This window comes from Ictalurus furcatus, chromosome 20 (genome assembly GCF_023375685.1).
Source record: "Ictalurus furcatus strain D&B chromosome 20, Billie_1.0, whole genome shotgun sequence".
In the NCBI taxonomy this organism is placed as follows: domain Eukaryota; kingdom Metazoa; phylum Chordata; class Actinopteri; order Siluriformes; family Ictaluridae; genus Ictalurus; species Ictalurus furcatus.
This window is the reverse complement of record NC_071274.1, coordinates 12,847,325-12,991,503: the sequence shown is the minus strand read 5'-3', so window position 1 is coordinate 12,991,503 and position 144,179 is coordinate 12,847,325. Positions and strand designations below refer to the sequence as shown.

The window sequence follows — 144,179 nt, the reverse complement described above, 5'->3', positions numbered from 1 at the left end:
TTCCCAATTTATTTTTTGTCCTATCCACTTATGGGACTAATGTGACAAATATGTCAGCTGTCATCAGTAATAATCTGTACAGAAACGTGTCGACAGTTAAATAACTAACCCCCTGGTCTCTCGGGGTCTGAGAGTCTCACTGAATTATGGGTCAAATTTGCACGGGTTGCGTCGAGAGACGCGGATAAAGCGCGCAAATCTATACAGATCAAGCTACAGAAAACGCAAGAGACATGGCCCACTTAATTCCCATTTTGGGGACAGTTCGTCACACATCCAACCGACGCATCGCTATGAACTCATTCATACCGGGGCCAAATTTTTTTTTTTAAATGAATTTCAGAGCCTACAAACTATGGAATTTATATCTTCTGGTTTATAAGACTCATTGTATGCAAAGACGCGTTGAAATACAAAAAAGCCTGAATAGACTAAATTAAGTCATGCACTAATAAAAGGCCAACCTTATTTTTTTTTTAAGTATTTGTTGGGAAAAAATGATCAAGCAGCCTATTATAAATTATAGTAAACTTATCCACGCTGTATTTACATGTATTGACACAAATCACATAACTGTTATGTATTTTAGATTATAAATGTATTATATATGTAGATTAAATATGTATTAGGCTATTTAATTTGCAGATGTAAAAGAATGTTAGTACTACTACTACTACTACTACTACTAGGCCTACTACTACTACTACTACTACTACTAATAATAATAATAATAATTATTATTATTATTATTATTATTATTATTATTATTATTATTATTATTGGTATTATTATTATTATTATTATTATTATTATTATTATATTAGTCGTTATTATTGTTTTTGTTGTTACGGTTGACATTATTATTATTGTTGTTGTCAGTAGTAACTTGTTTGCTTGTTTACATTAAGTTTAGTTGCATGGCTTCTAAAGTCTTACAGAAGACATCATTGAGAGCAAACGGAACAAAAGTGAGCGTTGGAAATAAGGTCCCCATTAAGCAGTTATTGGCTACATTAACATCTCTCGGTCTTTGTGAGCATGTGAAGCAACTTCAAATGTTGTGTTAGCGCAGCACTGAGGGGACAAAGGCACGCGGGAGGGAAGGGCGGCCGGAACACGGGAGGCCATTCACGTGCTAACATGCAACTTGTTCTTATTCTAAAAACCAAACTTCACAGGGGAAGCACTTCAGAGGGCACCTCGTGATGCTACACTAATTCAATATAAGGGGCATCCGTGACTTTTCTGATTTCCTTGTTACACTGGAACTCTGTCAACTCACTCCTAGGTTCACTGTCTAGTTGTACGAGTAGCCTATCGACCTGCTAGCATGTAAGGCGATTTCCAAGTGTAGGCCTTGTAAATACCTATAGAAACACTACCCTGCTATCGACTTATTAGCTTACTTATACCAAGTTGGGCCCTAAGTCTTATATTGATAAAATTCGAAGCTGCATTTTTCGAATGTGAATTGTGATCCACATAGAAAATAAACACGTAAAAAGTGCACAATATAGGCTACTGCAGTATCCTATATGTATTAGCACTACATGAAATAGGATATAGGAGTTACACAAACAATACACTAACTCAAGAAATATATATATATATATATATATATATATATATATATATATATATACACCTATCCATCCATCTTCTATACCGCTTTATCCTTTTCAGGGTCACGAGTATATATATATGTATATATATATATATATATATATATATATATATATATATATATATATATGTATAAAATTATTAATGCTGTAAACAGTGATAGAATGTAGCTCATTTTTTGTTTGTTTGTTTTTGTTGTAATTTTTCTTTGCCTTATATAAAAGAATGGAATTAAACACTCTGGTCTACATAACGGTTCTTTACATATGTACAGGTTATAGGCCTACATATATAATCATGTAAATATGTTTGCGTTCATTTACTGTATTATTAGTAGGCTTTGGGCTTTTTTCTTCTTCTTTTTTTTTTAGATCAACCGGTTATACATAGTGTTTACAGTACGCAACTTCTGATTTATATTAATTTTTGTTTGCTATGGTGCTCTTACAATGGCTAATAAAGTATGTTATGATATGTTCAACTTAAAATAAGCTGTGATGATATGAAGCACAGCAGACTAGAGCTGTAACTAAATTCCGTCAGAAACAGTGGGGGGAGATATGGCCAGAAAGTCCGTTTGATTATGCTTAAAGGGATATTGGATATCCATGTCAAATCAATTCTCGAGTTAAAAATCCAAGTCAGAAATTTTCTCCGTCAGTGGGAGGATAAACATCATAAATAAAGAGGCAAATGTCACGTTGAAGAAGAAGGCAAACCTGCCGGGTTCAACTTGAATCTCAACCAAACACTGTTGGTTTTTTCCCTGGAAGGGCAGTTATTAAATTGAAGCTGGTTGAGTTCAATTCTTCAGTGCAAACACACAAAAACAGATTGTAGTCCGTAGGTAAGGTTACACATCACTGAAACAGCAATAGCCTGTTGACCTGATTGGGAACTCGATCTTATTCACATTTAGCCTACGTTTATACTTCTAAAACCTGCAATAGAGAGTCTACTTCGAAAATAATCGCAAAATTAAAATATTAGTTTTTTTTTATAAGCAAGGACAATCTGTAACAAAATTGTAAATAGACCTATTAAATGGATTTTCTCAGCTGCTGTGCTGATACTATTGTGGTGACACTTACTCTTACACATGAGACGAGCTGCATAATGAAATTCGTTTTTATGTTATTTTGTGATTTTTATGTTAAGTAAACAAGATTCCTAAATGCAGTGATGATTTTCTCGAGTAAAACTACATTTCCTATTGGGAATTTTTTATACAGAAAGATTAAATGAACCTATATCGTGGAATTCGGCTAAAGAAAATTATATGTAGGCTAAACATTGTATGCCTAGTATTTTTTTAACACATGCACCTGAATCAGTCACAGTTTGCACTCTTTTCCAACTGTAGCAATTAGCGGTGCGTTCATGTCTAACCATTCTCTAAAACGCATTGCAAACTGTGCGCTTGTCGGTTTTAATTGCATGCTACTTACGAACGTAGCTCCAGTGTTTCTGGGCTATATAACCCACTGACACTGGCATTCAAAGGAAATTAAGAGAGAGAGAGTGAGGGTGAGAGATAGCAAAGGCCTTTTTGGAGGTGAAGACTAAAGCGGGTGTATGGTCTGTGCCCGGGGGCATGTGGCTGTGGCTCTACAGGATGGGGTGAGTTTATTGCCCCCGTGGTGAACCTGCATGGCGTTAGCGCTCTGCTGGTTAAATCGTCAGGTGAGTGCGGCGTCCAGCACAGATCCGCTCAACAGGCGGCCAACATCAGAGACACGGTGAGCTGCGACATTGCGAGTGCGCTTTAAACAACCTCACCCGAGATTCACTATATTTCTAATTGACAACCAAATCTTTCGTAACTATTAATAACTTCATACGAAGTGGCTCGTACTAATTTGCGATGTTGAGAAAGTGATGATATAGGTTAGTTTGATAAGGCCATTTTGTAAATGCATTATGCAACATTCTTGCAATCGTTTGCCAAGTCAGAATTCATATGTAGACCTACCGTCTGGCTTGACGAATAAATAGTTTTTACTTTCAATCTTTGCAGCACACTAAAATGCTGTATTAGTGAAGTATTTGCATCCAAAGCCCAAAGCTTAAGAGATCTACACCTTGAATTTCTCTTACGACCAGTAGAGGGCGCATACGGCGGCTGAATTTAATATCCCCCCTTTTCCAAAATAATCCCCACAAAGAAAATTCTCTCTTCAATTCCACACATTCGCTTACCACAGACACACCTCCTACATATATTGGCGGTATTAAAAATAAAGTTGAACCTTTTTCACCATATGTATGGGTATTCTGATCCACAACCCACAGAAATGCATTGAAAATATCTGAAAGACAAACACCTAGGCCCTAAATTGAAATTTAAAGATTACACAAAATAAAGGTCGCAAGTTGTGATGTACACTAACAAATATTTACTTTAGCTCATACTAAAATACTTTAATGACATACGGCACATGATTTATGATATCAATATTTTAATTTGGCTTTAAATTAATAAACTGTATCTTGCTATACATCTCTTCCACTGCCACTGCTTACAAAAGAAGGCTCGGAATATTATTTTTAAATACATTAACCAAGACTTAGGCTAATTCACTTGCCACAGAGAGATAGATTGAAGCCAGTGGTTGGGGAGAGTTCTTGAAGTGAAAAGAAGGCATATGATCAACACGTAGATAAGAAGGCACGGACATCCGAAGCCCTACAGACGATATGAAGTGTATACAAAACGTATTCCTCCAAGACGTGTGTAAACAAGAAAAATATTCGATGAGACAGTTGAAAGAGGAGCGGCATACACAGCAAAACTCCTCATATTAATTTAACACCTACAGTACAGAGTTTTCACAAGTCTAAATTACCACGCTGAGTCCTCTCCCATGATACTCTCTTACATCTCTGAAAGAGGACTACATGTCCTCTTGATACTCAAAACTGCGCTGGAGGACACATACGCCTGGCGCACGTCCTCCATTCCAAACCCTATTAGGCCTATTTGGAGATGACTAAATAATGAATGAAATAGATAAGTGATAAGACTTAGGTGCCCTTCATGCCACAAAGAGTCAATTCAAAATCAGCCATCAACCTCAATGAAGCTCGTGGCGTACAAATATTGACATTTTTTATTCAACAGTCTAATACTTCATAATGATAATGTTTAATTGAGTTTTTAATTCAGTATTCGTCTTAAATGTAACCCACCACGTGTAGATAACCATAACGTTCTGTCAAGCATGAAATTATGTATTTAATCATGACTTGACTTTTAACTCCCTAAGCTTCTGGTTTAAAGGCTTTGATGGTGTGCATCAACAACATAGCCTAAATATTTATTATGCCAAAATATGCCCATTTTATGTTTTCATTCCATTGTTTATAACCGTAACTGTAAGTGTAGAGAGTTAAATACTATTAAAGGAAGCATATGGTCGCAGATATTTTTAAACGTTAGAAAACTCGGACCTTGACGAACTGCCGACGTCGTCTTGTTTATGTTTGCAACCTGAATAGCAATATGAACTCTAGACCAATGAATTAACTACTGAAAAGTGGACATGATTTAACTGAGTAGAAGCAATTTTAATTCCAAACAATTTTACTTAAAACCCCATCAAGTGCATCCCATCAAGACCTTTATAAGATGACTGTGAAGAGATGTCACTAATTATTGCTTCATAACGTGCGCTGAAAACTTTCAGCACCACAGCTGACGGACAGCTCCTGTATTCTAATCAGTGCCGCTTGTTCACGCCTTCAGGCGTCTTTCATCTGCGCATGGAGAACTACTGGTCATCAGTTTTATTCAAGAATTGTCCATTAAAAACAAAAAAATATAACACTATTGTGCTAATAATACTCAAATAATATGACATTCAAAGTAATAATATTTTAACAATATAATTAAATAGATCCTGTAGCTGCCAGAGAGCAACTGTTGGGTTCTTGAGCAAAATCCTTAACTCGCGACTGCTCAGCTGTGCTTAGAATACATTCTGTAGAATACATTGTTACTAGATTTTGTTAAAAGTATTTGCCAAATAAATCAATCTAAACATAAATTAAATCAATTTGAAAAGGTTTAGAAAAAAAAGTTAAAGGTTTTAATCTTATTTAAAACTTAAAGACGTTTAACTCTCATCCTACCGACTGGGGTACTTGCACACACCTGAGGTGTACTTTTTGTCATATCTCACAGGTGCTTTGTTGTATCATTCCATTTTTTTATGACCGTGTCAATCAATTTATTCCTAATGACTTCATATCAGATTGGTTTCAGTTTCTGTTTTAATTAGTGCTTTTTAAACCTATCAATGTTTTGTCAGTCAAAAGCACTCAATTCCGCCTACGCAGTTTTAATAAATGGAACTATTTATTGAGTTCATGTTTCCCATAGGTCATAATTTAAAGTATCAGAAACTATCAAAGGGGTAGGGGCACTCTGTTAGTCATTTTGAAGGAGACAGACACAGATGCAGCAGACACAGATGCCTTCATCATTTGGATGGGGAACTTCCCAGATTTTTCAGAACGTGGCCGACATCGCCGGATCTACCTGAGACAGCTGGGGCATGCTATGATCATGCCACACATGAAGAGTTGAGCTGATACTGCCATGCTCCAAGCCCCAATCTGAGCAGCAATGACCATCATAGGAGTGAGGAAAACTCCATCTGCTGCTGTGGACGTCCAATGATCGGCTGGAAAATCTACTCAAAAAAGGAGTAAGCTTTGCTCCCAAAACAAAGATAGGAAGGTAGCAAATGTTTGCTCCTCTTGTCACATGTCAGTATGCCCTGAGCATAGCATGAGCCAAATCGTGTGCTATAACTGCCTGTAGAATGTGGTGTTCATAGTTCATTTTACATTCATTTTACATTATGTACAAATTGAAAAATCTCAATTTGAATTACATTTATATTAATAATAATAATAATCAGATTTTATTTTCAGATAACATTAATTACATAACTAATAATGTTTTAAGAAGAAATAAGTTAACATTTTGCTATGATGGTTGTTTATTACAATAGTTTATTCTTGGGGTCCCCAGGGACACCAGTCGGTAGTCCTTGTATGTTAAATACTTTGGTAGGATGATGGTTAAAATCTCACCCTTAACAAACTATCCATTTCAATAAAATAGAACCCTTAGATATTTGCTAGGATTAATTTAGAATAATCAAACAACAAAATTCATAACCCATGGATATTATATTATCTGTATAGTATATTATATGATAGGACTTTTACCATCCATTGAACACTTTAAAAGATATATATATATTTCATTATTAGGCTTTAAAATAATAGATAAACAAAATAAAAAATATTAATTAGCAAAAAGCTATAAAAAATACTCTGACTAAAACATAAAGGCATACAAAGCTGAAAAACCTAGGTTCCCCTGGAGGTTAGCACTATGCTATGTGACGTAGCTGCAGGCTGTAATGCCCAGGCTGAACCATTTACCCCACTTTCCCCTTTCATGACACACTGACCAGTTAACCTGCTCTTTTATCTGACATGGCCTTTGGAGGCAGAGGATACACACACATCCTACCACAGAGGCAAGACACAACACAATGGCAGATTCACTAGACAAAAGGTTAGTGCTACAATCCTTTGCATTTCCTTTCCCAATAGTAAGTTGGGTGTAGTGTGCAGTGATCAGAAATATTACTAAGACTTTAAAATCAGCACATTGTCATGTATAGTTTTAGATAAGATGCAGAACTTTGGAGTTTAACAGTACATTTGATGTGCCAATTATTCAGGTACCTATTCATAATTTATAAGGTCATATAAATGATCAAGTTTAATAAAGCTTTTACAGGGCCAATATAGTTAATGTAATTCAGTTGAATTCAATCCAGTAGTAAGTATTGTAGGTTCTGCAACCTACAGGATTTGATTGTGATGGTGAAAGTGCTGTGATGAAGAACATTTAAGAGAATTCAAAAACCTACAAGTGGAAAGTCAATGTTCCAAGTGGCATAGGCATGTAAAATGAAAAAGGACACAGAATACTTTTATATATGAATTATGTTGAATTCGCTTAAGTGGGTGGAACATTTGTAAATGTTCATATAATTTAGAAACATTTTAGCTCCATTAAAAACTAAGGTTGCACCAGATTTCTGTTTAATTACTATTGTTAGGAGCAAGGCACTACTTCTTGAAATAATGAAATTGCTATTTTACTCATTTCAAGCTTTTGAAATGAGTATTTGGTACACAGCCTCAGGCAAGGATAATCTCTTGTTCTTCTTTCAACTTCCACCCCTTCTCTAGCCCTATTTCTGCTTGTGTCCTTCGTCCAAGAGCAGGATGTGCTCACAACTGACCCCTTTAATTGGATCCGAACTCTGGCTTAGTTCACTGTGAGGTTGAGTGGACTGAGAGGCCTTTATTCCTAACAGTTATATTGGGCCATAAATTGTTTTCATTGTTTGAGTGGCCTGTAAATGTGTACTGGAATCTGTAATGATGGGTGTAATGAAGACAGAGTAACACCTCTGACAATGTATCAAGCAAAGGTCATAACCTCATCCCTCAATGAATTTAATATTTAACAGTTATTATTGGCCATTGTTTGTATGCCAGTGTGTGTTTGTGTGTACTAGGGGTGGGGGGTGGGGGTGGGGGTTACATTTTTGCTAATTTGCTAATTGGAATAAAATAATGGAACATTAAAAACATTTAGTTACAATAGGAAATTTGTGTTTTGCTCCCTCAAATGAAGATAAAGCAAATAAATATAATATTTATATTATACAGATATATATGTTCACTTTATGAAGAACAGCTTTACACCTGCTCATTTATGCAGTTATCCAATCGGCCAATCATGTGGCAGCAACACAATGCAAAAAATCATGTAGATACTGGTCAAGAGCCTCAGTTAATATTCACACCCAAACATCAGAATGGGGAACAAGTGTGATCTCTGTGACCTTAACCATGGCAAGGTTTTTGGTACCAGATGGGCTGGTTTGAGTATTTCATAAACTGCTGCAATTTCCACACACAATAGTCTGATTTATACCTGTGTTGATCTAAGTTGAGACCGGTGTGAAAACCAAAAAACATTGAGTGAGCTACAGTTCTATGGCTGTAAGTTGTTTACAAGAGAGGTCGGAGTGAATTGGCCAGATTGGTTTGAGCTGCCAGAAGGATATAATAACTCATATAATCACTCTTTACATCCATGGTGAGCAGAAAATCATCTGAGTATACAGAAAACCTCAAACCTGCTTCAAGAGCAGAGGACCACATGGGTTCCACTTCTGTCAGCCAAAAACAAGAATCGGAGGCTATTGTGGGCACAGGCTCACCCAAACTGGACAGTTGAAGATTAGGGGAAAAATCTTTTTTTCCAGTCTTCATCTGTTCAGTTTCACTGAGTCTGATGATAGCCTCAGATTCTTGTTCTTGGCTGACAGTAGTGGAACCTGATGTGGCCTTCTGCTGTTGTAGCTCATACAGCTCAAGATTTCATGTGTTCTGCTCATGTGTTCCCAGGAGATCAGCAGTTTCTGAAATACTTAAACCAGCCCTTCTGGTACCATGGTTAGTCACAGAGATCACACTTATTTCCCATTCTGATGTTTGATGTGAATATTAACTGAAGCTCTTGACCAGTATCTACATGATTTTTTGCATTGTGTTGCTGTCACATAATTGGTTGATTGGACAATTGCATAAATGAGCAGATGTACAGCTGTTCCTATTAAAATGGACCGTGAGTGTATATATCTGTATAATATAAATATCATTTCATTGTTCCTATTAAAGACAGTGAGAGTATGTATACAGAGAGACAGAGAGAGAGAAACCTTTCATTTAATTCTTTTGAAATAATCTTTTCTTTCCATGTGACTTCTGCACAGAACAGAATTATTATATTACTGCATTACTCAGTTTCAGTTTACTCAGTTAGAGGTCCTGTGCTTTTCTTGCTTCACAAGACCTGTGAAAGTTTTGCTATTCATTTTCTAGTGGTTCTATTAATTTTCTTAACATAAGACTTGGAAAAAAAACTAACAGTGATGGAAATAATCTACTGACTAGGGTGGCACCATTGTGCAGCAGGTCCCAGGTTTGATCCTGAGATGGGGTCATTGTCAGTATGTGGATTGACTACACTAAATTGCCTTAGGAATCCCAAGATAAAGCAGTTACTGAAGATTAATGAATGAATGAATTAATTAATTAATTAATCTACTGACTAATGTATTTTGCCTTCATTGTATTTAAGTATTGCTATTTATGAACAAGTCAGGAACAGCAGAACAAAACAGTCATGTTTCTCTCATACTCCTACTAAATCAGTTGTCTTATAAATCATTCCACTTCAAAAAAAAAAAAAAAGTCAAAAGGACTAGTACTTATCTAAAGGATGAAACGTAACATGATGAAACATTATAGCTGAGCAGCTGAGGTCTTATATCTCATTCAAGATAGTAAGAACTATCATATTAAATGAGACCCCAGTAACATTTACATCTGTAGGAAGTCATATGATACCAGTTAATAAAACAGAAAAGAGAAATTACAGAAAGAATTACATAAAGGGTAACCACATTACAATTTGATGCTACTGTATTGGATAACTGCACAAGTCCAGACGTGTGCGACCCTGACCCGGCATGATGAGCTGTTCACACAAAGCAGGTATTTGTTTTTCAGGGGTCCAGAGTTGATGTTCCCCTCTCTTGAGTCCATTCAAAGGCTTTTCCATCCTTGTGCTTAGCTAGTCCATGAATAATGCTCCTAATATGCCCTAGGGGACAAAGGGGCAGGAAGAATGGAGTACTACTGGGAGCAAAAAGCAACATATTGGCCCAGACAACTGCAGAGAGAGAGCGGCAGGGGATATTCAGTCTGTCTGCAGGGCTTAGAGTTAAAGATTACCTTTGAAATCTGCACCCCACCTCTTAACCACTTCTCTCTTTTCCTTCCTCATTCTATTTCTGTCTGGTTTTATGTGGTCTCTATGCTTTTTCTCAATATTACTTTCTTCCCACACATATTCTCAGTCTCAATCTTTATTTTCAGTCTTTATGTCCTCTCCTTTCTGTCCCATCTCTCTTTTTGTGTCTCAGGCAACACTCCATCCCCAGTAATGCTAAGACTTGCTGGTGGGCATGGAGTAGGGCAGGGATGAGCCATGCAGAAGATCCGCTTTGATGACAGAGAAGGATCTTTTTGTTCTCTAATCCTTCTCTCTGCTCTCACCCATTTTAAGCCCAAATGGAGCTCAAAGGGAGCCCATCCTCAATGAGCACATTCTTCCCTGTGGTCTCACCGCCAGTGTAAAGGAATTCCCACTACTAATTCACCAGCCGCTCAGCCTATGCTTAATTGAAAAGTGTAAGGCTCCTCAAGGTCTGGTGGTGTGCCTTCTAGATGAATTTCCCACTCTCAGTCACAGAGGACTCCTGCACTGCACAGTTTCACCTGCTTTGTTACAGTTGATTCTGTTTGGAAACACTTTATAGTTTACAACTGAGTTGAAGCATGTGTTATCTGTGCAGACAGGGAAAACAGTATATCCACCTGAAGCATCCTTTGAAACTGAAAACTTATATCTAGCAGAACTCAAATATTTATAAGAATATGGAAGAATAATGATTAGTCATTAGCCATAGGTGTTCCTGTGTCTTCAATTTCAAAATAACCCATATGCAAACATATAAACAACTTGCTCCATTGGTAATTATCACATTGGAAAACACATACAAGCAAATAATATTAAAGATTTGCTGTCACCTTACATTAGCTCCATACTGGTGGATTTCTCAAGTACTTGACCATGCAATCAAACATATGACTAAGTGAAGAAAAGTGAAGAGATTGCTGTTAGCTGTTTCATGCAGCCTCTGTCTGCTGCTAGGTGTGTTCTTTCTGTTTTCCTTTACATTCACATGTACTGTTTATAATTGTGCTTTGGAAGCTGTTAATATTTAGGTATGGAAGGTATGAGTACCTGGCCTGCTATAAATGTGGAAGCTGATTAATATTAATAAGATTATTATTTAAGCAGGTCAGTGTTCAAATATGGAATATGATCACTAATGTATATTAAAGCATTAAAGGTTTATACAGTGGTGCTTGAAAGTTAGAATTGTCTATATATCTGCATGAATATGACCTAAAACATCATCAGATAGAAAAAGAACACCCAATTAAACAAATGAGACAAAAATATTATACTTGGTCTTATACATTTATGCATTGAGGAAAATGATCCAATATTACATATCTGTGAGTGGCAATTATATGAACTTCTTGGCTTAGCAGTTAAATTGAAGGTGAAATTAGAGTCAGGTGTTTTCAATCAATGGCATAACAATCAGGTGTGAGTGAGTGCCCTGTTTTATTTAAACAGCAGGGATCTATCAATGTCTGATCTTCACAACACGTGTTTGTGGAAGTGTACCATGGCACAAACAGAGATTTCTGAGGACCTCAGAAAACGAGTTGTCGCTCATCAGGCTGGAAAAGTTTACAAACTCATTTCTAAAGAGTTTGGAATCCACCAATCCAAAGTCAAACAGATTGTGTACAAATTGAGGAAATTTAAGGTAATTGTTACCCTCCACGGGAGTAGTCGACCAACAAAGATCACTCCAAGAGCAAAACGTGTAATAGTCCACAAGGTCACAAAGGAACACAGGGTAACTTCTAAGTAAGTAAAGGCCTCTCTCACATTGGCTAATGTTAATGTTCATGAGTTCCAGAAGAACACTGAACAACAATGGTGTGCATGGCAGTGTTGTAAGGAGAAGGTCACTGTTCTCCAAAAAGAACATTGCTGCCCATCTTCACTTTAATAAAGTTCATGTGGACAGGCCAGAAGTTTATTGGAAAAATATACATTTTTGGTTTAAATGAGAAGTGTTATGTTTGGAGAAAGGAAAACACTGCATCAGGACATCTATCCATGAACTGAGTCTCAAGAGAAAGTGGGGAAGCAAGACAATGACCCTAAGCAACAAGTCATTCAACCAAAGATTGGTTAAAGAAGAATAAAGTTCATATTTTGGAATGGCCAAGTCAAAGTCCTGAACTTAATCTAATAGAAATGTTGTGGAAGGACCTGAAGCAAGCAATTCATGTGAGGAAACCCACCAACATCCCAGAGATGATGCTGTTCTGTACTGAAGAATGGGCTAAAATTCCTCCAAGGCAATATGCAGGACTGATCAAAACTTGTTGGAAATGTTTCATTACAGGTATTGCTGCACAAAGGGATCACACCAGATACTGATAGTAAAAGTTCACATACTTTTTCCACTCACAGATATGTAATATTGGATCATTTTCATCAAAATATAAATGACCAATTATACAATTTTTTTTCTCATTTGTTTTATTGGGTTCTCTTTATCTACTTTTAGGACTGATGATGTTTTAAGTTATATTTATGCTAAAATATAGAACATTTTATAAGGTTCCCAAGCTTTCAATAACCACTTTATATTATATATTTAGATATATGAATTCAGAAGCTGACAGCATGTTGGTTATCTAGTGTGGAAGCAGAGGTTAATATATACAGTCCCCTCTGAAACTATTGGTGCAGCAAGGCCAATTCATTTGCTTGTGCAAAAGTATAGGAACGAATAAGTCTTGAAGTAAATTCCTCGGTCTAGGCATTACTGGAACGACCCTGTGCGGGGTGGAATCCTATCGCTCAGGCAGATCTTTTGAGGTATCATTGAGGGGAGGGGTATCTGAATCTCAGCAACTCACAGCTGGGGTTCCCCAGGGGTCAGTTCTGGGTCAATTGCTTTTTTCTATTTATACTACATATCTGAGGCCTGTGATTGGGTCTCATGGCTTCTCATATCACTGCTATGCTGATGACACTCAGCTCTATTTGTCGTTCCAGCCTGAAGATCAATCGATCTCAGTACACATCTCTGTCTGCCTGTCTGACATCTCAGACTGGATGAAGAAACACCACCTTAAGCGAATGTTGGCAAAAACTGAGCTTCTTGTCATCCCTACCTGCCCCACAATCACCCACAACCTCACTGGTTGAGCTTGGCTCAACCACATTCAAGCCAACCAGGACAGCCAGAAAACTTGGGGTCAACAAGTGTATGGTCCTGTAGGTTCATTCTGTACAACATCAAGAAAATCAGACCCTATCTCACTGATCATGCCACACAGCTACTAGTCCAGGCTCTTGTGATCTTAAAACATGACTTCTGCAATGCACTACTCCCCTGGCCTCCCAGCCAGCTCCATCATACCCCTTCAGATGATTCAGAATGCAGCAGCATGCCTTGTTTTCAACCAGCTGAAAAGGACCCACGTCTCACCCCTCTTCGTTTTCCTCTGCTGGTTTCCTGTAGCCTCCCGCATCAAATTCAAGGCTTTGATGCTCACGTACAAATACCAACTGGGCCTGTTTGAAAATGTATTTGCCCCTGTAGTTACTAATTCCCCAAGTCCATGAAACTACATTCATAATGTGGTTCAGTTGGACTAGCCTGATTACTGCCAGCCCTGTTCAATTAAGTGAACATTTAAATAGAAATTTTACAAGAGTATGAAGTTGGTTAAAAGGTCTTACCCAGTCTTGACCCATACTATGCCAAAATTTAATTAAATCCCAGAAATGATGAGGAAGAAGGTGATATACATCAGTCTGGGAAGGGTTACAAAGCTATTTCAAAGACTCTGGGACTCCAAACAACCACAGTGAGAGCCATTATCTCCAAATGGAATGGGAACTCAGCACAGTAGTGAACCTTCCCAGAAGTGGCAGACCTTCCAAAATTCCTCCAAGACCACAGCAACTAATCTTCCAGGAAGTCACAAAAGAGCCAAGGACAACATCAAAGGAACTACAGGCCTCTCTTGCATCAATAAAGGTTCATGACTTCACTATCAGAAAGGCACTGGGCAAAAATGGCAACAATGGAAGAGTGGTGAGGTGAAAATCACTGCTAACCCTGAAGAACATTAAGGCTCGTCTGAATTTTGCCAAAATACACCTTGATGATCCTCAAACCTTTTGGGAGATGCTCTGATGACTGATGTGTCAAAAGTGGGACTGTTTGGAAGACAGGGATCCCGTTACATCTGTCATAAAAAAAACACAGAATTCCACAAAAATAACATCATACCTATGGTCAAGCATGGTGGTGGAAGTGTGATTGTGTGGGATGCTTTGCTGCTTCAGGGCCTGGCAACTTGACATAATTGAAGGAAACATGAATTCCGCTCTCTAGCAAAAAATCAGACAGGAGAATGTTTGGTCTTCAGTCCGTAAATTGAAACTCAAGCGCAACTGGATTATGCAGCAAGACAATCAGTACGTTTACATGGACAACAATATTCCGATAGTAACCCGATTAAGTCAATACTCTGATTAAGAAACTGCCATGTAAACAACAATTACTGATTACTTTAATCCGGCTAAAGTCATACTCGAAGTAAACACAAATCGAAGTGGAGTATTCCTATTTTAGTTGCATTATAAACGTGCATTATAAACATGTACATGTAAACATGTAGCTTTCGTAAAATTAAAAATGATACACCCAAAACTCTATATGGTACCATAACGAAGACGAACTGTATATTGTTGGCTAGTGTTGCTGTGATTGACAGGGAGTGAGCCTATGCCATCCCTCCCATCCAGAGAGCATGGACAATTTTGCTCCCTTGGATCCTGGCCCCGGGATGGTTGTGGCATCATCTGTATTTAAACTCACAAACTCCTGACGACAGAACAAATGCTTTTCTGTTGAGAATATACAGTGACCTCTGAAAATATTGGAATGGCAAGGCCAATTCTTTTGAGTTACATTGAAAGCATTTAGATTTGAGATCAAGAGATTATGAGACAATATATAGGAATTGCAGCATTCATTTAATCATATTTACATAAAGATGTTAAACACCTTAGAACATGGCACCTTTTGATTGAACCCACTCATTTTTATGTGATCAAAAATATTGGAACATGTGACAAGTGTTTCTTGTTGTCCAGGGGTGCCCTGTTAGATTGATTGTTTAAACAATTAATAGCTCTATATATCTTCTCTTGATTTGAGCCCTAGGTTTTGCCTACATGAAGACCGGAGCACTGTCTATGGGAGAAAAGCAAGCCATTTTGAAGCTGAAAAAAGGGAAAAATCTATCAGAGCTATTGCACAAGCATTGGGCATAGCCAAAGCAACAATTTGGAATGTCCTGAAACAGAAAGAAACCAATCGTGTACTAACAACCAGACATGGAACAGGTCAGACAAGGAAAATGACAGCAGTTAATGACAGAAATATTGTGAGAGCTGTGAAGAAAATCCAAAAACAACAGTCAGTGACATCACCAAGAACCTCCACAGGGCAGGGGTGAAGGTGTCACAATCCACTGTTCAAAGTAGACTTCAAAGGCAAAAATATAGAGGCCATACCAGAAGATGCAAACTACTCATCAGCAGTAAGAATTGGAAGGCCCAATTGGAATTTGCAAAGAAATACAGACATGAGCCATAAGTGCTGGAACCAAGATTAACCTCTACAAAAGTGATGGATAGGCCTAATCTTTATTGATGATGTAACTCCTGATGGTAGCAGCAGAATGAATTCAGAGGTCTACAGAAACATTCTGTCTGCCAATTTACAGAGAAATGCATCTAATCTCATTAGGAGGAACTTCATCTTGCTGCAAGACAGTGACCCAAAACACACTGCCAACACTACAAAAGACTGCAGAGGGGAAAGGTGGAAGGTTTTAAACTGGCCAAGTCAATCACCAAACCTGAGTATGCATTTCACCAAGTGAAGAACCCCCAAAACAAACAACTTAAAAAAGCCACGTCACAAGCCTGGAAAAACATCACAAAAGAATGCGTCAGTTTGGTTATATCAGTGTGTTGCCAGCTTGATGCAGTTATTGTAAGCAGGGAATATGCACCCATATATTAAGTGTCATTAACTTAAATTACTTTAAGACTATCTATTCCTATACTGTAGCTTACCTACAAGGTACCATGTTGTACGTTGTTTTACATATCTATGTAAATATCAGTAAATGAAAGCTGAAATTCTAATATATCATCCCATATTCATCTTTTGCTCTCAAGTCGAAATGTCTTCAATGTAAAGTGAAAAAATATTATAATTGCCCGTATTGCTACAATATTTTCCAGAGGGAACTATATATTTCGACATATTTGGAGGCTGGATAGGTGTAGTGTGCTTGTATGTCTTCAAGGGAGAAGCAAAAAATTTACTGTAATTCTTAATTGGGTGTTGTGTTTTGTGTGTGTGTGTGTGAATCTCTCCCTCTGATAAACTCATTTACCGATTAAAGTATGGAAATAAATGCCAGTATGAACTAATATAATTCAATATGATGTATCACAAGAATAATGTATACATATATGACTAACAGAGTTGCATGGCAGGTATTTTGCCTGAAATTATTTGTATTCTTCATATTACTTGTATGACTGGGTATAAGTGAATATGTTTGAATGAAAATCATTCATTTTGACATGGACAAAACAATATATTATTATTATAACATGTTGGACTAAAATGTGAATAAGGACACTGTGAGATGGGATCATCTGGTTATTAAATGTACTTATAAGACTTGGCAGTGATAGTGCTTGTGTAACTCTGAGAATGACAGAAAGGTGACAAAGAAGTTTTTAATTATTTTTATTGAGAAATAAGTGTTGTTTGACAGTGTTGGGGCTGAATCTATTACTCCTCTTTGACAGTACTTCCCCTGCCTTAGAGAACACTCTTTCACATGGTGGAGGCCGGTGTACAAAGAAACTGCAATGCCAAAATGTATAAATTACCAAAACTAAACAAAAAGTGCTAAAATTCACCAAGAAAACAAAACAAAACAACAAATAATTTGTGACAAATAAATTTTACAAACTAGCTGAAATTTATTGCTATGCTTTTGTTTATACACTGTTAGAGCCCAGGTCTTATTTGTAACCAGTGCCTCTATGAGGTTAGTTGCTGCACATGGTTAAAATATTATGCCACACATGGAGACTTTTCTTTAAAACCTGAAAGGATATGAATGGGTTATATAATAATTTAATGACAATACTGACCATCTAAGACATCAATGTATATCAATATATAAAAATTCATAAATATAAGCACTTTAAACAACAGCTTATTAATGTAATAAATTCTAATATGTTGTTTCTATAGTAACCGCTCATTCAAGGGTACTTGTATGCCAGAGTTTACATGGTGACTTTTTCTGTGAAGAGATGTTTATTTAACATTTTATGGAAGAAGTCTCCAGTGTCAGTGCTTAGCAAACATTAAGTAACTTTTAAGTATCCCATGCAAGCAGGTTGTGAATTCCTGGTAACAAGCTGGTTTTTTTTCTGTCTGATAAACTTCAAGACAGAGAAAAAAGAGAGGCTGACGAGGGAATGTTTATAACCTCTTGAAAAAATGTTTTGTGGATATTCCACAAAATTAAATGTAACAGATAAAAAGGATGATGTGACATTCTTTAATGAAGAAATTGCTGTGCTATAAAAGGGATAGAATACTTCAGGAGGTGCTTTTATATGAAAATATTCAGCTGTGTCATTGTGAAATCTCAAGCTTCTATAGTTCATGCAAAACAAAAACAGTTGTTGTGGCAAGCAGTAAACACTTCACTGTAGACAAAATGAAACTTACATTCTTAGGATTGCAGAAAGGCATGCAGCATGATATTTATAGCAATGGATTATATAATTATATGCAATTTATCGGCATCTCAAGGATTTTTTTTTATTACAGAACATTGATGATAATAATTAATAATAATCAAATTCAGCATGTGCCATAATCCTTATATAGTTGCAGTAGTATAATTCCACATACATGAGTTCACAGACACCCAGGATCCACTTCTAATCTCATTTTGGAACTTGTCAATCTCAATGACATACAATAGCAGCAGTTCCTGTAAATGAACTAAACAAATAAAATAAATAAATAAATAAATAAATAAACCTCTGCATTTAATTTATGCCACATGTGATAACTTTTCTTTCAACAATGGAAGTATATGTACAGATCACTGATATCATTTCAAGACAACACTGAAAAAGTCAAGTTAAGTATACATGTGGAGTATTCCTGTTTTAGTCGCATTATCAACGTGCATTATAGACATGTACACATCTTAATCACATTATTAACGGCGTGTCGGAGTTTTCACCACATTTTGCGACAGGACACATACACACGGCAGTGGTCAACTGTTTGACGGCAAACAAGAGAGCACGGCTGCATCCGAAACCGCATACTTACCTACTATATAGTAGGAGAAATACATGCATATCAGCTACTATATAGTAGGTAAGTATGACGTTTCGGACGCAGCCCATGGCTTCAAGCAGTCGTCTGTTTGCACGTATACCATGACAAAAAATTAACTGCACTTGAAGCTTTCGTAAAATTTAAAATGAAACACCCAAAACTGTATACGGTCCCATAACGAAGACGAACTGTATGTTGATACGTGAATTTCTGGAGGGAACGTCGGACGGCGTGGCATGGGGACGTAATGATGTGTGCTGTTAACAATTTTTTTTATTAATTAATTACATTATACTTTTTATCCATTTGTAGTTCCATAATAAACAACAATTAACAGTCCTTCCATCAACAGCCTCTCTTTTTTCTCTGTCTCAAAGTTCAACATTAAAAAATATATAAATGTCCCTTATTAAATAGCAAAACGTTTTTAATCAGTTTATTATGAGATAATAGTCCCTGTGTTACTATAGTTTTTACTATAGAAATGATAGCATATTTGAATGAGTGCATTAATTTAAACTTGTGATTTACATTTATAGAAAATTATTCAGGGTATATTCCTGCCTGGAGTAGGTTCAGGATAAAGTATTAAGACATTAATACTTAATAAAGTATTAAGACATTCAAAGAATTCCCAAACACAACCATGCATAGAATTGTTTCTCTAGCGTCATTTAATCTCTCAGCCTTTAGTTCAGTAGTTTTATTCATGATTCAGGTTCCTGTACAACCAGTAGACATCAGAAGTCACATAGTTAAAGTGCAACTAAAGTGTCATCTCAATACAAATACATCTGGTCCTGGAAGTCCCTAGAGAACATACCTAAACAAACAGAATCATACAAAAAAAACACCACCACAGAAGGTCTCAAAACAAGTCCAGAATAAAGTTGTGGAAAAGTATCAGTCAGTTATATAAATAATATACCAAACCATTAAATCTATTGTTAATAAATAGAAAGGACAGGAGAAGAGGAGGTAAATACTCAGAGGCACGACCAAGAGATCATAGATCATTCTTAACATGATGCTTCCAACACCATGTTTCACTGTGGGAATGGTGATCTATGTGTGATGATCAGTTTTAGGGGCCACAATGCCCAATTTTGGTCTTAGCAGACCAAAGACCATTTCCCCCTCTTTGTCAAGTCATCAACATGACTTTTGGCAAATTCCCAATGGGATTTCTTATGGCTCACCACTGAAAAAGTACAATATGATTGTCCTATAGCTATAACTGTCCTGTGAACAGCTTCTCCCATCTAAACTGTGGATTTCTTCAGCTCTTTCAAAGTATTCCTCGGCTGCTTGGTTACTTATCTGACTTATACCATCTTTACCCAGTCACTAATTTTTGGTGGATGGCTTCCCCTAGACACTTCACTTTTTGTCTTTAGTTTTTGTACACCTGTATACTGTACAGGTCTATAATCCCATTGTCTGGTGTCAACCAAAGTAGCTGGGTTACTTTTGGAATCTGGTTCCTCTCAAAGTTTCTTCCTCATGGCAGCTCAGGGAGTTTTTCTCCTTTCCACAGTTGCCTCTAGCTACAATGGCTTCAAAATCTACATCCAAAAGATCAACATATGAGACATGACTCAGGCTAGTATATAAAGCCACAACTTCTGACACCATTCTTTATTCTCGCTTGTTAGTCTTAAACCTTTTATTCTTTCACTTCACCAATTCTCCACTCAGACAGACCAGAGATTTTCTTCAAGTGTGTACAATGAGCATAACAAACCCTGTTTTTTTTTGTTTTGTTTTGTTTTTATTTGTCTATATGCAAAACTACACACTCCCACACTAAATAGTGTATTACCATAGACAGGGTTAGAAGGGTTACTTTAAAAATGTATTTGGTTACACCAGTAAAGTAATTCAAGTGTCACAATATCAAAGTAATGTAATTGATTACTTTTTGTATTACTTCAAGGTCACATGTAAATAGTCAAGACAAAAGCAGTATGATCTAAAATACTTTTTCTTAGAGCTTAATTTTTTTTCAATGTTTGGATTTGTTTTAAGAAAATAAAGAAATAAAAGATCACTGTCTCTGATGCAGGTAACATTACATCACAAAAGTTAGGGTGACCGTATTCTGTTTTTACTGATGTCTTAATAGCGTTCAAAATAAATGTTACTATGAATGCAGATTTTAATACACTGAAAAAGACACACTATTAGTACCACATAAATTTTATATATTATAGAAATTCCTACATTCTTTTGAATGTCCATGGAATAACATGAAATATTAGATGCCACAAGTGTACCTTCTGCCATCATTTACACATTTGAATGGCCATGTAATATGAAGCAGTGTGTTCACATGAAATTACAAATGACCTCATATAGCCATGAGCATTGTTTCGACTCAGGACAGCTGTCATTTGCTGCTATTGTCAAGCAACCCATTTTTTTACAAAATGTACCTGTAATGAATTTTAGTCGACAGGTTTTTGTATTCTGATTATGTAACACTATGTACATATATTCTGTTACTTGGCAAGCCTGACTAACGGATATTGCATCATGACTCATGCCTCCAATATATTACAAATTGAAGTGGCAAACTGGTAAATTTAGTAAGAAAATTAGCAAGGAAGAGACCGAGACAAGAGACAGTTCTCATTAAGCAGGCTTTATTAATTGATGTTTATTAACATTGTTGCTTCATTCATTGTTGAAAAATCATAATTAATTATTAACTACCAATCACAGTTACCTTTAATTGTCTCCCAAAAATTGTCATTATAACTTTATTACAATCTAAAATAAATGCAAAAGCAATGATTTGAAAAAGTGAAATAGGTTACAATAACCAATGCTCTCATACAGGTTGCAGTATGATGGGAGATACGCTAAATACGACATTGAAATTAAAATAAAATAAAAAAAATTGATAGATAGATAGATACATAGATAGTTGATTGATTAAAACATTAGCATTTAGGGGGAACATCTTAGTAAATGCTCTAAAGGCAACTTTCAAATTTTCTGTACCATTCAATACAATGGTTATGTTCCAGTAATGTTTTTAACATTAACTTGTCTACTACTCATGGTTTTAACCATGTTTCCACCTTTCCAATATTTTATTAGCGGATTTATTTATTTTTTTAAGTGTGCAACAAGTTCAGAATATTGTACAAATCAGGAGCCAAACTTATGCACATGGCATTGTTTCATTTTCATTTTCATTCCAAACAGGCTGTGGCCCAGGTGGTTGAGCGGGTTGTCCACTAATCCACTAACCGTAGGGTTGGCGGTTCGAGTCCCAGCCCACATAACTCCACCTGCCGCAGTGTCCTTGGGCAAGACACTGAACTCCAAGTTCCTTCCGATGGCAAGTTAGCGCCTTGCATGGCAGCTCTGCTACCATGTGTGTGAATGGGTGAATGAGACAGTGTAAAGAGCTTTGGATAAAAGTGCTATATAAGTGTGCCATTTAACCACTAAACAATTGATAAGTATGTGAACAGTAATAAAATATTACTACAAATATTTTGAATTTTAATGTTGAAAAATAAATTGAATTTCATGTGTCATCCTGCAGTCCTAAGAGGAAAAGGGGGAGAGAAAAAAAAACAAATAAAAAAGGTACTAAACTGTACCGTTCCTTGTCACTAGGGTACTACCCTTAAAAAGGTACTCATTTTGTGCTTTTAATATGTATGTTTTTCCCTAGAAAGATACATGTAGTGTAGCTTTAAAGCTTTACTCTAAAAACAAATTATGTTCCATGTACTCTAAATCAAGAAAGTTACAGTTTAGCACTATTTTCTGATTAGCTAGCATGTGTTTTTACTTAAAAGTTTGGGAAAACAGCTGTGTCAATGCAAACAGATTAATATCACAATTTTCTAAACCTGAAATTCACATTGACAATGGTGAATGTGTGTGCAGATTAATACATCCGGAGGGGATGTATTAAACTTGAACATCTGTATTATATAGTTCACATGCACACATTATTTGGGACGGTGGTAAATCAGGGCTCAAGTGCATATTTAGTTTACTTTTATCCTACTAGTAATTTATCTACGTTAGTTTGAATGCTTATTACTTGTTAGGTTTTATGTGAGATTTTGTTAGTTCCATTTTTATTCAACAGTGCTGAAATTAGCAAATATTCCTAATGCACTTTATAGTACACCAAAGCTCCCCATATATTCAGAAGAGATTGCAAATTATTAGTAGCTATGAAAGATAGCTACTAATAGCTGTGAAATGTGCAACACATTATTTAAGAACATATTTAAGAACACTTACGTTTCATCTCATTTAAAACTCGTTTCATTCACTGAGTGAATCAGAAAACTGGCTAGAATATGTGATTGTATTTTTTAATTATTATTATTATTTACTCAGTAGTTATTTACTTTGATTTTATATTTCTAATACATTAGAGCAGGGGTGCCCAATACGTCGATTGCGATCGACCGCAAAGGAAGTGCGGGTAGATCGCCATTAAAAAAATAGATGTTAGCGTTGACGTACAGGGCAGCCAGTCTGAGATCTCGTCTTTTCTCTCACCACGTGTGTGCGATCAAACGCGCCAGCGCTAAAGGCTAGCGAGCGAAATCGCGGGGAGAGGACATTTTCAGTCTTTTAAAGACTTCATTGACAAAACCAAGCTCCAGTGTGCAAATTGATATCAGTCACCACGGACGGTGCGCCCGCAATGGTTGGCAGCACAAATGGATTCATTGCCAAGTGCAGGGAAGACGATGCTTTCCCTGACTTCCTTAATTACCACTGCATAATACACCAACAAGCCTTATGCGCAAAAATGCTAAACATGAAAGAGATCATGGATGTGGCAACAAAGATCGCCTGTTCTATACGTGCTAGATCACTTCACAGACGGCTGTTCCGTGCGCATCTGGAGAAGGCAGACTGCGCCACTCTGAGCTCCTGCTACACACTGACGTGAGATGGCTTAGTAGGGGTATATTCCTGCAGAGATTTCAAGAGCTCTGTCCGGAGATAAGGGAGTTTCTTTTTGCTGTTAAACATGCAGAATACACTCAACTCAATGATGATCAGTGGCTGCTGGACTTGGCATTTTTAACCGATCTGACCAACATGTTAAATGAGCTTAATTTGGAGCTGCAAGGAAAAGACAAAACCGTGGTCAATATGATCGGCTCAGTTAATGCCTTTAAACGGAAAATGCAACTTCTGTCCTCAAAGCTGCAGCGCCATGATTTTGGGAACTTCCAAAACCTCGCGTCAGAGCTGGAGACGCCGCGGAAGGTTTGTGCACAATTTAACATTGCACGCTACACGGAGCAGACTGACAGCTGTCGGTCAGAGTTTGACAGACGCTTTTAAGACTTTGCTTTACTGGAGCCAGTCGCTACATTCATGTGCTACCCATTTAGGGACAATGTTGAGGTTGATTCACTCGCATCGAAAATTGCAACACTGTTTCACCTGAACTCGTCTGAAGTGGAGGATGAGATTTTGAAACTACAGAGTGACATTCAGCTGAAGTCCAGGGCTCATGGACAGTTTTGGAACTTACTCACAGGGGAAAAGTACCCAAACATGAGGAAATGTGCAACCTCCTTCACTGTATTATTTGGCTCTACTTATTTATGTGAGTCAGCCTTTTCCCACATGAAGATTATTAAGTCCAAATACCGTTCCACAACGACTGATCATCATTTGGAGGCCTGCTTGAGGCTGGCTACTAGCAGCTACTGTCCGGACTATGCAACCCTGGCTGATTCTATTCAGTGTAAGTCATCAGAGTAAGGTAATGACCAAAAATGTACTGAATTGTAGTGTGCCATAAGGGCTCATGCAGTTATGCAAGGTACATGAACATATATTGTGTGTGTATATATATTTGTAGAATACTCAGTATATATAAATAAATATATGTTTCACATTTTTAGTATAGGTAGATCTCTTTGACTGGTCATGTTAAAAGTAGCTCGCAAGTCAAAAAAAGTGTGGGCACCCCCACATTAGAGTATACCGAAGTACCCCATATTTTCAAATTATAAGTAGCTCTGAACAGATAAAATTGTGACTTTATTTGAATTAGTTGGTATTGTAGTGGGAGATGTAGAAGGAGTTGTAGTAGTAGGTTAGGTCATAGTTGTGGTTGATGTGCCCTGAGCTTTGAATGAAAGCATTTATTAAAAATAAATAAATAAAATAAAATAAAATAAAATAAAATAAATAGATATTAATAGTTTTTTATAATACAATAAAACACATTTACAAAAATATAAATCAGTTCAATTTTATTTAATTTAGACCCAATTTCATTCTTAATTAGACCTAAGAAAATTTCCTTAATCATCAGACATCAATAAAATAAATAAATAACACACAAAAAAACAAAACAACAGCAAGGGGAACAAAAACATCACCACCCACACACCTCACTAACCTGGTTGCAAACCCCTTAATTAACACTTTTTTAAAGCACCCTTTTCTTATAATAGAGAACTCAGTCTACTGTACAAACTTAGTACAACTTGATTTAGCAATTTTATTCCACTCTTCCTTGCAAAAATGTTTTCAATAGGACTGTCCTTTCATCTATTTTGGAATATCCTATTCTTGGTGGATTCACTGTGGTGCCAAATTCACGTTCACAGTGCTCTTTGGTATATCTAAGGTTTTGGATATTCATTTGTACCCCTCCCCTGATTGATACCTTTCAACAATGAGATCCTGTACATGCTTTGAAAGCTTTTTGCAATCTATGGCTTCAGTGGTTGGATCCAACCAAGAAGATCCTACAGAAACAGCTGATCTTTATTTGTGGTTAATCAGAATCACTTCATTGATGATATTGATATGACCATTACTTCTGAACATGAGTTTGAATGTTGACTGGTTAATTCTGATCACATTCACATGCCCCATTGTAAAACAGTGTGCACATTTATACAACCTTGTAAGGTTATTGTAAGTTACACTTAAACACTAAAGTATTCCTCAAAGTTCTTTTGAAAACATGAACATTTTATTTACAAATCTTTTTTTTTTTTTCAGTTTAGTTTCCAGCAGGTATAGCTCTAGTGCAATGAAAGATGTTCTCACTTGGACAGCCCAATGATTGCACTTACTAAAAGCCATGCTCAAGTCTCATTATTTATACAGTGGATAATTTTACCTGGATATTAAAGCTAAAATTCTTAAAGCTGAAGATCCTTCCAACAAATTTAGCATTGCTTAACTCTATAGTACACAATTGTATAAGAGTAATGATTTATATTCTCACTAGCCAGTGTCACCCAGAAGAGGATGAGTTCCCTTTTGAGTCTGGTTCCTCTCAAGGTTTCTTCCTTGTATCATCTCAGGGAGTTTTTCCTTGTCACCATTGCCTTGCTCATTAGAGACAAATCTAAATGCTGTTTTGAATTTTTGTTGTAAGAAGTGTACAGTTAGCTACTGATCTTGTTTGGTCACCACCAGTGGACCCTGTATTTATTGCAAGCTATTAAGTGTTCAGCGCTCTGCCTCCATCCTCTATATTGAAATAAGTGGAACTGTGTGCCACCTAGCAGGTCACATATAATATTACATCAATAAAGGCAAGGTTGGTGTGAACCACAGTATATCCCTTTTCAAGTGCTTATAAGGGAATCCATCAACTTTAATCCAAATAAAAATTTCATAACATTATTACTTTGCACTGTTCCACTAACACTGTACACCAGGGGGTTATTAATTCCATTGCCAGGGTGCTGGAGTCCATCACTCTGGTGATTCAGTGCGTTCCACGCTCTAACACACCTATTAAGGCTGGCAATGAAAGTATATGTTATACTGTATGCATCACACATATGTGGAATATATATTGGTCATGACAAGTTTATAACCATATGAAAAAAAAATAATTGAAAGATATGTAATTTTTCCTACTCCACACAAATTAAATCATTATTTCTATCAAATATGGACCTTTATCACAATGACTGTCTTATCAGGTAATCCGGTATCTGGTAATTAATAGAAGCTTTCCAGTTGGTACTGGTTGTTTAGGATCTGAAATGCCTCGGTGACAGCAAATGACTTGGCTATATAACCAATAACTATAGAGCAGACATTTTCACAAGTCCCTGAGGTCCAAGTCCAAATCAACTCTCAAGTCTTTGTTCTATTTTTAGCAAGTTCTTTCAGCTAGTTATTGTAATTAACAGTGTATGAGGCTAAATCAATTTTGAAATATTAAAACTGATTACTTCTACAGAATGTCTTGTTCATTTATTCAAAATTGTCTAATAAAGCACACAAGAAATTACTTAAATCATTCATTCAAAATTAAATCATTAATCAAAACACTATTACTTTCAAACAATTACATTTGAACCAAACGTTCTCCCTATAATTACAAGTAAAAATATTCATTGAAATTTCAGGAAAGATATTACTTTTTTGTCATTTAGTGCAAAATGCCAACGTGCTGTGTATTTTGAGCTATTTGAGTTGCCGTAGGTTGCTGTAGTTCTCAAGCAATGGTGGGTAAGGTAGTCTTCCAGTGAGTGCTGGAGCACTGCTGGAGCACTACCGGAGGCTGCATTTTCACGACTGCAGTCCTAGGACTGCATTTCTAGGACCATAGGTTTTCAGTGACAACGCCACCTACCAATTAGAGGACCAGTGACCGCATTTTTTCTTTTCTAGTGCTTTGTTTCTTTTCTATTTGTGCAAAACACTTAGTGACATTAACATACAAGACACAGGACATACATATTTACAGTGAGTGAGCGTTTAACAACAAAGAGTGTGCTGGACTGTAGCGGTGCTAAAGAAAAGAATAAAACATAACAAAATAGGCTTCCCTATTCTCGGGTTTGGCACACACTCATCTATAAACAAAAGCAAACCCTAAATTGTCTAACTACACTAGTCTTCCCTTGTAAACATAAATATATGGATTGGCACTCACCCCTTTCCTAGGGTGTTTAGACCGTTAGTTTTCCTACATGTTACACAACGTATGAGTGCACTCTTGCTTACCTGTCCAAGCCCCGTTAAACTGCGAAACAATACACACAAGGTGAAAATTGTAGAAGTATTGAAAGCAATGTGAGTCAGAACACGAAACCACTTATCAGCTGCACACAAAACTAAATGCTCAAAAATTCCCCCACGTTCCCTATTCTTCTTCTTCTTTTGGTTTTAATGGCGGTTTTAACTTAAAGCGCATTACCGCCACCTACTGGACTGGAGTGTGGGCAGCCCACGTTCTCGTTCTCTCTCTCTCTCTCTCTCTCTCTCTCTCTCTCTCTCTCTCTCTCTCTCTCTCTCTCTCTCTCTCTCTCTCTCTCTCTCTCTCTCTGACTTTTTATGGCAGGTTGCAGCCAACTTATTCAGGTGCATCCCGCCACCTACTGTACCGGCGTGTGCAACTTCAGGGCTTCATGTGCTTAATACAAAAAATAAAAGTGAAAAATAATAATAAATTAAAAAATTATGTCATATCCTGTGCTCTGACCCTGTATCTTTAATAAAATTAAGGAGAGCCTTACTACATTCCCACATTTTCTCATCTGTTCCCAAAATCCCCTTCAAACTCCATTCTTGTTCCAACTCATATCTTATCTCTCAAGATGCTCCTTTCTGAATTATATTTTTTACACTTCATTATGATATGCTCAACATTTTCTGGAACATTACAGGTATCACATTTATCTGATATGCATTTTCCCATTAAAAACAGGGTTGATTTTAGGCCAGTATTATTTCCTCATCCAGTGCATTCTTTGCAGTAATTTCAGTGCATTCTTTGCAGTCAAATCTGCTTTCTCATTGCCCTCCATACCAATATGAGCTGGAACCCAACAAAATTTTACACTGATTGCAATTCTCTCTATTCTTAGCATTATCATGGATATTTCTTTCAATAAATCATCTCTTATTGTTTCAGTTGAGTTCAAGCTATTGAGAGCTGCAACAGAGTCAGAACAAATGATTATTCTTTATTCTTTGAGGTCTTACTTCTTCTATCCATTGCAACCCTAATATTATGGATACTACTTCAGCTGTAAATACGGATAATTTATCATTAATTCTTTTGCATATGGTTACATCAAACTCTGATATGTACACTGCATCAGTTCCGCTTAATATATTCATGAACCAAATATCCGATATTATCAGCATTCTTTTCAGTCCATTCTTTCTTTAGCTATAAAAGTTTCAAGTCAACATTGGGAGTTGGAAATATCCATGGAGGGAGATTTAGAGCCCGAGAATGCAAAATTTAGAGAAATTTAGAGCCAGAGAATGCAAAATTAAAAGGACACTCCGGCATGTTTACAAATTCATGCGTGAAAATTAATTCATGATCCAAACGTTATAATAATTTGTACTCATATTCATAACAGTCCCTGAATATTATATACAATATTATATGGCAATAATAAGAAAGTCTTTGGTTTGCGTTAAAATGACGTATCAGCGCACCGTTCTATCCGTGAGAGCAGCAGCAGAACACACACGTCTCTCGTTCTAGATGGGTGTGGGGGCCCCCTCCTGGAGTTCAGCAGTGACATGAACATTGAGACAGTGTCCAGTAAGCTTCTGTACAAAGCCTGCGTTAAAGTTTTAAATAAGAAAAAACTGAATGGGAGAGTGGACACCCCATGGCGAAGTGTATTGGGTTTTAATGATGATATTAAACCAGAGTGGAGGGCACTATACAAACCACCGTTAACCAAAAAATTTGTTGACCTCCAATGGAGGATTTTACATGGAATTGTTCTGTAAATTCTTTTATCTCCATTTTAAACCCTGAGGTCACACAGGAATGTAGATTTTGTTCACAGCTCATGCTTTTATACATTGCTCCAGGTTGCAGCCATTGTTTGTGTTTTTTTAATAAAAAAAATAAAAATTAAATTAAATTAAATTTTTAAAAAAAAATTTAAAAACCCTGAGGTAATTTTATGTGATTTTATGTGGATTTTTAATTTTCAGTTTTACATCAGAAGTACATCAGAAGGAACAGGTTCAAGTGTCAGCTGATCAATTTTATCGTTGGTCAGGCAAAAATGGCGATATACCTGAGCAGAAAAACAAAGTGGCACAAAACACAAACTGTGATGCCATAAAAGTCTTCTCCAGACTGATAAAATCAGGAATTCTGATTGATTTTAAATTTTACAGAAGATTGTTTTTTATTATTATTATTAATGCTCCTTTAAATATTTATTTATATAATGAGTCACCTTGACTGTGACGTTTGATAAATGAAGGATTGTAAAAAGTAAAAAAAAAAAAAAAAAATCTCTCGTGTGCGCTCTCTCCCTCTCTCTGTGTTTAGATTACCGTCATCATGGAATTCAAAACACTTTCATTCAGTTTCCAAACAGGGAAACACACGGAATTCAAACTGAAATTAAAAGAATGATTTGGAGCTACGGCTCGCATGCCTTTGACCAGCCGTGTACACAATCTAAATATGGAACCGTATATAATCCGCCCAACACGGCTTCTACCAGCCCCTGGGTGTCATGCCAGGAGATGGAAGAGCCGGGCTGGACGGAGACCCTCCCATAACTTGGAACACAATATGCACAATAACACAATAATACTAAGCAAACAATACTAATATAACACTCCTAGGCAAACCACACAGAAGCTGCCAATTGAAATTATTCTACAAATATAAAATACATTTATTAGGCAGGCATGACGTTACAGAGGATCCTAGACCAGAGTACAGGTTATTAACGACAGACAATCACTCATTTCTCATTTATAATTATGGGATCGGAATTACACCGCACCAGGGAAGAAAGAAAAACACTTACCCTGTCCCGGAGTAATCGCACTTCTGACACCAAATTGTTAGATTTCCAAGTATCTCAGGAATATAATTATGTCTTCAGCTCTCCATCAGCCCTTTCAGCCTGTTCTACAATTACTTCTATTAACTTTACTCTTAGTTCTGTACTGCTATGAGCTAGAAAGTGTGGTTTTCCTCAGAGCGTTTCAGATCTGGGGAGCCTACAGTAAGGGAAAAAAGTATTTGATCCCCTGCTGATTTTGTACGTTTGCCCACTGACAAAGAAATGATCAGTCTATAATTTTAATGGTAGATTTATTTGAACAGTGAGAGACAGAATAACAACAAGAAAATCCAGAAAAACGCATGTCAAAAATGTTATAAATTGATTTGCATTTTAATGAGGGAAATAAGTATTTGACCCCTCTGCAAAACATGACTTAGTACTTGGTGGCAAAACCCTTGTTGGCAATCACAGAGGTCAGACGTTTCTTGTAGTTGGCCACCAGGTTTGCACACATCTCAGGAGGGATTTTGTCCCACTCCTCTTTGCAGATCTTCTCCAAGTCATTAAGGTTTCGAGGCTGACGTTTGGCAACTCGAACCTTCATCTCCCTCCACAGATTTTCTATGGGATTAAGGTCTGGAGACTGACTAGGCCACTCCAGGACCTTAATGTGCTTCTTCTTGAGCCACTCCTTTGTTGCCTTGGCCGTGTGTTTTGGGTCATTGTCATGCAGGAATACCCATCCACGACCCATTTTCAATGCCCTGGCTGAGGGAAGGAGGTTCTCACCCAAGATTTGACAGTACATGGCCCCGTCCATCGTCCCTTTGATGCGGTGAAGTTGTCCTGTCCCCTTAGCAGAAAAACACCCCCAAAGTATAATGTTTCCACCTCCATGTTTGACGGTGGGGATGGTGTTCTTGGGGTCATAGGCAGCATTCCTCCTCCTCCAAACATGGCGAGTTGAGTTGATGCCAAAGAGCTCCATTTTGGTCTCATCTGACCACAACACTTTCACCCAGTTCTCTTCTGAATCATTCAGATGTTCATTGGCAAACTTCAGACGAGCATGTATATGTGCGTTCTTGAGCAGGGGGACCTTGCGGGCGCTGCAGGATTTCAGTCCTTCACAGTGTAGTGTGTTACCAATTGTTTTCTTGGTGACTATGGTCCCAGCTGCCTTGAGATCATTGACAAGATCCTCCCGTGTAGTTCTGGGCTGATTCCTCACTGTTCTCATGATCATTGCAACTCCACGAGGTGAGATCTTGCATGGAGCCCCAGGCCGAGGGAGATTGACAGTTCTTTTGTGTTTAGTTGTGTTTAGTGACAGTTCATTTGCGAATAATCGCACCAACTGTTGTCACCTTCTCATCAAGCTGCTTGGCAATGGTCTTGTAGCCCATTCCAGACTTGTGTAGGTCTACAATCTTGTCCCTGACATCCTTGGAGAGCTCTTTGGTCTTGGCCATGGTGGAGAGTTTGGAATCTGATTGATTGATTGCTTCTGTGGACAGGTGTCTTTTATACAGGTAACAAGCTGAAATTAGGAGCACTCCCTTTAAGAGTGTACTCCTAATCTCAGCTCGTTACCTGTGTAAAAGACACCTGGGAGCCAGAAATCTTTCTGATTGAGAGGGGGTCAAATACTTATTTCCCCCATTAAAATGCAAATCAATTTATAACATTTTTGACATGCGTTTTTCTGGATTTTCTTGTTGTTATTCTGTCTCTCACTGTTCAAACAAATCTACCATTAAAATTATAGACTGATCATTTCTTTGTCAGTGGGCAAACGTACAAAATCAGCAGGGGATCAAATACTTTTTTCCCTCACTGTAAGTGAACACACGCGGACACATGCATGCTCACAGAGACATCCAGTTTATTCATGCAAACCAAGAGTATTTATACACAATGATAAGAAGCAGTGTGTGGACAGTTTCTAGTGGTGCAGGGGCCAGACAGATTTAGACAAAACACACAGCACCCAGGGTCATAATACAAAATAAGTGTACTATAATAAAGATGGCAGGTGATCAGCTTATTCAAAGAGGTAATTAAATGTATACATTCATCATAGGTATTGATAGCAGTTCATAATATAAGAGAGTACATGATATAAGAGAATTTCCTTTCAATCAGCCTCTGTTCTGTTATTTATTCCCATCTTCCATTATAGTCTGTCTTTTACTATGTAATTAACTTCCCCCCATTTTCCTTACAGAAGTGCCTTGCAGCAATCCTGTCACCATAGATGGAAATGTACCTGGACAAGTTGCCATCATCAAGCTCTCCTATAGTAGTATCATCTATGTGAAAAAGATATTAAAAAGAAAATTTAATAGGTATAGGTCCACAGACAGGAACTGTCCTACAGACAACATTAAATACTAAACCTTTTTAATGTAAACTATTAGTGAATCCCCTTTAATGCAACATATTTCTCAGTCTTATTGTTATAATGAAACAAATTTTCCATTGTTGCAGTGCCATTTTTCCTAATGTCTTATTAATTTATAAGGCTGTGACCCAGTATATTTGCATTTACATAAATTATATTTGCATGCTCATTTTATATTGTACATTTAAAGCTTATGTATTTCTTTGTATATTGCCACTTTTTATAGTTTTGAGTAGTCAAATTATACACACATTGTACAGTATGCCAATCCCACCTCCCCCCAAATTCTGGACAACTTCTGTACAATTTGGCTTGTGTGCTGACTGACAAATTGATTGTAATGAAAATCAATGTAGATTCATTAAGTGCTGATGTCACATGAGGGAACAGGCAGACAGATGCAAATCCAAGAAGACAAATCCAAAACGTGGGCAAAAATCAGAATCAATAATCAGGCAAAAGGTCAGCCAATCAGCAAACAGGATATCAAAGGCAATCTCAGAAAACAATGGGCAAAAAGAGGTCCATAACAAACACACACCCAGCGATAAACAGGTTTGGTATAATCACAAAGACAATGAATGGAACATATACGTCCCAAAGAGTGAGTGGAATGAGAGTCCCTTTATACTGTGGCTGTAATTGTGCTGTGAATTGGATGCAGGTGTGCATGATCTGGAAATTGTAGTCCATGGTGGCGATGCTTGTAGGACACAGTGCAGGATGGGAAATGGAGATCGTGGTATGAGTAGACCTAACAGCTGAGATAAATTTTGATGCACAAGTTTCAGAGAAAATAATGAAATTCTCTTAATATACATTCACTGACATCGCTGGTTTACTTAAATTAAACTTAATAGGGTGGAATAGAACCCAGAACCTCTGGCACTCACACCTCCACATACCAATCATGCCCATCCAAAAAAATAATAATTTAAATGATAAAGTGATATTTTATGTAGCATGAGCTTCATTCTGTGGAGAACATCTCCACGCGTTACCGGTATCTGAGGTCTGTGTAAAATTATGCCAATTTATGGCTTGCCGTGGTCAGGTGACATGGCATTTTGCGCATCGTGTGACCATAAAATGGCGCCTGTAAACCATGTCATCAGCTTCTTTGTCTTTGTCAGCCATATATTTATATATATATATATATATATATATATATGTGTGTGTGTGTGTGTGTGTGTGTGTGTGTGTGTGTATATATATATATATATATATATATATATATATATATATATCACTATCCTGTTGAAGCAGAACGAGTCAGTGAGAAGTCAGAGAGTGTTTTACATATTATTACATGTTATATATATTCCAGGGATGGACACATTTTCTGTGCAAATTGTATGGGAGTGGAGCATGCTGCAGCAGCCCTTAAGGGGGCTTACTTCACTCACTGTGAATGCTTCACAGTGAAGCGGCTCCGCTCTCGGCTCTCTCGTTTTGGAACCTCAGGACTCTGGCCCAGTCACTATCGAGGCAGCCAGCCAGCTCAGATCCTGTATGGATCTGGAGCGGGAACAGGAGATGAGCACTGCTCTACCTCTTCCTCTTTCCTCTGGATCCGACTCTCCGGTTATGGGTTTTGGAGCTCGCAAAGCAACTTCTCCCTCTGGTATGGAGAGTCAACCCACCCTCTCTGACTCAGAGGTGCCAGAGGGGGGAGCCAATGAGATGAAGAGTGTTCCCTCACACTGCAGAAAACTCCCCTTTTTCCTGGAAGTATCACGCTTCTGGGGAAAGCCGTGTTTATAACATCGTGGCATTGGATTATTCAGTCATCATGGGGAATAAACAGTACAGTTACTTTGCTATGCCAAAGGTGGAGGGTCCGCTTGCAAGCTACCTCTCTCCATAGACAGCAGTAAAATTAGGGGGGTGGCTTTGACATCCAAGCTATGAAAGACCACCTTGGCATTGGTTGGAGAAGCCTATGCAGCAGCGGGTCTTGCTTGTGGGTCTCTTGCATACAATGGGAGCGTTGCAGGCCTACCAGGCAGACTTGCTGAATTTTCAGGGAGGCACAGAAGGTGAGTGTGGTGGCCTGCCTACCGCAACAGAAAGCTAGGGTGACCGGGCGGCCACAGTCGCAGCCTGCTAGTAGGCCTGATTTAAAATTGATAATCAGTGCCAAAACGAAGCAGTCCTGATGGGCTGTGGAGGGAGGTAGCAGGGGATGAGAAGTTATTAGGGCAGTTAGCCCCCAGTATTACTGTAGGGATCCCCTAGTCATCCCAGGTTTTCAGTTTTCTCTGGTCAGCAAGCTGTCACAGGGCAACGAAAATCTGATGCTTTCCCTCCAACAAAATGTAGAAAGTTAACATCAATAAAGACCATCTGGCAGCATGGAAACTACTGACAAATGTATCTCCATGGGTTCTGTCCTCCATAGAAAGGCTTACCGGTCCAGGTCATAGCTTGACCCCCTGTTTCAGAGGCATGCTCACCACAGTAGTCAGCACAGAGCAGAGCCAGACATTAGCGCAGGAATTAAGATCGCTCTTGGGCCATAGAACATGTACCTCTTTCTCTGATGGAGGAAGTCTTTTACAGCTATTATTTCCTGGTCCACAGAAAAGATGGGAGTATGTGGACAATTTTAGATCTGCGTCATGTTGAAGTTATTTTACAAAACAACAGTTGGCAGATTTAATAGATTTAATAACTGTTGACTCAATAAACTAATAACTTTGTAATTTGTAAGATACTGCAGGCCTACAGTAGTCAGCACAGTTTGGAAATGAAAACTGTGGGGGGGGGGAAATGACATTTTTACATATCTCGTTATTATGGGAAAAATATGTAATTTTTCTACGTGCCACCGTAGTCTCTCACATCATTTTGGATACATTTTGGCCCACTCTTCTTTATAACATTGGTCCAGTTCATTTATGTTTGAGGGCATTCATTTATACACAGCTCTCTTAAGATCTTGCCACAGCAAGGGGTTGAGGTCTGAACTTTGACTTAGACCTTGATTTTTTTTTTCTTCTTTAGTCATTCAGATTTTGATTTGCTGGTGTGCTTGGGATCATTGCTCTTTTGCATGATCCAATTTTCAGGTCAAATAAAGTTGCTGGACCAATGGCCTCACATTTTTCTCAAGAATATTCTGGTATAAAGTGGAGTTCATTGTTGTTTCAAAGGCTGCAAGTTTCCCAGGTCCTGTGTCTGCAAAACAAACCTAGATCATCAACCCTCCACCACCATGCTTGACAGTTAGAATGAGGCATTTGTGGTGAGATGCTATGTTTTGGTTTTTGCCAAATGGGGCACTTTTCACGATGTCCAAACGTTTCCACTTTGATCTCATCAGTTCAAAGGATATAGTTTCAGAACGTTTATGGTTTATTTAGATGCAATTTGGCAAACCTGTCATGCTGCCATTTTCTTTTTGGAGCAAAAGAGCTTTTTCCTAGCCAACCTTCCATGAAAGCTATACTTGTTCAGTTTTTTTCTGATTGTGCTGTCATGAACATAAACATTGAATGTGCTTAACTAATAGCTTAAAATATTTGGCCATAGTCATTACTCCTAAAATTGACAGGTTAATGCCAGCTAACTACAATCCAGATCTAACTAAAGTCACTGAATCTCTAAACAAATGGTCCTCCCTACCAATTTCATTAATTGGCCATATAGACATAATGATGAAGATGAATAGACCTCCAAAATTCCTGTACTTATTCCACTCTATTCCACTTCCTCCTCAATCAGGCTTTTCTAGTATGAATTTTTTTAAGACCAAATTCATTTGGAAAAACAGACGTGCAAGACTATGCCTAACATTCTTATACCTTCCATACGATAGAGAGGGTTTGCATCTGCCCAATTTGCAGTGATATTATTGGTCTGCCCAGCTGACTGGTGCCACCAATTGGTTTTACTCACAGCCTCAATTACCCTGGGAAGAAATAGAATAAATAGTTGTAAAAGGTATGGGGATGGACTCATATCTGTACTAAGATTTGTATAAGAAATTGAAAAAGACTACCAAAAATTCTATTGTTAAAAATACTTTAATACTATGGAATGAAGATCAGCATGCACTGGAAAGTCATAACTTTTTCTTGCTTTTCCCCTGTTACGACCCGGTCTAGGTCAGGTCGCAACATACAATAAAATAAAAAAAAAATGAAAAGGGTTGGCAAGACCAGGATTGCGTTTGGTTTGGTTTTTTTTTTTATTCTCCAAATGGAGCACCTATATATCCATAGTGGTTTTCTCTTCAGAAGCTGACCAGGCCAAAATTATAAACAAAAATACCCTCTAACTGTGCAGAAATAAAACTAATTAGAAATACATTGGAGAGCGTAACAGCCCCTTCCTTAAAAGTGAACGTCAGGTTCACAACTGTCATTAAAATAACACCAAGATAGTGAGTCAGCCACTACATTTTCAGACCCTTTCTTATGCTGAATGGTTAAAACCTTGTTAAAACCTTGCACAATCAAGGACCATCGCATGAGCCATTGGTTGCTGTTTGACATACTGTGTAAGAACACCAGGGGGTTGTGGTCTGTAAAAACAGTAACAGGGTCAGAGCTAGAACCAATATAAACTTCAAAATGCTGGAGGGCAAGTAAAAGGGCAAGGGCCTCCTTCTCAATAGTGCTGTAGTTCAACTGATGACGGTTAAACTTATGAGAAAAGAAGCTAACCGGATGATCTATACCCTGAGCATCTTCCTGAATCAAGACAGCATGGGCACCCATACCACTGGCGTCTACTTCAAGCTTGAAGGGCTTCACAAAATACGGAGCAGAAAGAACAGGTGCACGACATAACAACATCTTAACAGCCTCAAAAGCAGCCTTACAGCTAGAAGATCACACAAAAGAAAAAAATTCTTACAAAAACTCCTATAGTACCCAGCCATCCCAAGAAAGAGTCAAAGTTCTCTTTTAGTCTTGGGTGCAGGAAAAGTGGCAATGGACTTAATTTTAGCATCCAGTGGGCGAACAGTACCATGTCCAAACTGTTTACCAAGGTAGGTTACGGTGGCATGACCAAACTCACATTTTGTGAGGTTCAGAGTGAGAGAGGCTGTCTGGATAGGAGCAAACACACGGGCTAACACACAAATATGACTATCCCAGGTATCTGTAAAAACGACCACATCGTCGGGGTAGGCTTCACAATTCTCAACATCTCCCAGTACCTGTGCCATTAGCCGCTGAAATGTAGATGGAGCATTTTTCAGACCAAAAGCCTTGACCGTATATTGGAGGAACCTGTCTGGTGTAGCGAAAGCAGAAATCTCAGATGCACGTGGGGTGAGTGGAACCTGCCAATAACCCTTCAGAAGGCCCAGTTTTGTGACAAACTTTGCATTTCCTATTCGGTCAACACAATCTTCCATTCTTTGGAGGGGAAACGAGTCCGCTTTAGTTAAAGCATTGACTTTTCAATAATCTGTGCAGAACCTATAGCTTTAGTCAGGCTTTGGAACTAGCAGGCAGGGCGAGCACCAGGGACTACAGCTAGGCACAATAAGACCATTCTCAAGCAAGTAGTCTGTTTCTTCTGTCATAATGGCACGTTTATTGGGATTAACCCTATAAGCATTTTGTTTAACTGGAGCATTATTACCAACATCAGTGTCATGTCTGAGGACAGTAGTACGAGAAGGGGTATAGGGGATATTTCTTTAAAAGACTTATTAAATCACCCTGGGCTGGCTCTGACAAGTGTGCAAGTTTAGACTGGATATTTGCCAGCCATTCAGAGTTTGGTAACTGAGAACAGGGAAAACAAGCCCTACCTAAACTGAGACCATCCACCTCAGGAGAATACTCAGACGGCGGCATGCTCATAGAGGCAGCAGCTACTGATGTGACAACAGGAACTGAAGAGCCAACATCCGTGGTAGCAAGAGCGATATAAGGCTTGAGCATATTCACATGGCACACACGAGACTTTTGTTTCCGGTCAGGGGTTTTCACCACATAGTCTGTGTCACTCAACTTAGACTCAATAACATAAGGACCTCAAAAACCTAGCCTGAAGAGAAGAGCCGGGTAATGGCAGTAAAACCAAACGCTTGGAATGTACGCACCACAGCCTTTTTATCAAAACGAGCCTTCATACAGGCCTGAGAGGATGCAAGAGAACTTTTGGCTAACTCAAAAGCAGTATGTAAGTGAACACAAAAGGAACTAACATAATCTAGGACATTCCTAGTTGGGGGTTTCACCGGACTTGGAGACTTCCCGTAAAACCTTTAAAGGTCCACGAACAGAGTGCCCAAAGACTAACTCGGCAGGACTGAAACCAAATGACTCTTGTACAACATCCCAGATGAACCCCCAATTCTGTTACGACCCGGTCTAGGTCGGGTCGCAACACATAATAAAAAAGTAAAAAAAATTTTAAGGGTTGGCGAGACCAGGATTGCGTTTGGTTTGTTTGTTTTATTCTCCAAACTGAGCACTTTTTATATATCTATAGTGGTTTTCTCTTCAGAAGCCGGCCAGGCCAAAATAATAAACAAAAATACCCTCTAACTGTGCAGAAAGAAAACTAACTAGTCTACAAGAAAAGAAAAGAAAAATACACTGTCTTTCCTCGCTCCCTAGCTAACTTAAAACCAGGAGAAAAGAAAAATCAACATAAATGGCGCCAACTTCCTACTAACCACTCTTAACCGTGCACTGTTTACAGAGGTGACTATTAGTGTGTTAATTAACAAAATAATATATACATATTGTCGCGACGGGCAGAGAGCCGGCGCACACAAGAAGGAAATCGCTCCTTCTCCAACTGCCGCACCGGCACGACGTGGGCAGCTTCGTGCCGAACATTCCGCCAGCCGGAAGGACCGCCGTGGCGGGGCGGGACTGACGCGACGCCGGCCAGCGATTGGCGGACCCAACGGAGAAATTCCACCACTCAGGCGACGGCGGAGGAGGATAAAATGGCGCGCTTCCGGCCGTACGGGGGAAGAGAAGACCGTAGCGACAAGACGGACTCCATGCGTGTTCTCCAGCGACATAGCGACTCGCAATCACCGAGCACGACGGTAACCTCACGCCCCACGCTAATCTCTCTCTCTCTCTCTCGCTCTCTCTCTCCCCACAAAAGGTGCAAGCGCGGACGAGATCGCCGGGCGGTGAGAGTCCCACCTACGGAGGACGCCGGCCCGGGAAAACCCTCGCCCCCGTCTCGGGAATCCCGCCCCCGCCACGAGTAGGCTACACCGTCAGTCACGCCTCCACAAGCCCCGCACTCATCCCCTCACAACCCACTCACTTCACCCTTGCACCAATAAACCACCGTTTGTGAACGTTCTTCTGCCTCCTGTGGGTCTGTACGCCGCCCTTCCCCGGGCTAATTCCTCACAATATATACACAAGTGTATCACTCGAATTGTAATGGGGAAGAGCATAAACAAAGTCAAATCAGGCAAATCAGGTCATACACAGGCGAAATCGTCATGAAAAGCACTTCTCACTATACACAAAGCAATGGCAATGATCTGCCCTGGGATGGAGACTGACAAGGCTTAAGTACACTTCCGGAAACGTGCAGCCAACCAGTCCTCTCGCACAAGGCCAGAGTAGGTGTGGACAAGATGTGATCATCCAGTAGCAACGTGACGCATGCAGTAGGTGGGGCCTAGAGAAGGGGGAGGAGACAAAATAAACCCATCCCACTACCAGCATAGGCACACAAATGGCAAATAGAGCAAACAGAAATACATTGGAGAGCGTAACACCCCTATTCGGGGAAATGGGAACTTTAGAGTAGGGAAAATGACTTCAAACAGAGGGCATATTAACATTGGTGGCCTACTCAAGGAATAAACACTAAATGCACAGTTATATCAATGCCAAACAAAATCATTCACTAATTAGACCTTCGCTGATAGCACATGAAAAAGTCATGTTAGTATATGTTGGTGTGTGTGAATAGATTTTATCCAGATATGGAATTACAGTGTTCACTTTGGTGTTTTACAAATAACCTATTTGACATCTATTAATGCATACCAACTGTACACCCGTACCAACATGATAGATCAGGGTTCTTCAAATCTGGCCCAAGAGGTCCACTGTCCTGCAGAGTTTTGCTCCAACTCTAATAAAACACACCTGAACAAGTTAACCAAGGTCTACAGGATTACTAGAAAATTACAGGCAGGTGAGTTTGGAGGTTGGAGCTAAACTCTGCAGATTTGAAGAACCATGTGATAGATCATGCTTCAGTGCTGCCAACTTCAAATGTAGTAACAGTTTAGACCTCATTGACAAGCATAAGCTATTTAATGTCAATCATAAACATAATTATAAAATACTGTAAAATAATGTTCTAATACTTAATACTATTTTCATTATTTGTTATGCTTATATCTGTTCATTTCTCAAAATGCATGAATAAAATAGGCTTTTCCACAGATTTCTACTAGCCCTAGCTCGGTAACTGTCATGTATCAAGGAAGGAACTCTGGACTTCATTTCCCAGCAGCCACTGCACCATACTACATTAATGTCACATGTCACCTGCACCTGTACCACGTTTCTGTTTAAAGAGCACTCCTATATATAGCCACTGTTAGCACTGCTTCCTTATCTTACATTTGTCTAACTTTACCTTTGTCCCTGTTACCATGTTTTGTTTCTTAGTTTATGTTTAGGCTTAGCCACAGTATTTTGCCTTGTTGTCTTAGTTTCTTTTGTAGTTTGTTGGGTTATCTGGTATTTGAAATTCTGCATTTGCATCCGTCTCCACTTTTGAATCGTGACAGAATGTAAGACCTAACAATGGATGCAGCGGAATTTTTCAGGGTCCAGGAGTCCTGGTAGTGGGAGCCTTTTAACTGGGCTGATACCATGTTCCACCCTTCCTCCCCTATTATTGATCTAGTTCAGCAAACAGAGTCAACGGAGAATGTCAGTCAGCCTCCCTGCTCGTCTGAGGGCGCCGCTCAGCCTTTCGGTTCAGCCGAGGATGCCGCCCAGTTTCCCTGGTTTGCTGAAGACTTTGCTCCGTGTCCCGACATGCCCAAGTGCTCCCCTCTGTTCGCCTGTGCCACGCTGAATGCCAAAATTCTGCCCTGCTTTTCTGCCTGGCTGAGGACTTCACTCCATGTTCCACTGAAGATGTCGCTCTTCTTCTTTTCTTCGTGCCATATGTCACTCCCCCTTCCTGCTCCACGGAGGGCATCGCTTCCCCCTCATGCTTCGCGGAGAGCATCGTTCCTCCCTGTGGCCTCGCGGAGAACCTCGCTCCCCTCTCTGGCCTCGCGGAGATCTTGGAGCTTCCCTCGGGCCTCGCGGAGAACCTCACTCCCCTCTCTGGCCTCGTGGAGAACTTCGCTCCCCCCGTGGACCATGCGGAGAGCGGCACTCTCCCTTCTGGCATCATGGGGGGTGTAGCTTCCCCCTCAGGCTCCACCTTGAGCCTTGTTCCTCCCGCTGGCTGTGCAGTGGCCATCACTCTGCGTTCAAGCCGGACTGGGGATATCATTCCCAAGTCTGCTGACACAACCAAGTTCTGCCTTCCTGTCCCACCGAGGACGTCGCTCTGCTTACCTGTGCTGCCGAGGACGTCGCTCTGCGTCGTTCCTGTTCCACTGAGGATGTCGCTCTGCTTACCTGTTCCACTGAGGTAGTCGCTTTGCTTTCTTGCTCCACTGAGGACGTTGCTCAGTCTTCTGGTTCAACTGGTGACATTTTGCCCAGGGGGCCAGGACTGCCAGAGTGAGGGAGTGCATTTTGGAAGTGCCCTGGGGGGCACTCTGGACTTCATTTCCCAGCAGCCACTGCACCGTACTACATCGATGTCACATGACCACCTGCACCTGTATCACATTTCTGTTTAAGGAGCACTCCTATATATAGCCACTGTTTGCACTGCTTCCTTGTCTTACCTTTGTCTAACTTTACCTTTGTCCCTGTTACCATGTTTTGTTTCTTAGTTTATGTTTAGCCTTAGCCACAGTATTTTGCCTTGTTGTCTTAGTGTCTTTGTTGTTTGTTGGGTTATCTATTAAGTGTTTGAAATTCTGCGTTTGCATCTGTCTCCACCTTTTGAATTGTGACAGTAAAGAGTGGAATCTCAAACTCAAAATTTTTACAGCAGAATGCTACTATAGAGGACTTATTTCGGTCTTCTATAGTATTTCTGTGAATTTCAGGTTTGTATCTGGTTCTCTACCAGATATTCAGCCCGAAAGTGAGGGGAATTTTAAAAATCGCACTTTCTTGCCCCCATCAAAAAATGTATAAAGAGAATTCTCAAACCTGAAATGTTCTGCATGCATACAATACCTACCTAGATACCCCTAAAAAATAAGAATGAGATTCTAACCCTTCTCATTATAAATTGACCCTAAAAGTGGAACTGGTAGTGAGTGTATATATAAATGTACCTTGTAATGTGCTCTAGAGATCCGTTTTTGTTCCGATGAGCTACGACCATCCTGAGCCAAGATATTGGGGTTTACATAAACAGCTGTATAACCAAAATTTGTTATGACACAAAGATGGCCGTAGTGACACAAAGTAAAATAAAATAAATAAATAGATAAAAACTGGTGGTTTTGCAGTGTCAATACATAGACGTAAGTATAGAGGCTTCTGCTACTCTGGGGAAGAGGCTTTGTTCTAGGACAATGTCAACTCTCCTGCACTCAACTCCTTGCTTCTGTTTCTCTTCCACCTGTTCTAGTCACCTCAGGAAATGGTGTAGGTACACCAGCACAATGATAGCCTGGCAGTTCCCACCACTGAATTCTATGTACAAACATCTTTTTATACTGGAAAGAGGACTGAACCCTAATGATTTGTCAGTCTGAAATATGCATCAATAAAATAAATTAAATAAAAATACACAAAGAATAACACATGTAATTCTTGTCCTGGACTAGTCCTGGAGTCATGGCTAGTTATGATGCACAAAATTCAATAAAAACAAATTTTGCATTTCCTGGAGGAACTATACACTACTAAATAGGTGCTGAAAGAGATCGAGATGAATGAACGAAAAGACTGAAGGGAGGAAGGAAAGAAAGAAAATGAGGGAAGGAGAGATATTTTTTTTATTAAGACAAATAAAAAAAAACTAAGCAAAACATAACAAATTAAGTAAACCTGAAAGAAAGAGTGGGAAATTAAGAAGAAGAAGGACAAAGAAGGATAAAAAAAAAAAACTCCTGTTTTCACTGAGAATTTCCACCTGTCCATTGCTCTATGCAAAGCAGCATCATGCTTGAAAACTTCTATTGCTTTTTCGCATTCCAGAGAAAGACAGTATAACCTGCTGAAAAGACTCCAGCCAGTGTCCTTAACATCAGTTGTTATGAAATGCTTCAAACAGTTGGTTCTTTGCCATCTCAAGTCTGTCACTGGCCTTCTCCTTGAGCCACTGCAGCTTGCATTCAGCTGATGATGCAGTCACCCTGATTCTACACTGTGTCCTTAATCAGTTGGACACTCCTGGTACCTATGCTAGGTGTTTGTGTCATGTTTGTGGACTTCAGCTCTGCCTTTAATAATGCCTTTCAAAATGACTCCATAACAAACTGCTACAACTGAGTGTGGACCCCTCCATCTGCCAGTGGACTGTTGACTGTCTAAAAGACAGGCATAGTGTATGAGCAGAGGGTCTGCAGACTGAAACACTTTGTTCATTAGAGAGATCAGAGGAGAATGACCATACTGGTTTGACCTGACAGGAAGGCTATAGTAACTCAGATAAGCACTCCATACAAGTGGTGAGCAGAAAGGCATCTCAAACAACACAAGAAATCAAATCTTGAGGTGGATGGGCTACAACAGCAAAAGACCACATCAGATTCCACTGCTTGTTGCTGTGTGCTACACTGTGAAGGCGGGTTTTGGAAAAATAATAATAAATAAAAAAATTCTCGTGGCGTTTGATGTCAGCACTGATTGATCTTTTAGAGATTCACTTCAGACTTTAGTAACATGAGAGAATGCTCTGACATGTGCCATAGAAGCATCTCAAAATAGGGAGATTTACTGTCTCCTCTATTCTTTTCATATTTTTTCATATTGCTCTGCACCTAGATGCTGTGTTAATAAGTTGCACATATCATTACCATTCTCTCTGAAATACTGTGGGAATGTTCTACCAAGGGTGACCATACGTCCTCTTTTTCCCGGACATGTCCTCTTTTTCGTACCTTAAAAAAGCGTCCGATTTCTAAATTTGAGAAAATGTCCAGGATTTGGCTGTAGTTTCATTATTATGTTCTTATGGTCTAATTCTGCATGTATCGTGTGTGCGCATTTTTACATTGCTTTAACCCTTCTCTGTAATTCCCGCTTTCTCGCACACTAATTGGTCGATTATAAAAGGCTTCCAGCAACTATTGGACAAATTTCTGCCTCTCAACCTGAGTCGAAACAATGCCCATGGCCATATAAGATCATTTTTAATTTCATGTTATCACATTGCTTCGTATTGCATGGTCATTCAAATGTCTAACTGGTGGCAGAAAGTACACTGGCGGCATCTAATTGAGCGGTTGTGGTAGAGTTGCCACACTGCAGGTGGTAGAGTGGGTTATCCACTAATCGCAGGGCTGGCGGTTCGATTCCCAGCCCACATGACTCCATATGCCGAAGTGTCCTTGGGCAAGAACCCCAAGTTGCTCCCAATGGCAAGTTAGCGCCTTGCATGGCAGTTCTGTTACCATTGGTGTGAATGGGTGAATGAGACACAGTGTAAAGCGCTATATAAGTGCACCATTTTATTTTATCTCCATAAAATAAACCAGAATATGGTCACTCTAACGATAGCTATCACTATTCCTATTTTCACTAAGAAAATATGCATAATGTCGATACCTTAGTAGGGTATCTATCTGCAGCTCTCTGCGTGTTTATGTTTAATTTTACGAAGGATAGAAAAGTTCCGTGCGCCGCCCGGGAATCGAACCCGGGTCGCAAGAATGGGAATCTTGCATGATACCACTACACCAGCGGCGCTTTACGACAGACTAAGCTCATCCAACTATTAAAGGATGTATCGTAACAGTAATCCTTTATTTTAAATCTCTGTATGTGCAGAAAATATGTAATATACTAGGCTTAATAAAAGACTTTATATATGGAGTTAGTTAGTGAATTGGCTAAAATACGATTTCCGTGCTTTCCTGTTAATGCTTAACAGTGTACAACTAAAATGAGTAATAACGAAACAAAATGCTATTAACGTGTCATTTACTTGTTACAGGAAAATGCTCATTAGAAAGCATTGGACTTGTGACAGAAATCTTGCATACTTGTGTGGCTTTAAGCAACCCCAAATTGAACGGAGGTAACCCCACTGTCGTCATAGTAGCGTTCATCGCGCGCCACCTCGAGAGAGCCAATCAGATTCAAGAAAATGGCCCCGTCGTGTTGACAACGCTGGAAGGACTTCCGGGCTGATAATGAAGGCCGCACCGGCGACAGAAACTGAAAACCGAACGATAGCTGCAGTGTTTATTAAGTTCCATATATATAGCTACTGGTTACTCTGTTTTGTGTAACCGGTTTGTTATTTTTTGCTTATGATTCTTTTGGAATACACGGGGACAACGTTATCTGAGGAATAAGGTAAGATTTTCCATTGTTTTTCAGCAGATGGGCATTAGCGATGGTGTTGCATCGCAGCGGGATTTTTATGTTTTTGGATCTGTTCATTCAGCTGCATGCATGAATACCGATTGCGATCACAGATTAATTTCACGACTTTTCATCCACCGCCAGCTGGAATGTTTGGTATGACTGTGATTATTTCAGCCATTTCATTACTAGCTGGCCGTTAAAACTAGTCTGATGCAGCCAGATCGCCCATGAACTTATGAAATCCAGATCAGAGTTTCTCAGTTCCAGTTCATGGGACTTACAGTCTTTATTTTAATGGGAACGGATCATTAATTAGCAGGGTAAAAGACATACTGCATATCAGTGGGTTAACGACAACTTGAAGCATCGTACACGCGCCACAACGTCAGTTTCCTTACCACTCAACGCTCACCATTCTACTTGTGCAGTAATGTTGGCTATTTACCTTGGCTACCTAGCTGTTACTGCTGCTTACTTTCGCCATGATTCAGCCACATGCTGGTTTATAAAGGCTCTGAAATTTTTCTAACAGGTTACCTTACTAGTTTGCATCAACTACGTTTTCTGTAAGATTTCAGTAGCTAACTAGGTTTCACTACCCCGCGGTTTCTGTCAGCATGTCCGTCTCGGTAGCTGTATTGCTAGCAGGTAGTTCAGCTTCGTCGATGTATGAACTTAACACACGGTTGTCATAAAGCATTCATATTCCAGTCATGGCTTGAGTTCCAACAGTACTGTTGTCTCCAAATGAGTTCGATATTTATTAATATGCATTAATATGTATTGCACTGAATGCTTTCCCGCCCGCCCATGCCTTTAGTGTGTAAAGTATATTCAAGTTAACGAATATGAAAGCAACACTGACAGCTCCGTAATTAGTGTTGCTAAATATTTTCAGAAAGTTCAGGAGCCGCTGTAGGCTCGTGAAGTCGCTAGAATTCGGCAGGTAACGATATAGACTAATTTACATATTCGTCGAATTATTAGAATCATTTGCATATCAAAACGTCTTGCACGAAGAAGGGAGATTTTCTGAAGACACTTGGAATACAATACAGTAGATTATAACTTATTTCTTGGCCATGACAACACAAATTACTTGAGTATTTACACAATGGAGTCAGCCCAAATATTTATGTATTTACGTAATACTACAACTTTTGTCAAGAACACAAAATGATCAGTAATAGTAAGTAGTCAGGCAGTTGACCATGAACGAAATAGTTAAGGATCAATAACTCACTTGTACTCATTCATTCATTTTCAGTAACCACTTTATTCTGGACCCTGGAGCTGTGAGGCAGCGATGCTACTCGCTTTTATTACTTGTAAATATGGCCAAAAAGGGAATTTAGAACAAACTAGTTGTGACTGGTACACTATATGGACAAAAGTATGTGGACATTTACCCATCAACAGCTTGTCGGAGCCTTCCCCAAACTGTTGCCACAGATTTGGCAGCACACAGTTGTCTAGAATGTGGTTGCATGTTCTAGCTTTAAGATTTCCATTCACTGGAACTAATGAACCCAAACCTGTTCCAGCATGACAGTACACCTGTGCACAAAGGGAGCTGCATAAAGACATAGTTTGCCAAGGTTGGTTTGAAAAAAATTTGAGTGGCCCACACAAAGTACGGTGATATAATTTTTATATATACAGTGCATCCGGAAAGTATTCACAGCGCTTCACTTTTCCCACATTTTGTTATGTTACAGGCTTATTCCAAAATGGATTAAATTCATTATTTTCCTCAAAATTCTACAAACAATACCACATAATGACAACATGAAAGATGTTTGTTTGAAATCTTTGCAAATATATTAAAAATGAATAACAAAAAAAGCACATGTACATAAGTATTCACAGCCTTTGCCATGACACTCAAAATTGACCTCAGGGGCATCCTGTTTCCACTGATCATCCTTGAGATGTTTCTACAATTTGATTGGAGTCCACCTGTGGTAAATTCAGTTGATTGGACATGATTTGGAAAGGCACACGCCTGTCTATATAAGGTCCCACAGTTAACAATGCATGTCAGAGCACAAACCAAGCCATGGAGTCCAAGGTACTGTCTGTAGACCTCCGAGACAGGATTGTATCGAGGCACCGATCTGGGGAAGGGTACAGGAACATTTCTGCAGCATTGAAGGTCCCAATGAGCACAGTGGCCTCCATCATCTGTAAATGGAAGAAGTTTGGAACCAGCAGGACCCTTCTGAGAGCTGGCCGCCCGGCCAAACTGAGCGATCGGGGGATAAAGGCCTTAGTCAGGGAGGTGACCAAAAACCCTATGGTCACTCTGACAGAGCTCCAACATGTCTCTGTGGAAAGAGGAGAACGTTCCAGAAGAACAACCATGTCTGCAGCACTCCACCAATCAGGCCTGAATGGTAGAGTGGCCAGACCGAAGCCACTCCTCAGTAAAAGGCACATGACAGCCCGCCTGGAGTTTGCCAGAAGGCACCTGAAGGACTCTCAGACCAAAGATTGAAATCTTTGGCCTGAATGGCAAGCGTCATGTCTGGAGGAAAGCAGGCACCACTCATCACTTGGCCAATACCATCCCTACAGTGAAGCATGGTTGTGGCAGCATCATGCTGTGGGGATGTTTTTCAGTGGCAGGAACTGGGAGACTATTTAGGATCGAGGAAAAGATGAATGCAGTAATGTACAGAGACATCCTTGATGAAAACCTGCTCCAGAGTGCTCTGGACCTCAGACTGGGGTGAAGGTTCATCTTCCAACAGGACAATGACCCTAAGCACACAGCCAAGATAACAAAGGAGTGGCTACAGGACAACTCTGTGAATGTCCTTGAGTGGCCCAGTCAGAGCCCAGACTTGAATCCGATTGAACATCTCTGGAGAGATCTGAAAATGTCTGTGCACCGACGCTCCCCATCCAACCTGATGGAGCTTGAGAGGTCCTGCAAAGAAGAATGAGAGAAACTACCCAAAATAGATGTGCCAATCTTTTAGCATCATTCTCAAAAAGACTTGAGGCTGTAATTGGTGCCAAAGGTGCTTCAACAAAGTATTGAGCAAAGGCTGTGAATACTTATGTAAATGTGCTTTTTTGTTGTTGTTGTTGTTGTTGTTTTTTTTTTTTTTTTTTAAATAAATTTGCAAAGATCCCAAACAAATTTCTTTCATGTTGTCATTATGGGCTATTGTTTGTAGAATTTTGAGGAAAATTAATTTAATCCATTTTGGAATAAGGCTGTAAAATAAGAAAATCAGACATTTAAGGACATTTAATTTCTTTGCCTTAAGAAGCGCTTGGGTTGCTTTCATGGTATGTTTTGGGTTATCATCCATCTGTTCTATGAAGTGCCGTTCTATCAGTTTTGCAGCATTTGACTGAATCTGAGCACAAAGTATAGCTTTATACACTTCTGAATTCATCCTGCTACTTCTGTCAGCAGTCGCATCATCGGTAAACACTAGTGACCCAGTTCCATTTGGTTGCCATACATGTCCATGCCATAGCACTTCCTCCACGTGTTTGACAGATGATGATGTATGCTTTGGAACATGAGCCCTTCCTTTCCTTTTACATACTCTTCTCATCCAGTCATTCTGGTAGAAGTTATCTGGTATCAGAATTGGTCACCCTTTTTTTTTTTTTTTTTTTTTTTTTTTTTTTTAAAAAAGCAAAGTCTACTCTGGCCTTCCTGTAATTGAGTGTTGCCAGTGATTTGCATCTTGAGGTAAACCATCTGTATTTACATTCATGAAGGTGTCTCTTGATTTTAGACTTGGACAATGGTACTTCTGCCTCCTCCAGAGTGTTCTTGACTTGGCTAGATGTTGTGAAGGGGTTTTTCTTCAACAAGGAAATAATTCTGCATTCATCCACTTTAGTTGTTTTCCATGGTCTTCCAGGCCTTTTGATGTTGTTGAGCTCAGCGGTGCAGTCCTTCTTTTTAAGAATGTATCAAATTGTTGATTTGGCCACTCCTAGATATTCTGCAATCTATTGGTCAGGTCTGTGTTGTTGTTTTTTGTTTGTTTGGGTTTTTTTTTTTTTGCTTGTTTTATTTTTAGTCTAATGATTGCATGCTTCACTTGCATCGCCCCCTCTTTGGACCACATATTGCGAGTTTTCATAAACAACTACTAAATGCAAATTCAATGGTTGGAATCAATTTCAGACATTTTATCTCCTTAATTTGTCATTAAATAATGAGGGAACTGCTTTAGTCAATTGTCCAATTACTTTTGAGCCTGTGAAAATGTAAATCTCTAAAAAAAAAAAAAAAAATGGTTGCAATTCTTAAACAATTAATTAAAGCTGAAAATCTACACTTCAGTCACATCTCGATTGCTTCATTTCAAATCTATTGTGGTATACAGAGGCAAAATAACGAAAAATGTCACGTCCCAATACTTATAGACCTGACTGTATTTGTTTCTGTATACGGCATTAATAACCACAGCTATTTATTTTCTTGGTAGTCTGCCCCACTTTAAATATAGACTGACTCTGGGTTCTGAATGTCCTGAAGTCTTGCAACAACATAGACCTTTCTCTGCTCTGACTTTTTCTTAACTCTGCAGTTTTGTATAACCACCTCCATAACCACAGCCTCTAGTTGACGAGCTTGCGACACTTGAAACAACATCATATTGCTTTCCATTAAACACTGTATTTTGGTGATCAGTGTCAACATTGCTTGTTACCAGTGAAATTGCTGAACAGGGAATTTGGTTAGAGAGAAAGCAGGTGTAGTGCAGTGAGGATTGATGATGCAGCATCCTCTGTCTTCAGATTTTAAAAGCACTCTGAAGGTCATCAAAGGGCTCTCATTAACATGTTGGTGTCTTCCTGCATAGAGGAATCAGCCTGCAGAAGTGCTTCATATAGTATTGAAATGAAGTGAGTTGGTACACAGGTTCAGTTTCTTTTTTTATATATATATATATATTGACATTTCAGTGGTCATGTATTTCAAGCTTGCTGCTGGCCACAATGTCAGTATAGAAATAGTATATTTAGTTTAGGCCTGGTCATTCTATGGCACCCTTAAGAACTCAAGGTCATCCTTGTTGTTGTAAACCAAGTAGATTATTCTTATCATTATTTACTGTTTCACAATCACCGCTATGGTGTTGAGGGTGTATTTCCCAAGGTACCAGCCAACTGTGAAGTTCTCATCATTATGTAACATTTCTCACCTATAGGTGTTAAGTTGTCCTTTTAAGGACATTTATTTAATTATTTGTCTGTGACTGTTAGACAAACTTTCCAAGACAAAATCTGAGCTTTGGGGTTATTTATTTGCTGCTGTTTAGAGAGTTTTCAGATTTGCACTTAGATGTTTTTCTGCATGATGTGTCTTTGATGCCTCATACTCATACACACTGCTTAGTTAGTGTATTTAGGGTTACAGACAATTTCTTTTTTTAACATTTTGTTGTATTATAGTCTTTTGCCTCCTACGATCACCAATGCAACACTGCATCTGACTGCAGACTTTATATATGTTTTATTTGCAGAAATAACCCCTCAGTGTTTAGGCCCTTGTGATATTTTTGCTTTTGTTTGGGTTTCAAGGTTTACGGCTCGCACATTTCTTTCTCTGTTTATTTTTAATTACCTTAATTGTTCTTGTTAAAGAGACTTAAAGCCTTATGAAATAACTTTACTGAACTTATTCTTTCATTATAGCTGGTCTATGTTTACAAGAAGATTCACCATATCATCTAAGAAATAACTCACACAGTGGAATCTGCAGATGCATTCATCAGAGAAGAGGGGGCATATCATAGCTTGAATAACCCAAGAGGAGAGTGGTTCATCTCCAAAGGAAAAAAGCAAGGGATAAAGGAGTAAAGGACAAGAGACACAAAAACAGATCCACACCCTCAGACTGAGAGTCTGTCCTGCTCTCGCCACTCTTCCTTGTTTGTCACCCTCACTCCTCCATCAGGATGAAGCTGAAGGAGGATGTGCCTCCTCTTTTCCTGCACATCTTTCGCTCTATCGTTTGGGTCTACTCTTTCATCACCTTCATACCCTGGTACTTCCTGTCTGGAGCAGGGGCCAACCAGGCCCGTGCCAAACGCATCAAAGCACGCTCAGTAAGTTCAGCCGTTCCTGCCTATGCTGAGGGTGCTTTAGCCTATTTGAATTACCCTGGTGTGTTTTCTGCCATTTGTGCAGTTGATTTGGTTATTCATGAACACAACAATTGTACTTCGTGTGCCGACCAAAATAACTGGTCTGAGATCTTCTTGATCTCCTTTTGGCTCCAACCGAAATCTAGCGTGGTATGATTGCAGTGAAAGTGATTCAACTAGGGCTGCAACTAACGATTATTTTGATAATTGATTAATCTGTCAATTATTTCTTCAGTTAATCTATTAGTTGGATTAAAAGGCCAATTTTTATTTTCTGTACTTCGAAAAAAAAAAAAAACATTGTCCTTCAAACATTGTGCAAATTGAAGGCTATGGAAAAAGGTATTAAATGTATCTATGTGGGCTATGGTATACATTGTGCAAAGGATTTATTTTTTTTTAAATATTAACATTATATTTTGAAAACAAAAAAAAACAGCTAATTGACCACAAGCTTTAAAGTAGAAGGCAAATCACTATATTAAAAATGCTTAAAAAAAAAAAAGCACAAACTAAGTGCTAACTTGCAAAAGGCTGAATGTTCTGCAGTAACACACATTCACTCATTTACTTTATTCCGTAAATATGACACTTCTAACATTTATATACAATGTTATAACCCCATCACAGTTACTGCTCTCATAAAAAAACACAATTACTTTTGTTTCTAAGTATAGCTAAATATAGCATAGCATATTTGATCGAACATATTTGATCGAAATGAATATTTTAGTCAGAGTTATTGCGCCTCCTTTCTATTGCCCGCTGTTTGACATGCATGTGTGGACTCATGCTCATTCAGTGAAGTTTAATGGGGACTCACTTGCTGTCAAGATGAGCCATTATGTAAAATGGAAATACTGGCATGAATTTCTAACGTTTTCTAACGTTCTAACACATTAAAGCACATTAAACAGCACACCAATCTGTCGCAGCATCTGACACGACAAGCCACTTTAATGCACTTACAAGTTTGTTTGAAGTGCTTAATTTGTTTGAAGCGCTTAATATAAAAGATTCTCAGGTTTTGGACAGCCGAGATCATGCACTTTTCCCACAGAAGCTCACTCTGTGACCTCAGCTGTTTTTTCAGATGGGGTTTAATCCTAGAAATGCATTTTTCACCATTGTGAAGTGACGTCACTGACGGGGGTTATTCACAGTGATGTCACAGACCCAACTAATCCGTAATTAAAGTCATTGTCGATTATTTTAATTATCAATTATTATGTTATCGATTAGTTGTTGTAGCCATAGATTCACCCCTGCACTGAACTAGCTGCAGGATGTGAACCAAATATGCCATATATTTTGGGTTGCGGGCAGCATTTTTTGTAGATGCAAGCTAAAGTGAACCACTATGTGCAAACTGAGCCAAGGGACAGAGCTGTAGTGCTGCATAAATGCCATGTGTTCTGGATATTTGAACCAACAAACAAAAGTAGAACGCTGGATGAAACACAAAATATTTGTAAACTACTTATTTATATAATTATCTAGTATTTTATTCAGCTTTGGCTCTGTGTTCCCTGTGCTCATGTGAATTCTGAGATTTCTAATTAGACTTGGCAAAGATTCCTTTGTTTTTTGAGTATGTTTACAGCCCTACACATCCCCCAGTCAATGTTTGTTTTATGGTTTGTTTAATTATGTTTACTGTGAAAGTGAACCAAACCAAATAGCAAATGGACAAAGTATCAGTTTTGAACACTGATTAATAGGTGTGAAAGTGCCTTATGTATTCTTTTTTTATTATTATTGTTACTAAAATATTTTCACTACTTATATGTAGTGAATTTAAGTATTACACACTGTAATGTTTAATTTTGCTTCTATCAAATTTACTTTGTTACTTTCTGTTCTTGCCATGTCTGGTGTCAGGTTACCGGGAATCCAGCAGGGCCTTACCGAGCCATCAACAGCCAGAAACAGCTTGTTTCAGAGCTCCATGATGGATTGGGAACTCTGGATAAAGTGTTTGATTATGCAGTTAAACACTTTTCTCAGAGAGACTGTCTCGGTACCCGAGAGGTGCTCAGCGAGGAAGATGAAGTTCAGCCCAATGGCAAGGTCTTCAAGAAGGTGGGACAAGATGAGCATGCACACACACACTATTTTGTGTGCGCATTAGAAGATAAAGTTTGGGGTGATAGCTTTTCTGAAGTTTGAGCTGTCTTCAGGTGTGCAGTTTTGTTTATTGGACTCCTGAGAAAGGCTGTGAATCCTGTCAAAACAGGAAACTGTGTTGCTCTTGAACTTTAAGATGCTTTTTGGAAGCTGCTTGGGGTCCTTACTTTTCTCTGGTGTTTGCAGTTGGCATTGCAGTTAAGCTGTTCAGTGCAAGCAGGAAATCCTTTGACCTAGGGCTGTGCAATTAATAGAATTTTTTATTTCGATTATGGCCACCGATGATTATGAAAACAAAATAATCGAGACAAAACTATTATTGTACCACATTCCTTTTCACAATGTTCTCGTTTTGTCTTTTTAAAAACTGTAGGGATTTAGCAAATCCAATCCCTCTTCCCTCCGTTAGCTTTTTCAGCCTTTGTTTCATTTACTCAAAATTAAAACTAGCGCATGTGGTTTATCACGGAGCGTATACGACGCCGGGGAGTCTAAATGAACACACTGGCAACCAGAGCAGTTCAAAGAGACGTCCGATTTATTGCAGATTCACAGAGGTTTATATAGGCAAAATAGCTGTGCATAGGCGTACTGATGTTGAAATAATATGGCAGTTGAACTGACTGGACATACGTGGAAAACATCTTAGGCAATACAAGAATGTAAAGCTTTCTGAACGTATATGGTCTGATGGTATGGTTCGCCTAACACAGAAAAGAGGAAGTTCCTATGTTGACATTTTAACTGGCACGTACACAACAGACAGGTCTAGAAAAGTTCATGACACAGAAATTAAACTATAACCTAAACATACTTGTACATATCTGAGGGAATAGAGAATAGAAAGTTTCCCAACAAAAACTGTGCGCCATTTTTCTTTACAGCGGTGCGCTTTCGCCTCTCTTTCACAAACACCAAACTCACTCCCTGCCAGGCTGTGGCATTTTTAGTTCAGCTCAAGCCAAGATGACCGAAAGAGAGCCTTTGGTTGACAAGAAAGATAAAACCATTCCAGTCGTTTGGAAACAATTTGGTTTCAAGGAGTCCGATGTGGAACAAAAAGAAATATTGGTTTGGTATCATTTGGGCTCATTTCCTCTAGCGTCATGACAGCTGGTCTAAATACAGTCATTTCCTTTCTAGAGCTCACTAATGGTGAGAAACTAAAGGCTGATCTAAACCAGGAGACAGAATTTCATTGGCTAAGGAAGTTTAAAGTTCATTTCTGGCGATGCGATTCACTAAAGTGCATCACTTGACCTGCTCCGCTAGTTTACAAGAGAGACATCAATACAATAAAAGGAGATGTGGAAAACGCAGAAATTTCATGCAGAAGCATAAAAAAATAATCTAAGCAGCTATCCATTGAATAATTAAGGAAAGTACATGTATTAAAAAACAAACAAAAAAAAAGACTGTGAGAACAAGAAAACAAGCTTTTGTGCATCAAAGCATAGTGATCTAATTTATTTTTATTTTTGCATTATTTAAGTCTAATATATATATATATATATATATATATATATATATATATATATATATAATATAATATAATATAATATAATATAATATAATATAATATAATATAATATAATATAATATAATATAATATATTATATTATAGATAGATATAGATAAGTTCAATAATCAATGAGTATTCGTGTTTAATAATTGTGATCTCAATATTGACCAAAATAATCGTGATTATGATTTTTGGCTTAATCGAGCAGCCCTATTTTTACCCTTATATTTAAGAAGTCTTTGAATTATTAGTAAGTCTATTTATATTGCTGTCCTTCCTACATATGGTCATTATTGTTGCTTGAAGAGTGTCTGTTTTGGAAAACTCTCCCTCTTGTTTACAGTGTTGGAAAGGTCACAGCTAAATTACCAAGCAGCACCAGCCATGGTGTTTTTGTTTTTGTTTTTTTGTTCTTTGGTCATGTGACTTTCTCTTTCAGTAGCTCAGAGCTTTTAAGTAGTGTTCATAGTTCAATATAATGTGAGAACCAGATGATCTGGATGATCTGCCTTGCTGGTAAGTGCATAACAATGTAAAACATTGTACTGCACTAGCAAGCCATTTTATATAATGGCTAAGGAAAATACAAATTTCTGATTGGCACCTAAAAGCAGAGCCGGTAATCTCCTGATGACTCTGTAAGCATTATGGAATGTAATTGTGATAGCCATTATAAGTAATGCTTTCAGTTCTACTTGCACTTCCCTTATCACCTTAGGTCTTTCACAACTAATGGACAATGGGGAAAACTGAATGGCAAGGATTTATCACTACAGAATTCTGACAGATGGTCCATTCAGCCTGGAGAGAAAAGGTCTCCTGTTTCTGTTTTGTTGCTGACAGGCATCAGCCAAATTTAAATCTGTTTTCAGCATCAATGAAATTGATTAACTTAACCCTTTTAGTAGTTGTCTGCTAAGCCTGAGCTCCCTGAAGGAACAATATGATGCCTAAACATAATATTAATTTATATTTACATTTATGGCATTTGGCAGACACCCTTATCCAGAGCGAGTTACATTTCTCATTTATACAACTGAGCAGTTGAGGGTTAAGCGCCTTGCTCAAGGGCCCAGCAATGGCAGCTTGGCGGTGCTGTGATTTCAACTCGCAACCTTCCAATCAGAAGTCCGACATTTTAACAATTATATTAAATTGTTTACTCACTCAGAAAAAAATTATAGGCTGAAATGGATGGAAGTGTTCATACCAACTGTGTTGTAAATTATCGTGTATGAATTTGATGATGATAATAAAGTGTTAAAATGATTACTACTCTGTTTGTTTGGGAGGATATAGCAAAACAAAATGTGATATTGATTTTTTTTTTTTTCCCCCACTATGTACTGCATATTTCTGCAGAATCACTTAATAATTCACCATCCAGCTGAATTTTCATGATTGCCACAGTTCCCAACTGCATAGCTGGTAACATTATATTCCCCCACTGTATTTTCCCTAAACCTGAAATGGCAGAACAGTTCTGGAAGATGAAGTCATTTATTGTTATATTTTAAAATAGGAAAATCCAGCCTTTTGTTGCCCCAGTCCCAACTTTTTTGAGATGTGTTGTGGCCATCAAATTCAAAATTACTTTATTTTTTTCCTTAAAATGGTACTTTTCTGTGATCTACTGTGAATAACATATGGGTTTATGAGATTTGCAAATCATTGCATTCTGTTTTTATTGATATTTTACAGTGTCCCAACTTTTTTGGAATTGGGGTTGTATATCACACAAGCTTATGTAAAAATAATAGTGAATCATTTTCTTTTTCCTTTTCTCTCTGTAGGTGATACTGGGTAATTATAACTGGCTGTCATATGAGGAAACCTTTCAGTTGGCCCAGAGGTTTGGGAGTGGCCTGGCTGCCCTGGGTCAGAAGCCTCACTGTAACATTGCTATCTTCTGTGAGACTCGTGCCGAATGGATCATAGCAGCACAGGCCTGTTTCATGTACAACTTCCCATGTGAGTGTGCTGAATAAGCAGCTCACACTCTCTCCAGCTCATGTGCGGGCATTTATTAAGCATACTTAGGTTTATGAATTAGTTTTTTCTCAAATCAATACAGTGTCTCAATTCTGTGCTCTTGTTGAGTAAGCAGAAAAAATGGGAGAATGTCAAGTCAATAACGTTGTCTGTATTGTCTTCCAATGTGCCATTCCATTGCTATTCTCAGCTGAAAAGTTACACTCTTAGGATATCCATATTCAAATATCTCCTCAGAAGAGGTGAATATATATTTGTCTGCACATAATGTAATACAATATATACACATACATATTGTAAATACTGTATAGTCATTTTTGTTTGAACGTTAAAAACCATGTACTTAATGACAGTTGAACTAAAGGTAAGATTTATTTTAGTCTAAGAGCTAGTATAATATGCCAGTATTTCCTTGTGTGTTGATTTCCTTTGCTGATTCTTTTTTTCTGTCCTTCCTGCTTACTTGTCCCTTTGTGTGTGCGTCACTTTCTCAATCACTCCCCCCCCCCCCCCCCCCCCAAACAGTGGTGACGCTGTACTCTACTCTGGGAGGGGCAGCAATAGCCCATGGTCTCAATGAGACAGAGGTCACACACATCATCACCAGTAAAGATCTGCTGCAGAGTCGCCTCAAGGTCAGCACTCAGTCTTCATCTGACAACTTTGTTAACAGCAATGTTAGCATTCAGAATAAAATATGATGGTGTGCACTGTTCTAAGAAAATAATCCTCAATAGGGTGATGTGACACCACTACGAAGTTGAATAATTTCCTATTACTGCATGTCCAGAAGCATTTTATACCTCTCTTCACAGCAATTTGCCAATGCTGTTTTTTTTTTTTATTTTATTAAAGAACAGCATATACTTTTTTATCCATTTACATTTATGTGTTGAAGTTAACAAGACAAAACAAATACTCTTCTCATGTTACTGAGAAACTGCAAATCCCTCTGATCTGAAGACTTTCTTGTGCCAGAGAAGTTAAAGTTACAGCCATAATCTACGTATGTTAGTATATGAAACAGATATTGGGCTTTGGGCTTCTGTGAACGAGCTTTTGGCCATGACTATTTTATTCTCATTCATTCTGAACTATGATCACACTATTAGGTTCATTTGGGAAAACTAATCCATACGATTTCAAACACAAGCTTAAAGGTATGTGCAGGCCTATGAAAATGGGTATTCTCTAATTCACAAAACACCACCATTACCAAGAACTGTTATTTCTCCTTTAACTAAATCTATTTAATTTAATTTAATATAAATATAAAATGATATTTTCCAGGTTATTTTTTTAAAGTAACAGTTTTAATAAATCCCCACAAGGACTTGAAATCTAAATATACTGATTGCATGCAACCACTTAATGCCTTATATTTTATTCAAATAATAATATATTAATACATTATGCACCTCTTACCTACACAGTCATTTTACTAGTGTCTATGAGTTTGTCTTAAAATGGTGAAATTTGTGATTAAGCCTGATCATTTTAATGTGCGTTTGTTTTTTTCCCCCTCTCTGTTATAGAGAGGAAACTGGGCCAGTGCAGCACAGGATTATTCTAAATTTAACATTCTTACAAATAAATCCCATCCCAGGTTTCAAATAATAACACATTGTGCAATAGCATGGTATTAAAGATTAATTTGTTTATATTTTCTAATTTTATGGACCTGTTATTAAACTAATGCGAACAGTCACAAAATAAATTTAATGAAAGGAGCCCGATTTATCAGTCTTTTAGTATACTTTAGTTTATAGTATAGTATATTTCTCCCAGATTTGCAAAGGTTTTGAGAGAAATGATTTTCTTTGTATTCACATGTGTATGTTGATAAAAAGCAATAACCTGCAAGTTAACCGGCATTTGCACAGAACAGCTGATTTGCATTTAATGACACCCACAACACTCAATAAAAGGCAAAGCTCACAGAGCGGAAAGCACAAAATTACTACGGCCAAAAAAAAAAAAAAAAAGAAGTTTTTTTTTTCATGTAAATGAGAATAAAAAAATATATATTATTTAGCAGCATAACCAGTGGAGTCACAGTACCCGAGAAGGCCAAATTATGGAGAGAAACAAATCTTCACTTTTCTCACTGATGCTTTCTTGTTCAGATCAGTGGAGTAACTCTAAGAGACATGAGTTCAAGTTTAAAGCAAATATTATATGCCAATCACTGCAAAAGGTGAAAAGAAAGCTTGCTATGTACATTAAATGGATGGTTGAATTTCTCCTGTTTATGCCAGAAACCTTTGCTTTACAGATGCATGATGAGGCACTGACATGTGATAACTGCATCAGTTAGGGCTGGAGGAGGAATGCTCTATTTGGGACCAAGCCGGGTTATGGCATACGGCACACTAGACTAGTGCAGCTCATTATAGGTTCAGACTTACCAGATCGGTCACTTATCAATCTTTGGAAAGTGCTCGTAGCAAGAAATCCAAGCACGGACAAAACTTGGACATGCACAGGACATTTTTGCAGCCGAATTAGTGCTAGCTCTAAAGTGTTGCACAGTATTAAAAAAAGATGCCGTGGCAAATGGAGCTGATTTTATAAGCTAGCTTTCATGCTTTTGAGGTCCATTGTTTGCATAACTGTTAAAAAATTCTGTTACAGATGCATTGAGTTAGTTAGCAATATTTGCTGTACTTAAATATCCCCCAAAACCACTTTTACTTCTGTAACATCCAGCTAGAAAAAGGACAAATAAAACTTTGTCCCCAAACTAAACTAAAATATAGCTTAAATAAACTATGTAAAAAGAGTAAGAAAACTAATGGGTACTTACAAAGCTGCTCTAAAAACTATAACTGAAGTAAATTTCAAGAGAAAATGGGAAAAATAATAAAATGAATACTGTAAAACTGTTTTACAGTCATTTTTGTGATTAAATTGTGGATGTATTTTTTTTTTTTTTTTTTTTTAAAACCCTGCTCATCTGCATTATCCATAACCTCAGGACATTTTGCTGGAGGTTCCTAGGCTGCAGCACATTATCATTGTTGACCATAAGTCCACCAGCTGGCTTGGCCTGCCCGGAGGCATTCTGGTCCACAACATGTCCTCTGTGCAGGAACTGGGAGCAAAATCTGAGAGCAGTAAGGCTTTTAAATCTCCTAAACTACCCAATTACTTTTACTTTTCTTTAGTGCGTTTTCTTTAGAAAGTTGTTCCACTTCATTATGGTGGTCAGTTGAGGGGGGAAAGGAGTTTCAAATATTTTAAATGTTCGTCTTAGATTAAGCACTAGGGGATTATTATCTCATTCCTGTGATTGCCTTGTTATTTCTCTCTTTATTTCTGTCTTTCTCTCCTTCCTTTTTCTTCTTTTCAGTGATGGTGCAGCGGAGGCAGCCCCTTCCCAAAGATATCGCTGTGATCATGTACACTAGCGGTTCCACAGGCATCCCCAAAGGAGTCATGATCTCTCACAGAAACATCATTGCCGGGGTAGCTGGCATGGCTGAACGTATCCCGAACCTGAAGTAAGAAAACTGTCTATTTCTCTTGTTCCCAATTACAGAACACATTTAAATTTTAACCCTGTCACACATTAGTCCATTAATATGGTGCATTTATACATTTGTGTACTATATTATAGCTAAATATAACTTGTCTGTGGATAAAGTTTTTGACTATAAATATCCAAATTTGGCATATATTAATAGCGTTGTTTTTTTCTCACTGAGCTTCCTTGCACATGTGCTATTTCAGTTTGTGTACTCTTTACTTTCTAATTCCCTCTCCATCCTTTGGAGCACTTTGCCTCCTTAGTTGTCTACTGTGCACCTTAGACTTCAGTTCAGGTAGTGTTAATTATGTCTTTATTTGTTTGTTTTTTTTAACCTGAACAGTGAGAATGACACCTTTATTGGCTACTTGCCGCTGGCGCATGTGTTGGAGCTCAGTGCTGAGCTGGTGTGTGTTTCTCATGGGTGTCGCATTGGATACTCCTCACCGCAGACCCTTTCCGATCAGGTAAACACACTACATCTCAAACACAGTCATCTCAGCACGCCCAAACATTTACGTTACACATGCAGCATTTAGCTGATGTCCTTATAGAGCACCACTACAGAAGTGCTTTATAGTCTCAATAAAAAATATATCCTCACGCTAGTAAAATAGGTCTCGGTCTAGGAATGCCATTAGCTAAGACTATGTTAGATAGGAGTTAGTGCCACATGTTATCACAGCAAGAAAAACAAGGTCAAGTTATTTTTTTTCCTGAATGTAATGCTCTCTTGCATGTTTAAAATAGAGGTGGATCTTTGGTCTTTGTTTGAAGACGGCCAGTGACTGAGCTGTTCAGATACCCAGGGGAAGTTCATTCCTGGGTGCTAGGACAGAGAAACATGTTGTCATAGGTCTTTCTTGTCTTAATAGCTGGTGGGTCAAGACAAGCTTTGCTTGTGTTTCAAAGGGGACATGATGCAGTATGGGTATTGATGGGTTTAATAAGTGCCTTCAGGTTGGTGGGGGCTGGCCTTTTTTTGGCTTTGTAGGCAAACATCAGTGTTTGAAATCTGGTGCAGGCAGCTATAGGAAGCCAGTTAATGGGAGCATATTAATGAACTGTCTAGTACTACACCAAAGTTGAATGTGTTGTCCTCATATGGGGTGATCTGAGAATTCTTTACGGACATCACAAGATCCAGATATCTGACAGGGATACATGAAAGGAATGCATGTCCAGAAAAATACTGAGATGTCTGCCAGACATGGTGAGATGAAAGCTGAAACATGAGTGTTTGTGGGAGGAAAGGAGAGGATGGGTTGAGTGCCATCAGCATAGCAGAAGTATGAAAAACCATCTGAGGATTTGACCTCACTGAGAGAGTGGATAAAGAGACAATATAACAGGAACAGACTCTGAGCATTGTGGGACACTAGTGGAAAGTTTTCATGGAGCCAAATGGATCCACTCCACATCACCTGATCGGACCCTGCCTTCATTTAGGATGAAAACCACCACTATGTTGGGCCACAAATTCTAAGGCTTGTGTCTTGTGGTTCCATTTTAAAGATTAACTACTCTGAATAGTCCCACATGGACACACTAAAGATTGCAGTTTCCAAAAGCAATTCATGCCCAAGTCACACCTTTCCTTCACTGGATAAACTCAATTGGATACTGTAGAACTGCTGCTATTTTAATTATAAACATTATTATGCTCACATTGAACATCATTTTAACACTATGATTGTGGAAGAGTAATGAATTATAATACCACTGTCTGGTGTCACCCAGAAGAGCATAGATTCCCTTTTTGAGTTTGGTTCTTCTAAAGTTTTTCTCTGTAGGTCATCTGATTGGAAGTTGTTTCTTGCCTGGGTTATTCATTACAGAATATGTCTGGCTTATTCATTACAGATCTGAATATAAATCTCTGTCCAGATTTCTGTGAAGCTGCTATATGAGGATGTCTATTGTTAAAAGTGCCATATAAATACATTTTAATTGAGTTGAATTGAAGGCTGCTGAGGGGTTAAGAAGGTTGACAGATGATAGTTTGACTGATCTAGTGGCGTGAAGTTCTCAATAACCGACACAAAGGTTGTAGCTGTGGAGTGCGATGTCTTGTAGCCAGACTGGTTAGGATCCTGGGGCTTGTTCTGGCTAAGAAATAGAGATGGCTGATTGTGTACAGCATGTCTAAGAACTTTCAAATAAAGGGGAGAGTGTGTGTGTGCAGAAACATGCAGTCCCAAAACAAACTACCTTCATACTGAATATGTGAATATTCAAGACACCTAGGAACTGTTGTTGCTTTAGGCACTTTCTGTTCTGTTTACTTGTGTTAGTGTTTATTTTCTCTTCACAGTCAACCAAAATTAAAAAGGGCAGTAAAGGAGATGCCACTGTCCTGAAACCAACGCTAATGGCAGCTGTTCCGGTAATAAAACACGCAAGAACCACTCTCATAAACTCTTGTCTTTCACTTTTCTGTTCTCTGTTATATGTGACTTTTTTTATTTTATTGAAATTTTCTCACTGTACAGGAGATCATGGACCGTATCTATAAGAATGTGATGACAAAGGTGGATGAGATGAGCAGAGTGCAAAGGACTCTCTTTGTGCTGGCCTACAACTACAAGTTGGAGCAGATCAGTAAAGGATATAGCACTCCACTATGTGACCGGTATAGCACTCTTGCAGACACACCCACTCAACTGGTGCCTATAATTAGTTTTGTATTAATTTAATATTGTGAACAAGCTGTATGTTTCTGGCTGTCTAATACTTGTGTGTCTCTGTGTGCATGTTACATGTGCAGTCTGGTTTTCAGCAAAGTGCGTTCATTGCTGGGTGGGAATTCGCGAGTGTTGCTGTCAGGAGGAGCTCCTCTCTCTGCAGCTACTCAGCGCTTTATGAACATCTGTTTCTGCTGCCCAGTGGGACAGGGCTACGGCCTTACAGAGACCTGTGGAGCTGGGACCATTAGCGAGTGTAAGACATACACAAACATGAGGCTGGGAGCAAGGGTAGTAGCAGCAGGAATGGGCAAAAATGCATCAAAATAAGTTTATCAATAAGCTGTGTAGCAGCTGTTACCCCAGTAATATGTCATTAGGCTTGTTTGTGTGTACATGTATGTAATCGTATGTGTAATCTGTATTCATTACAAAATGGATATTGGAGGTATAATATACCTTGTACTGGTACTATAATGTACATAGTGCATTACACATTATCACTTGTACCAGTGATAACGAGGCCTATTTTGGCTAGATGTATATTTAATTTGTGTGTGTGTGTGTAGTATATGACTACAGTACAAGCCGTGTTGGAGCGCCTCTTGTGTGTTCTGAGATCATGCTTAAGGACTGGGTAGAAGGTGAGTGCTGATCATACATGAAGCTGAGTGTTTAGTGGATATCTTTCTCCCTTTTTTAATATACCTGAATCAGAATTTTTTAAATAAATTTCTCCTGGTTTGAGAGCAGATTACTTAACCCGAGGATATGGCTGGTGCCAGAGATTCCTGCTGCTCATAACCAGGCCAGGTGTCTCATTTATCAGACGTGCATACACATAGTTTTGTGCTTAAAAAGTGCATACGCACGTTTCTATGCACAGAACATTATTTATCAATTTCTTCTTATGCAGGAGGATGTGCATACAGTATATTTACACACACTCCTGAACATGAGTATGCAGGAAACCTTATAGGTAGAAAAGTGTAATTGCGATTAAACTGGTTATGAGGTGCTCTCATCTCGCATATTGTCTGTCATATCACGAAAATTAACAGTAAGAGTACAATGAAATCATATAAAAGGCACATCTGGAGATTGATTTGGGATGATGCCTTGCTTAAAGATTTGGCACATGCAGCTTTACATAAGGAGGAACTTGTTTTTAAGAAGCACCGAAAACACTTACAGTGAGGGGAAAAAAGTATTTGATCCCCCTGCTGATTTTGTAGGTTTGCCCACTGACAAAGAAATGATCAGTCTATAATTTTAATGGTAGATTTATTTGTACAGTGAGAGACAGAATAACAACAAGAAAATCCAGAAAAACGCATGCCAAAAATGTTATAAATTGATTTGCATTTTAATGAGGGAAATATGTATTTGACCCCCTCTCAATCAGAAAGATTTCTGGCTCCCAGGTGTCTTTTATACAGGTAACGAGCTGAGATTAGGAGCACACTCTTAAAGGGAGTGCTCCTAATCTCAGCTTGTTACCTGTATAAAAGACACCTGTCCACAGAAGCAATCAATCAATCAGATTCCAAACTCTCCACTATGGCCAAGACCAATGAGCTCTCCAAGGATGTCAGGGACAAGATTGTAGACCTACACAAGTCTGGAATGGGCTACAAGACCATTGCCAAGCAGCTTGGTGAGAAGGTGACAACAGTTGGTGCGATTATTCGCAAATGGAAGAAACACAAAAGAACTGTCAATCTCCCTCGGCCTGGGGCTCCATGCAAGATCTCACCTCGTGGAGTTGCAATGATCATGAGAACAGTGAGGAATCAGCCCAGAACTACACGGGAGGATCTTGTCAATGATCTCAAGGCAGCTGGGACCATAGTCACCAAGAAAACAATTGGTAACACACTACGCCGTGAAGGACTGAAATCCTGCAGCACCTGCAAGGTCCCCCTGCTCAAGAAAGCACATATACATGCCCGTCTGAAGTTTGCCAATGAACATCTGAATGATTCAGAGGACAACTGGGTGAAAGTGTTGTGGTCAGATGAGACCAAAATGGAGCTCTTTGGCATCAACTCAACTTGCCGTGTTTGGAGGAGGAGGAATGCTGCCTATGACCCCAAGAACACCATCCCCACCGTCAAACATGGAGGTGCTTTGGGGGTGTTTTTCTGCTAAGGGGACAGGACAACTTCACCGCATCAAAGGGACGATGGACGGGGCCATGTACTGTCAAATCTTGGGTGAGAACCTCCTTCCCTCAGCCAGGGCATTGAAAATGGGTCGTGGATGGGTATTCCAGCATGACAATGACCCAAAACACACGGCCAAGGCAACAAAGGAGTGGCTCAAGAAGAAGCACATTAAGGTCCTGGAGTGGCCTAGCCAGTCTCCAGACCTTAATCCCATACAAAAGCTGTGGAGGGAGCTGAAGGTTCGAGTTGCCAAACGTCAGCCTCGAAACCTTAATGACTTGGAGAAGATCTGCAAAGAGGAGTGGGACAAAATCCCTCCTGAGATGTGTGCAAACCTGGTGGCCAACTACAAGAAACGTCTGACCTCTGTGATCGCCAACAAGGATTTTACCACCAAGTACTAAGTCATGTTTTGCAGAGGGGTCAAATACATATTTCCCTCATTAAAATGCAAATCAATTTATAACATTTTTGACATGCGTTTTTCTGGATTTTTTTTGTTGTTAGTCTGTCTCTCACTGTTCAAATAAATCTACCATTAAAATTATAGAATGATCATTTCTTTGTCAGTGGGCAAACGTACAAAATCAGCAGGGGATCAAATACTTTTTTCCCTCACTGTAGCAAAGAGTGATGCGTGGTTCATCAGTTGATTTCGTTTGCTCAGTCCAGTTTTAGTTGACCTCAAGGCTAGAGTTTTTAATCCATAGGTACATTTCAAGTAGAAATTGCAGGCAGATGTCACATTTTGAAAACAACTATGAATATGAACCGAATAATGACACATCTTGTGTATATTCATATCCCTCGTGCTGCATATTTACAAATATGGCAGTGAACAAGACAATAGGAATTAGGAATTTTCACAATATCGCTGGTTTTATTTGACAAACACTTGCAAAAGTACTTTTTTTTCCCTTCAGTTTAAAACCACTGTCCTAGTGGTATGATCTTACCATTTAGCCTGAGTCTGTTAGTCATATTTGTGAATAAATGAAAACATGTACATATCCATGCCTCATTAGTAGGCAAAAGTTTGAATTCTTTCGTACACTCAATTTCTTTTTTTTATTTCCCTTCCTGCTGAAGGCGGATACTATAGTACTGACAAGCACGCTCCTCGAGGGGAAATTGTGATTGGTGGACCAAATGTTTCTATGGGTTACTATAAGAACGAGGCAAAGAACAAGGAAGATTTTTTTGTGGACAGAAATGGCCAGCGTTGGTTCTGCACAGGAGACATTGGAGAGTTCCACCCTGACGGTTGTCTTACGATCATTGGTGAGCAACACACACACCGATATGTACACTGATTGCAGGACACACACATGCATACAACAGAAGACACACTTGATAGGCCAATGAAATTATAACTAGTAGAAACAAATAGATCATTTTGGATTATAGATTGTATCATCCATAAAAATGTGACCCCTGTATGATTTGTACTAGAATGCAATTGTGTGTGTGTGTGTGTGTGTGTGTGTGTGTGTGTGTGTGTGTGTGTGTGTGTGTGTGTGTGTCTAGATCGTAAAAAGGATCTGGTGAAACTACAGGCAGGAGAGTATGTGTCTTTGGGAAAAGTGGAAGCTGCACTGAAAAACTGCCCCCTCATCGACAACATATGTGCTTATGCTAACAGGTGAGCACACACTATACTAGGATGTGCCAAACTTTTGGCTATTTTTGGTTAAAAATATACATTGTACAAAAAAAGGGAAAAGGAAAAAAAATCATTTAATAATAAAAATGTCAGATGCAACACTTTTATAATAATTTAAATGGTAGTTCCTTTCCTTTTTATTTTGTTGCATACATATAAATAAAAATGGGTGCACATGCTGTTATTTTAAGATGGGTAATAAAATATAGTGTAATATTTTTATTTATTTGTTGTGGTTTTTTTTAGCCCAGTGTGTACTGAATTTCAGTTTCAGCCAGGAATTTCCATTTCTGTGCATCACTATATAGTTTTCAACAGAAAAAGCTTGATTTGAACTAAACGTTATAATAAACTGCTTTCAGTCTGTCTTTGTTCTAATTGAAGTTTCTTGAATATGAAGACTTGGCGCTGCCTGACATGCATAGACAATGCAATGTTGCAACAACCTCACTCTCATTCACACTTACTTTCCCTCTCCCTCCTTCCATCTCTCTGTCAGTGAGGAGTCATACGTGATTGGCTTTGTGGTTCCCAATCAGAAGCAGCTGCTGGCTCTTGCCAAACAGAAGCAAGTGAGAGGGTCATGGGAGGAAATTTGTAACCACCATGATATGGAGAAGGAGGTGCTGTCTGTCATTACTGAAGCTGCTGTAAATGGTGAGATCGCTTGCATCTAGATCACTTTATCATTATATTATGGGACATGATTATACAGCATAATATTTAAACTCACTACAAAAAGTCATATTACACAATTCAATATTTAACAACCAAATACAGCAAAATTGAACAAAACAGCTGTAAAAGAAATATACTAGAGACTTTTTTTTTTGTATGTTTGTTTTTTATTTTATGGATGCTCAAAATAATTTTTTTCTACTCCTATTACTAGAGATGCACCGATATATCTGCCAATAATCAGTATCAGCCGATGAAGGCAATTTTTCACGCTATGGGCCATCGGCCGATAGTTTACAAACCTCCGATGATCAGGGCCAATTATATCCTGCCAATCAAAAGAGGGCGAGAAAACACATCAATTTCGTGCTGTGTATAAAGATGATGTCTCTTGTGTGTTATGACGACAAAACTGCAGTTTGTAAGCTCTGTAATCTCTGCACTGCTAAAAATTTTACACCGGACGCCGCAGCAGTGAAGCGGGAGTTTCGGCATCGAGTCTAATTTTTGTTTTTTTGCCTCGCTGCTCGTGCTGAATTAAAGCGCCAGTACACCATTGAAAGATTTAAATGAAGATGAGTTGACAAAAAATTATATATTGCACATAAAAATATATTTGTAGAGTAGTATGTTTCATATCCAGTTAATGCTAATGAGTTAATATCATCAAAAAAAGTTTATATTAGAGATGCACTGGTACTAAATTTCTCAGCCGATACGAATAACTGATTATTCAGAGTGATATCGGCCAATACCGATAGTTCTGCCTTTTATGCCTTCTTTTAAATTAATAATAATTAATTCCACAATTCTGAAACAAATGCAAATAAAAACTTTATTCTCTCCATTTCAACAAGTTGTTTCACAGTAACTGGTCTCATAAACAGAAAACTCATTACGCAAATTAACATTAACACAATAAATAAATGAAGTAGAAATGCTTTTGTTTGTGGTGAGTGAATGTGAGCCTAACAGGAGGTTTTTTAGAATTCAGTCACTTTATTCTGTTAATATGAATTAATAACATTAACTAAATTCTGAAGATTAAAGTAAGATTTCTTAACTTATTGAATGTGTCAATGTTAATATGAGCAATGTGTTTTCTGTTTATGAGACCAGTTACTGTGAAACAACTTGTTGAAATGGAGAGAATTAAATTTTTATTTGCATTTTTTTCATAATTGTGGAATTAATTAATTATTCATTTAAAAGAAGGCATAAAAGGCTGAACTATCGGTATCGGCCAATATCACGCTGAATACTCAGTTATCGGTATCGGCTGAGAAATTGAGTATCGGTGCATCTCTAGTTATTAGTGACTCGATGCTGTATGGCTTTGCACAATATAGCCCTAGCTATTTTTTTACTTAAATACTTTGTGCCACATAAATACTTTGTGCAACATGTAATGTTTAATTGCTTTAATTTAAAATTGAAATTCTGGTGCAATTCTGGCCTCTATCTCTATAATGACAGATTTTGAGCAGTTATTAAAAGGATAGCTGAAATAAAAAATAAAATTAAAAAACCTTTTAATATGATTCAGCGTGGATCCATAACAAAGAATAACTCATAATAGAGCCAGTCATCATGGCATGTTAACTGGCAACATTGATTTTGAAAAATGTTTAACCATTTTAGAATTTAGTCATAGTAACTTTCATTTTCATATAAATTAGTGTAAGAGATGAAGGCACTAAAAAGTAAGAAGTGCTTTCTGTCATTGCTGCCAAACCATAACATTGCAGTTCTCTCTTTATATATTATTTCCTGTTTCTTGGTTTTTCTCTTCAGCCAAACTGGAGCGTTTTGAGATCCCCAAGAAGATCCGTCTGAGTGCCGAGCCATGGACTCCGGAGACAGGCCTGGTTACTGATGCCTTCAAACTCAAACGCAAGGAGCTCAAAAGCCACTACCAGGAAGACATTGAGAGGATGTATGGTGGCAAGTAAAATAAGAAAGGGTCAGACAGTAGCAAGAATTGGGATAATTCAAAGGATTTAGGATGTAACATAACCGCAAAACCTGTATAATATGACTCCAAATATGCATTCCTATTTCTTTTGGATAAACCCCTTAGACCATATTCAAGAACATATTTACATTTTTGTAAGGTATTGGCTAACCAAAACAAAAATGTTAAGATGGTCAACAGGCAAAGGTGTCTAATCAGTAACAATAAAGCAATTTTTGACCAGTGTTCTTCTAGTGGACTTCTAGAAGACATTTGTATTATAGACTAAGGTGATGCCAGGACCTGGCATGAATCATTTCAGGAACTAATGACTTCACTTTGAATCTCATACTTTGAAATGGATGAACCAACTCCAGTTAGCCACAAGGAAAATGCACAGGAATTCATAATAATGTAGTCATAAGACTTGTGAATTCGTTCCAATCTGCGATCGTGAGACTGTTGATTTGACCGGAACAAGGTAGCATTATCTGAGCAGGGAAAATGTTTTAAACTGTTTATTTTTCATGTTGGTTCTGTTCATTTCTATTTGGTGATTATGTGGCATCTGTAAAATGAAGCATCAAGAGACATCAATGTGAAGGTCAATTACTATATCATGTTCCATACATGTCCTTTTTTTTTTTTTTTTTTTTAAGAATCAAAGCACTCCTCCTTGATATTTTTTTTGTTTCATTGTTTCCTTGCACTTTTCCTAGGTCATTTCTGTTTTACATTTATTCCAGAGCGTGTTACAAAGAATTACTGGTACTCTGGGATAAAACAGTCCTGATGATGGCGTTAATAATAATATACTGTATTCTGCTCCTTGTATGTAGTGTTCCATTTTTGCCTTTCATATTTTTAATAGATTGTGTGAAGCTCTCTATCCATGTTACTACTTCAGTGGATTATCTTAAAGGAAGTGTTTAACTAACAATACCAATATGACTAACCATGAGTAGTTCTACAAACAAATAATTTAAAAACACACATTTAATTAAAATAATCACCATGATCACTTTTATTTGCTATCCATAGGCCTAATGATTCATAAAAGATATCTCCAATGCTCTGCTATCATACTCTTGTGAGGCTATACAGTTACCATTAAAACCAATAGCAAGTACTGCAGCTACACAGGAGTTAAAGCATTTTTTTTAATTATGCAGTATGATAGAAGCTAAAATAAATTAAATGTATAAGTAATCAGTGTTTTTAAATTTGTTTACACTGCGAGAGCCACTTTTCTTATAATTTGGAAGTGACCCCATCTTAGAAAATTGTGAATTAGGGATCATTTGATCTTGATCTCAGCAGCTGCAAGTGATCATTTGCATTAATTTTTCTCTAAATTAGTTAAAAATCTTTTGTCCTCTGAAGTAACAATCACTTCAAATAGCATATTCATCATTCAAGAAGAGAAATATGTAATCTACACGTTCTTTGTGGCAAAATAAGTGTTGAATTGAGAGAAAATGGCTTCTATGCAAGCATTAAAAAAGACGGATTAAAAATAAACAAACAAACATTTAAACCCCTTTATTGTTCAGATTATGATTGGGCCCGTTCTGAAATTGGATGTGAACACTCCTTTTAGTGAAAAAAGGACCAAGTAAAAGAGAAATAATGGATTGCTTTGAGATTTCAATTTCATTTGTGCCCAGTTTCTGAAGAATATGCTTCTTGCTAATATAGTTTGGGGTCATTTTCCCTGATTTGTAATGCATTCTACAGCCTTCTGTTTGTTCTTGCTGACAACATGTTAGTCGCACTGGTATTTAGGCTAAACATGACCTTTTAAAATGGTGTTACCTTTTGTCACTTATTGGTACTGTTACTTAAGAGAAGCTTAACATCATTAACATATAAACCAGCAAGTAAATTTTTCATTCCACCTCTGAAAGGGGGCTGTGTACATGTGTTGCAATGTATGTGTGTTTTTATATTTTCTCTTCATCCTCCAAATCAGTCAGGCATTTGAATTAAGTCTTGTGTGTGTTTTGCCTCTTACTGAATTTTAGTCATCTCTGATTATTTACCTATTGGGATTCTGATAAACTTTGTTTCACAGGATTAGTAAGAAGCAGGCAGGGAATGTTTTTATATATATATATATATATATATATATATAATATATATATATATATATATATATATATATATATATATATATATATATATATATATATATATATATATATATATATATATATATATATATATATATATATAAAATTTGTGCATATATAATATGCCTTTATTCCATATACCTTTAACAACAACAGAAATGTATTTGATTAATGTTTACATGAGACACGTATGTGCAGCAGGTTCATGCTTTTGCTGAGATGTTTAAAACAGTGGTTCTCAAACTGCGGGCCCGCATAGAAATTCTAGAACATCTTGTTTTTTAAATTAATTGTACCTGTATGCAAGTCGCGATTGTGAACCTTTACATTATGATATACATATAAACGAGAAATATTAATAAATGAAATCAATTATACACAGCACGCTAATTCCAAGGTTACACTACACGAATTTGGGCAGACAGTTCTGTGAAGATCGCCGGCAAAAGCCCGAGATTGTAGGCAATTCAGAGCTCGCTCCTGTGAGTGTTGAACGCAATATACGAGTTATCAAAGACGAGATCTGAGAGAAGCACTGATGCGTCGCCGATGTCCGCGAGGTACCTAGCATGTTAAATATCTGGACCTGTATGCGATTCCAAATTGCGTAACGTGAAATGTGTTTTGACTGAATAGAACTGCAGCATTGACCTACAGCCGATGAGCACGCAAGGAATGGGGTACAGCCTGGGAAAAAGTGTATAGACAGTGTGAAGGGAATTACACACTGCATTCGCAAGATTTACATCAGTGTCTCTTTTGCCATTTAACCTTCAGCTTACTATCGTTTATACTAACGATATTATCGTTATACTAACGTTTTTTAAACTTTAGATGTGATAGCTGGTCCTGATTTCCACGCACTCTGGCAGTGGAATTGTGTTGGGAGCAATCCGCCCACACATGCCACAACCACACAGAGCCACGAAATTACCTGTTTATTATTTGGTTATCAAAAATGTCTTCATTTTCTTTTTAAAGGTGACCATAAATCTAGTAGGTACTTTTATTCTTTATGTAGGCTAGTGCAAAAAGGCTTTCTTCGGGTTTCCTGGTACTTTATGTTCTCTCAGACATGTTCTTTATGTTCTTATGTGAACCGTAATTTGGAGTCGAGGCAGAGTCATGAGGGATTCATCAATTGTGAAATGTCTTACAATGTGTTCACCCATGTCGCCGTTTGCTCGTGTAATTTGAAAACCTTATGACTTCCATGACAAGACAGACAGTTGGGTGATACGAATAGTACCACAACCTGACATCTTTGAAAATCGTGTAGTGTGTAGAAGCCATAAGACACAAACCAAACAGTATACAGTACTGTTAGCCACATGTTGATAAACCTAAGACTATTTAAAATGGATATGTTTTTAGATAGAGGACATAATCTCTTATCTGAAAAAGTTAATACAGAACAGCCTAGTATGAGGAAAAAAAATAATAAATTGAAAATTTGACAACTCTAGGGGGCCACAAAGGGATGCACCCTACACAAGGGGGGCCTCACGCTGAAAAAGTTTGAGAACCACTGGTTTAAAAGGCTTTGTTGAAACCATTAGATTTTTTATATTGAATTCTTGTATCTTGATATTGTCATGGGTCTAGTGGATAGTTAGTGTCAAATAAAAAAGTATAAAATAAATATGCAATAAATAGCTGCTATAATTATTTCATTACATACCCAAATGCGCAAGAGAACTGACCTTCTATTTAGATTTTTCCACACAAAAAATCCATTTCAGTGGAGTTCAGTGATGACATTTCATGATTCAAAACACAATAGAAATAGAGACAGCCCATGCTGCAAACATTTTCGTTAGGATCTGAGGATAAAATGTTTGTTTTTTTCTTCCTATAATGGTTTCTGTGTGAGCATGATTAAATATGATATTCTGGGATTTAGGTTATACTAGGTATACTAGATTTGGCCATAGTTTTTTGTCATAATAGTAGCAGTATTTATCAAAGGTGAACTTTTAAACAGTGTCTGTGCCCCCAAAACACTATTGTTTTCAAAGCACTTCAGTACACAGTTTAATTCAAGTAAGTGTCTTTTATATATTATCTGCCTTATTGTAAGAAATTCAGCTGTATAAACAAGTCCAGTGTCCTCTCAAAGATATATACAGCATGACAACTGGATTCATAGAAAGCATGTGATTTAGAACTTAACCTAAAAACAAGAACAATCATTTTAGTCCCCCACTTTCACTTCCCACTGCACTTAGAGTCCAGTTCAATGGACTAGACACCACTCACACTGTAGATGTAACACACTCTGATTCTGGAACATATAGTGATTTCTTGGTAACCTAGGAAGCAAAGTCCTTCAGACTTTTAGGTGGGTTTTCTCCAATTCAGCTGCAGACTTAATCCAAAAAGCGAATGCTCATGTTTAAACCTATGAATCTGGTTTGTATTTACACAGCAAGCTGAGATAGTTAAATCACATCTGCTTTACATCTCCTTTTATTTATTTATATTTATTAGAAACTGTATAATTGTGTTAGACTGTGCAAAAGCATGTAAATGTACTCCAGGTCATGCCTGGATCCAGAAACCGAATCCGATTCCAGGTGTTTACACCTCCAGGGGAAAAAAAAAAAAGAATTAATTTGAACTGAAAAGCAACACTTGTTATACACTCCTTTTCTTGCTCCTGTTGTAAATATCTATTCTCTGTCTATTGCTTTTTCCATTCCAAAAAAATTATTTCCAGTGCTAGATGTAAACATGTAATATGTTTATTTTTTTTATATTGATCATTCTTGGGGTCTGATTCTTGTTGATGTGAACGAATTTACTGTATAGCAGGTCTCTTGTACTTTTATTTATTTGGACTTTTTGCATTAAAAGTGTGTGTATAAGAATAAAGTTTGTGACTGTTATAAAGGCTGCATCATTTTGTACTGAGGAGATAAAACGCGAATATATCCGTTTCATTTGTCAAACGAAGAGCTTCGTTTCTGGTACGTGGCGGGTTTTTGACAGTCTGTAAAACAGTAAGGGGGAAAGAAGTGAAAATATCTGGCCCGTACGGGGATCGAACCCGCGACCTTGGCGTTATTAGCACCACGCTCTAACCAACTGAGCTAACCGGCCATGAGCAAATGTGGCTTAATTATTATGTGTAAAGAATGAATCAACCAATCTATAATCTGTTTGTGTTTGATAGATAGATATATAGACTTTTTTTGCTTTTGTGTTTTTGTACTTTTTTATTACTTTTCATAAATTATTATTTTAAAACTAACTTTTATGACTTTTATAAAACTATATAACGGACAGAAAAGAAAATGCAGAGGGAGAGGGAACGTGGGTTTTTTATGCATATTCTATTTAAAAGCAATAAAAATACACCGTCTACCCAAATGATGCCCTGTCTGGAATTTTTATTTTTCTTGTATTTTTTTCTTCCCATTTCTCCGCGCCCCGGAGAACCGCTGGAATACAAGAATATTGGTTTATCACTGCCCAAGAGGAAATTATTCCTCAAAAGGTTTAGTAATAACATGCCATTGTGGACCTCGTGGCGCAACGGTAGCGCGTCTGACTCCAGATCAGAAGGTTGCGTGTTCAAATCACGTCGGGGTCAAACATTTTCACTTTGGTTTGATGGTCTAAGAAAACGTAAGAAATGGCGCTTTTAAATTATCTGTTAAAAACAGCGAATTATCTCTAATAACTGGCAAGGACGAGTTTGCAGGTTTCACTTTGTCGCTGCCATCGGCGCATGCGTGTTATAACAAAACTAATATAGTTTGAATATGAATTGAGCTTCAAAATATGTTCACATGTTTACTTTATTTACAAAAAACGTACATATACGTAGATTATGTCACCCATTTTCATATATATATATCAGTATATGTCGTATATTTATATAGCACATAAAAAAAAAAGCAGGGCTCGTCCGGGATTTGAACCCGGGACCTCTCGCACCCTAAGCGAGAATCATACCCCTAGACCAACGAGCCATTATACAACACGATGCCATCAAATAAGTTTTCCAACAACCTCTTGATATCCTGCGCACCATATCAAATTTTGAGGTTGATGGGAAAACCACATTGGGTCCATTCCTGTCAGCCCAGAACAGGAATCTGACGCTATCATGGGCACATCCTTACCCAAACTGGACAGATGAAGATTAGAGGGAAAAATCACATGGTCTTTTTCCAGTCTCTGGCTGTCCAGTTTGGGTGAGTCTGTGCCCATGTCAGGCTCAGATTCTGTTTTTTGTCTGACAGAAGTGGAAACTGATGTAATCTTCTGCTGTTGTAGCCCATCCATCTCAAGGTTTGATGTGCTGTGCTGTGAGATGCTTGTTTGGGCTGTAAGGAGTGCTTACTTGAGATACTATATACTCCCCTTCAGCTCAGACCAGTCTAGTCTAGTCATTCTCCTCTGGTCTATCTCATCAGCAAACTATTTCATCCTGTAGACCCTCCAGGACGTTTTTGGTTTTTGCACCATTCTGTGTAAACTCATGTATGTGATGATGATATCAGCAGTTTCTGAAATACTCAAACCAGCCCATCTGAAGCCAACAACCATGCTACGATTAACGTCACAGAGATCACACTTTTTTCCCCATTCTGAAGTTTGATGTGAGCATTAACTGAAGCTCTTGTCCTGTATCTTCATTGTTCTATGCACTTTGCTGCCACCACATGATTGGATGATTAGATAACTGCAGAAATGAGCAGGAGTACAGGTGTTCCTATTAAAGTGGACGGTGAGTGCATATTAGGTGGCTGTGTTGGTCTTTCTTATTAAGGTTACACAATGTATACTATTTGATTCTAACAGGAAACACGGTTTGATTCTAGATTTAATAACATTATTTACATGAATAATGTTAAGCTGTATTATTAATAAATTCAATAAACAGATGATGAGCATTCATGCCTGGTCATTTTTGCCATAGTATTGACTACTGTGATACTAAAGTTAGAAGTGAAGTCAAAATTCTGGTATTATTGGTCACCTTACTCCCCTACACAACATTGGCAAGGTGGGTTTAAAGCAAGCTGACAGTATGTTGACCTTGGCGGTCAAAAGTTGGCACCCAGCAAAATGGGCTGATGTTGAGCCAGAATTGGCCTATTGTCAGCTTACTACCTAAGGTGTAGTTCACTATTTTTCTTAGTAGCTCTTTGTGTACCCTTTATCAAAAGGGTAGTTTGGCTGTAGTTTAGCTATTTTAAATTGAGTTTTTGCAACTGCAAAGTAGCTTCCTCAAGACTAGGCCTTGAATGGCTCTAGTTATGAAATACTCTATAGCTTATACCTACATAAAAATCTGTATAAAACAACCCCACTTCCGAAAAAGTTAGGACAGTATGCAAAATGCTAATAAAAACAAAGAAGAGCGATTTGTAGATGTGCTTTGACTCGTATTTAAACAAAAAACGTATAAAGACAAGGTATTTGATGGTTTACATAATCCTAATAGTTTTTTGAAGGTAAACATTTATTTTGAAATTGATGCATGCAACACGTTCCAAAAGGTTGGGACAGGGGCAATTTAGGACTAATAGTGATGTGACATTTTGAAATAAGAAGGTGATGTGAAACAGGTGAGGCAATCGTCTAATCATAGTATGTACTGTAAGGAGCCTCCAAAGAAGGCCTAGTCCTTCAAGAGCAAGGATGGGTCAAGACTCACCATTCTGCCAACAGATGCGTCAGCGAATAATCCAACACTTTGAGAACAACATTTCCCAAAGACAAATCGGCAGGATTTTGGGCATTTCACCTTCTACAGTGCACAATATAATTAAAAGATTCTATAAAGAATCCGGGCAAATCTAGGTGCATAAAAGGCCAGACCGAAAACCACTTCTGAATGCGCGTGATCTCTGACCTCGCAAACATCACTGTCTTAAAAACCGTCAGGAGTCTGTAATTGATATCCTGACAAGCCACACATCAACACTGTCCAGAAGCATGCCGACTTCTCTGGGCTCGGTCTCATCTGAGATGGACAGTAGCACAGAGGAATCATGTTTTGTGATCCGACATGTCAACATTTCAAATAGTTTTTGAACAAATCAGCTATCGGTGTTTTCTGGTCCAAAGAGGGAAAGGACCATCCAAGCTGTTATCAGCGTCCAGTCCAAAAATCAGCATCGGTGATGGTATAGGGGTGTGTCAGAGCCCATGACATGGGTAACGTGCACATCTGTGAGGGCACTATTAATGCAGAAAGATATATACACATTTTGGAGCAATTTATGCTGCCATCCAGAGCAGGACAATGCCAGACCACATTCTGCCCGGATTACAAGCGTATGGTTGCGTAAGCAGAGAGTGCGGATGCTAGCATGGCCTGTCTGCAGTCCTGACCAGATTGAGAATGTGTGGCGCATTATGAAGCGCAAAATAAAGCAGTGAAGGTCCCGTAGGCTACAGTTACAGCTGAAGAAATGCATAATGGATGAATGTGGGAAAGTTCCGCTTGCTAAATTTAACCAACTGGTGTCTTCAGCACCCAAACGCTTAATAAGTGTTATTAAAAGAAAAGGTGATGTTACACAGTGGTAAACAGTCGACTGTCCCAACTTTTTTGGAGTGTGTTATAGTCATCAGATTTTAAACGAATAATTAAAATAATAATAATAATAATTAAAGTCACAAAGTAAAACATAATATAATGTGTTAATAATGTGTTTTCTATATAGTACAGGGTGAATTGAATTTTCAAATGACTCTTTTTGTTTGTTTGTTTTTTCTTTTCCATGCTGTCCCAACTTTTTCGGAATTGGGGTTGTATGATAAAGAAGGTCCCAGACTGTGCTCACGCTTAATTTCAGATAAACTTTGTTGTCATCCTGTAAAGAAAATCCACTTTAAACTCTGGTTTTATGATTATATTACAGACATCAGTAACTGTGGCTCCAGTTATGAAATCTTCTATAGTTTATATATCTGTAATAGGCATAATATAATAGAGGAGGGACACTAATACAGTTTCTCCAGTTTAAATTCTTCCCACTAGATGGCATTATGCTCATTCTGTTACAAACTTGAGAAACATGAGTTTGATTATTAGATTATATTATTAGAATATATTATTGTCACAACACTCTTTACACAGGAATCAAAAGAACCAAAGGTTAGTTAAATTATTAGGTGCAGCTCAATGAAGAAAGTATAATGCAAAGTTATGTTGCATTAATATTAAAACAATTAATGGGACTAGAGTAGTAAAGTAAAATTCTGGAGAAATATATACCAGTCAGTAAGTACAGCATGCAATAATGTAGTCTATACACCTTGTTGTTTACAGCAAACAAATGGAGAGAATACACAGTAGCACTTTGTACAAGTTGTTCCGTTATTTAGATAGAGGAATGACCGGTTATTCACTACTCTTATGGGCTGCCAGAGGAAACCGTTTCTTAATCAGTTTGTATATATCTACCAGAAGATAATGGTGTAGTCTGTAGGGTCTCTGATAACCCTCTTGGTCCTTTCCTTTCACGAAGAGAAACTTAACTCCAGTGATGAGTATTATTTAGTAGTAATCAAATTGTATACATGAACATTTCAGTTTTCCTAGCCCTAGGCTCTAATAGGGTATAAATACTCTATACAATGTAGTGTGCTGGATACATTCCTTACAAAAATCTTGATGTTTATATCTGGAGTTCTTCAGGTGCACACATTTAAGTGATTAAACTGTGGAATCACCACATGCACACTACTTTTCAAAAACAAACAAACAAACAAACAAAAAAAACATTCACCCTAGGAAAGACATGGAATGGTGCACAACCAGACTTTAGGAGTTGGCAATTTCATTATGTCAAACATTTCCTAGATACACAACCACCTCCACATGTAGGAATGAATGTTGAACACAAACTGAATAATTCTCTGCACAAATGGACCAGTTTAGAGGAAAAAAACAGCAGCTGTTAAAGTTTTCTGCAGAGTGAACAGCTACTGCTGTGATGACAGTAATGGGACCACACCAAGATTAAAGATTTGGTTTTATTTATATCTTTTCATTTTGTTACTATAAAGCAGACATTTTAAAAACAGTGGTGTGAAGGGTTGATGAGAGTAAGAGTAAAACCAAATATCAGTGAATAATTCAGTGAATAATTCATGATGACTGATCAAGATTCTGTCTGACTTTCGCTCTGAAACATGTAAACACTGACATGTTTTTGTGCTAATGAATATAGTGTTAGTCTAAACATTTGAATATAAACATCCAAAACTTCTAGCATCATAATAAGCTGATTATAATCATAGCATTACAAATAATCTTTAACTGTAACTCTAAGCTTAACAGAAATCTGTCCATAACCAAATGTACATTTGCTAAAATAAAATTGAAATTTATATATATATATATATATATATATATATATATATATATATATATATATATATATATATATATATATATATAAAATGCATTGATTCTGTTCTGCATAATATTTTTCTCCCACTTTGTCTGAAAACACAACACACACATGCTCATGCTTGCACTCTCTCTCACTCTCTCACACTTCAAATTTTTAAGATTGTTACATGCATGTTAGATGTGTACTGTTTCTTTACAAATCTAGACATTTGAACATGCAGGCATCTGTTTACTTTCTACAGTCTAGTGTGATTTTATGTAATTTCACAATGACATTTGTAGAGAGAAAGGCCATTGAAAAATATACAATATAAGTTGAATTTAAGTGTCTTATTTACCACGCCAAATAATGCACATCTCAGAAAACAGAAACCAATAACATTAAAAACAAAAAGTATGATCAAGGATGAGTTAAAGTTGTCAAGTTAAATCTAGAAAACCTACTAACTTGTGTTGAAGACTTTTTGGACATATGAGAAATGAAATGACCATCATCAAGTGAAAATAGCCTCAGTCATGGCTTAGTTGTAACAGTTCTCACAAATTAATGGGTCATGTCACCACTCATATGCCAACTATAGGGGACATGCCAAAAGTTGAAGAAGACAAATATACGAATAAGTGTGTGTGTGTGTGTGAGAGTGAGAGTGAGAGAGAGAGAGAGAGAGAGAGAGGTTTAAAACAGGTGGTCATCCTGCTCTAAGTGGCAGTGAATTTTCTGAGTGTGATGACGATGAGGGCGAGGAGAACAGAGGCACCGAGGAACACAGCGATGACAATGGCTGTGATGGCACCTGGGCCAAGGACACCTGGAAAAAAAAAAACCACACACCTCCTCAAATTCCAGGTATATGGGGTTAGATTGCTTCTTGATTAGCAGCTTAGAGAGAAGGAATATATATATATATATATATATATATATATATATATATATATATATATATATATATATATATATATATCCTACTAGTATATGCTTCTATATAACAAATATAGTACATAATTGCCAAATATTACTTACCACATACAGTACATTCATTGTTATTATTCATTGTTTTTGAATTGTTTTGAGCTAGCACAAGAATTTCCTCCAGGATCAATAAAATTTCTCTTATGTTCTTTTATCTTAAACACAAAAAGCTAGCATAAAACTGGGATACAATAAAATGTGTCTTGAGAATTTACATACACTAAAGTACTATTTCCTATTAAGTGCCACTGAAATTCCTGCGAAGTTATAGACTAGACTGGAATATTGATTGGGTGATTATTTATATACTGTATGCTGTAAATTTACAGTTCTCTCTATTATATATTATATATATATATATATATATATATATATATATATATATATATATATATATGGTAGGCTATAAAATGCAACATTACAGATAATCTATAAAATAAATAGAAATGTGCCCCACCCAATAAAAAAAAGAATCTAGTCTAAAAAGAAGTATGACAGCTTACTACATACATGTTGCATGTTTTCATGCTCTATAGCTTACTGGTACAGAATAATATTTATGGAATTACTTAAGATTTCTGTCCCACCCCTGTTCATTAAACCCATATGTACACTTTATGGCCAAAAGTATGTGGACACCTGACCCATATGTCCCATTACATATATTCATTGGGGTTGAGGTCAGGGCTCTGTGCAGGCCACTCGAGCTCTTCCACTCCAACTTTGGCAAACCATGTCTTCAAGGAGCTTGCTTTGTGGAAAAGGTTTGGACTGCTAAGTTCCAGTGAAGGGAAATTGTAATGCTACAGCATATGAAGACATTGTAGAAAATTGTGTGCTACCAACTTTGTGGCAACAGTTTGGGGAAGGACCAAATATAGCTGTGAAGGTAAGGTGTCCACAAACATTTGGCAATATAGTGTACATTTACTATTTATTTGGTCTCATTTTTAGTTAGAAATAACTTCACAAGTTTACAGGAGTAATGGTTTTGTGCTGTTTGGATCACTGTAAAAATAATGATTTTAATGTTTTTAATACAGAGTGTAAGGAATAAGTTACTGGAGCTTTAAAACTGCACACACCACCCACTTTCTGTGTGAAGAGTGACTGTACCTTCCTCCTCCATTGTCGTGGTGTCCAGGTTGTCAATGTAATCTATAGTGATGGTGGGTTGCGTCAGTTCATGAATCGTTTCTTTAGTTGTGACTTGGCCTGCATCTGTTCCATCATCTCCGGACTGCGTGCCCTGGTTATCGCTATGTAGCGTTGGAGAAGCCTTAACCACAGTTTCTATGGAATCACAAATTTTGCAATCAGTTGGCTAACTGCCTAGCATTAACTCAATTACAATATAACTGTGTACAGGTACGCACACACACAAATGGACTGTTAATAATCAACTTTGGACTGGTTCTGGGACTGATTATTTTCATATAACATTGTGTTACTCCTTACTTATTTAAGTTGCATAAATACTTTCTTGTTATCTAATATCTATTGGATCTATATTTATGCACTAATTTTATGTTCAGGTTGGTCACCACATGAAGAATTAATATCTTGTTATTATTACTTAGGAGGACAACTATGGAAATTATGGTAGGAAATTTCAATGTGTTTTAGGGGTGAAGGTGGTAATGGTGGTATGAGCAGGGCTGGAAATGGGGGAATGCCTGGGGACTGAGTATGGGGAGATTCCAATTTACACTGGCAACATTTTTTTAATTCACTTAAAAGCCTATGAAAGCAATTTCTGATATTTTGCGTGTGGTTGCGCAATGTTGACTTTCGTGATTGGCCGTTAAACATACAGGCTGCAGCCAATGGAAATGCTTCTCTATCAACACGTGTCCTCAAAGGACTGATCAGCCCATCTCAGGCAAAGTTAAAGGAGTCTTAAAGGAGTCGAAAATCTTATCAGAAACAGTTACTTTAACAGATGCAATAGTAGAAACTTTGATATGGATAAAGCTGCGTTCATGTACCTGAAATGGTACCGGTTTAATCTATTTTGAATGCCTTTATTCATCTTAGTTTACAATCCCAATCCCGAAAAGTTGGGACAGTATGGAAAATGCAAAAAAACAAACAAAAAGAGTCATTTGAAAATTCTATTCACCCCATACTATATTGAAATTACATTATTAACACATTATTTGAAGTTTAATTTGTGAATTTAATTTATTTTTGAAAATATACACTCATTTCAAATCTGACGACTGCAACACACTCCAAAAAAGTTGGGACAATTGACTGTTTACCACTGTGTAACATCACTTTTTCAAGCGTTTGGGCACTGAAGACACCTGTTGGTTAAGTTTAGCAAGAAGAACTTTTCCCCATTCATCCATTATGCATTTCATCAGCTGCGCAACTGTATGTGGCCTTCATTACTGTATTTTGGCTGCAGGACTGCAGGCAGGCCATGCTAGCACCCACACACTCTGCTTACTCAACTATGTGCTTGTAATCCAGGCAGAATGTTGTTTGGCGTTGTCCTGCTCTGGATGACAGCATATGTTGCTCCAAAATGTGTACATATCTTTCTGTATTAATGGTGCACTCACAGATGTGCAATTTACCCATGCCATGGGCTCTGACACACCCCCATACCATGACAGACACTGGCTTTTGGACCTGATGCTGATAACCGTCCTTTTTTGGTCCTTTTCCTCTCTGGCCTGGAGAACACGACGGCTGTTTGTCCAAAAACTATTTGAAATGTTGACTTGTCGGATCACAAAACACAATTCCACTGTGCTACTGTACATCTCAAATGAGACCAAGCCCAGAGAACACTTCTGGACAGTGTTGATGTATGGCTTAACTTGCATCCGTAGATGCAGCGGCAAATGTTATTAACTGACAAATGTTTACCAGAGTATACCATTACATATGGTATGATATCCATTACAGACTCATGACAGTTTTTAAGACTGTGATGTCTGAAGCATCGGAGAGCACACGCATTCAGAAGTAGTTTTCAGCCTTGCCCTTTCTGCACTGAGATTTGACCGGATTCTGTGAATCTTTTAATTATATTGTACACTGTAGAAGGTGAAATGCCCCAAATCCTACCAATTTGTCTTTGGGGAATGGTGTTCTCAAAGTGTTGGATTATCCACTGACGCATCTGTTGGCAGATCAGCGAGCCTCGACCCATCGTTGCTCTTGAAAGACTAGGCCTTTTTTGGAGGCTCCATATATACTATGATTAGACGATTGCCTCACCTGTATCACATCACCTTCTTATTGACTTGTCACATCACTATTAGTACTAAATTGCCCCTGTCCCAACTTTTCTGGAATGTGTTGCATGCATCAGATTCGAAATAAATATTTACCTTTAAGAAACTATGCAGTTGATTAGGTAAACCATCAAATACCTTGTCTTTATACATTTTTTGTTGAAATACAAGTTAAAGTACATTTACAAATCACTCCTCTTTGTTTTTATTAGCATTTTGCATACTGTCCCAACTTTTTTGGAATTGGGGTTGTATTTTCACCATCACAGCTTGCCAATGCTTGCTATTATATCCACAATTATGTTAGCCTACATGTTTATTAATTCTCTCCAAGCAGAGATTCTTTTTAATTAGTCTGTTTGTCATCTGAAACCGCCCCCAACCCTCCAAAAAACCCACACCAAAACAAACAAACAAAAAATTCTCTGCAGTGTATCTCAGCTACTTCAACCACTGGGTGTGAGGGTGTGATCAGTGGCCTGAAGTTACTCATTCATGTAGTAAGCCTCAAACTGAAAGGCATGCCCTCCAACCGTTCCTGAGAATGCATAGTTTTATGTTGAACTCAAGGATATTTTCTGAAATATCCTGTCAAGTTAATCTGTTACCCATATAGACTTATGTAACACCCATATAGACTGTCAGGTTAGCTACCATCCTCTCAGAAATCCTGTCAGGTTAGCTAGTTGGTTACAATTAACTGTGAAGATTATGAACATCTAAGAATATGACATAAAAATCCTCCTAGAAATGTTAGGTTGGCGCATGATAGCACCTACCTAGCATGTGTAGAGTCTATTGAGTATAAACATTAAAATAAAAATGTAAAGAAAATGTTAAACGAAATAAAAACAAAAACTTAACCTAATTTATAATAATAATAATAATAATAATAATAATAATAATAATAATAATAATAATAATAAATAATAATAATTAGGAATAGCAGTAATATCTGTTTGACTATCTATATATGAACACAAACACATTTCCATATTACCATCTATGGTCTTAATGGCATGTCCACTCAGAGATGCTCTTATTTCCATAGACAGTGTCAGTCACAGATCAATATGTCCTTATAAGAACTTAGACACATTTTCTGTGGTCTGTAGACAGACATTGGCTTTAATGAGTTCTGGGATGTTGAGAATATGATAAACTTGGAATTTAAACTAGTCAAGCCTGGAAAAATGTACATCATGGCAACGTTTCCAACCAAATAACGCTTTTGCTGTAACGCCTTGTAGGCCTGAGCATTAGATGTAGGACGGAAGGTTGTAGGTGGTGGTAAGTGTTAGTCACAGACCACTTTGATCATGCCAAGACAGCAGCTGAAAAATGAATGAGTGTCTTTGTTGAGAATTAGCATGGATTTTCACTAGTTATTCTGCCTTCCACTCATCAACTCTCCTTTTTTTTCTTCTATGTCCTCACATCTCTTGCTTGCATTCCTCAGGTCATGGCATGGACACACCATGTGACTTTTCACACCTATGCACTAGCCATGGAAACCTGACCCCGGTTCCTGTGGCACTGGTTCCCAGAGTCCCAAAAAAACACTGTAAGGATAGAGGTACTGACCTTATCTACAACGGACACCATATATCCAGACTGGGAGATTTTTCTTTTTTTCAGGGCAGAAGACAGCCTTTAGTACGTTTATACCTTGCAGACGACTTGCAAATCCACAAATTTAGGCATGGAAGGCTGTATAAACTCAACTAACATTTAGTTAGCTCACCTAACTGCAGACTTCTAAACAAAAACAACCAAGAAAACCTTCAGAAATCTCCAATTAAGAAACTTTTGAAAGCAGCAATTTCTTGCTGGAAGAAATTTTATTTACCACCTACAACCACATTCACTTCTGTCACACTTCACTGTAAAACTCTTCTTGTAACATTAAAAATAAAATTACGGTTATGATGCAGATCAAGTGCGCATGTGCTGATGAACAGCAAACATTTTTTTGTATGTTTACTTGTGCTGATGAAGCGTCTCTTGTTGTTGGAGCACCATCAATGCTCCCCTTCACACTGGGCCACAAAAGGGCACTTGTATGAACTGGACAAGCAGCAAGTAACGGCCCCAAAACATAGTGTGTGTACTGAAGGCTACACAAACTCATTTATGAGGCCACATATGGAAAAGCTAGCAGTTTGTGGCTTTAGTTGCGATTGCTCATTTTCAGTAAATGTAAGCTGTGTATCAGTTCAGTAAATGTTATACAGTCCCATCTGAAACTATTGGAACAAGGTCAATAATTTTTGTGCTAAACACCAAAGACATTTGGGTTTGAGATCGGAATATGGATATGAGACAAGAGTTTAGGATTTCAGCTTTTATATAATGGTATTTACATCTAGATGTGTTAACATATAGCATATATTCTTTTGTATCAGACCACCCAATTTTTAGGTGAGTAAAAGTATAGGAACAGATAAGACTTACAGCAAATTAAACACTTAATATTTGGTTGCATATCCCTTGCTTGCAATAACTGCATCAACCCTGAAACTCACTGACATTACCAAATTGTTGTTTGTTTCTTTTGTGATGCTTTTACCACAGCTTCTTTAAGTTGTTGTTTGTTTTGGAGGGTTTCCCTCTTCAGTCTCCTTTTCAGGAGGTGAAATGCACGCTCAATTGGGTTAAGGTCAGGTGAATGACTGGGCCAGTCTAAAACCTTCCACTCCCCCCATTGTCTTGCTGCATGATAACGTTCCTCCTGATTAATTTGGATGCATTACTCTGTAAATTGGCAGACAATATGGTCCTGCAAATCTCTGAATTCATTCTGCTGCTACCACCATGAGTTACATGATCAATAAAGATTAGTGAGCCTGTTCCAGAACCAGCCATACAAGGCCAAGCTATGACACTACCTCCACCATGTTTCACAGCTTGTATGTGTTGGATCCTTTCTTTTTCCACACTTTAGCCTTCCCATCACTTTGGTAAATGTTAATGTTGGTTCCAGAACTTTTGTGGCTCATCTCTGTATTTTTTTTTTTTTTTGTGAATTCCAATCTGGCTTTCTGATTCTTACTGCTGATGAGTGGTTTGCATCTTGTGGTATGTCCTCTATATTTCTGCTCCCAAAGTCTTCTTTGAATGGTGGATTGTGATACCTTCACCCCTGCCCTGTGGAGGTTGTTGGTCACGTCACTGACTGTTGTTTTTGGATTTCTCTTCACCACAATGATTCCATTAGCTGCTGTTGTTTTCCTTGGCCAAATCATTCTGTGTCTGTTGCTCAGTACACCAGGGGTTTCATTCTTTTTCAGGACATTCCAAATTGTTGTACTGGCTATGCCCACTGTTTGTGGAGTGCCACTAATTGACCATATTTTCTCAGCTTCAAAATGGCTTGCTTTTCTCCTATGGACAGCTCTCTGATCTTCATGCTGATGTCTCCTTTTTAACTGCAGTATTCACAGATGACAGAAGTTTAAAACCAAGAGTAGATGTTCAGAGTTATTTACTATTTAAATCAATCTAAGATCACACACCTATGTAAACAAGAAAAACCCATCAGTCACATGTACCAATATTTTTGCTAGTCTACAAATTGGGTGGTCCGATACAAAATTGTGCTGTGTTCTATTTAATTTAACAAATCTACATATTAATACCAGGAAATAAAAGCTGAAATTCTAAACTCTCTTCTCATATTCATCTTTTGATCTCAAATCCAAATGTCTTCCGTCTACAGCAAAGATAATAACTGTCCTGTGTTCCTCACAGGTGAATATTCATAATATACACATATGAGCATCTTTCAACACTCATTACTATTTGAATTTACAGTATTTAGTTGTAAGAGTAACGATTTGTAATCGTAGTATCCAGTGTCACACAGAAGAGGATGAGTTTTTGTACAGTGGATGCTTGAAAGTTTGTGAACCCTTTAAAATTTTCTAAATATCTGGATAAATATGATCTAAAACATAATGTAATAACATGTTTGTCGAAGTGCATCATAGCATGAACAAATTAAATTTCTGAGGACCTCAGAAAAAGAGTTGTTGATGCTCATCAGGCTGCAAAAGATTACAAAACCATACCAAGAGTCTTTGGAATCAAACAATCCACAGTCAGACAGATTATGTACAAACATAAGAATTTTAAGACCATTGCTACATGTCTTGTTCTTAGAGTGATATTTGCTGCTCGACTACTTCTGGGGAGGGTAATAGTCCACAAGGTCACAAAGGAACCCAGGGTAACTTCTAAGCAACTCAAGGCCTCTCTCACATTGGCTAATGTTAATGTTCATGAGTCCACCATCAGGAGAACATTGAACAGCAATGGTGTGCATGGCAGGGTTGCAAGGAGAAAGTCTCTTCTCTCCTTTTGCCCTTCTGCAGTTTGATCATGTGAACAAGCCAGAAGGCTATTGGAAAAATGCTTTGTGGATAGATGAAACCTAAATAGAATTTTTGGTTTAAATGAGAAGGGTTATGTTTGGAGAAAGAAAAACACTGCATTCCAGCATAAAAACCTTATCCCATCTGTGAATGATGGTGGTAGTATCATGGCTTAGGCCTGTTTTGTTGCATCTGAACCTGGAGGGCTTACTATCATTGATGGAACTATGAATTCTGAATTATACCAGTGAAAAATGGAAAATGTCAGTCATCTGTACATGAAATTAATCTTAAGAGAAAGTGGGTCATACAGCAAGACAACAATGCTAAGCACACAAGTCGTTCTACCAAAGAATGGTTAAAGAACAATAAAGTTAAAGTTTTGAAATGGCCAAATCGAAGTCCTTAATCCTATAGAAATATTGTGGAAGGACCTGAAGCAAGCTGTTCATATGAGAAAACTCATCAACATCCCAGAGTTGAAGCTGTTCTGCCCTGAGAAATGGGCTAAAATTCCTCCAAGACAATTTGCAGGACTGATGAACAGTTACCGGAAATGTTTAGTTGCAGATATTACTGCAATTTGGGATAGGGGGGTTCTGTACACACGAGATACTGAAAGCAAAGGTTCACATACTTTTGCCACTCTCAGATACGTAATATTGGATAATTTTTCTCAATAAATAAATGACCAAGTATAATATTTTTGTCTCATTTGTTTAATTGGGTGTTTTAAAAGACATTTATGGAGAAATGTAGAAAATTCTAAAGGGTTCACAGACTTTCGAGCACCACTGTATCTGGTTCCTCTCAAAGGCCTTTCTTTACAAGTGTAATCTCTGGCTTGTTTATTAGGGACGAAATCTACACCTGGATTTATATTAAACTTCTTTTTAACAATAGCTATTGTTAAAGGTGCTATAAAATAAAACTGAAACATAAAATTAAGTTAATTGATAATCATTAGATCTGACCATTACACCTATATGGTATAAAACAGTATTTGTTTTACAGGTCGACCTGTCAATGTTTTTCAGTTGGTAACAAAAGATGACAAAACATTGTTTAAGCCCTATCATCCAACTCTATCTACACAGGGCTCTTCGGATTTTTTTTTGTTACACTACATTTGGGGAATTTTCCACAACTTTACACTCATGCCATACTGCCTACTTGTGTACTTAACCTGTGTACTCCTGTCTTGGTGCATCAAAACTGATGGGTTGCTTTTCCACAGTGTCTAACAAACCCATTCTTTGTCTGATGTAAAACACTAAGGTGTGAAATAAATGGCCAATTTACTAATTGCAATTTACATTTAAGGTAATGGCAAGAAACTGCAAAATAATATAGGCCATAATGTCAATTTGCAAAAATTGTGTGTGCAAGTGCCTGGCTACGACAAAACACACACAAAAAAAATGTTTTTGCAAAGTTCTCATATTTTACTTCTTTTTATGTTTAACCCTTAGATCCGCAAGACTTCTTAACTTTAAAACTCAGAAAATCTCAAGAAAATTCCTAAAGCTCTTAAAGTTCTCATGCTGTTTATCAAAATTTATAATGAATCAGCAGCAATCATTATAATTAAAAATATATATATAATAAAAGTTTCTGCTGTCAGTAAGGGCCTCTCAAAATGAAACCACAGGAAATGCCACATACACTCAAGTCTCAAGTTCATGAGCTGATCACACAAGGATTCAGAGAAATCTCTACTATTCATATTAATGAGAAATTCAAAGAAATTAACCTATATGATTTACACAAATGAGTGGATCACAACTGAAGATATAACCGTATCACCATTTCATTTATTCATGTTTACATTATGCTCAGTCTGCATAATTCAAGTAATGTCTAATTAATCTCAGTGAGGTAAAAGATTCTAGACTTATTGCAAATATGAAAGAAAAGGATACTCTTACCTGTCAGTACAAAAGCCACACAGAGGACAAAAACTGTAAGAAAAAGAAATCCGGACTGTGTAGTGAAGCTTCTGTAAAAGGCCATGTTGTCTGTGCTGTTCACCAGGTGTCTCGCCACTAATTCCAGACCAGGGGCTCAAAGTAGAAGAGGTAGTGTGAGTAGGGTAGAGGAGCAGTAAGTTGAAAAGTTGGAAAAAGGAGGGGTGTGCTTACTGGACAGAGTGGACATTGTCAGCATCTCCACCTACAGCTTCATTTCATGAACATTTGGACAAGCTTAAAATCCAAATGGTCTTTAGTCAAGTGGTGACACGAGATATTTAAGATATTTCACAGTCACAAATTCTACAGCCACTTGATAAACAGCAAACAGTGAATAATACACAGCAATCTGTGTTTGATTATAGTTTGTCAAGAACAATTAACACACCTGTTAATGATATTGATCTTGTACCATTCATAAAAATCAGGTTTTACTTTATATATAAATTTTATGGCACAGACCGATCCTGTTAGGAAAGGTAGGGTTTTTTTTTTGTTTTTTTAAATCCCTACAGCTTAAGACCAGCCAAGTTGTTAACATTGTAGTGTTGTTGTAGTCTTCCAAAACAAACTGCACATCTAATTATAATCAACAAGAAATTAAGTATAAAAAAAGTAGACAGGAGTATCTAAAGAGTGATCCTGAAGGACTTAAAGGTATAGAGGAACAATCATTCACAATTTATATATGTCCTATACATCAAGGACAGAGGTCCTCAAACATTTTGTAGACAGGAAACCCTTTAAATGTAAAATATATTCCATTAACCTCCTCAGTTTATAGCTATCTATAACAGTCTATATTAATCAAAGTATTCAAATATGTAACTCTAAAAAATGTTAATATATAGGCTATTCATTAAGGTCATAGAACTTTTTATTCCTGAACTTTCCACCTACAGAATATTCCACCAACAGCCCAAGTTGACGTTATTTACAGGCCCACTTGTTTTTGAGGTAGTGAAGTGTGGATTAAACCCATACAAATCAAATGACCAGTGAAATAGGCCAATAACTAAGATCTCAGTAATAATCAGATTGATATTTGTGAGTCATATCACTGTAACAAAATTATGGAGGTAAAAATAAATCAACAGACCTCATGTCTTGGACCCCACTTTGAGAACCATTGGTCTAGGGCACTGGATTTTCATGAACAGCAAGAGTTTGTGTGAAGGATTACCTTACTCTGAATTTGAATGAAGAAAAATATGATTGCTGCATGTTAAAGTGCTTTTTGTCAGTTGTGCTCAGAAGTAATCATCACTGCAGTAATGTTCTCCCTCAATCTGGGAATCTTCCACAAAGCATGAATAAAGAGAAAGTTAAATATCTTATAACCAAACATGGCATTAGTGGCATATAAATTCATGATTTCAGTGACAACATATCACCAAATCTTTAGGAAGAAATAACACTGAATAGAGAAAATGAAGTTTGCCTTCCATGGCCCTACAGAGAAATGAAAATCCTGATCATCTCTGTTTAAACACACAAGTGTCCATAGAGAGAGACAAGATGATGTAGAACAGCCCACACAAGAGACTGTCTTTTATTCTTTTTCCATGTTGCAATAAAAAAAAGTATGACTCCGTTGGTTCATTGTCTCCATATATTATAATACAGATGCAGAATTGAAAGTTTATTTTTTAAACAGCCTATTATTTTACAAGAAATGGATAGCTACTTGGAACTTTCAAACACGTCCTTAAAACAGGACGGCAGTGATTATATGCCCTTAGGTCCTACTTTGTCATCATCATCTGCCAACAAACGGCAACAAAGGAGAGAAGAGAGGGAGGAAAAGAAAACAAAAGGAAGCAAAATTAATAAATAACAATGACAACATGGGTATATAGATTATTTTGTTTAAATTTATCTATAACTGCTTTAATGAATGTTTTAAAATAACTAATAAATGATTTGTGATTTGGGGATCTGAATGAATCCTCCTTCACGAAGGCATCCAGATAGAATAATGAAATCTCACACGAAGCTGGAACATGTGAATTCCCATTGCTCTTGAGCAGTGATAAATTCTTTATCACCTATTTGGGCTGCATGTAAGTTTTGGTTCTTTTCATGATGTGAGGGTCAATTCAGGCAAGATGCTTCTGTATTTTCCTCTAGAGTAAGGAGACTTCCACGCGTCCATTTCCTGGTTGGACTCGATGTGTAAGAATTGATGATGGGAACAAGGGAAGGTCCTTTTTTAAAAAAAAAAAAAAAAAAAAAAAAAAAAAAACAAAACCCAAAAAAACAAAACAAAAAAAACAGTGTAATATAGGGTAAAAATGGCAGCTGTTGTGAACGGACATAGTCAGTAGGGAGGAGTTGTCAGCAGGTCTCAAAAGTCCTCCACAGTCTCGATCTCGCCCATGTTTAATCGCTCAGATGACGCGTTGACTGAAAAGCCTGTACAAAGATACAAGTGAAAATGTACATAAGACCAGTGTAATGCCGCCCTGCATTTTTTTCACCAATTTATGCAAACTTTAGAATCCTGTTCCACTAACACACGGCATCAAGTCTCTCTCTGGCTCACCTAATAGACTGGGATCTGCCCGCACCATTTTCTGTTTCTTCTTCTTCTTTCCAGAGGTGACCGTCTCAAAGCGCGGTTGCTGTTGCTTCGTGGAGTGGTTGGATTGAAAAACTGGCTGAGAAACAGTTTGGTTTACTGCCCACACCGAGTCCTGATAAAACACACATAGTTAACGCTACAATGAACTGAATTCTGAAAATTATATTATCCCTTATTAGGTAATTACAGTAAAGTCTTAAATGCTAAAAAGCACAACATAACGGATAGCAAAAATTTGATTGCTATTACTAAGAAGGAACAGAAACACACAATATGGCCAAATATTCATGGACACCTGATCATCACATTCGTATGTGGTTTTTGAACATCCCATTCCAGATAGTCCTCAATTTGCTGTCTGTTTTTATAACCTCTACGCTTCTGTGAAGGCTTTCCATTAGATTTTGGAACGTGACTGTAGATTTGTGCTCATTCATTAGTGATGTCAGGCACTGATGTCGGGCGAGAAGGCTTTGGGTGCAGTCAGCATTCCAATTCACCCCAAAGATGTTCAGTGGGGTTGAGGTCAGGGCTCTGTGGAGACCATTAAACTTCTTCCACACCCTCCTTGGCAAACCATGATTTTATGGGCTTTGCTTTGGATACAGGGGTATTGTTATGCTGGAACAGGTTTGGGCCTCTTAGTTCCAGTGAAGGGAAATTGTAATGCTAAAGCTTACAAAGACAATTTATACAACTGTGTTCTTCGAACATTGTGGCAAAGTCTTTCCTTATGGGGAAGAACCTTATATGGGTGTGATGGTCAGGAGTCTACAAACCTTTGGCCATATAGTGTAAGACACATGCCTTTTTTTTTTTTTTTGAACATGAGCTCAAAAGTCCATCTTGACCATCATTCACATTCTATCATAGTCTGATACTGAACTCCTCAAACATTGCTCCTCAATCTTGAGATGTTCGTGCTGCACAAACCTGCTGATTTTTCGGCTGCTGACTCGGCAAAGATTTTTGCTGGTTGACGTTCTGTTTGGCACGGCGCTCCAGAAACTGCTTGGCAAAGTCCTTGGCCTGGGGTGTGTCACCCAGATATGCTCGTACATAATCATGCACCTCGTATGGAGAGTCCACCTCCTTCAAGAACGACGCAAATGTAGGGACTGTTAGAGATGGAGAGAGAAAAAAAGGGACAAACAAATAAGAGGGAGAGGGAAAGAGAGAAAGACATGGAGAGACAGATAGAGACAGAAAGAGAGAGGGGAGGGAGAGAGATCATTAAGTTTAAGGGTAACCATTGAGCATTAATATCTTATTGAAAATCATAAGTAGGACTTCGAGGACACTGAATTTCCTGATTAAGTAATTTGTAGATGGCTAAGGGCAACCAGGTGACTCAGAACTACTTTTACAGGAAATTATTACAATAATAAACTAATTTGTAAAATTTATTATTCATTATAATAAATTTGCATCATTGCTAAGAGGTAAAATTAATGCCACAAAACACTTCCATGTTTTCCTTTTCTTCTTTTATTTAAGTTCAGCTATATTACTGGTATCTAAACATTAATTATGCTTAAGATTATATTGCTGACCAGACAATTATACATCTCACTACAGGAATAGAGTTTGATTACTCTGTGATTCTGTGCATTTAATAAATACAATATCAATCAAACATTTAAGTCACACTGCTCTCTCAAAATGGACATTTTTTCTTTAAGATTTTAACCATACGCATTATACAAAACTATGGTCCACAGATAAATTTATGTGCAAGAACAGAACGATGACTCTGGGAGCAGATCATTTACATTCATTCATTTGGCAGACACTTTTATCCAAACCAACTCACAACTGATCTGAAAAGATGAGGGTTAAGGGTCTTGCTCGAGGACCCAACATATGCAGCACCAGGATTTGAACTCTCAAACTTTTGTTGTGGATGTCAAAGTAAATTAGATGGACGTATTTACACCTGGATAAAATGCATTTCAGAACTCCTAAAATGCTTTGAGCAATGAGATTTAAATCTTTTTCAAATTGGTCGTTAATGCATTTACACCTGCAGTTTTGTGTGTTCCTGCAGTGGGTGCAAGTACCTCACCGTCAAGGTTGTTGGCAGTGTTAAGTGTGTGTAGCATCTGCTCACACCACTGCATAAAACCATCCTGAGTTTTATTGGCTCCCTGAAAGAGCTTTAAAAGTTTCTCCTCTTCTTCTACCTTCTTACTGGATTTCCCACTGTTGCTGTTACTAAAACACAAACCAGAGGAAAGAATATTAGCTACTTAATACTTAACACAAAAATCTGTGTTATTTGAACATTTATAATAATCTAAATTAGTCATCTTCAATTTAAAAGGCACTGATTAATGATAAACAGGAAGTGTCATAGCAGCACATGAGACTAAGTGTCTTCTTCATATGAAACAATCTCTAGTCCACTAAAAATGGTAGAAACGGGACACACAAGACATCTCAATCTGTGACGATAACTTGTATTGCTTTCAATTTTAAGTTTTACAAGGCTAGGACAGAAACATTGTGGTCTGCACAGAAGACAAAATGCCTTTTTGATATATGGAGTGAAGAAGGCATTCACATGCAAGTGATTCACTCACTGGCTCCAACTGAATACTTTCCAGACAGATATGGCTTTAGCAATATCCACCAAGCTACAACTCACAAAGTACTTAATGTCAAAACAATTTGATTATTCAGATGCTGTAATGAATAATGAATCTGTTTGCTGGAAAATTCCATGTAACCGTCATACTATAACAATAATGTTGATGCCCTGTGTCCATTTATACAGTTTTAAGATTCAAGATGCTCAATACACTTCGCAGAGGCACCAACAATCTCTGTTCCTTCCTTCCAAGCTTTATTTTTCTTTGTAATGTCTAGGCATATATAATTAGAGGTCATATATGACATGTCTGCTAAAGTTGTGACCACATGTGCCATAGTATTGGTCAGAGGAATAATTGGAGCCACTCGCTGAGATTGTCATACAGGGTTCATACAGATGATTCTGTACGAATGAAATTCCAGGACTTTCAAGGCCTTTTCAAGCACTATATTTTCAGTTTCATATACAAGACTATACAAGAGGTATCATTCAAACATATTCTTCATTTCATTTAAAATTTATTAAGTAATTAAAAATTCATAATAATAAAACCACCAATTTTTATATGGTACCTTTCCAGCTAAGCTAGACAAATTTTCCCAGGTACTGCTTCGTCTTCGTCAAAACTCAATATACCAACAACTTTCATTGGAAAGTCACTAAACGTAGCTAGATGAGGTCATGTACTAATTAGCATTTCATTATGTCATCCTGTCAATTTTGCCTTCTGCCTAGTGTCAGTCCTGACATCTGTTTGCTTCTTTCTTACTCTTTGTGCACACACTATTTTAATACAGCCAAATTCCCTATAAAAGCTGTTCTCATTTACATATTTCACTGTTCTGTTGTCGGGACAGAACGAGTATGAAATAGAGACTGAAACGGCCCATTAAGACTACATGTTAAACAGCAGTCACTTCCAAGCTGCTGCTCTGAACTGCTAAAATCCTGATTTTACCACCGCGACATCATCTGACAAAATCATCATACACATTAAAGACAATGGCTGTGCTGTGATGTCAGCAGTTTTGGGGAAGCTACTTTAAAACTGTAGTTTTACAAGCTACTCATAGTTTGAAGTAGTTACACTACAGACAAGCTACCCTTTTTTTAAAAAAAGGGTACTTGGCTACACTACAAGTTACTAACACAAAATAGCGAACTACAATGAAGCTACTTAAAGGGGCAACATTTTTAGTATATGATGATTGTAAATCAGCTTATGAATATAACTGTGTATAATCCTGAATTATCAATTTAACATGACAATCGTGTTCACCTCTATATGTGTCCTTAAATTTGTGCTTGAACTCCTGGACATCGTATTATAATCAAAGTATTGGACGAAATATTTTAATCTTTGGTTTGCAAAGATTACATATAAAAGGTATAAGCTTTAGTATTTGATTCCACATAAACTTCGACAAATATGGCCACAGGTAATTGGTTCTCTCATTATCAGAATCAGTTGCCATCTCCCTCTCCATCATGGACAATAAGGATAAGTGTATCAAACTTTAATAATGGATGAGCCCGATTGGTAAATAATAATACATGCAACGATAAATTATTATTGGGGTTTTTATTTTTAACCACTGATTAATTAATGAATCATGTAACTAAAAATAAATAAGGGAACTTTTTCTCTTGCTGCTCCCTTAAACAAAATGTTAAGAAATGCAATCAGACTATTTTCAGGACATAAAATAACTCCCTCGGCATGCACTGATTCATCTCTGAATTATTTTATTTTATTTGTAAGCAAATGTAAACATTGTGTTGTGTTGCCTATTAACAACAAAGTGCCAGTAATGTTCTCTGTATCAGAGAATAAACTCCAGTGTTCATTTATTATGGTATTATCATTTACCCGCCATATACAGCATGTAACAAACTGTGGTTGGTCACTTTACGTGTCCATCAGATGGTCACTTCCTGTCCATGCGAGCTACAATGAGGCTCTTAATTCCTGTGAAGCAAGCGGGCACTGCAGATATGCAATGAAGAGCACAGTTATAACTGGACACAAAAAAAGTAAAAAAAAAAAATAGTGCTACATTGCTACTCATTTGAAAAAATGGGGTTTTAAAAGTATTTTTAAAGTAGCTGAGCCATTTTCATGCTACTGAAAAATGTAGTTAAGTTAGTAACGTCGCTACTTTTAGATAGCTACTCCCGGAGCTTTCTCTGTCACAATGAGGGAATAGCGGGAGAGGGCTGCAGCAGGGTGTCATATATTGAGTGAAAGGATTGTATTCATGTTCTATCGTAAATAAAACACTTCTTAGTATTTGCACACTTACTGACTTTTTATAATTCAAGCATTTTTTAAGCACCACTAGATAAAACAATGGCTATTTTCAAGGTTTTCCAGTACTTAAATTTCAAAAAGCCAAATTCAAGCACCTTGTATGAACCCCGTATTTTGCACATAACTGGGAAAATCTCAATTTCTAACACTAAAATGTCTGGGAATTGGAAGCTGTGTGTTTTGCAAGCTACATGACCAAGTCCTTACCTGAGGTTAACGTTTCCCTTGTTTTTCTGTGGGTTGTTCTTTCGTGTGGTTGGAGGTGGAGCAGTTTCCTTCACAGATTCATCCCAGAAGCCTAGGTTAGCATTCTGAGTGTCACCCCAAATGCTGCTGCTGTCCCACTGACTGGTATTACTCACCGAACCCCACACTGAAGAGGTCGAAGCCTGTGTGCATGCACACACACATTTAGTCTAACAGACATGAACCTATTACACAGAACATTTCAGAAACTATTGCATGATTTATGAGGCATACATACAGAAGAGTCTTGAATTTACAGTCTGAAAGTACTGGAACAGAAAGGCCAATTCTTTTGATTTTGCTATTCACTGAAGACATTTGAGATATGAATAGGAGATGACAGATCAGAATTTCAGCTTTAGTTTCCAGGTGATTCTTGTTGCCCAGGTGTTGCCCTGTTAGACTGATTGTTTAATTAGTAAGCTCTGAAAATCTACTCTTGGTTTGAGCCCAGGGTTTCACCTGTGAAGACTGCATTTGTTGTTAATAAGGATAAACCAACATGAAGACCAGAGAGCTGTCTATGAGAAAAACACAAGCCATTTTGAAGTTTAGAGAAAAGGAAAATCAATCAGAGCCATTGCACAAGCATCAAGTATAGCCACTGGTGTACTAACAACCAGACTCTGAACAAGTCAGAAAACAGTTGATGACAAAAACATTGAGATCACTGTGAAGAAAAATGCAAAAAACAGTAGGTGAAGGTATCACAATCCACAGTTTGTAGAAGACTTTGAGAGCAGAAATACAGAGGCCACACCACAAAATGCAAACCACTCAGCATTAAGAATCAGAAGGCCACATTGGAATGTGCAAAGAAATGAGCCAAAAAATTCATGGAACTAGAATTAACCTCTACTAAAATATACAAGTTCATCGATCAAGCATGGTGGAGGTAGTGTCATGGTATGGGCTTGCATGGCTGCTTCTGGAACAGATTCACTAATCTTTATTGAAGATGAAACTCATGATGGTAGCAGCAGACATTCTGTCAGCAAAATGCATCCAATCTAATTAGGAGGAACTTCATCATGCAGCAAGACAATGACCCAAAACACACAGCCAACACAACAGTGGCCTTCACTGTAGGAAAAGTGGATTGACTTGCCAAGTTAATCACCAGACCTTAACCCAATTGAGCATACATTTCATCTCCTGTAGAGGAGACTGAAGAGGAGACTCTGTTCTGAGGTCCCATGTCTGACAAGTCGAGCTCCTGCTCTGAGGACACTCACTGTCCTCACCAGAGTCGACATTTTAACAGAAAACTGCAAAATGTCACGTTTCTTCCTTGTGCGCTGTTCAGTCACACACACTTCACACAGGTGCACTACAAGTCTCTCGCAGCTTGTTTCTCCCTACTTGTCTGTACAAAGAAACTGCATATTTTTTTGCAAAGCTTACACACAACGGTGTTCTGATGTTGGTCAGACAAAAAGAAATGAAAATACTACCACACTGGCGAGTTGACGTCCTTTTCTATGCACAATCTCCTCGGCAGGCACTGAACTCACTTTCGCATGTGGTCTGATGTCACATGGTGATGGTGCAAACAAATCCCACAGATACGCAACTTATTATTGGCTGTTTACTTGTCACTCGTAGCACACTCCTTTATCAAGGCATATATGATAGGCTGTTTATGATCCAGGGATGGAGCACGCTTGAGGGTTGTTCATGCACCCAAACTTCATGTCTGTTTACATTTTATCAAGCGTTATACTGAACATTTTTTCTATTGTCACCGATAAAGGTGTACCGTCGATAAATACCGATACCGTTTTATTGCCCAGCCCTAAATGAGACCTGAAATTCTGATCCATCATTTCATATTAGTCTTCCTCCCATCTCAAACTCAAAACATCTTCAGTGCACAGCAAAAACTAAAGACTTTCGGAGAGGACTGTATATCCAAGTAGTAAAAAGTTCAAATTTTCCAGTACTCACAACTCTGTTCTGTGTGCGGTTTTGCTGCGTAACTGCAGCCTGCTGCTGCTGCTGCTGCTGCTCTTTCCTCTGCTTCATCTGCTGAGCCTCTTCCTGTTGAATCTCTAGAAGGGATTTAGTGGCGGCAGGCTGCTTGGCCACACTGCCCCAGCCTGAAAGCTTAGTCTGAGGTTGTTGTTGTTGCTGCTGTTGCTGCCTCTGGAGCTCCTGCTGCTGGCGTCGCTGCTACAGGACAATGTTCATGTTGGCATAGGGAGCAATGGAGGTGAAGCATTGACTAAACTAACAAGAGAAGCTGGTCGATGCATTTCATACCTCCTCTCTAGCTAGTCGTTCTCTCTCCTCTTCAAGTTTCTGGATCTCACTGAGAGACAGCGTGTTCTGTGTCTGGGTAAGGGAAGATGCAGAGGCAGACTGCTGTCCCCACTTAGAAGAAGAGGGAAGCTGCAAAGAAAAAAAGATTAATTCTGACAAACGGACTATCGATGTGTGTATGGATTTAACTGGGATAGTAGATCTAACCAAAACTGAAGTCAAATTACCTTTTTTTTTTTAGTAGCTGTTGAAATATTAGGAGTTATTCAAAGCAGTTACAATTTACAAGTGCTCTTAAAATATCAAAACAGACTTTAGAGCACAATTGGAATTATTATTTAAAAACCTTTACATGACCATGTAATAAAAAATAAATAAAAACTTGACTTTTACCAAGAATTGATAATAGCCCTAGCAGGGTTCTAGAGTAAGCTAGTGATGCCAAGTACACTGGTGCTCCTGATTAGGACCAAGAGCACGTAGAAGAATGAACATGCACAAATTTATTTATTGTTTGTTAGGGCAGTTATCTAACATTAATTGGAAAATTTATTATTTGTCCTAATATAATAATAGATATGAAAATATAGAAATGTAAATGGTGAAAATGCAGAGTGCAAGCCTTTTCTCTGGCTGAATCAAGCTAGTTATTTTTAAGTCTCCTTATTACATGACCAAACTGATAAATGGATGTTTGAGATTTCTAATTGCCTTATAGTAGTCTTCTTGAAACAACTTATTTTCACAAACCAGAATCTCACAATGACTTTATAAAGCCTGTAGTGCCTGTGCCCTTGAAAGAACCACAGAACAGCAGAAAGTCTTTGACTGTTGTTTGCTTTATCTGGCCAGCACCTTTGCTTTCACCTAATATGTTATTAAATGTGAGGTGATGTCATGTTTTACTAGTAAAGTTGACAGAACTGAAAACTGATTGCATCACTACTGCTTGTGATGTGCTTTTATGTCCAATTCTATAAGGGATTTTCACAATGGAGGCAGTCATCCAGCCCTATTCATAGTTTTCACGTGTTGTCACATTCTTATAGGAACGCCCACCTGGAGGGCAAAACACTGTTTTCTTCCACTGCCTGCCAGTTATTTTTTTACCAGATTTGTTTAGCCAAAATGTCGGACAGTTGTTGGTCAGTCGGATGCACTAACCGACGAGGAGACAAGCCTGGGTGCTTTTACAGAATCCTGTCCGAGAAAGAAAACCCAGAGAGGAGGAGATTGTGGATTTGTGCTATTAGACACGCCTCCATCCCTGGTGAGGGCAAAGAATGGCAACCATCAAAGTACACACATCTTTGCAGCGAACATTTCATCACAGGTAAGCTGAAGTAAACACAGAGTATTTTAACTGTTGTTTTGTTAGTAACTATATGTTTACATAATTGTTCAGACATAGTTCATGTTCGTGGAGCGACGTGACCAACTTCAGTGGCCTTGATGACTTGCGCTAGTTAGCAAAACTGTTCCCGAGTTGGAAAACGGTTACATTAACAGGTAGCTAATGCTAGCTAACAGCCAACAGCTGTTGGAAGGGAGAGAGGGTTTTACTAGTCTGCAGGAATGATGTCACAAACATTACTAACATTACTTGTAACTTGTTGGCATATGTATAAACATCGCCAAAGTGGAGCACCAGCAGGGACTTCACTGCGTTCAGTAACTGAAATACATGCACAGAGTGCTGTATACAGATCGCAATTGCCCAAAACTTGCAGTTTGTGCAAATACCTTTGTTTTTCTTCTTTTGAGAGGTGATCAAAATATGTGTGGATTGAAACAGATGGAAAATCGACAGGCCTGTGCTGCAGTTCCATGGAGTGTCCAGTGTTGGCTGCCATTTTCTAACAACATTTTGCCCTCCAGGTCGCCACATCAGTCACGTGACTGAAAACTATGAATAGATTTTCAATGCATGGTTGCACAGCAACATGGCCAGAGGAGCAAGTGGTCTCAAAAATGAGAAACGATGGCAAGCATGTCAGAGATCTTTTGAGGGTGGCTTTTGCCAACAGTTTTAACATTTGCTAACTTTGCATTATTAAATAAATAATGGCAAGTCAGAGTGATTGGTACACAGGTCAAAATCTGGAGTAGCTCAAGTTCAACTCGCATTAAAAAAAAAAAAGGGGCACTGTGCAACCCTGCCTTGTATATTACATTCCTACAAGTTGTGTGAAACAGCAGGACACTTCATCTCAGCCTTTATCATCACCTTCATCTGGGCCAGCTGTTGCTGCTGTTGCTGTTGCTGGAGTCGGCGAAGGGCTTCCTGCTGCTGTTGTCTCTGTCTCTGCAGCTCCTGCTGCCTCTGAGCCTCTTGCTGCCTCTGCAATTCCTGCTGCCTTAAAAGCTCCTTCTGCTTTTGGAGTTCCTGCTGCCTCTGGAGCTCCTGCTGCCTCTGGAGCTCCTGCTCCCTCCTCTTCTGCTCTTCTTGCTGTTGTCGAGCCAATGCTGCTGCCTCTTCCTCTCGCCTCCTCTGAGCCTCCAGTTCCTCTTGTTTCCTCCGCTCCTCTTCCTGAAACACCCACACATAATCTAAAAATGAATTGAAAGTACAACCCACCTCCATTTCCTCTTATAGGCATGTTCAAATATTAATGGGAAAGAGAGGCGTTGTCAGTTTACATCCTATGCCAGATGGATTGATAAGTCCTTCTTGTTACCTCCAGTTTGGCTCAGGCTTTGTGGCAACAGCTACCATTAACACTTGTGGGTGTTAACTGCTGGTCTTTTTCAAGTTGTAATATAAAATAAAAGCACCAAAACTGTATAGCCAAATACACAGCTCTGTACTGTGCAAACGCTACATATCATGAGGCACTGGATTTTTCAACCTGGTTCAGTTTAGAAGTTTTGGAGGATATGGAACAAACCATGGTAAAAGGATAAAAACCATTTCTGCCAATTTTCATACAATTAAAAAAGGTTGTTAGTCTCCCCACTGCTATCACTAGAATCAAAAGCTTCATACACAGAATATAAATTATTGCCTATGGCTTTGTTGCATTGCTAGTACAAATGCAAAATCACTGTCTAAAACTCACTCCTGAAAGGATCGAATCTAATTATATGCACTATACTGTAAAATCCACACCCACCTGAGAACACTCTAGACTACTCAAGAAAGGACAAGCATTGCTAAAAAAGGAAGCCAGCAGCAGTTAATTTCCTGTTGGGCTGACTTCCAAACACTAACCGTGCAAATTAGTGAATCTTGGATTCACTAAAGCAAATAAGACAAGATGGTGGGCTGTAAACTCTTCTTTCTGAAAGAAATTACACAAAAATGGAGGAACTGGTAATCACAGAGTGGTCACTTCTTTTCCTCACACTTTTAGTTACTTTAGCCAGACATCTAGAATTTGCTAGAGAATCTGTTACATGTATCCAAGAACCCACAAATGACAAACATAGACCCTCTTCCTGTAACCTGTTGGCAAATTTGCATACATGAAAATTTTTTATGACTATATCTTGTACCACTGTATTACAGCATTTCAAAGTTTGTGTGGAGAATCAATCATACTGCAACCTTCACAATTCTGAAGCTTGTGGCCAAAAGATACATGATGCTATGAGACTATACTTTAATTTAAGCCTGAAATTCCTTGAACTGAAAAGTTACACGTCAGCTGTGTCCAACATAACTTCAGAGATGTCACCTGTTTTCGGAGGAATTCTTCCCTTTGCCTCCTCTCTTCCTCTTCTCTCCTCTTCTCCTCTAACCTGCGGAGCTCCTCCTCCCGAGCCAGACGTTCCTCTTCCTCCTTCTGGCGCCGATGTGACTCCTCCTGCTCTCGTTGCCTCCTTAGTGCCTCCTCCTAAAACACACAGACAGCATGGGCATGAATGCCATAAATCAGTGATTCTCAACCAGGGGGGCGGGGAGAGATTGAAAGGGGGCCGCAAAACTTTTTTAGAATTCACAGACAGGACATCATTTGGGTACTCTGTGTATTATATTGCTTATCAAATAGGATGTGCATAAATTGAAAAACCCCACGTTCCCGCTCTCTAAAAGGAGTTTAGCTGCCATTGTAGACCAGGGTTCCCAACTTAGCGACTTTTCAGACCCAATTAGCAGTAAAAAGGCGCCTTGCGACTTTTTGGACAAGCCTTAGCGACTTTCCAAATGTGGCCAATGCTGTCCTGCAAGCGCAGGACAGTACTATCTTGCTTTCCCGCTGCACTCACACCTCTCTCTGGGAATGCTCTGTTCAGAGCCGGAGATTTAACAATGTCATGGATAACGAAACACGCCCTTCGACCCAATTTACATCATTGGTATGTGAATGTTTTTAGAAAGCAAGAGGAATGTAATGCAACATGTTTTACATGTAAAATATTCCATGTTATTACAGCCTAGTTCTCTTGTTCAATAGTGTTCAGAAACATTTTTAATCATTCATGTTCCATACCTGTCCATTATATAGTTTTATAAAAGTCATAAAAGTTATTTAAAAAAAACAAAAGTTATGAAAAGTAATTTAAAAAAAAAAAAAAAAAAAAAAAGACACAAAAGCAAAAAAACAATTTTTTTATATATATACACATATATATCGCCATCCATCCATATATCCATCGACATGATAGGGAAGGCTTTAGTTGCAAAAGGTTGAGAACCTGTGCCATAAATGATACCCATGACAACTCACGATACACACAGCTGGCTGAAAACTGAGCAATGGTTTTTAATCTCAGTTCTGAGGCCTCGGAGATTCACTTTATATATTTGTGTTTTCACGATGTTTACTTACTCAACCTACCCTATGACGGACTTAAGATCAATCTGTTGTGTTAGATCAGCACAAAACAAAATGGTCAGGGTACGACTTTCAGAGCTTTCAGTTATACTGAATCAGTTACCTTATGGAAAATCAGATAAGTGTAATCAAAAAAATGGTTTCAGATTTTTCTCTCACTTTCACATCATCCCCTCCTGTAGCAGCTGTTTCTTGTAAAGATATTTAAATAAATAAATAAATAAAATAAAGTAGTGCATGATCACTTTCATTTTTGCCGGTGGTTATAGGAGAATTGGAGAATGGTGCTAGATACAAACACAGATGTCACAAAAAGGGACTACATATGTGTTTAGACAACTACAAATCATCAGAAGAGCTGTGAAAAATTAAATAAAGCCTAAAATACTGTTTTTGATGAATCAAAAATATTAAAAAATACAGATAGGTCTGGCTCTGATTTGTATAATCCCATAGCCCCATGCACAAAGCTCGCTGCATCTTTGTGTAAAGTCCTCATTTCCCCGACCTGCTTCCGTCGAGCCAGCTCTTCTTCCTCCAGACGTTTGCGCTCTTCTTCCTGCTGTGCCCGCAGCACCTCCTCCAGGCGCTTCCGCTCCTCCTCTTCTCGTTTGACTCGTAGATCCATCTCCAGCTTAAGAAGACCAGATGGCAATTACACAAGCAACAAAAACTGAAGCACCCAAGAGTTCTTGTGTTTAGAGATGCAAATTTCAGGCCGCATTCCATATTCTGTATTGTCGACGCCAAGACATGGTAACATTTACTAAGTTATCTGTGAAAAAAATGATATTCACTAATATGAGTGAATACAAGTTACTTGTTGTCTTACTTATAATCACTCCTCTGTATTTTCTTCAGCAAACAAAAGGTCTGTTATATGCTGAAAACCAGGATGGGTTGGCATACCTTAGCAGCTTTAGCCTTCTCCAGTTGTATCTGTTCAATAGATGGTTGAGGTATGGTGTCTATTGGCAGATCCCACACACTTGTGCCTTCCCATGCTAGGGGCAAATGAATATACGTTTGAGACACATTGTACATGCATACATTCATCCACAAATATCTATTACAGTAATAGCCTCCAAACCTGCTGTCCTGACATGATCTCTTTGTTAAAGGTTATGAACAGAACTCTGCCAATACTATGCAAAACTGAACTAGTCAGGAGTTTTTTTAACAAGACATACTAAAATGTCTGCTGTCTTTGTCATTCAATTCGCAGCAGTGCCACAATGTTCAAAGTGATCATTTTAAGAGCAGACTTCACTTGTGTGAACTGGTCTCAGCAAACCTCCAACAGATTTTCACTAAAACTGCATGAGAGGTTTTTGAAAACGTATTGATAATTTGGTTTCCTGCATAATAGAGGAAGCACTTTTATTTTTATATTTAAAATTTTAACTAGTTGGGTGTCCTGTGTTATCACACATTCTACTTTAGATTTCGTGATTCAAGACAGTTACAGTAATGAGCAACACAAATAACCTCCATGTGAATAACAATGGGGAAAGAACAGAGTAAACATTTTGCATGCACTGAAAGGACTGCGTGGACTGCACCCTTCAACTAGAAATAATATTTGTTTTAAAAGACAACCCACATCAACTAGCTTGCAAAAACTACTCAAACATGTGACATTTACAAGTGGAATCAGGTTCTCAAATAGGTAGAGATAGCACAGGAAGACAAAACCAGGGTGATGACAAGGTTATGAAATCTCAGTATGACTCATCAAATGAAACAGGTCACTGAGCTTACAATCTGCTGCCTCTCCCACACTCACCTCCAGAACAAGCGGGTAAAATAATACCATACAAACCCATAATGTTGGACAATATTATCAAAAATGACAGTACATGTCAAGTTAAAGTAAGTTAAATTCTGCCAACTAATAAATAAAGTAAAATACTTTGTTATAACATTTATTTATAATTTATTATAAGTAAATGCTACTTCAAAAAAAACAAAACAAAGATTTATGATTTAGTTACTGAGTATCACTATTTGTTTGAGGTTTCAAAAATGGAAATGACTCAAACTATAGTATGCCATTAAGACTTGCTTTCATTCATCACTTACAGGAATACAACTGATCCTTTAATGAATGGACTATTCTTATTATTGAAAGAAGACCGACGTATACACAGATTCAATCAGTGTTTCAGCTGTGCAAGTTTTAAATGATGACATACTGCTTGGAGCTGCTGGCTGAATGTTTGCCGTACAGGATGCTTGGGTAGACGGGTTCTGTATATCCCAAATGGACCCCGAATCTGGAACGGACATGGAACGCGTCACTGGCGGCAAAAGGCTCTGCTGCTGTTCTGGAGCTCTGTGTAAACAAAATATGTGAAATGTTGAAAGGAAATACGATATTTTGGAGGACAAACTCATGTTTAAATTATAGCACTGATAATCAGCATTTCTCCTACTTATTGAATACTGGTACATTTGGCACACCTGAGCTTGAGGGCTTGTTGCAGGAACAGGTTAAGTTGTTGTTGTTGCTGTGTTGGAGGAGCAGCTGAACTGAGCACGGCTTTTTGCTGAGCTAGAGCCTGAGCATATTGCTGCTGCCTGCAATCACATACATAGAAACCATGAAGGAGTGGGGGAAAAACCCCAACAACAAAGGGTTGAATTAAAAAGTTTGAGTTATTTATTCATGCATATAAATTAATTAATAGATATTGAACAGCTTTTGAGATACAGGGGCTTACTAACCGTGTCCTCTATAGCATCTGTGTTTATAAAGCACACCAACTATCTAGCAAGCAAATGTTTGATCCTTCACGTGCATAGTGAATTTCACAGGACAGCACACTGGCTGTTTCATATACCTATTTCCAAATGATATGTAGTGGTAGTGCCATCATTTTAACGATGTAGTGGTAATGGAATCATTTGAAACTTTTAAAAAGCTTCAACAAGTAGATGTTGCGATTTATAGTAAATGGGATGTAGCAGGTGGGGAAAAGCTAGAAAGATGGTATTTTACCTGAGTATGTACTGGTACTGCAATTGCTGAAGCTGATAGATGCTTAGAGCATTTAACTCCTGTTGTCTCTTTATCCTCTCCTGATCTGCGTCTCCCTTTACACACCAACACACACACAAACACACAAATACAGAAGTCTCAGTGATACACCAGCACAGTACAAACAAAATCAAAAGCTGACATACAGTGCATGGACTAAACATGCAATGGGTCAGAAATGTTTTAGCAGACATAGTGAGCCCTGACAATCAAAGCCAACATCATTGAACTAGCACCAACCAGGGCCAACTGATGATCACCTCCTGTTGCCTCATGTCTTCTATTAAACACTACACATGAACTAGGGTTTGCATGACTACTAATTATTACAAGTTGGCCAATAATTTAGTTGTAGTTCACCTGTCAATGAGTAGTCTTTTCCACAGTTCAAGTAAACACTGCTTCAGGATTTTAAGCCGAATTTTTAAGCCATTCTATTACTCTGCATCAACTAACAGCTATACATGATCAACTAATTATGTTTCCAGCTCCAGTGCTTTTTAGGCAATACTGTTAATGATGAAAGTAAAAATTGGTACAACACATGCAAAACCATAAGACTCAGGATGCACCAGCTCTATCTATACAAATTCTTAAAATGCACTCATGTGGATGAGCTAGCGGCACAGCTGAAATCACTGATTCTGAAACCGAGAGTGCAAAGCAAATGTTACTGGTGGATGACACCTATGTACAGTATGTGCCTGTGTGTGTGTTTGTGTGACTCAGGGGGGTGTGGGGTGGGGGCTCTCCATACCAGAAGGTGGCAGTAGTCTGAACTTATCATAAGGATGCAGTATCAAAGAATGACAAAGCGCACATACACACACTATGGTAACTACGTGATTTATCAAAATAGTAGGTACATGTAAATACAGTGTAAGAAATTAATTAATTTATTTATTTTTTAAGTAATCTGCTTTGCTCAATTTGTCTGCACCTGAATTTAACATTTTGCTGGTCTTCAATCCTTGTAGATAAATATTCATTTTTTTCTTAAAAATACACAGTAATTGTTGACAATTCTTAAAATGCTTCTAACTTTTAGCCAAAAAAAGGTTACTGATTTTTATATGGGTTTTTGGGGGACACATACCTTGCATGTTCTCCACTGCTTAATGTGTTGGTGCTCAAGCTAGAAAATTATTGTGCAATGCCTTGTAAGTGATGTGTTTCACTCATGTATTTTCCTTTGCTATTTCCATTAGTGCACATAAAAATGAATTCTGTATATTTATGGTAATTTAAATCTTGGCTTGCCCTGTTCCTACTTACACAGGATTTTATTTGTCATTCTAGTAAAAGGACTACCTTTTGCCATTCCCTGTACATACTTCAGATGGCAGATTCTGAAATAAATTTCTGATATCGCTAATTCCATTAACAACATTATATCACTGTACCATTGATTCTGTTAGCAAACGCTAGCCTGACCAAACAAGACCATAGATTTTATGTGCATTTCTTGTCTTGGGTATAAGTGAAAGATTCTTATTACCAGTATAGGAGGTAGTGGAGGGCCAGAAGCGAAAGGCACTCTCCCCCACATCTTAAAGATTTCTCCCAAAGGATGGAAACCTTCGTCACAGCCCCTTTTCACCAGCAGAGTCATTGTGAAATACCCAGCCTGGAACCACTCCGACATCTCATGATTACTGAATGGACCTATGACCCAAAAATAATAAAAATAAAAAACCATCAAACAACTAAGACAAACACCTATGGTAACCCATATGTGGTTTTATAAGATCTACAGATGTTGACAAATTACAGGAAAAAAAGTCTTAGCAAAGTGTTGGGCCACCACAACCTGCCAGACCAGCTATAATTTGCTTTGGCATAAATTTTACAGGTCTCTAGACCTGTACTTTAGTGATGAACACTATTCTTCACTCCAAAATCACTCACAGGTGAACAATTAGGTTGAATGTGGGGCCTGTGAAGACCATAGCATATGATTTAAATAATTTTCATACGCATCAAATCATTCAGTGGGCTCTCATGGGACGGTCACCCTGGAAAAGACCACTCTCATCAAGAAAGAAATGCTTCATCATATGATCAGTTAGGATTACTTTGATTTTATGACCCTACCTTCTAAGGAGCCAAAACACAAAAACAAAAGCTGGCTTTAAAGGCGAGTATGCCATTTTGCAGTGCTAGTTTTCACCTTGAATTTCTCCCTGAGGATCCTTGTAGTACCACTTGAGAGCAGCCTCGTGGGATGGTGGCAGGCAGCCAACTTTGGGCCGCTCTGCACTCTTAGCCCCCAAACGCTCATCATCCACACCACCATCATGTAGATATGCCACCATTTTCTCAGCTTCCTGACAAGGGATAGAAGACAGACCATGACAATCAAGAATTAATTTGTGAAATTTTTTTTTTTTACACAATCTAGGGCTGCAACAACTAATCGATAAAATCGACAATAATCGATAACTAAAACAATCGACAAAAATTTTATTATCGATTAGTTGGGTCTGTGGCATCACTGTGGAGAACCCCTGTCAGTGACGTCACTTCACAATGGTGAAAAATGCATTTCTACAATCTAGGGCTGATAATCGACAGATTAATCGATTATCAAAATAATCGTTAGTTGAAGCCCTAGATAGGCTAATATAAGTTTAGAATGAATAAATGTTTGTGTTGTGATAGATCCTGATGATGTATTGAAACAGCTTTTTAATCAAATAAGCCATGCCACTAGTTCATGGTGACAGTTATCAACAGACATCTTTTTACACTAGTGTAAAAAAACTACAGCACAAACCCAATGACGTGCATTCACAAGCAAACATATGCATAAACACTCATCCCTGCGCATGCATATATACATATATATATACGTTGTTAGGGATGCACCGAATGTTCGGCAACCGAAATTATTCGGCCGAAAATAGCAAAAAAAGCATTCACTTCAAATAAGTGAAAATGCCGGATAAATCTGACCGAACAATGGCGTGTTTGATGAACATACCAAATAGCCTAGCCACCAGAGCAAGACGCGTGAATGACACAACCTTGATAAGGGGCGCGAGCTACTCTTCAGATGTTTACTTTTTTGTTTCTGTTCCGGAGTATTCTGTCACGTCACGAGACGTAAGGGAGTAGAGTACGGAAGCAGGTAAAGACATATTTATTTAAGGGCAGGCAGACAAATCAAAATCGTAATCCAAAAATCGTAGTCAAGACAGGCAAAGGGACTAAATGAACTAATCTATAGTTTAAACTAACTAAATCTATCAAGGAACATAACATTAACAACATATCTAACTATACTATATCTACTATAATACTCCGCCAGGTGTACAGGGACACGAGCGGTATATATCCCCAATATAATCAGCCATATAGAACCGAATAGAACCATTTTTCGCACTCTTGTCAATGCACTTTTTTGTTGTAGACTACAGTGTGCTACATTCTTTCAGCAGTCAGTTATAGGTCTAACATAGGCTATTCAAGGGGGGCTCAAAGATGACCACATCAAAATATTTTTATTTTACTCATTTATTTATTTAAGGTTATATTGTGCCTTGTTGGTAGCCTGTGCCTGCTGGAATGAAGAAAAAATGTTCAGTGTTAAATAAATATTTTGAAATTGTAGTTTTTGCAATTGTTTTTTTTCTTTCAAAAGCAAGACAAAATAGTAAAAAGCACATTTTGACTATTTAATTTACGCAATGATGAAAAAAATGGCAAAATAAAATGCGAAAAAACGTGTTCGGTTTCGGCCTTCGGCCAAGTTTTTCATTATATTCGGTTTCAGCCAAGAATTTTCATTTCGGTGCATCCGTAATACATATACACACATTTTATATATATATATATATATATATATATATATATATATATATATATATATATGTGTGTGTGTGTGTGTGTGTGTGTGTGTGTATACATATATACACACGCGCACACGCATTTCTATATATACACACACACACACACACACTTCTCTATGTCAGAAAACTCTCCCTGGCCAACCTGCTCAAAGTGTTTGAGGCCCTCATCCTCATCCGCCTCTGTAGACATGGCTGCAAGTTGTCCGATGGGCGATATGATGCTCTTTGGGAAAGGGAGTGAATCAGGTACTGCCACTGGTACCTCCACTGGCTTGGGATGCGATGCGATTTGCTGGGTGGGTAACACAGGGATGGAGGAGGTTGGAAGATCTAAAAGATTTAAACAGACAACAAAAGACACAACAGAAAATTAAGCAAAGGTAATGAAGTGTGTTTGTGTGTGTGACTGCTGATCACTGTGAGCCTGTACAGGGTATTACAGGATAGCAAGGATCATGACAGCTTTCACTGTACACAGTAGTTATCCTAGTAACTTTTCTTATGTAATACACACATCAGCACATCGCTGGCCAATGTTTTGGCTCATTGCACATAAAAGATATTATTCAAGTGGATTCTCTCAATGTTTTTTGTAGGTAGGAGAGTTATATATGACTGCTTGGTGAAGCACTTTTTTATTTTTTTTGCTCAATTTCATCAGCCATATATATTATATGGCCAAAAGTTTGACACACAACCATCACACCCGTATGTGGGCCTTCCCCAAACTATTGCTACCAAGTTAGAAGCACACAAATGTCTGGAATGTCTTTGTATGCTGTAGCATTAAGACATTAAGAGCCCAAACCTGTTCCAGCATAACAATGCCCCTGTGCACAAAGCCAGCTTCACGAAGATATGGTTTGCCAAAGTTGGTGTGGAAGAACTCGAGTGGCCTGCAAAAGAGCCCCGACCTCTTTTGCAGGCTGTGGCAAATTCCCATGGCCATAACCCAAAATTTTGTGAAAAATCTTCCCAGATGAGTGAAGGGGGGGCTGGAATGGGATGTTCAACAAGCCAGCTGTCATGCATTAGGGATGTCACGAGAACTGATACTTCGGTAACAAGTCGGTACCAACATTCTTAAAACGTGACGGTACTTGTTTTTCTGCAGTAGCGTAGGTACCGTTGGCTACTGGTTACTGCCTGTGTGTAACCGATGCTACCATTCATTTCAAACAAAGCGAGGACACACGGGGAACTTGGCGAAGCACCTGAAATGTTTGTTTCAGGCAGCTGGCATTGTGGCCGTGAAACCAGCTAAGGTTATGCTCCATGTAATGTTTGCGATAGCCAGTTATTTGTTAACGACGCTAACGCATTGCGATGTTATAAACTACCTCCTAATGGGTCACCATGCATCGCCATTCAGCCTGTGTCCTGTCAGCAACATGTAACGTAATGTTACTAATAATTATTCAAATGTTAATGCTGTTAATAAATCTTTCTGGCCTGCCACCATATCAGTGAATTTACACTAATGGTTGCATTCATGGTATAAGGGGTGTGTGTGTGTGTACACACGTTTAGGAGTGTACCTTAGCACTTGTTATTAGCACTTAGCACTGTTTTATTAGTCATTGTCAGACAGTGTTTGATAACTAAAATATCCCTCTCTCTCTCTTTTTGCCAGTATTGGCCAGGGGAGGATGTCCTCCAGGAGTTTTTTTTTTTTACTTACAAAATTTTTTTTATAATAATTTATTTTTTTAAAACCACACCGTGGTATCGACTTTGGTATCGAGTACTTTTGGTGGTATCGGTACCGACTACTAGATTTTTGGTATCGTGACATCCCTATCATGCATGCAAACCAATTCATTTGTAAAAATCCTGTTCGCACTACAAGCAGTTACAATTAACTATAGAGACAAAAAGGCGCTAGCTAGACACATAACTTTTATAAGAGATGTGAGGACTCATAGCCAAACTGTTGTCCAATGACGATGACTTTTTTTTTCAAGAGTACAAACACAATATGCTATATCATATACTCAATAGTCTCCCTTAGGCTGTATTAATGGACTTACCTAGCTTACTAGTCAGTTATGTTTACAGGCAAGTACAACATGGTACTGAGCAAGCACTTTGGAGCTTTTACTTTACCCAGTGGGTTAGCTAATGAATGTTCATGTTTGTGCCACTTCCCGTACTAATTCAGGAAATTAAGAGGTAATCCTCATGTCATATCTTAAGATCAAGGTCATTTTGCAAGCAAGCAAGAATAAATAATTGGCTAGCTTACCAATGGCTGAAAATTTAACCCATAGTTATTACAAACAACCTGTGATTAATGTTTGCAGGGCAGCAGTTATTCCCATCAAAGCATGTCATTGCACTATGAAATATATGAACCAGCTGGAGCATGTAAAGTTCTAAAAAGTCTATCAAAACTTTTTGTTTAATATCAAAAGCCAACAAGCACACCCTAATCACATCTTTGATCAATACAGAAGACTTTGGAAATAATTATCGTAATCTTTAAATCAACAGTTGTGCTGTACATCAATATATATCTCTATTTGGAATTTCTAGTTTTGATGGTTTTGGAACATTGTCCTTGAAAGAGAGAAAATGACAAGTAAGTATTCCATGATGGAAGAACTAAGCATTAGCTTTTACCTGTTAGTGTGCTGAGTGTATTTGTGCTGTGCGGTATGGAGATAGGCAGGCCTGAGTGTAATGGTGGTGCAGCAGCTCTGATTTCAGGTGCGGCTGCTCTCTCGGGCTCCTCCACCCTCTCTGACTGGCTGGAAGGGAGGGATATAGACACAGCTGGCTCTGGAGCTGGGGGTAATGGAGCAGCAAGTGGAGAAGCCTCTTCTGATTTGCCACCATCTACATACAAACATATCTTAACTCTACTAACAACAGATTGGGGTTTTATACCATTAAAAGAATCCATAACATGAAATTTTAATTTATGTCCAATTATTTTAATTAGTATACAGATATAAACTATAATTAAACAATTACTATATCAACATAGTGTAGACTGTGACACAAACACTGAGACAACTTCAGTTTATGAGAGGTCAACTGAGAAATGTTTAATACCCCATACCTTCATGCCTGGCAGTCTGGCGCTTGCTGTCAAGTTCTTTAGGATGCTCTGCTTCATTCTCTTCTTTCTCGCAGCACTCCTCACCCTCCTCCAGCGGACGGAACTCTAACTCTGCCTCCTCAAGAATCGGCTCTGCAGGAGCTTTCTGATTGGAGAGCAAACAAACAAAAACAAAATAAACAGCTAAACAAAAAACTAAAACTATATGTTACCTGACAGAGTGAACAGAAAGGAAGGATTTTGAAAATACAAAGAGAATCCAACAGGCTATTATTAGAGCATGTAGTAATAAGCACTTGGATTACACAACATGGAGCAAATACTGCTGTTAGAGGAACATGACTTGTTATTTGATCAGTCCAATATTGAATTCTTATCACAGCGTCTCACAGATTACATAAATTTCTACAAAGTGTGAAAAGTGAGATAAGATGATAAGACAGCAACATAATACAGTGCATGCTTCTAGCTGCACTGATTATTGTGTTTGTTGACATAATAGGTACAGGTAACATTTCAGTGTTTAATGTGTTAAACTTAGGGTGGGTTGCACCAATAAGGATTAAATTAAGCACAGTTTAGAGCTAATCTTGGATTTGTTGATCTGGGCTTTATTTTTATCGAGTTGTGTTAATTTTAAACACAGATTAATAAATCAGGGATTAGAATTCTAACCTGCAATTAAAACCTCCATTTACGATAAATTTTCTCCATCATCATGGATTCGCCATTGACAACATTGTGGCAATGCATGTGGATTTCATAAATGTGGAAATATATGAATTCTCCAGTGTAACTAAACAGCAACACTGTAACTCTTTCACTTGAGTTACTACAACCAATCATGAACTTTAAACTTTGAATGAAAAAAAAATTCAATGGCCATTATTAACCGCTCATTTGCATAACCGATACAGGCTGAGAAAATGAAAAAATTTATATTAAAAAATTTACAGTCTGAGTATAAAGTGATAGAGCAACAAGATTATAGTTAATCCAGGTTTATTGTGAAATTAAATCCAGGATTAGCGTGATAGTTTAAATGTAAGCCTGCTTATTTTAAAACAAGGTTTAAAGTTTGGTGCAACAGAATTATTAGATAAACCTTGATTTAATCTAGATTTAAGATGAATCCTTATTGGTGCAACCCACACTTAATGTGTTATGACAGTAATATGTTAAAAAACCTAAGAACATAATCCAACAGAGGCCAGAAAGATCAGGGCACAACAGCTCTGCGTGATGGGCCCCTCCTCAGCTCACCTTGAGTGGGAGAAAAGCTCCAGATGAGTCAAAAGTGCCCGTCTCCTCCTCTGCATCCTCCAGGCACCACTCAGGCAGTGCGTCCCTCTCGTCTTCCATACTGCCACTGGCCGAACGGGGCCGCCTGTACCCCCCACCACGCTCCTCCTCCCCACGGGAGTCCAATGGCAAGCGCCGCCGCTGATCTGGTTGTTCCCGCCATCCCCCAGCCAAGCGTGGCCCATCTTTAGAAAGACAGAGAGTCAAGTAATGGGAACTTATGTTATAAGTATATTATAAGTTGGAGACTTGCATTACAACTTATATTTAGAGATGTAACAGTATGAAAATTTCATATCACGATTATCGTGACCAAAACTATCATGGTTATTAGTATTACCACAGTATTTTTAAAATGTGCTGAAAACTTTATAAAAAAAATAAATAAATAAAAAATAAAAAAAAATAAAAAATACTGATACACACACTGAAATCATTTAAACAGGTTTTATATTTGATTATAAAGTGATGGATGGTTGTCACCAGGCTTGCTGCGATTACATCAATTGCCCACCGCTGTCGTTTTGTGTTTTGCTACAGTTGGTTTTGTGACTGCAAGTCATTCTCTTCAAATGCTAATGAGCTTTAAATTATGGTATATTTTGTGTATGAGCCCATTCGGTAGTGAAATATATGGCAATATTTACATACGATTTGATAGTTTATTTTATTAAATATCGAAAATCTAAAAAGTGTGCATCATAGCTGACACCTACATGAACACTTTCAGTGACTAAGTTATTCTCGTCAAATGCTACTGAAGTTAGAAATGTGTATACCAACGTCGTATGTAACTTTACAGACTGTCCCTTAATTTGCGAATATCAACGATAGGCAATAAAAAATCGGCTATCGACGATAGCCTATTTTATGCCAATCTTTCCTCCCTCGCTTTTAAGTCGCTTATGAATGCCCATGCACATTTCACTTTTGAATTAGCAGCAATTGCTTGAATGGTGGGTTCATTATTATTCTTAATGAAAAACGTATCAAAACAGTAAAATGACAAACTCGCTTATATTAAACCAAATCTTCCGCCATCGTCCTGTCAGTCCGCTCGCCTCACTTTCGTCACGTGATAAATGAAATCTGACTCCTGCTGATCTGTGCTGCGAGTATGACTCATTCAGCTCATGCTGAATTGAGCAGACATGTTCAGTTCTTGATTGTAACGTCCGTTTTCACGTTCAAAAAACAATTCTGCATGCTGCGCCTGCGTCAGACTCATGCTGTGTGTGGAAAGCTTTTACCGCGAGTTTTACAAATCAGTTACTGGGAGTGGGAACTGAGGAAGTTCCAAAAGAAATTTATTTTAAAAAATTAATGAAATAAAAATATATATATAATGATAAAAAAAAATTTAAAACAGGCACACCAGAAGCATGGCCTTCATAGAATTACACTTCTTTACAAAATAGCAGCATCTCAATGAGTGAAATACAGCTGGACTCAACCAGAGCATTCAATGATTAGCTAACTGTGAGGAAGTTGATTCAACAGGTTGAGCAAATGTTATATAAAGGCAACAACATACCACGAGCTAGATGCAACTGTAGTCATGGGAACTCTGACACCAGTGGTATCTGTCTGTCTACAAATAAATCACTGCCAAGAGGCAATACAAATGTCTTGAAATAAAACATTGTTCACAGTCATCAGCTGGGATAAATCTGAGAAACATTCAGAAATCCACTACAATTTTCTTCTTCTTTCCATTTAAGATAATCTGTCAATTTGCCATAAATGCCATGCTCCAGTCTTTAGCATGGCACAGATACTATGTAGTGCAGTTGAGATTAGAGAGTAACTAAACAGAAGGAGGATGGAGACATCAAGGCTCCCACCTGGACTCGGTGGGCACCATCTCTCGTTATCCCGGCGGGAGCCCGCTAGACGCCAACCGCCACCCTCCTCATCCTCACCGTTCTGTTCTTCACGCGACAGCCGCCAATTTTCACTCTCAGAGCGCGTGAAATCGTGCTTTCGCACCAAGCCTGTACCACCATCCTCGTAATTCGCCCGCACTGTGTGCGTGTGTATGTGAGAGTGTGCAGAGTGGGTGGGGGGAGATGAAAGAAGGAAAGACAGAAGTACAATATTAACTGAAATTGAAAATGTTGTCACTCAACCTTATAGAATTACTGTCACAATAGCCATGCAATAAAATTACAAACTATAAACTAGTTTAGAAAAAGTAAAGTTGTATAAGGACTTACAGTGATTGAGCTGAAAGTGGGCTGGAGCTCCATCTAAGAGAATGAAAGAATAAAACTTAATTCACACATGCAAGGGACGCACAAAATTTCCAATTTTAAAAACGTACAGAAGTTGTAAATAGGCAAATTGAGCAAATATTTGCTACACCAACCTGGATCTTTTCGACTTGGCTTTTCAAATCTTCTATCTCCCCTTGAAGAAAGGAAAAAAGATCATACATGTGTGTCAGGACAACCAGGCCTTAACATATTTTCTTGACTATATTACATAAAAAAGAAAGGTACAAAAAAAAACAAAACACCAGTATTCTCCGACTAACTTGCATATTCACACTTACAAACCCTGTGTCTATGAAATAAAAAGCTAGAAACACATCCTACACAAAAGCAGTATACAATGTCATAACAGGATGAAAAGTTTGCAAAACTTTTTGTTTTACAAGTATAAAGGCTCTGGTATACTTACATTTATTTACGCTTACGCTAGCATATGTGCACAGTTGCACGCATAGCCTTTCAAAGTATACGCATACTGTACGCTGTTCCTTTAGTATGTGTAAAACGTGAAGCATACTTTTCTACTAAGACATAAGACCTCCTGGGGAAAATTAAGGTTGTTGCTGGAAGTGGTATTAGTGAGGTCAGCAGGGGATGCTCACTCTGTGGTCTGTGTGGGGCCTAATGCCCCAGAATAGTAACAGGGACACTATACTGTAAAAACAGCACCATTTTACGGATGAGACGTTAAACCGAGGCCCTCACTCTATGTGGTCATTAAAAATCCCACACTTATTGTAAAAGAGTAGGGGTATAAACCCAGTGTCCTGGTGAAATTCCCCCGTTGGCCCTTCTCCATCATGGCCCCCTAATAATCCCCATCCTTGAATTGGATACATCACTCTCTCCTCTCCACTAATAGCTGGTGTGTGGTGGGTGTTCTGGCGCACTATGGCTGCCGTCGCATCATCAAGGTACAGGGTGTGCTACACAATAGTGGTGTTGAGCAGACCCCCCCAATACTATGTAAAGAGCTTTGAGTGCCTAGAAAAGTGCTATATAAATGTAACTATCTAACTAAGTCTAGGTAGATTTCCCCAAACCACTCCTCGTGGCCCAAGAGTAGTGGCTTCACATTTGTGTTCTGAGAGAGCAACCATCACTCTTGTACCAGATGTTGACTGTTTTGGAAGCTGTGGTTTGGGGGCAGTGGGTGGTGGTTGGGGATGGGGCGCGGTGTTTAAAGAATTCAAAAACAAGTTCAATGTTTGTTTGTTGATGTATTTATAATCTTTTAATATCTCAGTAAATAACTGGGTTGCTTCACCATAAAAATGATTACAAATACTTTGAAATCTACATAAATGCAATGTCGTGGCCTCCCATGTAGCACCCTATTGAAGGGAGACCTATCGGGCTGATAGCACCTTCCTCCAAGTGCGTTACATTTCCCAGTGACGCAGCATGAGCAGAAGTTAAAAATGATACAGAGGTTGGCTTCACGTGTCTTGGACAAAGCATGTGTATGCCTTCACCCCTCCCGGTTGTTAGCTGTCATTCCATGGGGGAGAGTTAGCCAGTGAGTTGGAGTTGGCAAGACAAAATTGTGGTGAAAATTACTATAAGGTTTGTCTGAAGTTGTATAGAATTATCCGGCGGGGGGGGGCTACAATCAACATTTGCTAAAACATAAAACAATTAAACAAATTAAATAATTTTGACCATAGATAAAAGATTGAAAACTGTTACTGTGAACTTATTCAGAACATTTAATATTGATCCAACAGTACAATTCTTGGGAAATTACCATTAATTAATATTCACTATTACTACTATTTCCATTCTGTTAAGAATGATTCCGGTTTCTTCTCAATGAAAGAGTCTGCAATTCATACTGAACATCCCCAGGTTATCATAAGCCTTCTTTCATGGAGGCCTGATTTTTACACACACACACACACACACACACACACACACACAGCTCCTTTCCTTCAACTGCAAAAGTGAAAGTGTTGCTTAACAATTTTTTCCACTTTTCTAAATGTGGAACAGATTTGACAAAGACAGCTGCTGTGGTCTAACGATTTCTGCTGTAGGCGTAAAAATGTATTTAAAGATTCTGACCATAGATCAGTAGTTCTAAATGGTCAAGAAGAATGAGACAATATGATTGGCTGGCATGTGAGAAGATTACCTTTCCTCCCAGCTCTGAGAACGATGCATCTCTCTCCCTCCGCGACCAAAGCCACCCTCCACATCATCAAAACTTCTTTGGTAAAACCCTCCTTCCCCCCTTCCTCGACCTGCAATCGTAAGACATAAAACACACACACTTAGAAACACTGGGCCTTGTGTAGTGCACATCGTACAGCACAAGAGGATGACTGCATACAAACTAGGGCTGCAACAACTAATCGACAAAATCGATAGCAATCATTAACAAAAATAGTTGACTGAATGATGGCAGAAAAAACAACTTTCACTATGGAAACTCTTTACAGCACACTACTCTGCTGGCCTCATGATATAACGTGTTCTTTAATGTGAGTAGTATAATTAATTTGGGATGTGAGCAACACTTGAAGCGTGATGTCCCTGCTTGATCCACACAGACTAACTTAACTGCCTTGTATTGATTTTTCTGAAAACATTTGGTTTTCTAGCCACATCTCATACACTACCGATCAATAGTTTAGACACACTCATTATTTTTATTTTTTTCCCCCTCACATTTTAGAAAAATAATACAGTCATCAAAACTCTGGAATAACACAAATGGAACCATGAGATAAAAAAAATCCAAAATAAATAAAAATAATTTAGTATTTTAGCATCTTCAAAGTAGACACCCTTGTTGCCTAGAATTTCCAGAAATGTATTCTTGGCATTTTCTCAACCGATTTCTTGAGGAATCACCCCGAGATGCTTTTTAAACAGTATTAAAGGAGTTTCCACCTATGCTGGACAGTTACTGGCTGCTTTTCGGAATATTTCGCTCCAAGTCTTCCATTTACATTTTTTTTTTTGTAAATGAAATGTTAGTTTTCCAATGAAAGAAATTAATATGTTGAACCAATTATATTTTTGTCTACAACACCAATTTCAAACATTTAAATCATACACCTTCAGATCAAAAGTTTTTTAGGATCATGAGAAACAGTTCAGTCTAGTGTCTCCGAACCTTTGGCCAGTAGTGTATATCTATATCTCTCCTACCCTATCAAAAAATATTATATTATCTCATGCTACTTTGGTCAAACAATGAGAGGTTTGTATGACATGTAGATGGGTTGAAAATGAACATGGTCGCAAATTAATAATTAGACTACAAAACAAATGTTTTAATGCCATGCAGTTCTGGGCAGTAACTAGCAAAGCTATTTGAGTCAATTAGTACGTAAGAAGATAAACTATTTTTTTGACCCAGTAGCACTGATAAATGATTGCAAATCTTTAGCCTACAAACACACATTTTTAATATATCTTGTGTGAAGTCAAGTCTCAATCCTGCTTTTTGATTCACATCAAATGCATTCAAGTAAGGTTTACACTGATGATACACAGCTTCATGCTTTTTTTTTTTGCTTTTTTTTTTTTTTTTTTTAACATTTATACTGTTATTTAGAGTTTAGGGAGGAAGATGGGAATGAAAGCGTGACTGTGGTTGAGAATACTCACCGCGCCCACGTGAAGAACTTCGACCTCGTGGTGCCCCTGCTACCACACCTCCTCCTCCTCGTCCGGTCAGGCGCAGCACTGCTGCACTGTTAACTGACATGGAGAAATTCCTCTGTTGAACAACACGCACAACAAAATGTTACAGTGTGGCCGAGGTCAGACGCATGTGTGGGCTAACAAAGCCCCAAATTTTACCATGTACGACACTGAACAAATAATTTTACACATTAAACACAAACTTGTGTATTGCATTGCTTGTTTTCTAAGACTGTTGCAGCGGTATCACTATTTTCTTGGCCTCTTGCGTTTTTGCTATTTGGTTAGGTTTTAGACAGCACATAATTGTACAAACTAAATCTAAGTAAAACATGTGCATCTGAAAACGTATTCATAAAACTCAAATACTGCGAAAGAAATCACAAAAATCAGCACAGGGAACACTGATCTGGTGTTTAATATTAGTATCATAATTAATGATAATGAGTCTTTATTGGTCACATATACATTACAGCTAGGGATGCACCGAATGTTCGGCAACCGAAATTATTCGGCCGAAAATAGCCAAAAAAAAAAAAAAAAAAAAACAGCACTTTCGGTGTTCGGCCGAATAAATTTGACTGAACAATGACGTGTTTAACGACGCGACCAAATAGCCTAGCAACCAGAGTGAGACGCGCGAATGTCACGACCTCCACTTCCGGCAGCGCACTCGGCGAGATGAGGGGGCGCGTGCATGCACGAGCTATGTGCACGAGCGCATGCTCTTCGGATGTTGACAACCGTGATATTGTTTACTGTGGACACATGCGTTTGTTTTGTTTCTGTTCCGGAGTATTCGGTCACATCACGAGACAAACCGTAATCCAAAAAAAGTAGTCAAGACAGGCAAAGGGTCGGGCGATTGGCAAACAGGCATAAATGGGGCAAAGCAGCAATCAAAGTCACGGTCACAGAAAACAGGGTCAAAACACAAGAAACAAGAACTAGTACTATGGACTGGGAGCAGAAAAACCAGCAGGGACTAAATGAACTAATCTATCATTTAAACTAACTAAATCTATCAAGGAACATAACATTAACAACGTATCTAACTATATTATATCTACTATAATACTCCGCGAGGTGTACAGGGACGCGAGCGGTATATATCCCCAATATAATCAGCCGTGTAGAACTGAATAAAACCATTTTTTGCACTCGTCAATGTACTTTTTAAATGCACCTTTTTGTTGTAGGCTACAGTGTGTTACATTCTTTCAGCAGTCAGTTATAGGTCTAACATAGGCTATTCAGGGGGGGGCTCAAAGATGACCACATCAAAATATTTTTATTTTACTCATTTATTTATTTAGAGTTATATTGTGCCTTGTTGGTAGCCTATGCTTGCTGGAATGAAAAAAAATGTTCAGTGTTAAATAAATATTTTGAAATTGTAGTTTTTGTAATTTTTTTTTTTCTTTGAAAAGCAAGACAAAATAGTAAAAAGCACATTTTGACTATTTAATTTATGCAATGGTGAAAAAAATGGCAAAATAAATGGAAAAAACGCAAAAAAAACGTGTTCGGTATTCGGCCTTTGGCCAAGTTTTTCATTATATTCGGCTTCGGCCAAGATTTTGGTACATCCCTAATTACAGCACAGTGAAATTCTTTTTTTTCTTTGCATATCCAGCATGCTTGAAAGTTGGAGTCAGAGCACAGGGTCAGCCATGATATAGCGCCCCTGGAGCAGAGAGGGTTAAGGGTCTTGCTCAAGGGCCCAACAGTGGCAGCTCGGCAGTGCTGGGGCTTGCACCCCCGACCTTCCGATCAGTAACCCAGAGCTTTAACCATCAAGCCACCACTGCGTCATAATTAATAGATCATTATATAAATAACTAGTTTAAAACGTGTATTGCATCCAGTTTTAACTTTAATTTTTTTGTTTCTCAGTCCAGAACACAGTCTCATTTCAGGAGCACTACAGCACAGTATTTGCTTCACAGGTCGGTTAAGCGGCTCAAATTGACCAAAAAAAAAAGCTGCCTGTAACCCAAAAAAGAGAGACTATATCTGGCTCACTTCCTGCATGTGGGGAGATTATCGGTCAAATAGCTTTTTCTGTGACGAAACCTCACCCTGATTTTCTCAGACCAGTAGTTTTGGTGCATGCAGTTGTTTTAGTGGCCATGTTCTCATCTGCCTAAACTGAGAAAAATGAGAAAATGAACCAAAGTTCAATTCAAATAGACTTAACTCTATGTAAGTGATGGTACCCTTACTCTCTCGTGTCACACACCCTCTCTGAAGATGGACGGCTCAAAAATCCTTGTTTTTGCCCTTTCATCATAAAGTAAAAAATCTTAAGCAACAAATAGCAACAATTGGGACTCCGAGAGCACAACTGGTCTGGCTTGTTGGGTAGGAGGCTTTTTATTCTGTTGAAGATGGCGACTTGAGCCAATTACAGGCATTTGTTAACTGTATATAGAAAGGGCAATTAGTGCTCTCCTCCAAGCAAGTCAGCTGCCCCAGTCATTCAAAAAATGTAGTGGCTAGTTTCCCGTGTTATATTCTAGCTATCACCTTCCCATACTGATTTCTGCTGGGCAATAAAGAAGAACTGCTGACAGACCAACTTCCTGGTCTTGGGCTATAACATCTCGGCTATTAAATATAAAACATTACCCATCATGGTGTTTTGTTTTTTTTGTTTTCTTTTTAAAAAAAAACACACACAAGTCTTGATATTGGACAGTAGTCCGTTGGTGTTCCTCTCAGAACAATATACTGTATCTTGTGCTTATGCTACGCATGGATTATACTTCCTTTTAACTACACATACACATATACAAGATGGCTGCAGCACATGCGGTTCTTTTGGAGTGTCGAGTGTTGTTTTGAAACACCTGACCAACTTCACCTGTTCTTCCTCTGTAAATGAGACTAGGGCCAGTGGGGGTAGGGGCTCCTCTTGTAAAATAGGCAGAAATTCCTTGTCATGCAGATCTACAGGAATCTACAGCAACAAAGCATAAGCAAGGTTGAGCACAAAGATGTTACACTGATGTAGGACATTAGAAAAACAAAAAACAATATGACAATTCAAATATGAACCCTAGGGGGGGTGACATGACCAAAAGTATGTGGATGCTTGACCATGACCCCCTATATGTGGGCCTTCTCCAAAACTTTCACAAAGTTTGAGGCAGACGAATGTCTAGAATGTCTCTGTATGCCATAACATTACGATTTCCCTTGGAAATCCCTGGAACTAAGGGGCTCAAACCTGTTTATCATGACAATGCCCCTGCGCAGAAAGCAAAGTCAGTGAAACCAAGATATGGTTTGCCAAGGTTGGTTTGGAAAAGAACTCAAGTGGCATGGCACAGAGCCCTGACCTTAACACCACTGAACACCTTTGGGATGAACTGGTATGCCAACTGCACACCAGGCCTTCTCACATGACAGCAGTGCCTGACTTCACGAAGGCACTTGGGGTTCAATGGGCCCAAATAACCACAGCAATGCTCCAAAATCTAGTGGAAAGCCTTGCCAGAATAGTGGAAGCTTTATAGCAGCAAAGATGGAACAACTCAATATTAATGGCATGACTTTGGAATACGATGTTCAACAAGCATATACAGGTGTTATGGACAGATGTCCACATACCTTTGGCCATTTAGCGCATGTCTGTGGTCTCATCATAGGGTATCCGCACTTCAAATGTAATACTTTTTAATACCATATTCAAGACATTTCCAAAAAATTTTAAAAAGACCTGCACGTCACTTCAATCATCCTACACGACACATCAACTATAATGGATTGTGTTCATGCATATACATACATTTCTGGAGTCAACAATAGCAGGGTAAACTTCTATAGAGAAGTATGTGAGACAGTAGCAAATATCCTTTTTGCATTACCATTTACTCCAACAGTGAAAGACAAAAAAAAATTACAGTATTTCTTTTCCATGACTTTCCAAGAGAGGAAAAAACATATAGAGCCATGGTTTATGGCAGTCAGACGAGAAAAAGATGTAAAATTTACCATCACTCCCTCAGCAGCTGTATTAGAAACCTCCTCACAGCAGTGTTTGAGTTTTTTTGTAATTTATTGCCAGGGTAATTAAACAAGTAGCATTACAAATATACATACATTTTTGTAAAAAATATATATATATATATTTAATAATAATATTTATATATACATATACATATACACACACACACACACACACACACACACACACATACATGTGTGTATATATATAGTAAAAAACCTTTGCTATTTTGTAATATTACTATTGCTCTGAATAACATTTAATATTTTTTTTGTTTGGGTACAAATAGTAATATAACAATAGCAATATATTTCTGAATTAATTCACTTTTATGCGTTAGACCTTGTGGCTTTTATTTTGGCAGAAAATCTCAGAAAGATCTCGGATTAGTTGGCAACAGTTTTTTAAAATTCACTTCTCATTACCAATCAGGTGAAATGCTGTAAACCTCTGCCCACAAAAATGTTTGAGATTACTCTAACATAAAACCAAAGTGAATCTGTCGCATGTTGTGTCTAAATGCACATTATAAGTGACTCAAACTCACAGCACAGACAGAGTTGAGCCGCAAACTCTGAGTGCAACACAGTGACACGGGTTTAGCATTTCAAACAGCAACGAGCTAAAATAAAATCTAAATCTGCTTTACAGTGTCGATTCGGTTGCATTTTTAAGACCTTTGAAATGTGAATTTAAGACATTTTAATGAGAGTTAGGGCCTTATTTTTACATTAAGGAATTTAAGACATTAAGACTTTAAGGACCTGTGGACACCCTGCATCAGGTACTAAGAGAAACACTGGACATTTGAGAATAGACTTGACAAGGTCATCGCTTGCTATTGGTCCATTCTCATTTAGGTAGCTTCCATAACAATTTTAGTTTCATTTTCTGTTTTAAACATGTTTATACTGTTTTTGCTAAAGCAGCACTTAAAGGTGCGATTGAAAATGCTATATTATGTTTGCCTATGACACATGTAAAGATAACAGACTGAATTAAGCAAAATGATATGCAACACAAACACCAAAGCTCTTTAAAGTGCCATCCATGGACTGGTGCATACCTTGTTATCCTTTACATAAAGTGCAAGCATCTCTTCTCTCCCATAGCGATAGTCTGCAAGTTTATACTTTGGCAATGCAGGCGAAAGTGGTGGAGAAGCCACAATGCTGCTCCCACCTCCTCCAGACAAAGCACGGAGCCTGTGTGTGTGAGAGAAGTGCATTAGCTGAAAAGATGAGCTCATTTGTTCATTACCAATATTGTTGTCTATAACATCAAAAAGTTGATTTCAACAATAACACTTACCATTCTGGTCCGAAGTTAAGTGTCTGGGTTTCTGCCATTTTTCCTAGAAAGTCTAAAAGACAGAAAGATACAAATTCAAAACATACAAAAAAACATTTAACAGGTGACTTCTCTGTATTTGACTGGTTATGGTATATGTAACAGTAAAAGGATTTACAATATTTACAGAGCAATACCGCTCTGACTTTGGTATTTACAATTATATAATGGCAAAAGAATAAAAAAAGGAGAGAACAAATACTATTATGCCTATGTGGCTATTGTGATATTTAAAATAACATTAAAGGACAGTTACAGTTAAGATCCATATAAGAACATATGTTTCTAGACAGTAGGCTTGTGCCATGCTGATTTTCCATTTTTAAAATATCATGATAAATTATTTAATCATCCAGAACAGGTTGTCTAAAAAGGACATTTAGGGTTTAAGGTGAGTACAGGAAGGAATAATATTACAAGCTATGCAGTTGAAAACTGCAACAATCCTGAAAACTTGTGTATTTTTAGGATATTCTGCAGGTATGTGCAGTAAATTGTTAACATCATTTTTGTTATAATTCTTTTACAAATCAGTTGTCTAATGTCTATATTGCTGGGACTTTCACTTTTCATACTGCTCACAGGAGAGCATAAGTCCAAATAAAAGTGTGTTTAATCTCTTCCTGATTAATGTCAACATTAAAATCATTTGCAACATGTTCGATCGGACACTTCGCTTTAGGTCTGTTCAATCTTTTGTGTCAACTCACTGTCCTTTTCTCATCCCTAACAAACACAATAAACTGATGCGAAATATATACATGTACAATGTTAGATAAGCTATCAATCAGAGTCTGTTCTTTATTTCATATTATTGAACTCAAAATATTCTCCAGCAGCCTTGACAGAAAGCAGGTGCACAGCAGGAGTCAAGAACATGGGGGAAGGGTACTGTGGCTTCCAGGAAGTGTCTGTTAATATCAGAGAATTCAAAACACCTGCACAAATCATTACACGTTTACACGTTGACTGGCTCACCTACCGTTTTATTAATGAGAAAAGTACTGCTCTTTTGGCATTTTTTTTAGCGTTAACTCGTGCAAGCATATGTACTAGCATGACTTGCGTAAGTCATGGCTTACGCAAAATTCATAATGGTTGGCAGGTCTGGTTATATAATATAATCAGCATAATCTGGCTGTTATTTGCACAGTATTACTATTTGCACATCTACACTTACAGTAATCCAGTGTATGTGTCTACTGTAGCATATTGCATTGAATCTATCTGTATACTAGCTCTCTCAATTGACCACATCATAACTCCTGTTTATTTCAATTAACCCAATTGCCATTTGCATTACTGGTATGATTCATTACCTGTACACTGTTATCACAACTTATTGCACTATAACCTTATTCCTTTCATTTTACTTATTTGCTATTTGCACTACTGGTTGGATGCGAACTGCCTTTCACTGCCTCTGTACTTGTATTCTGACAATGGCAATAAAGCTGAACCTTTTCAGTGTTATCTTGTAGGCTAGCTAACAATAAAACTCTCCAGACTTCCAGGCTTAAGGTTACACAAAGATAGTAATAAGCAATTACTGTGCTATTCATTTCGCTCAAAAGCATTGACAGAGTTCATTTCCTAAAGACTGACCTCAATGCCTAGACTGCTGCTGCTGTAGCCAAAGCTATTTTAAGGACTCACCCAATTAGGATAGGGTGTGCTCGTTGAAACCATGTGCACCATTTAGCCAGTGTTTTAGTAGGACTTCACAAATCATTTTTATCACAGTTTTTTTTTATCAGAATGTGATCTTACAAGTTGTAAATAATAGCACCGCACAATCTCTATTACATGAAAATGGCAGAGTGTTGGTGTCGCACAACCGTGAAGCGGATTACGTTTATCAAATCAAAACTTTGGCAAACGTCAGCAGACAGCAAGCTGTTTTCTTTCTTTGGTTTTTGTGGGAAGCAAACCAAAGTTCCTGTTGTGTCAGGAACCAGTTAAAAGTATGTCTGCCAGACAACTATTTATAAAGAACTAACAGGCAATACACACAATTTATCTGCATTTGTAAAGCCAGACATAGAGGTGGTCATAGCTGAGAAGGTGCTGTGCTGGCCCACTTTTCTGTCCCAGTAAAACAAAAAGAACGGAACAGAAGCTTGTGTGTTGCCTACACAACAGATCTACTTAAAGGAGAAAACTGACAGCAGCACAATAACGGCAAAAAATAAACTACAGGTGCATCTCAAAAAATTTGAATATCGTGGAAAAGTTCGTTTTTTCACGTAAGTTAATTCAAAAAGTAGAACTTTCATATATTCTAGATTCATTACACAAAATGAAATATTTCAAGCTTTTTTCCATCTTGATTACGGCTACAGCTCATGGAAACGAGAAACTGGAAAAATCCGGTATCTCAAAAATATTACAACAAAGAATTTATAATACAGCAATATTGACCTGAGAAGAGCTCTAATCAGCTAATTAACTCAAAACACCTTTTTGCTAAAAACAGTGTTGCTCAGTGGTGCAAAGTCCTAGTTTTCAGATTGAAGTAAATTTTGCATTTCATTTGGAAATCAAGGTCCCAGAGTCTGGAGGAAGAGTTCAGAGGCACAGAATCCAAGCTGCTTGAAGTCCAGTGTGAAATTTCCACAGTCAGTGATGATTTGGGGTGCCATGTCATCTGCTGGTGTTGGTCCACTGTGTTTTCTCAAGTCGAAAGTCTACCAGGAGATTTTACAGCACTTCATGCTTCCATCTGCTGACAAGCTTTCTGGAGATGCTGATTTCCTTTTCCAGCAGGACTTGGCACCTGCCCATAGTGCCAAAACTATTAGTAACTGGTTTGCTGACCATGGTATTACTGTGCTTGATTGGCCAGCCAACTCGCCTGACCTGAACCCCATAGAGAATCTATGAGAGACCAGACCCAATAAGACAGACAAGTTGAAGGCTGCTATCAAAGCAACCTGGGTTTCCCAAACACCTCAGCAGTGCCACAGGCTGATTGCCTCCATGACTCACTGCACTGATGCAGTAATTTGTGCAAAAGGAGCCCTGACCAAATACTGGGTCCATAAATTAACATACTTTTCAGAAGATCAACATTTCTGTATTATAAATTCTTTATTCTAATATTTTGAGATACCGGATTTTTTTTTTTCTTTCCATGAGCTGTAAACCGTAAACGTCCAGATTAAAACAAAAGAAGCTTGAAATATTTCACTTTGTGTGTAATTAATCTAGAATATATGATAGAACCACTTTTTGAATTAAATTATGGAAAAGAAATAAACTTTTCCACGATATTAACATTTTTTGAGATGCACCTGTTTAACAAGCAACATTAGGTCTACTTTCCTGACATGACTTCAACACCTTATAGTTGAACACGTTCATATTATTTTCTACATTTGTGTATACTATATAAATAAACTGTGTTATAAAGCCATCATTCACATAAGGATACAAGTATTTTCTGTCTATACGTACAACGATTAGTCAAAGTATTATGACCAGCCACCTAATATGTTGTTTCCCACCAAAAACGCTCCGACCTGCTGAGACACGGACTGTACAAGCCGTGCCCCCATGGTATCTGGCACCAGGACATTAGCAGAAGATCCTCCAAGTCCTGTAAGTTGTGAGGTGGGCCACTGCAGCTTGGACTTATTGTTGTAGCACATCCCACAGATGATCGAATGGATCGAGAACTGGCAAATTTTGAGGCCAGGGCAACACCTTAAACTCTTCGTAATGTTCCTCAAACCGCTCCCGAGCAATGTGTGCAGTGTGGCAAGGCACATTATCCTGCTGAAAGAAGCCACTGCCATCAGGAATACATCTGTCATGAAGGGGTGTACCTGGTCTGCAGCACATTTAGGTAGGCGGCACGTGTCAAACTGACTTCCACGTGAATGGGCAAACCCAGGGTTTCCCAGCAAAACATTGCACATAGCATCACACTGCTTTTAGTGGCTTGTCTCCTTCCCACAGTGCATGCCGGTGCACTCAATTCCCCAGGTAAATGGCGCACAACACCCTGTCACTGGTTTGTGGAGGAGGTTTTCCAAGGAGGGTGAAACCACTGTCAGTAGGTGACCACCACTGCTAACCAGGAACCCCAGAAGCTTTTTTGTGGATGCACCGACCCAGTCATCTGACCATAACGATTTGTGAAAGTCACTCAGGTCCTCACGGCTGCCGGTTTCTCCTGCACTCAACACGTCAACTACAAGAACCGACTGTTTGCTTACCGTCCATTATATCCCAGACCTTAACATGCTGTTATGAGATAATCAATAAATCAATATAATGGTGGGATGGCTTGTCATAAAAGGTACACATTAGCCTAGTTAGTCTATTGGGACATAAGCAGCTACTCTATAGCATGTAATGGGACACATGTGCTTTCTCAGCTGCTGGACAGGAAAATAATTTACGTTCTGCTCTTCCACAGAAGTCTTTTCTGTGGCTCTTATAGTATGTACTATGTAGTGCACTTCCTAGGATGTACAATGCCAGCATGTTATACCCTAGAGTGCCAAGATTAAGAAAAGGAAGTCATTTGCAATTTGGCATAACTATACTATGTATTTACTCAAGATTTCAGGTTCCTAATATTGCATGTACTCAAGAGAAACTAGAGTAAACATGCAGAATTAGTTATGCCTACTCTAACACACAGTGAGCCGGATTATGCTGGAGAGTCGAAACTGGGCACAACACAGGTAAGCAGTTCTCGACTGCACAGATGATAATATTCTTACACGCCCGGTACTCTCCTCAAACCAGAAATGGTGGAAATGTTTGTTTTCCTATTGACAAAAAATACATCATTTACCACAACTTCATAAAATGGTAAATTTCAAGCAGGGAAAAATCTATATCACACGAGTCTAGTACGGAACATTTGCAATTGCAAGAAACCTGACACTTACATGAAGTGATTCAACATAAATCTGCATCCAACACACACCGCAAATAAGCAACTCACTCACAATTACCAACAACTTGTTTCTTCGGATTGTAATTCTAACTTCTTCCAATATCATGGAGACAACAAATTGAATTAAATTGTTTGTTTTTTTAAAAAAACAAACAAAAAAAAAAAAAAAAAAAAAAAAACCTGCTAACCGCTCTTTACCAAACGTGTAATGGCTTTTGAGGACAAAAAACTTGGAAAGACTCAAAGATTTGAAATCACCTCAGACATGCCCTGTTGAGCACAAATGATGTTACTCTCCACATGAGTGAGCAGCCTGTTACATTTAAACATGAGTTTCATTTTTAATGTATTTTACATCTGGCTCTCAAATCAGAATAATAATTTTAAAAAACAACACGGACCAAAAGACATGAGATGGTGCTAATCATTTCACATGATTAATCAGAACGTTAACAGACCACATTGAAAAGAATGCAAACAATTTAACTTTTTTTTTTTTTACAACATTAAGATTTACACAGTATCCTGGAATCAAGCACTTATCGTTGCAGTATAGATGAAAATAAACTAATGAAAAAGCTGAAACTAACTTGATTTATGAGGCAAATGTCGATATCTTCTCTATATGCAGTGTGTGTTAGTGCGATCTACCTAAACAACTGCTGACAGCTGTAAAGCTGTCAACTTCAAGCTAACAGGTGTCTTCCTAAATAAATCAAACTTCTCAGCGCGGTTCAAATTGCTACCCGTGATGTTCCTTTACTCTCAGACACTCAGAGCCGCTAAAAGGCTAAATAAGCAGTATTTAGTTCACTGCCAAGGTATCCACTTGAAGGAAGAGAAGAAAAAAAACGAAAGCATGAGACTACTTTGACTAGGCAATCAGCCCAGGGAGGCAGACAAGTGTGTAGCTAAAGTAACTAAATACAGACAGGCCCTACTCCCTGTGTAAGTGCACTACACGGGATATGAAGGGATAGGTTGGCCGTTTAGGATTCCACCATCACCAACTGACCAAGTCAGCAAACTGAATGAAGTGACTTGACCGAGTTAAAACCCACATACTGACATGACGTGTACTTAGGCCATCATTTCCACTAGAACACCAGTATATAGTAACGAGCTCACCTACATATAGACGTGTAGAGCTGGCAGATGTCAGTCGTAATGCTAGCTACTTATCTGAAAGACTAATACGGCTAGCTAAGATAATCGACGCTTAAAAACCTTGATGACTGTCGATTTCTCAGTTGTTCTGGCTACCAGTAAAATCAGTCAACCATCACGCAAGATGTAACTAATAAATATATATAGCAAATTTTGTACAATGCTTACATCAGATAACTAGCTAGCATCCATGTGCTAGATAGCTAGCTAATCAACACTGCTAGTTCCAGTACAGCATTAATAAGTCAGTTTCTAATTCACCAGCGTTATTGTTTGAAAGGTCACCAAGACACAGAGATATAAATGCCTAACGCACGGTCTGAACACTTTATCTATAAACTATAAGTTATTAGAAGGCTGTGGTTACTTGCTGGTTTGCGCGTCATGCTATCGTACATTAGCTTCAAGTTAAATCAGTGCCGTGGTGACTTTTGTGCCAGCTGTACACTTCATTAGCTAACTACAACACGTCTGTCAGCATTAATCACTCTTAACGAAAGGCATAACATTTATTAAATAGCAGCGTTAAGTAAAACATAATCAAGATTTGATACGAGTTAAACCATACAATTCTCCGTGCGGCCTACCATGGGGTTTTATGGCTACACGGCTACGAACATTAGCTACAAGTTTCCTGACTACAGCTACACCAGCGTCACTCTACTCCTATGCGTTAGCCGAGCACAATTGAGCCCGAGGCTTCAGGGCCATGAAACAACCATGCGGGGTAACAACATCTCGGCTTAACGACTTCAGTCCCTGCATTTAGGGGGCCGTACACCACTGGAATCAACATAATACTCAGCTATGCTTTCTTTTACAGCAAACCTGTGTACACTAACCTCGCTGTCTTACCTCTGCTTTTAACTGACAGCGATGAGTTTGGGTACGAGTTGTCGCTCTTTGCGTATCCACAAGATGGCTGAGAAAGTGTCACATGACCACACGTTTCCTGAAAAATGCCCGGATGGGGAAAGCATTGACCATTGTATGTCATACCACCTGTCCGCCTCAGTAAGCAGGTTTAACATTAGGGATATTTAATTAGGGATTAGGGAGATTTAATATTAGGGATGGGTCACACCACTGATTTTCTTTTCAAGCCAGTATCAAGTAATATCAAGACTATTATCGAGATATTTGTCTCGGTACTGATACTTTGAAAAGTCTTCTTGTGTTTATATAAGGCCAACATGTGCGATTTCTGCAGTAAGAGTTTGTTATCAGGAACATCAAGAATTTGATGTGAATATATAACATTGTTTTTCAATTATTCACTCAAAAACGATAAATGTTCAAGTGAAAGACTACTGAAAATTTTCAGTCTGCTTCCATTCGTTCATTCGTTCATCTTCAGTAACCACTCCGGAGCCTATCCCAAGAACTCTGGACACAAGATCGGATGGAATGGGATGCCAGTCCATCTCAGTACACCATACATACACACACTTTTACACCTAGGCATAATCAATTCACCTACTGACATGTTTTTTTGGGGGGGGAAGTGGGAGAAACACTTACAACCAACTTAAGCTGACAAAAATATCTGAACATTTCCATCCATCCATTCTATACCACTTATCCTTTTCAGGGTCACAGGGAACCTGGAGCCTATCCCAGGGAGCATCAGGCACAAGGCAGGGTACACCCTGGACAAGGTGCCAATCCATCACAGGGCACAATCACATACACATTCACACACTCATTCATACACTACAGACATGCCAATCAGCCTACCATGCATGTCTTTGGACTGGGGGAGGAAACCGGAGTACCCGGAGGAAACCCCCACAGCATGGGGAGAACATACAAACACCACACACACAGGGCCATGGTGGGAATCAAACCCCCAACCCTGGAGGTGTGAGGCAAACGTGCTAACCATTAAGCCACCGCACGCCCTCTGAGCATTTCAAATATATGGATTATATAAATATCAGTTAATTGAATGCATGTAAATTAACATGGTAACTTAAAGTAGTATTTAATAAATGTACATTTTTTGGCAGTGTTTCTTTGAACTTGCTATGGGTAAGATTTGCCTTTAAAACATATAACTGAAAATTACAGTTACAGTTTTGAGTTTAAAAAAAAAATCAGAACTATAAATCCAAATCTCAAAAACTGAAATCTAAAAAAACCCAAATAAATAAAAAATAAAAACAGATTGTATGTAAACTCAGCCAAAAGTGAAGCAACAAGGATTCCCAGGGAAAAGTAGACATTTCAGAGTGGCCAAACTCAGCATTTGGCCAATCGCAGTTCCCTGCCTCGCCCGCGCGAGTGAACGGAAGAGAGTTGAGTCAAAACAGAAGATATGAACCATAATAAGATGCATTATGTTAAATTCCCATCAAGCTGTTAACTTTTGATAATCAGGTTATATTACAGGTTATGTTTAACATATATGAACATATAGATCTGTAAAACACATTCATAATGTAAACAATATCTACATCTCAAATTTGCATGATGTAATCAGTGATTATGTATTCAACAACACAGTCTGACATAATGGAGAATAGGGAGTAAATATTACATTGCTCCATTTCAAGGTTAAGAAGGAAAGGTCTGAGATACTAAATAACTAAGACAAAAACATTGGTACAATATATTATCATAAACGGCCTACGCATAATCTACCTTCCACACATATTTACCAAACTGAGGACAGTGTCAAGTTACTGTACTTTATTTATCTTCTTCCTCTTCCTCCATCACCTCCCCACCACCACCACCACCACCACCATCATCATCATCATCATCATCAAGCAAGTTGCCCATCCAAGGTGTCTTTTTTTTCTTTGTCCATGTCCTCATGGTGTCCACTGCTCAGCAGTCAGCTTCTTCCTCCAACTTATGGCAAGAGTGGACAAGTAGCCAGGAAACATGATATAAGTGTTGAACATATGTAAGGAGTAACACAGTTGAGTCTTTTAAGTACAGTTGAGTGCAGAAGAAAATTTATGCCAATAAGTGTGTTAGGTTTCACAAATGTTCATTCATTAATACAGAAATGGTCTAATTGTGCATGTTAAGAGTGAATAAGAACCTAACCAGGTTAGGTGTTTCATAAAAAATATTGTCATGGTGATGTATCTAGTTAAAAATATTACACCACTGTTGATATAAATCCCAAACTCAAATTCATCTCATGAACACTTGTACATCAAGCAACATGTGGAATCCATGGCCAGACAAATTCATGCTGTTCTGATTGGCAGAGGTACGGTTATTAATAAACTGGAAATTCTGCTTTTAATATACACACACAAGTGTACATAAGTAATGAAGTGCTTTTTCAGGTTGGTTAGGTTTGACTTTCACAACCCATTTAGTCACTGCAGTTACACAACTGTTCCATTTTCATTTGACGTTTACACAAATACATGGTAGACTGATCCCATATAGCAGCCAGAATCCATTCATCTCAATATTACTAGTTAACATTTTAAGCACCACACCAAAATGGCAGTAGTTTGTTGCTAAGCATTATAGTTTATCCATTGTTTATATATTGTTTAAATCAATTCATCATAAATGAGGCCATAGTGCCAAGATTATGTTGGACTATGCTGGCGTTTGTGCTGAAATGTGCTAATTACTTGCTGATCACAATAAAAATCCATCAATCTAATGGCATTTATCAGTTTTCATGGGTTTGATGTAAAATGAGAAGATAATATATTTTAACGTCACTTGGATATTGAATCTAACATGTATATATGTACACTTGATTTAAACAAACAGTTTGCTGTTCTAAACATGTTCTTGCAGGTTTTGTAGGCATGGGCACCAGTAGGTTTCTCATACCAAGGATGTGGTTACATAGTTTAAAAGAAGAAGTGTTTTTATCTGACGCCACAGTCAGCTCTCAGGAAAGTGTCAGACACTCACATCAGAGCACATTTACATTGGTAAGATTTACTTTGTTAAACAATATTTATTATTGAATATTCAAGTTAGAATTTGAACCATTTGACAGGTAAAAGTAAATATAAAAGTCCCTCATTTTGTTTGTGGGTAGATTTATTTGAATGGTTTATTTGTTCCTGTTTTTGAAAACTACTGAAAGTAGTGTTCAAAAATCTGGACAGCTACTGTTGTTGTCTGAATGATACTTTCACCACAAACGTGTTTAACCAAAATAATCAACCGTTGTAGTTCAACATATTTGGCAAATAAGGACGAAAGTAGTCAGTTGAAATGGTAAGTAGTTTTGAATAATGTAAGCACTGGCAAAATTGTATTGAAACATTTTAAATAACTAGATTTACTGTAGTAGATGGGAGTACTTTTGAAAGTTCTACCTAAAATACCTAAAATTTCATAATAATGCAAGCTAAAGTAAATAAAACAAGGCAACACACATAGAGTAGAGTCCCTCAAGCAACAATGCGTTTGCAAAGTAGAAATACACATAAACCTTTGTTTTGAATATGTAGATATAGTTGGCATTGGTCTCACAGGCGTAGGCATAGATGCCTGTGAACAGGTATTAATTAAAAACAACAAAGGCTAGAGTCATTACATAAAAATTACTTAATGACATCTCTGCACTTCTGTTCCTAAAGCACCATCCAAAAGCCTCTATCAGTTCCTCATGCATAAACATGCTGAAGAAATTAGACGATATTTTCATCAACTAATGCAACAGCTTTGTGCCATTTGAAAACATAATGTTTTCGTTTTTATTACTGTTTTGTCATAAGTAGTCAGATGTGTGATGCAAAAAAAGAGGAAGACTGGGGTTATAACGCATGACTCTGTATGTCATAAATAAGCTTATACTCATATTTGAATATTATTGGAGCAACCAATTTTAAACAAAATGCTGCCTGAGCACAACTTATATTTTCTAGCAGAAAGCATTGGGTTGTTTGTTTATATAATATAGACTGTGTGAAATAAATCAGAGAAATCTGGGTATACCATTGAATGTGGCAAATGTTAGGTAAATAATTTCCCACTATATTGAGTCATTTTCACATGATCTCTGATCACACGTCACTAAGACTGTTTTGGGCAAGATTGTTCTGACGGGTTAAATTAGCAGACCTAAAAGTATTTAAACAAAGCTTAATTTGATGAAAAGTTTAAAAAGTGGGGGAAAAGTCAAATCAACAAACCAAATTCAATACAAACGCAAGTACTTTTAAACCAATAGAGCTAAAATTAATTTAGAGATTCATTTCAATTTGACACACCAAAAGTTCTACACAGACTGTTGAAAAATCTGTTTAGTTTTAATTTTAGTGTACACTCTTCAATACTGATTTCATTACCCTTTGACAGAGTTTGTAATGGAGTTGATTTTATTTAATGACAATTTAGATAGAGTTTATTGTGTTTATTATGTAGTTACAGTATGGGAATATTTAGTATGGGAACATTTAAATTGTATTACATTTAATAATAAAATAATAATAATAATAATAATAATAATAATAAAATGCAGTTATATTATCCTGAAAAAAAAAAAAAAACTAATTTAAGAGGAACAGCAACTAAAGATACAAATTTTTCTAATTAATTTGAATAAATGTGATTCAATTTAAACATATATTTAAATAAGGTACATAAGTCATTGCTCATTATTGCTCATACTACTATATAATCGTTAATATGTGTATGTGAGTAGGTATATGAGAGATAATGATCAGAAGACTTTTATAAGCAAATTTTCTTTCCCTCAGAGTTACAATGAGCAACAATAGCACCTGTTCAACTTATGAAGTGGACAAGCTCGTACAGTCATTGGAGCTGGCCATCTACGTGCCCATCTTTGTGTTTGGCATCATCCTAAATGCCATTGCGATTTGTGTGTTCTGCTTTGTTTTTAAAAAATGGACTGAATCCACCATCTACATGATCAACTTGGCAGTAATGGATCTGCTCTTGTTGCTTCAGCTGCCCTTTAAGATGCACGCGACAAACAACGAGTGGTCAGCAAACAAAAAACATTTCTGCTCTTTCCTGGAAAGCCTGTATTTCATGGCCATGTATGGGAGCATTTACATTATCATGTTCATATCTATGGATCGCTACATAGGCATATGCCTCCCATTCCACGCAAAGAACCTGCGTTCCAAGAAAAATGTACGGATTGTGTGTTTGGTAATTTGGGTGTTTGTGATAGCAGTGACTGCTCCAGTTTACACATTCCATGAAGAGGATGAAAAGAGGAATGATTTCCACTGCTTCCATGGCTTTTCAAATAAAGCATGGCACCCGGTGCTTATTGTATGTTTGGAAGTATTTGGCTTCCTGCTGCCTGCTCTTGTGCTAATATATTGCTCAGCAAAGTGTATCCATACCCTGCGTAATCCAAACTTCACAAAAACTCGTGACAAACAATCTGGTGTCTGGGTCATTTACAGCAGCCTGTGTGCATTCCTGGTGCCCTTCACACCATGCCATATTGCAATCTTTCTCCAATTCCTGGTGCACAGATCTATCATCTCTGAGTGTGACGTCATGAGAAAGATCTCCCTGTTTTTACAGTTGTCTCTGCACCTGGCCAATATAACATGCTGCCTGGACGCCATATTCTACTACTTTGTAGCCAAAGAGGTACGGGCAAGTAAGGACAGATTTAGGATGTCCATCACTAGGATTAGAAGTGTGAGTGCCTCAGACGCTTAAGACACTTATGAAAGAAAGTGTGGAATTTTTTTGTTGTGGATTGTTAAAACATGATCATGTTTACTAAGACTCATTATTGTTACAGTAATCTGTGTAATTTAGTGTGCCTCAGAGGCAGAAGATAAATGGTCAGTTTACAAAAATGACTTTTAGAAAGAAGCTGCCATGGATCGTTTGATTAAGTGTGGAGGTTGGCAAGCTGAAGACAGACTTTAGTGTTGGGTTAACAAAAACAGTGATGCTTATCAAGACACATTTACTCATTTTTAACTCCTCTGTTTTATATACGGTATACCTCAGATGTGTAAGATAGAAAAAGGATTCTAGTCTGAGTCACCTCGGCAGGCTGTCAAAGGTGGTTCTCACGCAAACAGGAGCGTGCCGAGCTGAACAGAGAGTTCAGAAATGAGTTTTCAGAAGTTCGTGAGATTTATCTTGACCAATTACTTATAGCACCATTTTGTTAAACTAATCTGTTTTATATACTGTGTGTCATAGGGACATGAACTCTGTTCATGAGAAGTTTAATATATATTCAGCAATAAATATTTAATTGGGGAAAGGGCTGAGAATCACAGAGGATACCGCTACCAGCCTTCTTTAGCTGGGTGAAGGAGTGGGCACAGGCAGCATGCCTGGCAGTTTCATTCTGCCTCAGAAATGTTTCTCTTTCTGCAACAATTCACATGCTTACTGTACATCATATCCTATAGAAAAGCATTATTTAAAAGTAAAGCTTGTTATTTCTTGTGTTTTTCTAATATAAATTTTATCTGTTTAATATAGTCTTGTCTTTTTTTATTATTATTATTACATTTGAGGTGTGATATGTATGTAAAATAGAGTATTAGGGTAATACCTAAGCAGTAACAGAATAATAATTTGTGTAACCTTTTTCTTTAATATTTTTGTTGCTGGATAATAATTTTCAAAGATCTCTTCACATAATGGTAACATTTATGGTGAGATTTTTTTATTTTTTATTTTTTTTTAGGTCTTAGCGGCACTGACAATAATTGTTTTACAACCAAGTAATCAAACGTTTTACGGGAATTAAAACTATAAAAGCACTGCATTTCCTGTCATGTTTATTTTTAAGCGCATAGATGGTATGATTAAGTACAGTACATTCTGCTGAAAGATACAGTAACTTATTACTGCTTACATTTACCAGATAGAGGTTAGCTATATAGTGCTTTCTCTGGAGAGTTGCCATTAATGTGTCAACAGTCTGAGTCAAACAGAATAAAGACCATCTAAGAAAATATGTTTGGTGAGTGACTGGTGTAAGAGCAACTTCGTCTGTTTGTGATTTTTTAAAAATTATTTAATCTGCTTTAAATCCATGGTGTGATTTTTTTAAATACAAAATCAAACAACTCAATATTATATCAGAGATTATCTATTAGACTTGAAGGGAAACAATTCAGCAAAAAGTGACTGTTTGCCGCAACTTTTGCACTTCAAATAGAGAAAACCCCAGTGTAATTCATTCTGCAAATAAGTGATCCTATTTATAATAATCACTGCGAATGGCCTCCATTTACACTGAAACTGAAACTAGCAAAAAAAAAAAAAGATTATATCTCTGGTACAATCAAAGCATTAAAAATGTTCTGCTAAAGAATGTTTTAGCCGTAATGGTCACACATGGTAGCAAGTCACTTACCTCTTAAGTAAACTTTAATTAGTGTTCTCTTTTAAGTTGTCCCCAATAACTTAACTGATATTATTGAAATTTTATTGTAGTCCTTTACACAACAGACAAAGAGCATATATAAGAAGTAGAAACAATAAACATACAGGAAGAGCAAAGTGACTGAAGTTCATGCAGTGCGATAATACATAGGTCATTCGTAGGATGTAGTACTTAACCAGTAGCATGATTTTAACGAACAATTAACCTCAACCCTAA

The 144,179-nt window shown here is 38.0% G+C and overlaps 4 protein-coding genes and 4 non-coding genes across 11 annotated transcripts; 3 read left to right on the top strand and 5 right to left on the bottom strand.

The window, feature by feature from the left end:
* Positions 1-46,001: 46,001 nt before the first annotated feature.
* trnag-ccc (transfer RNA glycine (anticodon CCC)) lies at positions 46,002-46,072 on the bottom strand. The gene has a single exon. It is a non-coding gene; the product is annotated as a tRNA-Gly (tRNA).
* A 246-nt stretch (positions 46,073-46,318) lies between these two features.
* On the top strand, positions 46,319-71,794 carry acsl3b (acyl-CoA synthetase long chain family member 3b). Its single transcript, XM_053651564.1, has 16 exons — positions 46,319-46,684; positions 52,373-52,785; positions 54,706-54,906; positions 58,267-58,444; positions 58,991-59,100; positions 61,443-61,581; positions 61,818-61,968; positions 62,338-62,461; positions 64,309-64,380; positions 64,487-64,626; positions 64,762-64,934; positions 65,248-65,322; positions 67,936-68,127; positions 68,374-68,488; positions 69,009-69,166; positions 70,982-71,794. Exons 2-16 carry the CDS (start codon positions 52,636-52,638, stop codon positions 71,137-71,139), a joined length of 2,136 nt encoding a protein of 711 aa, XP_053507539.1. The 5' UTR covers positions 46,319-46,684; positions 52,373-52,635; the 3' UTR covers positions 71,140-71,794.
* Positions 71,795-76,301: 4,507 nt separating this feature from the next.
* trnai-aau (transfer RNA isoleucine (anticodon AAU)) lies at positions 76,302-76,375 on the bottom strand. Its single transcript has one exon. It is a non-coding gene; the product is annotated as a tRNA-Ile (tRNA).
* Positions 76,376-76,796: 421 nt separating this feature from the next.
* On the top strand, positions 76,797-76,868 carry trnaw-cca (transfer RNA tryptophan (anticodon CCA)). Its single transcript has one exon. It is a non-coding gene; the product is annotated as a tRNA-Trp (tRNA).
* A 310-nt stretch (positions 76,869-77,178) lies between these two features.
* trnap-agg (transfer RNA proline (anticodon AGG)) lies at positions 77,179-77,250 on the bottom strand. Its single transcript has one exon. It is a non-coding gene; the product is annotated as a tRNA-Pro (tRNA).
* Positions 77,251-81,715: 4,465 nt separating this feature from the next.
* On the bottom strand, positions 81,716-92,563 carry snorc (secondary ossification center associated regulator of chondrocyte maturation). Its single transcript, XM_053651208.1, has 3 exons — positions 92,179-92,563; positions 83,743-83,919; positions 81,716-82,465 (listed from the first exon to the last, which is right to left on the bottom strand). The coding sequence occupies exons 1-3, from the start codon at positions 92,261-92,263 to the stop codon at positions 82,356-82,358; spliced, it is 372 nt and encodes a 123-aa protein (XP_053507183.1). The 5' UTR covers positions 92,264-92,563; the 3' UTR covers positions 81,716-82,355.
* A 1,255-nt stretch (positions 92,564-93,818) lies between these two features.
* On the bottom strand, positions 93,819-136,572 carry gigyf2 (GRB10 interacting GYF protein 2). 4 transcript variants are annotated; one of them, XM_053651203.1, is made up of 29 exons: positions 136,475-136,572; positions 129,502-129,553; positions 129,257-129,395; positions 127,045-127,140; positions 124,143-124,254; positions 122,659-122,767; positions 120,620-120,660; positions 120,468-120,500; positions 120,096-120,275; positions 118,213-118,436; positions 116,950-117,094; positions 116,508-116,723; positions 114,028-114,215; positions 112,205-112,361; positions 111,533-111,699; positions 109,996-110,090; positions 109,458-109,574; positions 109,190-109,329; positions 107,904-107,998; positions 107,503-107,628; positions 105,894-106,052; positions 104,444-104,746; positions 102,217-102,345; positions 101,902-102,126; positions 99,916-100,097; positions 96,870-97,018; positions 95,738-95,922; positions 94,766-94,916; positions 93,819-94,635 (listed from the first exon to the last, which is right to left on the bottom strand). In XM_053651203.1, the coding sequence occupies exons 2-29, from the start codon at positions 129,537-129,539 to the stop codon at positions 94,568-94,570; spliced, it is 3,969 nt and encodes a 1,322-aa protein (XP_053507178.1). In that variant the 5' UTR covers positions 129,540-129,553; positions 136,475-136,572; the 3' UTR covers positions 93,819-94,567. The 4 variants fall into 4 exon arrangements, with proteins under 4 accessions (XP_053507178.1, XP_053507179.1, XP_053507180.1 ...); XM_053651204.1 differs by having other exon boundaries at positions 120,174-120,275; XM_053651205.1 differs by lacking the exon at positions 107,503-107,628.
* Positions 136,573-139,477: 2,905 nt separating this feature from the next.
* Positions 139,478-143,334, top strand: LOC128624482 (G-protein coupled receptor 55). The gene is made up of 2 exons (XM_053652164.1): positions 139,478-139,536; positions 141,316-143,334. Exon 2 carries the CDS (start codon positions 141,323-141,325, stop codon positions 142,262-142,264), a length of 942 nt encoding a protein of 313 aa, XP_053508139.1. The 5' UTR covers positions 139,478-139,536; positions 141,316-141,322; the 3' UTR covers positions 142,265-143,334.
* The last annotated feature ends 845 nt before the right edge of the window (positions 143,335-144,179 follow it).

Bases quoted from the DNA above. Each gene is read 5' to 3' on its own strand.
- snorc (XM_053651208.1), bottom strand. From the start codon at position 92,263: ATGGCCTTTTACAGAAGCTTCACTACACAGTCCGGATTTCTTTTTCTT. The intron at 83,920-92,178 runs GTAAGAGTATCC...GTGATTCCATAG, and splicing joins TGTGGCTTTTGTACTGACAG to AAACTGTGGTTAAGGCTTCT. The intron at 82,466-83,742 runs GTACAGTCACTC...TTTTTTTTCCAG, and splicing joins CACGACAATGGAGGAGGAAG to GTGTCCTTGGCCCAGGTGCC.
- LOC128624482 (XM_053652164.1), top strand. From the start codon at position 141,323: ATGAGCAACAATAGCACCTGTTCAACTTATGAAGTGGACAAGCTCGTA.
- acsl3b (XM_053651564.1), top strand. From the start codon at position 52,636: ATGAAGCTGAAGGAGGATGTGCCTCCTCTTTTCCTGCACATCTTTCGC. The intron at 64,627-64,761 runs GTATAGCACTCT...TTACATGTGCAG, and splicing joins AGCACTCCACTATGTGACCG to TCTGGTTTTCAGCAAAGTGC. The intron at 68,489-69,008 runs GTGAGCACACAC...TCTCTCTGTCAG, and splicing joins ATATGTGCTTATGCTAACAG to TGAGGAGTCATACGTGATTG.
- gigyf2 (XM_053651203.1), bottom strand. From the start codon at position 129,539: ATGGCAGAAACCCAGACACTTAACTTCGGACCAGAATG. The intron at 122,768-124,142 runs GTGAGTATTCTC...TTACGATTGCAG, and splicing joins AAGTTCTTCACGTGGGCGCG to GTCGAGGAAGGGGGGAAGGA. The intron at 104,747-105,893 runs GTGACATCTCTG...TGGGTGTTTCAG, and splicing joins AAGAATTCCTCCGAAAACAG to GAAGAGGAGCGGAGGAAACA.